This window comes from Wyeomyia smithii, chromosome 2 (genome assembly GCF_029784165.1).
Source record: "Wyeomyia smithii strain HCP4-BCI-WySm-NY-G18 chromosome 2, ASM2978416v1, whole genome shotgun sequence".
In the NCBI taxonomy this organism is placed as follows: domain Eukaryota; kingdom Metazoa; phylum Arthropoda; class Insecta; order Diptera; family Culicidae; genus Wyeomyia; species Wyeomyia smithii.
The window spans coordinates 181480972-181625150 of record NC_073695.1 but is presented as its reverse complement, the minus strand read 5'-3'; the positions used below and the strand labels follow the sequence as shown (position 1 = coordinate 181625150).

General features: G+C 38.6%; 4 protein-coding genes across 4 annotated transcripts; all 4 read left to right on the top strand.

Moving 5' to 3' along the window:
- Window positions 1-41029: 41029 nt before the first annotated feature.
- Window positions 41030-125084, top strand: LOC129724083 (uncharacterized). The gene is made up of 4 exons (XM_055678702.1): window positions 41030-41814; window positions 112086-112221; window positions 123163-123628; window positions 124046-125084. Exons 1-4 carry the CDS (start codon window positions 41742-41744, stop codon window positions 124214-124216), a joined length of 846 nt encoding a protein of 281 aa, XP_055534677.1. The 5' UTR covers window positions 41030-41741; the 3' UTR covers window positions 124217-125084.
- Window positions 125085-128056: 2972 nt separating this feature from the next.
- LOC129720245 (uncharacterized) lies at window positions 128057-130791 on the top strand. The gene is made up of 4 exons (XM_055671694.1): window positions 128057-128962; window positions 129042-129358; window positions 129434-129891; window positions 129956-130791. The coding sequence occupies exons 1-4, from the start codon at window positions 128057-128059 to the stop codon at window positions 130789-130791; spliced, it is 2517 nt and encodes an 838-aa protein (XP_055527669.1).
- Window position 130792: 1 nt separating this feature from the next.
- LOC129720244 (uncharacterized) lies at window positions 130793-132325 on the top strand. The gene has a single exon (XM_055671693.1). The coding sequence runs from the start codon at window positions 130793-130795 to the stop codon at window positions 132323-132325; it is 1533 nt and encodes a 510-aa protein (XP_055527668.1).
- A 2181-nt stretch (window positions 132326-134506) lies between these two features.
- On the top strand, window positions 134507-136078 carry LOC129720242 (uncharacterized). Its single transcript, XM_055671692.1, has one exon. The coding sequence runs from the start codon at window positions 134507-134509 to the stop codon at window positions 136076-136078; it is 1572 nt and encodes a 523-aa protein (XP_055527667.1).
- Window positions 136079-144179: the final 8101 nt, after the last annotated feature.

The following is a 144179-nucleotide window of genomic DNA, read 5'->3' as shown; positions in this document are numbered from 1 at the left end:
AAAAAAGTTGCACATACATACACACACACACATACACACATACATACATACATACAGAAAATGCTCAGTTCGTCGAAAGGGGTCGAGTGGTATATGACATTCGGCCATTGGGAACACTTTTATACCTTTGGTTTTTCCAGTGATTGCTATACCTTTCTAGGAGAAAGGCAAAAAGGTTTTAAGAAACCGGTTATCTCCGATTTTTTTTTTTCAAAATAACATGTTTAGATAAAATTTATTTGCCAATTTGAATTTTTCGGATGCAAAAAGAGCATATCAGACTTGATGTTGATATTTTCTTGAATTCCTTGTTTTTTTTTTTCAAACTAATAAATCTGTTCATTCATAGACATGATATATTTGTAGCCAGGTTTTTTACAAAAAATGGCACTTCTATCAAAATGGGGAAGATCCTACGAAGCGAGGGTGGTCTAACCAGTACCAGAGTTATGAGTATTGCAGAGTGATCTTATATAAACAATTGCCCAAACTTCAAGCCAAATCTGGGAAAGTGTTCTGCACACTGAATTGTGCATGCTTGAGATAAAATGACACATCAGTTCAATTATTTTTAACAAAAAAATATAAATTTTGAATTGAAGGTAAGAGTTAAGTTTTCCTCTTATTTTTGTTTCATAGAAACTTGAAATTATTACAACATTGTTGGTAAAATATCCAGACCGGAGCAAAGCCAGACAAACACATAAGGTCATTTTTTCGGTTTTATCCGAAAAAAAGACCTTATGTGTTTGTCTCGCTTTTTAATGTGATGACTTTTTTGCGAGACAGAGAAAAAAAAACTTGGAAAATCTGGACCACTTAGCCTTTCTTGATCAGTGTGGCAAAATTTCGAAACTGCGAAATAAAAATGACAAAACAGCAATTTTATTATCACTATCTTCCATCGTAGGACTACACCAGGACTTGTAATATTGTAATATTGTAATATTGTTCCAAAGAACACGCGACGAAGTCCGCTTTTTATATGGCCGTATATTATGGCGGAATTGCCTTTGCCTTTTTAGTCACGTGTGTCTGGCATGAACCGCGTCAATTCGCTTTCCTTGCATTAATCTTCGTTGTCGTCAATATTTTTCGCCTGGTTCTAATCATGCTTATCTTGGGTGCTGCACCTAACCTCTTTTGGCCGTCGACACCCGCTTTTCTCGTTATTGAAAATCATATCCGTGAAATAAATGATATGTCTTAAATAATATTGAAATTATTTGATGTAAGGCACTCCGTCGACACAGCAGATAAGCATCCACATTCTCAAACGCATAAACATTGCTAAAGTAACACATCGTGTACGAAGTCAGCATTATCACTGTCAACTAACTGGAGCCGAAGATAACTCTCATTTTCAGGTCGCTTGCGTTGAAACTGATATTCGTAGCTTTCAGTTTCAGCTGAAAACTGATTATAACAGTGAAAACTTGTAACTCTGATCTGGACGTTTAAGTCCTACGCGAGAAGCGTTGTTGTATCGTTTCCGTAGACTGGTCTTATCAGGGTTTCATACAGCGTCAATTTCGTGCATCGTCGCCCGTGTCTTTCGCAGTGAAAAGTAGGCACGATTTCCAGCCTGCATGTGTCTCTGGATCTCTGTGCTGGTATGATTGACGGCGGTCACCAGTGACCCCAAATACACGCCGTCTACAGAGACTTGAGTTGGAGCCTCTAGCTCGCATCTACTTTGTTTTCGACGCATTTATCCGTAATCTGATTCGCCTGGCTTCAGCTTTCAGTCGAGTGTAGGTTTCCTCCACCGTCGCAAACGTACGTGTTATGATTTCAAAGTCATCCACGAAGCCCAGAAACTGAGCCGAGCATATGAAAATCGTGTCCCTCATGTCGACGGGCATCGATGCCTGCGTATACAAGCGTCTGATTTTCAATTCTATCATGCAATATTGAACAGTGAAACTAAGTGAAATTGAATGATTTAAATTCGTATAACAGTGACCATGCTACACTCTCCGGATCACCCTATCAAGGCCGATGTTCGACAGCGAATAGGAAAGTCTGCGCGATTCAAATGGACTCAAAAGTATCCCAGAGCGACGCAGGTAGCTTGCTCCAAGTGCAACTATATATATCGACGGTTCTGTTGTTCTTCAGCCTCCCAATCTCACAACGAACTTCATAAACATCGAGGGCTGGTACTTGGTCATCTGCCACTGGTTCCCCTAGATTTTTGCTCTACTTCTGCTTGCTGTGTCGTCATTTTGGTGTCCATCGAAGTGACAGCTGCTCGAGCTCCTCATATTCCTCATACTGGCGCTTCGTTCGTTCAAGAACCGTGGTCGTGTCATTCCGTGTCCGTTTGTACTTGGTCTGATTCCCATTTGTCGACTCGCTAGGTAAATCCCTCAGTATCGCAATTCCGGTCTTTTATAGCTGTGCCAAGGACAATGAACATTTATAACAGCTAAGGGCATTTTCAGCGGTGGTCTATTTTTGAAACAACTTTATACTAGATTTACACCGGCGAAACCACAATAGAACCAGCTGATATAGACCAACTTTTCGTTTCTCCGCACCGGTATTGTATATCTTGTTGTTTTAAACCGCTGACTTCTGTCAAAATCAGTTTAAATCGTCAATCAGTTCGGACGTGTTTTCAAGTCGCTCACGACCTCGCGCGCACTAAGCTATTCTTTGTTTATTGTAGTTTGTTTGTTTGTGTTTTTCTGTGTCGATTTTTGTGCCGGTTTTACGATTGTTGTGTAATTAACGTCAACATGAGCAAGGTCTGCGAAATTTGTGCCAAAGATTCTTATACCGATGTGTTGTGGTCTTGTGTCGGATGTACCCGGAAGTTTCATGCAACGTGTGTTGGAATACCAGTGACCCGTAGCTCTGTCCGCATTAAAAAAGTCGACCAACTTACGGTAGATCCAACTTCGTTCTTGCTTCCGTGCTGCGAGGAATGCCAATCGTTAGTCTCTACGACATTTGAGGTGAAAACGCTAGCGGAGCAACAAAAGGTGATTCTAAAGCAGCAAAAAGAATTGGTCGATGCCAACCAGCGCATTGCTGCTGACATAAGCAAACTTAGTGTAATGGGTGCGTTGTTTTCCGATATGGAACAACAAATTAAAGAGACTGTGTCAGCGGTCAACCTCAACACAACAACAAAAATTTAAAATGCGGTGTCAACATTATCGCGGGACATCAAAGCCACTAACAATATGAAATCAAATGATCTCGTGGACATAAAATACCATTTGACGACCCTCCTTAACATTTCTTCTGAGGCAACGAGGGATCGTATCGGTAAGTATGAAAAAGATCATACAGACGACTTAGAAAGGGAGTTGAAGCGCATTACTAAAGAAGTGCACGACCTGAGCTCTGTCGCAGTGAATATGGCAGCACACTGCACTGAACACAGCTCGGCTCTATCACACACCGCAGAGGAAGCGTCTAATCTGTTAAAAGAGAATGTTTTATCTGAAGTGAAATCTCTCGGTAATGCGATATTGAATCTAGAGCACGAATTGAAAAGCGCTGTTAATCAGAATATTAAAGCTCCATCTGAAACACTTCTAAGTTTGCAAGCTGAACTTCATGCAGAAAATGCTGACAAATCAGGATGGCGCCTCATGGCAGTAAAAGAATTTGGAAACCGGATTGGACCGACTATGACGAACGAAAAAAGCGTCGGATGCAGCAGCAAAAGAATGCAGAAGCAGCCAGGAAACGAAGGAACCGACGGAAACAGGCTTACCTTAACAACACCAGTAACAATAACAATACTCACAACAACAACAACAACAACAACAACAACCGAAACAACAACGGCAACAACAACGGCAACAACAACCGCTACAACAACCGCAACACCAATAATAACAACTACAACAATAATCGTAACAAAAACAACAGCAACAATAACAACAACAACAATAACAACTACAACAATAATAACTACAACAATAGCAACTATAACAACAACCAGAATTACAATCGCAACCTCAATAAAAATTACAACCGACTACCGCCTGACCGTGTGCTTCTCGCTGCAGCGAAGGACCAGTTTTCCCAACCTCCACCTTCAGCTTATTCCTTTCCAACGTGGTGAAGTACTGAATCCGTACCCGGCAAGTTATGAATCATCCTCCTTCACACCTACTGCCTCAACGCGCCCGTTAAACATGACGATTCCTGGGACCTCTTCAGCTGTACCGTGTCCTTACCATTTGGCTGGTGGCCACAACAATAACAACAATTTTAGGTCAACAAGTTTCCCGTGTGATGGATGTTATTGTAAGCATTCGTGTTTTCAAAATCAGTGACGCTCAGAGAAGGAAAAACAACGCCAGTAGTCAGTGAAGTTTTGCTTTATGCTCAAAATTTTAACAGGATGCGCAGTGCACTCAAAATTAATCACATTAATAACAGAATAAGTGGATGTTCATACTCAATCATCTTAGCAACGGAAACGAACTGGAACGAAGATATTAAAAGTGAAGAAGTTTTCAACAGTTCCTTTAATGTGTTCAGGAGCGATCGTGATTTATCACTATCTGATAAGAAATCAGGTGGAGGAGTGCTTGTGGCTGTTGGGGTTCAGCATGATTCTGAGCAAATCATAACCCAGAAACATGCCGAATTTGAAGATGTCTGGGTTAAAGTTCTGTTGAAGGGTGAAATCCATATTTTCGTATCTGTTTACTTTCCACCCCACTTTGCCAAAAAGCAATCATATGAAAAAATTTTAAGGACGGTAGAATTAGTGAATGATGAGTCCAACACTAACTCAAAAATTCATATATATGAAGATTTCAATCAAAATAATGCTGATTTGATTGTAACTTATGATAATGAATCGCTTTTACATCCTGTAGTATGAGAAAACGAAACTCTGCAATTTATTTTTGACGGATTTAGTCAACTTGGATTAAATCAGGTAAACTCAATCCGGAATGAGCAAAACTGTTTTTTAGACTTTTTATTCACCAATTGCACGGAAGATTTTAGTGTTGACAAAGCAGAATATCCCCTATGTAAAAATGAAAAATTTCATACTGCAATTGAGTGCTCGCTAATGATTGATACCGAGAGATCACGACCCTCTGATCATGAGCCTGAATATAAATATGACTTCACTAAAGCAAATTTTGAACAAATCAATCGTAAATTAACTGACATCGACTGGCAGTCACTTCTAAAAAATGAAACAGATATGAACAAAGCGGTAGATAATTTTTTATCATCACTGTACGGAGTTTTAGACTCAACTGTACCAAAATCAAAAAGGGAAAATGGCTAGCTCAAAAGATCCCATTTGGTTTACCAGAGAAATTAAAAATTTAAAGAATAGGAAACAAAAAGCTCATAAAACTTACAAAAAACTTAAAAACCAAGGAAATTTAGACAGATATCTGAACATATGTAATGAACTGAATACTAAAATATCTATAGCGTATGAGAATTACAACACAAGGGTAGAAAATAACATTAAATCAGACCCAAAACAGTTTTTTAAATTTGCAAACGATAAAATGAAGTCTAATAACTTCCCTTCTCGCATGCAATATGAAGACTTTGCCAGTACTGACTCAAAGCAAATCTGCAACAAGTTTGCGAGTTTTTTTTTCAAACCGTTTATAAAAAAAGCGACGAAGTCAGGGACTTTGAGTACTTTTCGCACTTGCATGAACAAATAAATAACGTATCTGTTAAACAAATAACTGTTCAAGAAATCCTCGCAACACTAAAAGAACTGGATGCTTCAAAAGGTCCAGGACCAGATGGAATTCCATTTGGCTTTTCAACTTATCCCTTACGTCCGGACAATTTCCATCAGTCTGGAAAAAATCTTTTCTTATACCGATTTTCAAGTCAGGTAAGAGATCTGACATCAAAACTTATCGTGGCATTGCAATATTATCATGTATCCCCAAACTTTTTGAAGCTATCGTAAACCAAAAAATATTTAATCAGCTAAAGAACCGCATAACGTGTAACCAACATGGTTTTTTCAAAGGAAGGTCTACGGCTACCAACTTACTTGAATTTGTTGATTTCTCTCTTGCGTCTATGGACAGAGGCAACTTCGCGGAAACCCTATACACGGATTTTAGCAAAGCTTTTGACAGAGTAGATATTTCCATGCTTATGTTCAAATTAAAAAAAAACTGGGATTTGAGACAGAGCTACTTAGATGGATTGAATCTTATTTGACGAATAGGACACAAACGGTTAGGTTTAAGGGACACCTCTCTGTACCAGTAAAAGTGACATCTGGAGTTCCACAAGGCTCCCATTTAGGCCCTTTGCTCTTCATTCTATTTGTTAATGACGTTATCCTTGTGTTGAACCGTCTCAAAGTATTGATATATGCCGATGACATTAAAATTGTACATGGAAATAAGAAACAAATCAGACATCCAACAATTCCAACAAGAGGTTGACATTTTCTACGTTCGGTGTAAAAAAAGTCTTCTTGATCTTAACGTAAAGAAATGCAATATTATATCCTACACAAGAAAGAGGAATCCTGAACATTCCAGAGGACATCAAATTGTAGAAAGGTGTTATCAAATTAGAGATTTAGGAGTGATTATGGATTCTAAGTTAACATTCATTGATCACTACAATACGATCATCAATAGAGCCAACAGTATGCTGAGTTTCATAAAAAGGCTCAGTTATCATTTCGTAGACCCGTATACTATAAAAACTCTTTTTGTTACATATGTTAGATCTATTTTAGAATACTGTAGTGTTGTTTGGTCGCCTTATCAAGACGTCCATTCCAATAGAATCGAATCCGTACAAAAACAGTTTTTGTTATGTGCACTAAGAAAACTAGGTTGGAACTCATTTCCTCTCCCTTGTTATGAATCGCGTTGCATGCTCATTAATATAGAAACGCTTGAAAAAAGAAGAGAAATTGCTTCGGTAACTCTTGTCAACGATTTAGTTTCACAACGCATATGTTCGGTAAATTTGCTAGGAAAATTAAACTTTTATGCTCCTACACGCTCATTAAGAACACGAAAATTTTTTGTATTAAATTCTTATAGAACAGAATATGCCATGGCCGGGCCAGTTAATAGTATGATGAGTCTATTTAATAAATATTGTGAAGTTTTACTTAATTAGATAACTATATTTGTGATGCTAGCAATAGTTTTAAGATGTAGTCTACTATGATTGACGTAAATAAATAGTAATAGTTATCTAGATAAATAGTAACACTGTCCACATTTAAATACCCCATGCTATCAGCTTATGAAACTTGTTTTAATAAAAAGCACTCAATATTTAACAAACGGAAATTCGATAATTTTTACGCACATTAAACGATTGCTTTGGCAAAACACTTTATATCCACAAGACTTTATGGATTTGACGGTTTGACCCGAGCGTCAGTGACATTTCTTAGGATGAATTAGTATGATCGAAAAATTTCTGCTACAAGTTGGGCTTCAGGAATAGCGAAATATATTTGATCGCGTAGATGTTCATCTTCCGTTTTCATCTCATCAATATTTCAAAATCTTGCAGTTCTACAAACTTGAATTGGGTTTTGAGGATATTGAAACAAGCCTGCATTTTGAACATTTTCAGCTCAGTGTCTTCGAGGAACATTTTCCTGGCCTCTTGAGGTCTCCTCTAGTCCCACTACAATTAAGGCGATTAACAAATACCCAACATATTTGTTATCTATATGGTTGCAAACCAAGTAGTTGAACCTACGGTTATGGTCTTCCAAAACTCCCCCTTTTGTTGGTCGGTTTCCTTGAAACAAGAAACGACAAACCTTTTAATTTTCTTCTTGAGAAAAGCCACAAAAATGAATTGTGAATTGTCATAAAAAAATCTTTGTTTTGTTTATTTCCCAACACTCTAAAAACGCTTATATGGAAATAGCTAAAAATGGGGTATTCAATTAAAATATGACGTTTTACCCACCTCTTGGCAGCGTACAAAGGGTTTTAGAACGATCTATTTCTTGTTCCAAAAGGTGACAAAAATAGACCAAAACGTATACCAGTTTCAAATCTTTTCAAGTTAGATCTGGTATAAAACAAAATTTACACCACCGCACAGTGGTCCAAGAAGGCAAAAAGTGGAACTTAATTCCATAGCGCCGTTTACCTTCATCCTAGCTAAAAAGTGTCTTCGGAACAATTGTTTGTATGAATGACCCGCATAATCGTAGATTTGTCAAAAAGTATGAAAAGTTTACTATACTAAAAATAAAAAATTAACTTTTTTGTGTTAAGAGATAGAAGAATAGTTTATTCAGCAAAGTTGTAGAAAATTCAAAAATAAGAAACTTTGTTGAACAAATGAAATCTTCTTTCGGTACAAAGTTATAAAGTTTATTACATGGAACTTACCTAAAAGTTAGTTTTTTGTACCTAACTTTTGTTAGTTGCATTTTACACGAAAGTATTGTTCGGAGGAATTGTTAGGGCACATAAAACACTTTTTTTTGCCAAAGGTCATATATCTCCAGGACTTTTCCTTACAAAGTCATATCATATTTTAGCTTATTTATTCGATAAATTCAAGAACGTATAGGTTCAAAAGGGGCAAGTGGAATCATGATGTCAATACTTTTTCTTGAAGTTAAGCTGAAGTACTATAAACTCCTTTAGGTTCCATTTGTCCCAATCCACCCATATTATAGTATGGCGAGCATATATTACAGTAGGTTTTCATATATCAAAAATACTAACTTTTTTGTGTTCAGAGATAGAGGAATGGTTAATTTGGCAAAGTTTTAGAACGTGCAAAAATATGAATCTTTGCTGAACAAACAAAATTCTTATCGTCATTGGGTACAGAGTTACAGAGTATTTTATGTAAAAGTTACTTAAAAGTTAATATTTTGCACTTAACTTTTGTTAGTTACATTTTACAAGAAAACGTTGTTCAAAAGAAGCATTTGGGCATACAAAACATACGTTTTAGTTGAAGGTCACACATCTCTAGGGCTTTTCCTTACAAAGTTATAGCATGTTTTAGCTTATTTTTTCGACAACTTTAAGAACGTATAAAGTAAAAGGGGCAAGTAGAATCATGATGTTAATACTTTTTCTCGAAGATTAGCTTGAGTGCTCAGAACTGTTATAAGTTCCATCTGTCCCAATCCACCTAATCTTTATTCTATACGTTGTTAAAGTTATCGAAAAAATATGCTGAAATGTACTATAACTTTGTAAGTAAAAGTCCTGAAAATGTGTGGTCTTCAACAAAAACGTGTGTTTTGTAAGCCCAAATGCTTCTTTAGAACAACTTTTTCTTGTAAAATGTAACTAAGAAAAGTTAAGGGCGAAATATTAACTTTTACGTAACTTTTACAGAAAATACTCTGTAACTCTGTACCCAATAAAGATAGGAATTTTGTTTGTACAGCGAATATTCATATTTTTACACGTTCTAAAACTTTGCCGAATTAACCATTCCTCTATCTCTTAACACAAAAAGTTAGTATTTTTGATATATGAAAACCTACTGTAACATATGCTCGCCGTACTCTAATATGGGTGGATTGGGACAAATGGAACCTACAAGAGTTTATAGTACTTGAGCTTAACTTCAAGGAAAAGTATTGACATCATGATTCCACTTGCCCCTTTTTAACCTATACGTTCTTGAAGTTATCGAATAAATAAGCTCAAATATGATATAACTTTGTAAGGAAAAGTCCTGGAGATATGTGACCTTTGGCAAAAATGTGTGTTTTATGTGCCCTAACAATTATTCCGAACAATACTTTCGTGTAAAATGCAACTAACAAAAATTAAGTACGAAAAACTAACTTTTAAGTAAGTTACATGTAATATACTTTATAAATTTGTACCGAAAGAAGATAAGATTCTTATTTGTTCAACAAAGTTTCGTATTTTTGAATCTTTTACAACTTTTCTGAATAAACTATTCTTCTATCGCTTAACACAAAAAAGTTATATTTTTTATTTGTAGCATAGTAAACTTTTCATATTTTTTGACAATTTGCGATTATGCGGGTCATTCATACAAACAATTGTTCCGAAGACACTTTTTGCTAGGATGAAGGTAAAAGGCGCTATGGAATTAAGTTCCACTTTTTGCTATATTTATTTATTTATTTATTTATTTTTTATTTATTTATTTTCTTCGTCAAGCAAATGTAGACTACAGTTATAATAATACAATGTTTTCTTATATTCTATACATTATTTCCAGTAGTTAGTCGTTTTTTTATTTGATTTCTGCCCATGGTGATGTCGATATTTTCGCAGTGCTGATTATAGTGACGCATCATGCGATTTATTGGGCCATTTTTGAGTGGTTTGTTCTGTGAGAATTTTCCGAAAATATTTTACGATCTCTTGATTGACGACTGGGTGCATAAAAATTCAGTTGTGATAATAATTGAGTAGATTGCACGCTATGAGAAATAATGTCATTGATAAAATAAGGCATTGAAAGATCGCGGCGTTCTTTAAGTGCTTGTATGTCTATAAGCATGCAGCGTGCTACATATGATGGTAAAGGAAATGATGTCCAATTACGCTTACGAAGCGCGTACAAAAGAAATTGTTTTTGGACAGAATCAATGCGTTCTTCATGTGTGGCAATATAGGGATTCCATACAATGCTACAGTATTCCAGAATTGGTCGGACGTATGTAATATATAATAGTTTGATTGTATATGGGTCTTGAAAATTGTGGCCGAAGCGTTTTATAAAGCCCAGCATACTATTTGGTTTGTTGATAGTTGTATTATAATGTTCTATGAATGTAAGTTTGGAGTCTAAGATTACGCCTAGGTCCCTTACGATTTTGCATTTTTCTACTGGTTGGTTTCCTAAGAAAATGTTTGTAGGTGGTGTTACTGTTTTTCTGCTAAAGGCTATTGAATTACATTTTTTTAATGTTGAGTTGTAATAGGCTTTTGTTGCACCAAGTGTAGAATACATTAATTTCATTCTGGAATATTTCGAAGTCTTCTGCATTGGTTATTTCTATAAAGAGCTTCATGTCATCAGCATATACAAGCACATGTATTGACTTAAGAAGAAAGGTAATGTCATTTACGTATAATATAAAAAGAAGAGGGCCCAGGTGGGAACCTTGAGGAACCCCAGAAGTTACTTCTATTGGGTTTGAAAAGGAATTTTGAAAGCGGACTATTTGTGTTCGTTTTGTTGAGTATGACTGCAGCCATTCCAAAAATTTTGTTTCAGTTCCGTATTTTTCGAGCTTGAAGAGCAATAATGGTATGTCGATTCTGTCAAATGCCTTGCTAAAGTCCGTATACAGAGCTTCTACGTGGTTACCGTTGTCCATTACAGTCGGAGTGAAATTTATGAATTCCAAAAGATTTGTGGTAGTTGATTGGCCTTTGTAAAAGCCGTGCTGTTGAGTTGTAATTTGGTGTTTTACTTGTTGAAAGATTTTTTCATTAATTATGGATTCAAATAATTTTGGAATGCATGAAATAATGGCAACTCCACGATAATTACGAATGTCAGATTTAGCGCCAGATTTGAAAATTGGCACTAAATATGAAGTTTTCCAAAGTTCTGGGAAAATTCCATTCTTCAGGGACATGTTAAAAAGGTGTTGTAAGGGTGTAGATAGTTCTTCTGCCAAGTTTTTGAGAAAAATTGGAGCTATTCCAATAGGTCCAGGACCTTTCGTAGCGTCTAAATTTTTAAGTGCGTTTTGAATTTCGAATTCAGATATTTGATTGACAGATAAAGAATTCGAAAACTCAGGAAAACACGAGAAGTATTCGCGGTCGCGATCTGTTTCTTCATATGTGGTGTAAATTTCTTGGAAAAAAGTGGCAAAAAGACTACATATTTCATTACGAGTTTGTCCTACATTACTGTCAAGATGCATTCGTGATGGAAAGTTGTTACATTTTAGTTTGGTTTTTACGTAATTAAAGAAGTTCTTAGGGCAAGACTTGATTTGATGTTCGATTTTACGATTATGTTCTTCATGTGCAATTTTAATGGTTGCGTCAAGTTGACAGCAAATTTCTTGGTAATTTTGAAGATTTTCGCTATTGTTGTCTTTTTTGTATATTTTATGTGCTTTTTGTTTCCTATTTTTTAGGTTCTTCAATTGTGGACTAAACCACACTGGATATTTGTTGGTGTTCGTTCGTCTTCTTATTTTTAGAGGTACATTTTCTGATATAATTTGATTAATTATTTCTTAAAATTTTGTTACTTCTTCGTTGACATTTCCTTCTTTACAAATTATACAACGCCAATTTATTATGCGAAGTCTACGTTTGACTTGTTCGAAGTCAGTTTTGTGGTATTCCGGTACATCCTCGTACTCGCAGTCGCTGGGGTACGAAGTGTTATTCATTACTATTGAATTTTCAATTGCTGTGTGGAATGCTTCATTTTTCCAGATGGGAGTCAATGATGCATCTACACAGAAGTCTTCAGTGCAGTTTGTGAAAAATAGGTCTAAATAAGCATTTTGTTTGTTTTTGACATGATTGATTTGATATAGACCGAGTTCTGAGGATTTGCCAAAAAGATACTGCAGTGTTTCGTTTTCGCCTACGACTGGGAGTAAGATAGATTCATTTTCAATGTCTACAATAAAGTCTGCATTACGTTGGTTGAAGTCGCCATAGACATGCAGTTTATTTCTGGTTTCATGTTAGACATAATAGATTCTAGAGTTTTGAAAAATAATTCATACGAATGTTTATGAGCATGTTCCGGTGGAAAGTACACGGAACAGAAGATATGTTCTTCACCAGCAATAAATGCTTTGGCCCATACGTGTTCAAATTCTTTATATTTGTCGGATATTATTTCTTCAGAAGTAAAGTCTACATTAATGGCAATGAGGACTCCACCGCCTGATTTTTTTTGACTGGTAGACAAATTCCGATCGTGCCGGAATACATTATAATTGTTTCCAAATACTTCTTCGCTTCTTACGCTTTCGTCCCAGCTACTTTCAGTTCCTAAAATTATTTTAAAAGATGACGACAATAGATTTTGTTGAATTTCTTTCATTTTGCTTGGGCTTTTCATGCGATTGAAATTCTGACAATAGATAAGAATTTCAGTCGCATTCTGTCGAGGAAGCGAAGAAGTGTTAGTCAAGTTATTACTTATGTTTAAATATAATGGTTCTGCCTCAGAAGAGGGCATCCCTACTTGCGAAAATTTGTACTAAATTTATTTACACTTTCGCGAAGTTGTTGAAGACGGTGCGTGCGTTCATTTGATAAAAAATGACGATATGATTGAAGGTCGGCTACTGCTTCGGCTGGCGTGAGTCCATATTCCTGATGGACTTCAATAAAGACGCGTTGGAGTTGTTCTGGAGATGTCAGCAGTCCTTCGGATGCGAGAAGCATTCTTATACTGGTTGGTGTCATTCCTTCTACGCATACAGATGATGGTTGGTCCTTCATGTATGCCAGATATAGGCGTGTAATATGCATTACTTTTGGGTCGCGTAGTCTAGCCTTCAGAAAGCGCTCGTCGCCATTCGATGATTGCTGCGTAAGTCGGACGATTGGTGGACGCATGGGGTCAAGTTCAAATTGGCTGTCTTGCGGTGCTGATTGTATGCTGGCGTTATATTGGACCACTGTGCACCGGTACAGCAGTGAATTTGAGTTTGTTCATACTCAACATATGCTCGCCGTACTCTAATATGGGTGGATTGGGACAAATGGAACCTACAAGAGTTTATAGTACTTGAGCTTAACTTCAAGGAAAAGTATTGACATCATGATTCCACTTGCCCCTTTTTAACCTATACGTTCTTGAAGTTATCGAATAAATAAGCTCAAATATGATATAACTTTGTAAGGAAAAGTCCTGGAGATATGTGACCTTTGGCAAAAATGTGTGTTTTATGTGCCCTAACAATTACTCCGAACAATACTTTCGTGTAAAATGCAACTAACAAAAATTAAGTACGAAAAACTAACTTTTAAGTAAGTTACATGTAATATACTTTATAAATTTGTACCGAAAGAAGATAAGATTCTTATTTGTTCAACAAAGTTTCGTATTTTTGAATCTTTTACAACTTTTCTGAATAAACTATTCTTCTATCGCTTAACACAAAAAAGTTATATTTTTTATTTGTAGCATAGTAAACTTTTCATATTTTTTGACAATTTGCGATTATGCGGGTCATTCATACAAACAATTGTTCCGAAGACACTTTTTGCTAGGATGAAGGTAAAAGGCGCTATGGAATTAAGTTCCACTTTTTGCTATATTTATTTATTTATTTATTTATTTTTTATTTATTTATTTTCTTCGTCAAGCAAATGTAGACTACAGTTATAATAATACAATGTTTTCTTATATTCTATACATTATTTCCAGTAGTTAGTCGTTTTTTTATTTGATTTCTGCCCATGGTGATGTCGATATTTTCGCAGTGCTGATTATAGTGACGCATCATGCGATTTATTGGGCCATTTTTGAGTGGTTTGTTCTGTGAGAATTTTCCGAAAATATTTTACGATCTCTTGATTGACGACTGGGTGCATAAAAATTCAGTTGTGATAATAATTGAGTAGATTGCACGCTATGAGAAATAATGTCATTGATAAAATAAGGCATTGAAAGATCGCGGCGTTCTTTAAGTGCTTGTATGTCTATAAGCATGCAGCGTGCTACATATGATGGTAAAGGAAATGATGTCCAATTTAGCTTACGAAGCGCGTACAAAAGAAATTGTTTTTGGACAGAATCAATGCGTTCTTCATGTGTGGCAATATAGGGATTCCATACAATGCTACAGTATTCCAGAATTGGTCGGACGTATGTAATATATAATAGTTTGATTGTATATGGGTCTTGAAAATTGTGGCCGAAGCGTTTTATAAAGCCCAGCATACTATTTGGTTTGTTGATAGTTGTATTATAATGTTCTATGAATGTAAGTTTGGAGTCTAAGATTACGCCTAGGTCCCTTACGATTTTGCATTTTTCTACTGGTTGGTTTCCTAAGAAAATGTTTGTAGGTGGTGTTACTGTTTTTCTGCTAAAGGCTATTGAATTACATTTTTTTAATGTTGAGTTGTAATAGGCTTTTGTTGCACCAAGTGTAGAATACATTAATTTCATTCTGGAATATTTCGAAGTCTTCTGCATTGGTTATTTCTATAAAGAGCTTCATGTCATCAGCATATACAAGCACATGTATTGACTTAAGAAGAAAGGTAATGTCATTTACGTATAATATAAAAAGAAGAGGGCCCAGGTGGGAACCTTGAGGAACCCCAGAAGTTACTTCTATTGGGTTTGAAAAGGAATTTTGAAAGCGGACTATTTGTGTTCGTTTTGTTGAGTATGACTGCAGCCATTCCAAAAATTTTGTTTCAGTTCCGTATTTTTCGAGCTTGAAGAGCAATAATGGTATGTCGATTCTGTCAAATGCCTTGCTAAAGTCCGTATACAGAGCTTCTACGTGGTTACCGTTGTCCATTACAGTCGGAGTGAAATTTATGAATTCCAAAAGATTTGTGGTAGTTGATTGGCCTTTGTAAAAGCCGTGCTGTTGAGTTGTAATTTGGTGTTTTACTTGTTGAAAGATTTTTTCATTAATTATGGATTCAAATAATTTTGGAATGCATGAAATAATGGCAACTCCACGATAATTACGAATGTCAGATTTAGCGCCAGATTTGAAAATTGGCACTAAATATGAAGTTTTCCAAAGTTCTGGGAAAATTCCATTCTTCAGGGACATGTTAAAAAGGTGTTGTAAGGGTGTAGATAGTTCTTCTGCCAAGTTTTTGAGAAAAATTGGAGCTATTCCAATAGGTCCAGGACCTTTCGTAGCGTCTAAATTTTTAAGTGCGTTTTGAATTTCGAATTCAGATATTTGATTGACAGATAAAGAATTCGAAAACTCAGGAAAACACGAGAAGTATTCGCGGTCGCGATCTGTTTCTTCATATGTGGTGTAAATTTCTTGGAAAAAAGTGGCAAAAAGACTACATATTTCATTACGAGTTTGTCCTACATTACTGTCAAGATGCATTCGTGATGGAAAGTTGTTACATTTTAGTTTGGTTTTTACGTAATTAAAGAAGTTCTTAGGGCAAGACTTGATTTGATGTTCGATTTTACGATTATGTTCTTCATGTGCAATTTTAATGGTTGCGTCAAGTTGACAGCAAATTTCTTGGTAATTTTGAAGATTTTCGCTATTGTTGTCTTTTTTGTATATTTTATGTGCTTTTTGTTTCCTATTTTTTAGGTTCTTCAATTGTGGACTAAACCACACTGGATATTTGTTGGTGTTCGTTCGTCTTCTTATTTTTAGAGGTACATTTTCTGATATAATTTGATTAATTATTTCTTAAAATTTTGTTACTTCTTCGTTGACATTTCCTTCTTTACAAATTATACAACGCCAATTTATTATGCGAAGTCTACGTTTGACTTGTTCGAAGTCAGTTTTGTGGTATTCCGGTACATCCTCGTACTCGCAGTCGCTGGGGTACGAAGTGTTATTCATTACTATTGAATTTTCAATTGCTGTGTGGAATGCTTCATTTTTCCAGATGGGAGTCAATGATGCATCTACACAGAAGTCTTCAGTGCAGTTTGTGAAAAATAGGTCTAAATAAGCATTTTGTTTGTTTTTGACATGATTGATTTGATATAGACCGAGTTCTGAGGATTTGCCAAAAAAGATACTGCAGTGTTTCGTTTTCGCCTACGACTGGGAGTAAGATAGATTCATTTTCAATGTCTACAATAAAGTCTGCATTACGTTGGTTGAAGTCGCCATAGACATGCAGTTTATTTCTGGTTTCATGTTAGACATAATAGATTCTAGAGTTTTGAAAAATAATTCATACGAATGTTTATGAGCATGTTCCGGTGGAAAGTACACGGAACAGAAGATATGTTCTTCACCAGCAATAAATGCTTTGGCCCATACGTGTTCAAATTCTTTATATTTGTCGGATATTATTTCTTCAGAAGTAAAGTCTACATTAATGGCAATGAGGACTCCACCGCCTGATTTTTTTTGACTGGTAGACAAATTCCGATCGTGCCGGAATACATTATAATTGTTTCCAAATACTTCTTCGCTTCTTACGCTTTCGTCCCAGCTACTTTCAGTTCCTAAAATTATTTTAAAAGATGACGACAATAGATTTTGTTGAATTTCTTTCATTTTGCTTGGGCTTTTCATGCGATTGAAATTCTGACAATAGATAAGAATTTCAGTCGCATTCTGTCGAGGAAGCGAAGAAGTGTTAGTCAAGTTATTACTTATGTTTAAATATAATGGTTCTGCCTCAGAAGAGGGCATCCCTACTTGCGAAAATTTGTACTAAATTTATTTACACTTTCGCGAAGTTGTTGAAGACGGTGCGTGCGTTCATTTGATAAAAAATGACGATATGATTGAAGGTCGGCTACTGCTTCGGCTGGCGTGAGTCCATATTCCTGATGGACTTCAATAAAGACGCGTTGGAGTTGTTCTGGAGATGTCAGCAGTCCTTCGGATGCGAGAAGCATTCTTATACTGGTTGGTGTCATTCCTTCTACGCATACAGATGATGGTTGGTCCTTCATGTATGCCAGATATAGGCGTGTAATATGCATTACTTTTGGGTCGCGTAGTCTAGCCTTCAGAAAGCGCTCGTCGCCATTCGATGATTGCTGCGTAAGTCGGACGATTGGTGGACGCATGGGGTCAAGTTCAAATTGGCTGTCTTGCGGTGCTGATTGTATGCTGGCGTTATATTGGACCACTGTGCACCGGTACAGCAGTGAATTTGAGTTTGTTCCAAAAAAATAGAACAAAACAACGATTTGGATCACCGCTGAGGATGCCCTAAATGATGAGTTTTCAGCAACACTGCGATACAATAAAAAAGGAACCTGGTTGTATTTTTTACGTAACGGTCAGATGTTAGATGCAGCCAATCAGCAGCCTGGTCGGAATTGGTTCCATGTAACGGACACCGTTTGTCAGATCCTGTCCTAATTTTTTACCACCACGAGGAAATATTTGGCTTTCATGCAATGTTAATTCTCTCTTCTTCCATTTTTTCATCATTGAAATTTTCAATCATTGATGAAAGCCAACTCATCCGTCAGGCGCAGTGAAAACGTGTTCGTTTGATATTTTCAGCTCCAAATTTTCTGAAAATTCTTTTCTCTGAGTTTCACTGTGTGAATGTTGTATGTTGTAAATTCGATTTGTGTACTGTACATTACCAGTACGCGTCTAGTGATGGAGAAAAAAGTACTACCACGTAAGAAATGTTTACGTTTTATTATGATAACGACAGCAAGCGTCAGGTTGATAACGTCATTTTTGCTTTACCAAAGGAACGGTGAGTATCATTCAATTGGATTTTCAGATGATTTTGATTCGTGACCGTGAACGATGTGAGGAATTATTTCTTTGGAGTATAACAGCTCGTTTTAAGAATGAAACTCCAGTGTCTTTGAAAGGGTGGTGCATTCATTGGAAGTGAAAAAAAACCGGCTGTAATCTTTACAGCACTCCGGTGGGGAAAATGAATTTTATCAGCTCTGGTTTATATAAAAATTGCTGTACACAACTGTACGAGTTGTCAAGAAGATGCCAAATGCCAACATTCGTACGGTGAAGGTGCTTATACCATTGATTCTGCAAGGCTTTTGCCAACATTCAACAGTGGTTTGTTGCCTACTAAATAGCTATTGTTGTTCATCAATTGTATGGAAGCTACAGGCAATCTGTCCCTGTCAACGTCGCATGTACAGTTTGGTTTGGTGAGGACAGAAGCAGTACTACAGCAAAATTATTTCTAGATTTCAGTTTCCTGTATTTACCATTGAAACTGATTTTTGATAAATGGTGTAAAAATTTTCATAGAAAGAAAAAATAAAACTTCACCGATTGGAGAGAAAATAAATCCCAGAGCCAGTTCAAATTAGCCGATCAGCCTCCAGTTTGCAAACAAGCTCGAATTTAGCCACCCCGAATCATGCCACTAAAGCTCACTTCCGGTAAGTGAAGTGTAATCGTGCCAGCCGACGACCGGTCAAGCATTAGCAGCCGTGCTCAACACACGCCAAAAATTCATGATGCTTTTCAAACTGACCGTCGCATGATTACGCTTTGCTGAACACCCGCATTAGTGAGGCAAACTAACATCGCACTATGCTGTGGCCGGGACAGCTCTCGATCCCGCCTGTGATGCGAGTACGACGCACTTTCATGACCCTTTCGTGATGGGAAAGGATAAATGAACCCACGTTGTGTTTCGGATTCTTCAAAATTTCAATGTAATTTGCCTCGAGAGGTATGGTTTAATTAGAAACCAAGATCGCTTGGTTCATTTAAGTTTTAGTCAGCCAATAAAAGACGTATTCAGAACGGAGGTGAACATAGAGCCCTTCCCTATACCGTCCTCAGCAATTCAAGCTTGAATAATTCCAGCAGCGTATTAGGAAATGTTTGGTGTGGCTAGTGCAGGTTTAAAGGTTTCATTCATGTTGAGACTTTTATAGTACCCAACAATAGTGAACCACAAACTGCTAGCTTTTATTACTCACATGGTTTGCAGCTCACGTGGCCTTTTAATACTACTAAGAATTTCGAACAAGATTGCTCCCAGAAATTATTCGAGTTTTTCAAAACACAAATGACTTATTTCAGGTAAACTTTCAATAATCAAACTGACAAGTGTTGACGAACTGGTATCAGGTTACAATCCAGCGATAATTTTTATTAGAAACAAGTGCACAACGGAAAGCCTACGTCCTAGCAGCAATATCGAAAAACAACCAACAAAATTCAATCTGCAGTTCAGCACTCCGTTGGGGCAACCGTTCAGTTTTGACTGTTCCCGAAATACGCTGTAGATATGTATTACCTATGACTGGCTGATGGCGATGCGGCTCTCGAGAGCCAAGCCAACGAACGCGCAAAATCACGTCACCTTTCACTCGAGCGGTAAAGCCCAACCAGCTGTAACAGAACTGATTCTTACTCGTGATTCAGGGTAAATCCTTTTTCACCACCGACCAGTCGATTGTAGCTGGGGACAGCGACGGAAAATGCGCCAGCTGAAAACAATGGCCAGGCCATAGTGGAGTGTCACTCATTCATGCCGCCTCTGTACTAGGCAGTCCGTGCACCCAACAAGCAACAGCAGCCGGAAGAAATATCTGCAACTGTAACCAATTGAAACTGGTCCTTCGTGCGCTTTTTCCACCCGGTTCGGTTCATCGATAATCCCCGACCCGCCGGGGACACTGAGGATCGGCGCTCGCCTGCATAATCTTAACAAAGTGCAACTACGGTCGATGAATTTCAATTTTCCTGGCCTCTGGAGATGTATTCTGATTTGTTTGGTCATCAGAATAACTAACGAAGAATGTTTCAAACGGAAGGCACTTTGCTGATCGGGGAGTTTGCGAGAGGTGCATCGTCGAACGAAATTGATGAGAGTGATGATGGTGATGATAATGATAACGATGCTGATAATATTTTATTTTAGTTTGAACTGAAATTACCTGATGCCTTGCTTTTGAGGTTCTGTGCTCAAAACGGTCTATAGTTTTTTTTTCTAGTAAAAATAGAAAATACAATCATCAACGTTGGCCAATCATCGTCAAGATTTAAGTAAGATAACGGAGATTAATAATTCACATTTTTACTTACTACAAACAACTTCAGTACAAATCTTCTTACAGCAAATCATTGCATACAACATATTAAAAAATATTTGAGACGATAAATTGTGCTAAACCGACTTCGATTAGTTGAACTTTAATAATTGCATCAAAACCTGAAAATCACTTTCAGTTAAAGCTTTGAAACCTTCACTCATTAATTTTTTCATAATTAGAGTTTAGAAATTAACTAGAAATCGAATTACCCGCCATCGCCATCAAGCTTCGCGTTTCAAATGTTCAATTACGACGTAGTAAATAATCAAATGAGCATTCCTTTAGTCGAATCATATTTTTTTTACTACTTTTATACTATAGATAATTTACCGTAATCGCTGTTCAAATTATGCACGTAGGTGCACTTCAAAAACATTTTTTATGAAAGTCAACCACCAAAACGGACCACACATGCCTACGCGTTTTGATGTAAACTGCAAACAGCACCATAAAGCGAACTTAATAAATTCAACATAATGCAGAGTTGCTACAGAAATTATTGAACGTGACATTTAATCTCTAATTGATTTAGTTGTTAGTTTGGTTATTAAAAGTCCGGCTATGGAGATTTTGTTAATTGTTTCCTTGTGAACGTAATTAATGAAATCACAGCACATAAAGTTGTTCAAGCTTAGTACCAATCATAATTTCTTCATAGTTTCAATTATAACAATTTTATGTTAAACTAACATTAGAAAGGTTTTGAAACCTTAAATAAAATAAATATACTACTGGTATTGTTCTTTCTGCTTTAATTTTTCGCGTCCAGCACGTCAACAAATTATATTCAAGATGGCAATTACAATTTGTTTGCGAATAATTGCTTTATGAGGCTGTAGAATGATTTGTAAACAGTAAAGGCTACACCATTAGGCATTCGTCGGTAACGATTAACAAATGAGCTACTTAAAAGAACACAGTGAAAGGTGCATAAGTGGACTTTTACTTCAACTGTGGCATAAGAGTGTGGGCTTGAATTTTTATTGCTTCGTAATTGCACATTTCACAAACAAAAAGTTAGTTGTGTGCATTACAGTTCATTTCAAAAAATTGATTGTCAACTGCGCATCACTGAGCTAAAGCATTAGTTTACTCTAGCGTTTTGTGTAGCTCGGATTGAAAAGTTGGTGATTAATAGGGAATTTTCATCAGTCGGAGGTGGTTTCCCTTAATTCTCTTTTAAAAATGAAAACCGTCCCAGAGAAATAATCTTTTGCAATTATTCAAAGGTTGTGGTGCATTTCCAACCTCGAAAAAGACTTGAAAAAACTATCTTTGTTAGAGCCACTGTTTACTATTCGTTTACTATTAACTAAAATTAATTTACCAACAAACAGATAATTGCTTATTGGACACGAAATTTGAACCGTTAAGATCAGTGAGATAGATAAGTCATAACAGAAATAAATAAATAAGCTAAATTTATAGAGGCTTTTGGATCATTTCTCGAACTAATGTCTACTTTTAACAATGGCCTTTACCCGTTAACATTTAGGGTTATTAAAGGCAGACAGTGTGTGCAACTGGGGAAGCGAAAAATAAGCGAACTGAAAGTATGATACAGATTTGGAAAAATATACCGCATCCAGACGGGACTTGTACCCGCAATCTCCCTGTCTCCGACTTGGTGTTTTGATCAATTAAACTACTATGACGGTGTTACTGCTCCACAATTTATATTCGTATCCCATTCCACTGCTGACTTATTCTATTACTCACCCATAACTAAACACACTACTGTGCAGGCGTTATTTATGTGACTGCAAGGAATGACTCATCACACTGCGAGAAGAGTCAGCTGACGCTGAAAAGTCTCATATTATCCTGTGTGTCAAATCCAACAGTTCAATGCAGAATTCTGTCACCACGTGGCATTAGGGTGAACGAATTTTTTTATATTTGAACTTTAACTTATCCCGTGATTCTTACTCTCTAGAAAGCTGCGGTCTTCAGCGAAGTTGTTCAGAATGTCAAGTTAGGTACGGAATTCCACTGTTATGTGGTGCTAGTGTGCACGCAATTCTTCGTTTTTCTATCCTTATTTACCTATACTACGATACCATCCTCTTAGATCACTGTGGTCTTCAGCAAAGTTTGCCACATGACCGTCTGAACAAGTTTTCTAAAGACAACAGCAGATAAGTGATATTCAAAATTTGCAAAGCTGTATGCACACAAGCTCCGCGTTGCAGTCGAATTTTAAAACAAATTGTGTATCAAACCTCAAACAACTTTGCTGCAGACTACATCTTTCTAAATGGTCGAATAAACGAGGTGAATAAGCTTCAAAATACTCAAAACTACATGCACCTTAGCGCAACGATGAAGTCAAATTTCGAACAAACTGTGCACCAAACAAAAGCCTTCACAAGTTCCTGAACAACATTTCTGAAGACCACAACTCTCTAGGTTGTCGGTATCCTAGATAGAGCCTTATAAATTTACCTATATTAATTGATGATAAGCTTTTCGGGGTGCTGTTATATTCAAACTGGGTTTTGCACCACACAGTGAACTGATTCCAAACTTGTGGTAGGTAGTGTATATACTATTATAAAAAATACTTTATGCATGTTGACCCTGGAATATTGTTTTAGTTGACTATATAGAATACATCTGTACCAAAAAATTTGTTTTAATTATATCACGTTTCATATATATCACGCGAAAATTTTTTTGAACGTGATATAATCGAAACGTCACTGTATTTACAACTTTGCTGAAGACACATCATAATATTCTTCTTATTCTTCGTAGGGTGGGTTGTCTAGCTGGTCGCCGTAAGCGAATTACTTCTACACTAGGCTCAGGTTATATGATGTCAAAACCTCCAGGAGCAATTCAGTCTGACGAACTGGTCACTGGCAACCAATTGAGCACACATGAGCGAATTTACTCTGGACTGAAGGTTTCCACGGCAATTGTATGTTGCAAATGGAGAACGTACCTGTTGTCACCGGTTCATATCACCTTACTCACCACAGAGTTGATTGTACCTTTGCTGTTCCAAGGCATCATTGCGTCTATACTAATGCCAACAGTCCTACTTGTGTCACTAGTCGTTGCGTCTGTTGCAAGTTCGTCCGCGTTCTTTTGGTTGTTCTGGTGATCTATTAAACATTTTGTCTCGCAACCGCAAAAAAAAAAAATGGGACTGGTTAACGACAAAACCGAAAAGCACTGTCACATACATCCACATTCAGACCGCCGACATATATATTTTTTTTTAACGTATAACTGGTAGCGAATTTATCTACTCCACTGGGTCAGTGCCGACACCTGGAATAATGAAACGATACTGCGACTCACGACGCAATCATGAGAGAGATGCTAGGTAGTTGTCTACATTCAAAGCTCATGTATTGGTGTGCCAACTCTGACTCAAAATACGCTGCGCAACTATTCATTTTAGGGTGCCAACTGCGCAATAATTGGTCGAATCAAAGCGAAGAAGAATCGTTCTGACAGCAGCTATAGCGAATTTTTTATTACACTGGGTCAGTGCAATCTACCCAAGAATGAAGAAACGGCATCACGATTTACGATGCAAGTAAGAAAGAGATGTCAGATAATTGTTTATGAACTGAGCAAGTGCGGCGATGGATTGAAACTGACAAATTTACGGTGCACTTTGGGCAGCACGCCGGGTCAATACTGGGTCAAAATCAAGCAAAAGTGAGTGAGCTGAGTGGAATAAAGAAATTGCCATTAGATCGCAACTGGGATTAACACTGGGAACAAATAAATTCGCGCAGTTGAGACAACTGAATGAAAAAAAAAAACACGGGTACAAACACATGCATACACACTAACACACATGTGTATAATATTATTTATATGGGTCATTCCATACGAAGTGACCTCGAATAAGCACAAACTTGGACACGACCATCACAAATTTTGCTCAAAGTTGGGGGAATTATTCATCTACAGTCACTTTGAAAAAATCCCAAATGTGGTGTCGATTGGAATACCCCCCGCTCTGTAGGACCCCCTTGTGTATTGCAAAGTCACGCATTTCTTGTTTAAAATCTCTTTTTTCTTTTTCTTACAACACATAGACGTAAGATTTCCGAAAAATACTGAAAGATGATTTTTGGAGAAAATAAACCAAGGAATCCAGAAAAAATATAAGTTTTGACCGGAAGTGTTGCCAGATAAATTATTTTTGTCAGTGCAATCTACCCATGATTTTATCAGTATTTTTCGGACATCTTACGTCTATGAATTGTAAGAAAAAGAAAAAAGAGATTTTTGACAAAAATTGTGCGACTTTGCAATAAAGAGGGGGGTCCTGGAGAGCGGGGGGTATTCCAATCGACACCGAAATTGGGATTTTTTCAAACTGACAGTAGATGAATAATTCCCCCAACTTTGAGCAAAATCTGTGATGGTCGTATCCCAGTGGCATGTACACTTCGTATGGAATGACCCATACTATTATTTTCTAATCAAGCTTTGTGTTTGGAAATACGCTTGACGAATCACCGTCAAGTCCTCCACCCATGTGTAGGGCTGAAGACACATCATAATATTGTTTTTAAAATTTTCATCTTTTTTGTTTCCCATTTTGCCACCACCAAATTTTGACAGACTGTAGCAAACATTTTTTTTCTGATAGGTGAAATATAGGATTTTTAAAAAAGGTGCTTTTTGAGATATTTATTATTTTGTGAAAATTTGGAAAATTTAACCGGGAAAACAAAAATTTACGGTGTTTACATTTTATATAGAGACGCAATTTTCTTTCCCTAAATTTTGCTGAAGACATCATTTCAATTAAACAAGCCTTTTTTCTGATAAAAACATTTTATTCATCAGTCACATTTTTGCATAGGACCTTTTTAAACAACATACGTATGTCTATATGAAGAACTGGTATTATAGAATGACTTCTTTATCAAAACGGAACAAATGTGCAAAGTTTCAGCGTAATCGGAAATGATAGATCAGGATCGATTTGCGAAGTAGCGTGGACTTGCTCGCATACGAATCAATATATAATTGCAACAAGTCTAAAGCCAGGAATTGCATGGCCCTTAAGCTAATGAGCTCATTTTTTAAAACTAAAAGCTACATTAAAGACCAAGGAGGAGCTACTTGCATTAAATTGATGAAAACTTTAAGAGATAAATTCAACAAGAACATGTGAATACATCACGTAGAGAAAATGAACAATACCGCTCAACAAACAATTTGATATGAGTTTGAAGCTAAGAAAAATAAAGCTAGAAGTTCAATATATTCTGGAAGGAAGAGTTTTTCCGTTCAACTTTATTAGTTTGCTCGATACAGATTTATAATACATTTTGTTTGGTTCGTGATATAGATATACAGTACAGATACATATTTATGAAAATAAAATGTGACAACCCTACTGCTGAAATTCTCTGCAGTTGCTCTCCCGTGCCACTGCTGCTGCTGCTGAGTAAGAAGTGTCCCAGTCGCTATCCTAATCTAATATGACTAGTTCAGGCTAAAGCAGGCTCTTATAGAGGCCATATGGTACCTTCCCGGTTTGCTAGGTATATAATTCTGTCGACCGTGTTTGCATTAAGCAACCAATTATTTATTGTTTATTGTTTATTGTTTATTGTTTATTGTTTATTGTTTATTGTTTATTGTTTATTGTTTATTGTTTATTGTTTATTGTTTATTGTTTATTGTTTATTGTTTATTGTTTATTGTTTATTGTTTATTGTTTATTGTTTATTGTTTATTGTTTATTGTTTATTGTTTATTGTTTATTGTTTATTGTTTATTGTTTATTGTTTATTGTTTATTGTTTATTGTTTATTGTTTATTGTTTATTGTTTATTGTTTATTGTTTATTGTTTATTGTTTATTGTTTATTGTTTATTGTTTATTGTTTATTGTTTATTGTTTATTGTTTATTGTTTATTGTTTATTGTTTATTGTTTATTGTTTATTGTTTATTGTTTATTGTTTATTGTTTATTGTTTATTGTTTATTGTTTATTGTTTATTGTTTATTGTTTATTGTTTATTGTTTATTGTTTATTGTTTATTGTTTATTGTTTATTGTTTATTGTTTATTGTTTATTGTTTATTGTTTATTGTTTATTGTTTATTGTTTATTGTTTATTGTTTATTGTTTATTGTTTATTGTTTATTGTTTATTGTTTATTGTTTATTGTTTATTGTTTATTGTTTTTTGTTTATTGTTTATTGTTTATTGTTTATTGTTTATTGTTTATTGTTTATTGTTTATTGTTTATTGTTTATTGTTTATTGTTTATTGTTTATTGTTTATTGTTTATTGTTTATTGTTTATTGTTTATTGTTTATTGTTTATTGTTTATTGTTTATTGTTTATTGTTTATTGTTTATTGTTTATTGTTTATTGTTTATTGTTTATTGTTTATTGTTTATTGTTTTATTGTTTATTGTTTATTGTTTATTGTTTATTTATAACATTTATTCTACCTTTCACGTTGCATACGTTTCGATATACTAAACGACTTCTGTTGACAACGCGAGATAAAACGTAAATGGAATCTCCATCGGTGAACGTTTGACGGCTGCTGTAATAAAGTTGTAAGTGCGCGTGCTGTACATTTTCAGAAATATATCCGCTGCTGTGTGTGGCATCGGCACCTCCTCAAAAGTCTTCCACTCTTTTATTCGTACAACTCCCAAAGCGTGTATATTGCTAGCAGGTATTTTTGCAGCCAAAACCGCAGTGCAGCGCAAGCGGAGCGTCGACCACGCGGCACATTCGTTCACTAATGACGGTTTGGTCTAAAATGGTAGCCAAGTGGAAGAGTTTAGATAGACGTATGAATCTGGCTCTCTAGCTTTTAGCTCTCCCTCTGTCTCACTTGGAACGTTTGAGTCGAGTCGTGATATAGAATGATGTGATTATTTTTTATCAGCTTTTTCTACACTTCGCTTCAAAAACACTGCACCGAACTGCTGCCACACCGAGCATTCGGCAACGAACGAAACACCCCTCTTTCAGCTCCGAGGAAAAAGCCTCTCAAGAGCTTTTTCACACCCTTACTTAAATGTAGCTGAGTTTTTTTTCTTTTACGATTGTAATGGATGTTTAATGACCAAAAAGTGCTTGCCAACTGTTCGGATAAGCACCCACTGGGAATGATTGGTGGAAAAGTCTTCAAATACCATCGAGATGAGATTGCGGCCTGCTGTATAGTCAGAACCGATAACCAAGCGTCTCCAGAGCTCGACTGAAAGTTGCCAGCTCCAACCGTAATTCGGTGTTAAGGTATGGTTATGTATAGGTTAAGATTAAAACAAGAAAGTAGCAATGGTAGTATCGAAACAGACTCTCCTAATACCGGCCAGAAAAGAATAAAAATTACTACCATAAACAAAAGGGCAGCTAAGGTGGTGATAAAGCTATCGACTAAGATTGAAACAAGTTCCATCTTTCTCTCGCCTGCGATATACGGCAATCAAGAGTGATAGCATCCTGAGAATAGTGTGATGGGATTTAATTTGAAATGGTCAAAATAAATACTATTGTTTTAAGGTTACTTACACAACAGTTACTAATTAGAACGAGCTCATAATATCAGATTAGTCGGTTTCTGATTAGTATATTTGAAAAGAAATTCCCATTGTTCAGCAACTTTTCGTGACCAAAACATAACGTGGAAAGTAGTGGTGCATGACTTTAATTTATTATAATCATTTTTTGCCAACCTGAAAGGTATCCTCGCTTTCGATTCATGTGAGCATGCTCTAGAACGGTTACTTCCAGTTAAAGACAATAAAGGAAAGTTATGCTTTAGCTAATATTTCTCACCAACGAAAATTGATAGAGTTCGGAATGAAAAATACAGATCTCTGTAAAAGTTTCGTACCTATGAAACGTAAATTTGATTACAATGTTAAAATGTGTTCTTGTTCATCGCGAAAAGCAAAGTCGGAAATGAAAGTCTTCAGATCTTGTTCAATACTCATTGATAGAATCGCAGGTACACACTTTGGAAGGTGCGGTATTCAATGAGCATCATTCCGAGGTAACCAATCTTTATCAGTTTGACGGATTTTGCCAAGGCGAATTTTTCAAGCTAATAACTCGTTCTCTGGAAAATCGATAAGAGATAGATATCTAATTTTGAATTTATGCACCGTCAAGCGTGTCGTTTGTAGACTTAAAATGATGAGAAAGGGCCGTTTTTTCAAGTAAAGGTGTACTAAACAATGTTAGTCTCTGTCAAATAAATGTTTCTAGACAATGGGTTGAAAAATTTTATAGATCTACTCGTTTTGGCATTTGGTTCTAAATTTTTATCAATTCTCCAATTCTGCTTTGTTCACATACCTATCGAGAATTACTACTAGTTGAATACCACCCGCGGGAATAGCTCTTATAACGACGAGATTCGCGTTTCCGAAAATTACAGCCGTACGCCTCCGCCAACAAGCAGAAGTAAGAAATCACGCCAATTCAAACACAGCAACAAATTACAGTAAAGCTGAAAATCGAACAAGCAAAACGAAAATAAAAATTGAACAGGGATCGAGCTGGGGAAAATAATCACCGCGTAAACTTTTCTTATTCATCGTGTAAATTTTTACTACTTCGGAACTTTCGCCCTCCTCCGTGTCGCAATCGACACTATAAGAGAGGGAATAGGAAAGAATGTTGCTACCGTGAAGCCCTAAGCTACCCTGCCTGCAGTAGTGTTCGGACCGGAAAGAGATACATAAATCTGGCCAGTGCAACGGGAGGTAGAGCAAAACTTTTTAATTAAAGGAAATTTTATTTTGCAGTATTGAAAGATGGGCTGTTGTGAATCACGCCGGGGTCAGGACATTCAGTGAAGTATTCCAGAGCAGAGATAAGCTGTGCTCGAACGTAACAGTGGAACAAGACACAAGAGATATGTTTACTGTAACGATCTGCTGGCCTTGTCAGTACAATTCTACGGATCGAGAACATCATCGGTGTGTTGTGAAAATTGGATTAAATTAACTACTTAATTCATTATATTTGGTTGCTATTTTTGTCCTACTAAGCTACTACCGTACCAACAAACGAACAAATTAAATTAAAGCATAAATTAAATCGTTGTGAACACCCCAGGGACTGTGTAGGAACAATGTATAACGATCGCTACGACGCCTGCTGACTCGGGTTGATTACAGCAACCCACAATCTAGTGTCAACTGTGAACAATCTGCGATAACCTCAAAGAGCGCCTGAAACTATGTTATCCCCATGCCACCAAACGAGCAGTTCGCCCCGCAAGAAGCAACAGTATGCAACTGACCGCCAAGCTTCCACTCAACGCTGAAACTCCTGTGTGTATTTTATGTCGCGCCAGATGAAGTCGGTGAAGGGTTAACCATTTTCCGTTGCAACGGGTTTGTGGCTGTGTTTCTTCTCCATCAAGTAACTCTGCTGTCTCGCGTTGGGGGATGGCAGCCCGCCAGAAATAATCTGCTATCGGTTGCTGAAAATTGGAAAATGCCTAACCGGAACGACACGGAATTAAGGTCGGATAAATCTGGCAGGGACGACATCAACGTGCGGGAGAATTAGAATTTGTAGACAGCTGTATTTACTTGTGAATGGAAAAGTTTACTCTCGTTAAATACATTTTACTCTAGCCAGTGATTAACAATTTAAATCACTTCAAGTTAATCTGCTGTTATTTACTAGAAACAAATCACAAGTTGATATGGCTTTGCAATTGCACAATAGAAGAGTACGTTAGGGTAGATAGAAATAGAGTTCCTTGTTAACAAAGAAAGTTCATGTCACCAGTGATATAAATATGATGTGTTTGAGAACTTTTTTATGAAAAATAAGACACTCTTGAGAACTGCACTCTATTGATAAGGGGTAACTTTGTATCATAATTGAACTATATTCATGAAGGGCTTTGTAACATGGTTTTTAATTTTCCAAGATTTGTTTTGAATTTCAGTTGAATTTATTATCTGGATATATTTATTGAGGATTAATTATTTTCGAACTCGTAGGCCATTTTTCAAATTGTTTGAACAAAAAAAAACATTCTTGTTGAAATTTGTAAGCTTCTGTTTTTCCAAAATCAATCAATTGGTTATGAGTTTACCTAATCTTTTTTAAAATATTTTTTGCTACAAAAAAAAACGCTTGCAACTGCAATCGTTGGAAATTACATGAATATTTTTCAAACACGCGATATTCGTTGAGAAGTAATGGAAGTAATATTTTGACATGTCTTTTTCACCTGGATTTTGTAATTTACGAGGCTTCCGAAATTTATGCGAGTTCATGTAATTTTTTGCGTGGATTTCCCGGAAACGTTGGTGTTTCTGGTGTTCTGAAAATTTTTATGGTCGTTTACAAATTTCCCAACTGTCAAAAGCTAATGACTATCAGTATTTAGAAATGTGCCATAATTTCATTTCATCGATGTAGTACACTAAGGTCGCTTTTGACGCGGTTTTATTTAGGCAGGTTTTTTTACGCGGCTTTTTCGCGGATTCCGGAATTTACGCGTTTTTTTTACGTGGATTCCGTAATTTACGCGGTATTTTTTTTTGCGCGGATTTCGGTTTCTCTTCACTCGGAATGCAGAATTAGCGCTGGTTTTTTTCGCGGATTCCGGAATTTACGCGTTTTTTTTACGCGGATTCCGGAATTTACGTGTTTTTTTACGCGGATTCCGGAATTTACGCGGTTTTTTTACGCGGCACGTATCCCCCGCGTAAAAAGCGACTTTAGTGTAATCCTTTAAAAGCTACTAATACAATCGGATGTGAAGACGGAATATATTAATGATAAACTGACTTTTGGGCTGCATCTAGCTAATGTAATTGATCATGCAAGTCGTCAACTAGAATTTTTCACGTAGGTGTTTAATGATTTTACTAATGTCCATTGTCTAAAATCATTAAATTCGGCGGTAGTAAAATCGATTGTGTAACCGTCAGCTGGGCACCATAACTACCAGACAATTTGGGTTGGATTGTTCGTTTCGCACTATGTAGACTTCTTTGGACAGACATGTTGAATCATTCTCTATATGAACACCGTTGTAATCCGTTGGAAATTGTTTTTCTGGAACGTTAAAAAAGGAGGGTGGTAAGACACGTCCGAAAGACGATGGATCACTGTGATATTACTAACATGCCCGAACATGTTGAGTAATGCTGTGTATTGCTACGATGCTAGTTGATCTGTCTGCTGTGGAACGCTGCGATCGAATGAGTCAGCTGTCCAGCGTTGCCAGTGCTAAAGTCAGCTTCTGGCTGCGGGTCGAGTCAATTTCCAGTAAGAGTCAACCGACCTATCGCTGCAGAAGACTAAATTTTAGCATGCTAGAGCTTTTATACGTGACTACTGAAAGTTAATTTTCCAGTAGGTGTGGCTTTGTGGACTAAAGCGAGTACAACAACAACAACAAAAACGCAAAATCGTTTCCAAAGTCTAATCAGTGGTACACTTTAGTGTCGGCTGTACTGTGGATGGAAAGTAGTGATCGCTCGATATAATTTATACTTGAATAACTAGATCAATGGTTCCCAACTAGGGATCTGCGGGAAGCTCATTTAGGGGGGCCGTGGAAGCCTTGGTAAATTTGACAGGACAAATTTCCCTGGGATAGCAGATTTTCAATCTTTCTGCACTTGTATTCTTCAGCAATCAGCGCACCATCCAGGTACGTTGGATTTCTGCAATGGCGTCGGTTACTGGCGAACAGCATGCGCCGATCAGGCCGATCAGCGACTCGGCATGGGCCGCCTAAGTGTGCGGCGGCTGGCAGAATGAGCTTTGTCCTGGCTGATGGTAGGATGGGTGGATGAGCGTTGCTAGCGGTGTGGGTTATAGCTTAGCCAAGCGCTTTGAACTAAAACGTAAAAAGCCGTCGAACGGCTGCTCGACGCAGTTACGAAAAATCATTATAGCTCAACCCACTCAAGGCTTTTATTTACCTTTTATTTTCACCACACTAGCTGGCAAAGTCTCCATTAAATTTAAGCTCTTAACTACGCTAAACCTATTGAAGAACAACACTTAACCCACTGATACCCAGTGCTGCCTTTAGACGGCTTTCATCAGAAACTCAATATCTCTTCATTAAAACGTCTGTTCACACTTATTTCTCATAAAATGAACTGACATTACTTTTTCCTATATTTATCTGCGGCTTCATGATTATCTGAATCGCACGATAGCAACCATCACACTTTTAACGTGAACAAATGACTAAATCGGAAAAATTAATTTTTTTGCGCTTCAGCCAGCAATGATATTTCAAATAAAAAGATTATTAGTGAGAAATTTGATTCAGAATAATTATCAGTGGCTATTCAATTGCTTTATATTTCAGGTTTCTATAAATTTTGTTTCTATTCAACTTAAAAATACTGAAAAATTTACAAAAAAAACGAAGACCGCCTAGAGGCGGCTTTGGGCACTGCCGACATGAAAAATTTTCGCTGATGCCAAGTATGTTTTTTTTTTATCTGTTTCTTGTTCAGTCATGAAACGGCAACAGGAATTGAAGCTTTGATGATGCAGGAGCTTGACAATGAAATTAATCTGGACTGTGATATTTAAGATGATTTGATAGTGACGATGATTACAAAGCAAAGCAAAGCCTTGGTGCTACATTCCGATTCGGAACTCGACCTTCTGTTTATTTATTCACAGACTTCGCAGCCGACTAATTAGTGTACAGGAATATTGCGGGGCTAGCGCTACGATCCTACTGACACTAACAGTCTCTCCCAAGCCGAGACTCGAACCTACGACGACTGGCTTGTTAGGCCAGCATCGTACCTCGAGACCATCTTGGGCTCAGAGGCCAGAAATTATCTTAAATACCATTTTGAAATCCAAGATGGCGACTTCCGGTTTGTGAAAAACAGCCTAAAATAACCAAATACCATCCAATGTGAGTATCTCTAGAACCAGAATGATGCAATGATCTAACAATTGACCTCCATTTTGAACCATTTTGAATTGCTAAAATGACCGAATAATACTCGATATGGATAGTTCCGTAATCGAGATGATGCATAGAAACCAAACATTGACCCTGGACACCATTTTGAATTTAAAGACGGCCATTTTTAGTTTCTGGAAAACAACCAAAATAACTAAATACCTCCCAGTATGGGTATTTCCGGTGTCAGATTGATGCCAGAAAATCTGTTGAAAATGACCGAATACCACCCAATATGAATGTATTCAGAATTGAGCTACTCGTCGCCAATTTCCTAGACGTCGCGATATTCGCAGATCCGCTTCAACCTGGTCAAGCCATCTAGCACGTTGGGCCCCTCTATTCCTGGTGCCGGTGGGGTCCTTGAAGAGAACCGATTCTACCGCACTGTCGTCCGGCATCCTCGCGACATACCCGGCCCATCGCCCGGTCTTTCGAGCCTCTTCCTTTCATATACTTGCTTGTCGACGCATTTATTTCTAGTCCAACTCTTCTAGCTTCCACTTTTAGACTGGCGTAGATTGACTCCGCCGTCGCTGAGTTTCTTGTAATAATGTCCAGGTCGTCTGCGAAGCCTATGAGAGAGCTCTGCCGGTAGCCTGTCCATGCCGGCGGCTCTGTTGTTCTTGAGTGACCCAATTTTCCGTTTGATCTCCAGGATATCGGGAACTGGGACATACTGTCGTTTGTAGGTAGTCCAAGGATAACTTTCCTTCCGCCTCCTTCCGTTGCTCAGCTATTGAGGTGCTTATCGAAAAACTGCTGCCACCTGTCAACCACCTCGCGCTCGCTTGTGATCAGGTTTCCCTCCGCGTCCCTACACAAAACTGGACTCGGTGTGTAACCTTTACGGGATTGGTTCACCTTCTCAAAAAACTTGCGCGTATCGTTAGCCCGAAACAGTTGCTCCAGCTCTTCATGATCTCTGTCCTCCTGCTGGCGCTTCTTACTCCTCAGAATCGGGATTAACTCATTTCCACGTAGGTATTTAGCCGCGTTCTCTCTTGTGGCAAAGCTTAGATAGTTTTTGCAACACGGCCTCTCCAATGGCCGAGTGTAACTTCCCCCACCCATCGTCGAGAGTCGAAGATCATAACTCTTCCTTGAAAGGTAGTGCCTCATCGAGTAGGCGCGCGTAGTTCTCGGCAGCCAGCGGGTTGGTCAACTGCCGGATGTTTGGCCGGGGAGGGCGGTTCCGACGTGTGTGAAATACCGTGGAATGTTTTGAGCGAAGTTGATGCATCGTTGGCCGTTGCCGTTCGTGTCGATGTGTAGGCTGTGAGGCCCCATAAAAAATAATTAATATCCCAGATAAAATAATTATCTGAAAAAGCTATTTTCTTTATCGACTTTTTGGTTATAAAAACTACAAAAAAAAGCTAAACAATGATGGCTGTCCGATCACGGAAAAATGAGAATCAGATAAGTTTAAAATTTCCTGAAAAACCAAAAAAAAATAGAACTAGAACGTTTGGCTTGATTGGTATACCGTCTTAATCAAAGTTGTAGACAGTAATTTTGTCAAAAATTTTTTTTAAATTAACATGCAAATAGTAATTGTAAAATAAATATCTCGAAAAACTCACTTTTTATTTATGGAGAAATAAAACCATAAAAATATTGAATTTGTTAAAATATAACAATTTTTCCGTATTTTTTACACTCTTTGGAAAGACGAGACACTCGACGCAGGAAATAGTCCCGACGTTTGATTAATGTCAGCTCAGAATCCGGTACATTTAGTTTTGCGATTAGTTGTTTCCCACGACAAGTGCCTATTAATGATTAAAACATGGTTAGCATCTAAACGGTTTGTTTGATCGGTATAGTGTATTCGTAAAAATTGTAGATAATGATTTTGTCCTTTTGAAAATAATTAAACACAGTAAAAGAAACTCAAGATTCATAAAATAAGAGCCATTTGAAATATATACAGTCATGGAGAAAATAATAAATACATTTGCAGTTTTGATTAAATTTACGTCATGTCAATCAAGTCATGTTACGTCATTACGATTTGCAGACACTCTCTTTCAAAGAGGAACGGAGAAATAACTGAAATTTTTCTGTGTCGGTGATTCCGAAAGTTTTTTGCGTGAGTTATTGTTTTTAAGGTGGCGAAAAAAATAAATACAATAATGAAATATATACACTACCCGTCATAAGTTTGGAATCGCTCTACTGAGTATTGCAACACCCAGTTTGCAACACCCCGAAAAGTTTAGCATCACTTAAAATGGGCAGATTTATGTAACCCTATCTTTTGTATCTGGAAACCTAGAGTTGTGGTCTTCAGTAAGGTTGCTCTGGAGGTCAAGGGCTTGTAATTGGCAGACAGAATAGTGCGGAATTCAGCCGCAACGCCGCGCTAGTGTGCATGTAGTTTCGAGTGTTTCGAACGGTATTTAGCTCAATAATCCCGCCATTTAGAGAGTTGCAAAGTTACTCGAATGATCAAGAGTTTCTGGTTGGCTAAGGGCATCTTCAGCGGTGATCCAAATCGTTGTTTTGATCTATTTTTTTTGGAACAAACTCAAATTCACTGCTGCACCGGTGGTGTAAATTTTGTTTTATACCAGATCTAAATTGAAGAAATTTGAAACTGGTATACGTTTTGGTCTATTTTTGTCACTTTTTGGAACAAGAAATAGATCGTTCTAAAACCCTTTTGTACGCTACCAATAGGCGGGTAAATGTCATATTTTAATTGAATACCTCATTTTTAGCTATTTCCATATAAGCATTTTGCGAATGTTGGGGAATAAACAAAACAAAGTTTTTTTATGACAATTCACAATTCATTTTTGTGGCTTTTCTGAAGAATAAAATAAACAGGTTTGTCGTTTTTGGCTTCTAGGAAACCGACCAGCAAAAGGGGGAGTTCTGGAAGACCATAATCGTAGGTTCAACTACTTGGTTTGCAACAATCAGCCACTAGGATAACAAATATGTTGGCTATTTTGTTAATCGCCTTAATTGTAAGAGGCCAGAAAAATGTTCCTCGAAGACACTGAACTGGAAACGTTCAAAATGCAGGCTTGTTCCAATATCTTCAAAACCGAACCCAAGTTTAAAGAACTGCAAGATTCTAAAAGATTGATGAGACGAAAATGGAAGATGAACATCTACGCGATCAAATATTTTTCGCTATCCTCCGAAGCCCTACTTGTAGCAGAAATTTTTCGATCATACCAATCCATCATGAGAAATGTCACTGACGCTCGGGTCAAACCGTCAAATCCATAAAGTCTTGTGGATATGAAGTGTCTTGCCAAAGTAATCGTTTAATGTGCGTAAAAATTATCGAATTTCCGTTTGTTAAATATTGAGTGCTTTTTACTATAACAAGTCTCATAAACTGATAGCATGGGGTATTGAATTGTGGACAGTGTGACAAAATTCAGCGGTTTAAAACAACAAGATATACAACACCGGTGCGGAGAACGAATAGTTGGTCTATAATTACTGGTTCTATTCAGGTTTCGCTGGTGTAAATCTAGTATAAATTTGTTTCAAAAATAGACCACCACTGAAGATGCCCTAACAGTTTAGTTCCAAATTTTTCTTCAATGTGCTGCTAGTTTGCATGAAGTTTTTAGTGTTTTCAATTTACTCTATCTTAAAGATAGTTGCAATATTTAGTAACACAGTAACACTTTTTTACGCAATGCTATAAGCACTGATTCTTAAAACATGACGAAGTTAAACCAATTTGAATTTTGACTTTTAGATCACTTCACACAATACGTAAGGTTGTGTGTGTTTATTATAAAGAAGTGCCTTCATTTGAGAAGGTTAGAACACGTAGCATGCGACTGTGTTGGTAAGCTGACAGTTAGATCACCAACATTCACAATCTGTTTTACAATGGGGAAAATTGACGATATCGCGACTAAATTGATTACCTCGGCTGCAAACAGTTGCAGTAGACATGCCTTAAATCCGATGTTGAAGTATTTGAACACCATAGAGGGCATTTAGTATTACTTTCCGCTGCAAACTGAAGACCGAACACGCAACGCCGTCGGCTAATACAGTAGCCAGTATACAGTAGCCTTTGACCTTCTGAACAAGTTTGCTAAAAACCGCAACTTTCTAGGTTGTCAAAAACACAAAATATCCGCCTATTCCAGGTGATGCTAAACTTTTCGGGAGGTGTTGCAATATTCAAACTGGGTGTTGCAATACTCAGTAAAGCGATTCCAAACTTATGACGGGTGGTGTATACACAAAACACTCCAACTAAACTTAATTTTTTTACGTATCGTTAGCAAAGTGGTTTTTAACGTTACAAAACTCACTTCCAATATTTCGGGGCTTGTCCTTTGTTTTGTAAAACCATATGGGTCATTTTTTACGAAGTGACCACGAAAAAGCACACACTTGGACACGACCATCACAGATTTTGCTCAAAGTTGGGAGAATTATTCATCTACTGTCTCTTTGGAAAAATCCCAAATTTGGTGTCGATTGGAGTACCCCCCGCTCTGTGGGACCCCCCTCTTTATTGCAAAGTCGCGCAGTTTTTGTCAAAAATCTCTTTTTTTTCTTTTTCTTACAATTCATAGACGTAGGATAACCGAAAAATACTGATAGATGATTTTTGAAGAAAATAAACCAAGGAATCCAGGAAAAATATAAGTTTTGACCGGAAGTGTTGCCAGATAAATTATTTTTGTATTCGAAAACTAAATTTACATTTTTCGGCAAATGCAGCCATTTTTATTTTAAATTTGATAATTTCATCGTGTTCCTTGGAAAATTTCACAGAAGAAACAAATATCATCTCGAGGTAATATGAGCCAATCTCGAGATATAACATTTTTACGAAAAAAGTTGTAAACTTCGTAATTAATTTTTTCACAATTTGTAGACGTAAGATACCCGGAAAATAGTGATAGGTGAATTTTGGAGAAAATAAACCAAGGAATCCAGAAAAAATACTATTTTTGACCAGAAGTGTTGCCAGAGAGATTATTTTTGTATTTTAAAACGAAATTTGCATTTTTCGGCAAATGCAGCTAATTTTATTTCAGATTTGATGGTTTCAGCGTATTTCTTGGAAAACACTTATCCCCCCGTGGTAATATGAGCCAATCTCGAGACATAGCATTTTTACGAAAATAGTTCTGAATTTCGTAATTAATTTTTCGTAAAAATGTTATATCTCAAGATTGGCTCATATAACCACGGAGTGGTAAGTGCTTCTTACGTAAAATTTTCTGAGAAACACGATGAAACCATCAAATTTAAAATAAAATTAGCTGCATTGGCCGAAAAATGCAAATTTAGTTTTTAAATACAAAAATAATCTATCTGGCAACACTTCCGGGCAAAAACAATATTTTTTCTGGATTCCTTGGTTTATTATTCTCCAAATTCACCGATCACTATTTCTCGGGTGTGTTACGTCTATAAATTAAAAAATAAAATAATTACGAAATTAACAACTTTTTTCGTAAGAATGTTATATCTAGAGATTGTCTCATATTACCTCGAGATGATAGTTGTTTCTTATGTGAGATTTTCCAAGGAACACGATGAAATTATCAAATTTAAAATAAAAATGGCTACATTTGCCGAAAAAAGTAAATTTAGTTTTCAAATACAAAAATAATTCATCTGGCAACACCTCCGGTCAAAACTTATATTTTTTCTGGATTTCTTGGTTTATTTTCTTCAAAAATCATCTATCAGTATTTTTCGGAAATCTTACTTCTATGAATTGTAAGAAAAAGAAAAAAGAGATTTTTGACAAAAATTGCAATAAAGAGGGGGTCCTGGAGAGCGGGGGGTATTCTAATCGACACCAAAATTGGGATTTTTCCAAAGAGACAGTAGATGAATAATTCCCCCAACTTTGAACAAAATCTGTGATGGTAGTGTCCAAGTGGCATGTACACTTCGTATGGAATGACCCATATTTTTTCTTCGTGGTATGTTTACCACCAAGTTTCCACGACTAGAAGCTGAACTAGCATTTCACGCTGCATTTCCGATGTTCCATAAGTCTGTTCCATTCTTTAGATGATGCTTTGTAACATATTATTTTTGTTTCTTCTGATTTTTTTTTTGGTCTAACAGTATATTTTTTTGGAAGCACAGAATGACTATCTACAATTTTGATGCTGACGATTTACCAATCAAACAAAACTTCTGGCTTTTTCGGAAAGTTTTACCTTTGTTGCCTCTCATTCCTCCATGATTGAACAGCCAACAATGTATTGCTACTTTTTTCAATTTTCATGAGAACAAAAAAAATAGATTTAAAAAAAATGAACTCTTTCATACCTAATTAATTTTATATATACTTTTTTTAAAAGTTTTTTTCAAAAAAAAAAAAACAAAAAATAAATAAAGTGTATGTTTTTTTGGAAATAAAAAGTTATAATCTACAACTTTGCCGAAGGCGTCATACCGACCCAATAAACCGTTTTGGCTTTGAAAATATTCCTAATCATCCTTTTCAACATAAAATTTGCATGTAGCTTCTTAAAAATTAATAATGAAGTGATTCAAAAAAAAAATAAAAGCACAAAATGGCATCTTTCGCCCTTAGGAACAGCTATACAAATTTTCATCCAAATAAAAAAAAATAGAAAGAAATGATTTTGTGGTTACTGTGGAATTGCTTTAATAGCAAAACATGACATCGTTTGCTTATAGAAACATCTGTTTAAAGTTTCAGCCAAATCAAAAATACTCGATCAAAATCATTTCCCCTAACTATCGATCAAGACATTCGAAATCCGTTCAATGCTAGTAAGGTTGAGTGCATTTGAAAAGGGCACTTTTTCGTCACTCTTTTCACAGCATGCCACCCTACTCAGTGCGTCTGTACTTCTACATCCAACAACAGCACTAAGCGAAGAAAAGGTAACATTAATTTTCCGTCATGTTTTTGCGTCCGATAATAATTAGGTAGCGCCGGCATCCACCCCAACACGAGCAACTCCGGAAATTTCTTTCACCTACAAAGCAGCAATGGTCAGTAGTTCTTACACGTTTTATTTGCGCAGTCGATCTGGTCGATTGCTGCACGAGCGAGACGCTTCCATGCGGTAATTATGCAGACCCGGCACATTCTACACACCGCTACTATCCATTAAACTAACGTGGACTCAGAACGTCGAATCAGCCAGGTATGAACTCACTTTCACCTTAACCCATTCCGCGCTACTATACATCTTGCAACGCGTTCATACTTCGTAGAGCGGCCGTGATGATGATGCATGTGCACCGTCGAAGCATACGTGTGTAACATCGCGGACTTATTTTGTTTCACCGATCATTTGTCTCAGGCGATGCATGTCGCACGGCAACCGTTGCTGCTAAACTATACAGCATAAAGCCTGCCCACTGTGGGCTACGAAGCGATGGGTGGCGAAACTGATACAAAATATCTCTCACAATCGTAGCTAGCCGTCAGATGGTCAGGTATCTACAGACGCAGACGATTCAATGGCATAGGAATATGCTGCCATCAGCGCCAGTTGCATGTTGGCAGTCTCCGCACGCGGTCGCATCGCAAGTTGTTCGCTCGCATAGTAAACGACGGAAATACGGAACACTAGCACGGAATACCTCGCGGCGGTTCGCAGGTGTTTGTTTGGCTTTTCGCGTGGTTGATTATTTGCCAATCAGTGCTGTTTTGATTTACGCTCCAGTCAGAACGGGAGACATACTGTGGGGCTGTTCTTGTGATCTGTGTGTGATAAAGAGTTCAGTTTTACCTGAAGCGAACCGAATGAGCGGTTCCCAGGTGTAAAAAAATATTGTGCTGACTGTAGCGTGGAGAAGCAGTGACCGGTTTGCTATCACAGAACAGTGCAACTTTCATTCGTTCCACTAATTCATTAGCGCGAATTCTAAGCTAAGCTAAGCTCTCGTTCGATCCGGCGACTAATTCTACTTATGTAAAGGTTTTGTGTTGGCACCGTGCGGTATTTTTGTAACGAATTTTGGACAGTACTTTCGTACTTGCTTCATCAACTGCCGTCAGCAAGAGACGTCAGCTTGGGGCAAACGTACCGTTTGTTATTTTTACTCTCGGTACAGAGTGCCGCCCGAATCCGCAACTCGGTGGAAATAATCTTGTAAACACGTTTAGTTGTTCGCATCAACCGCCACTTCCACCGGCCTCAACATGCTCCCAGCGCCGGTTAGCCTGAGCAAGTTCTACAATCGGTTGAGCATTCTAGTAACTGTTTTCATTACCGGTGAGTTGCTACATTTGCATACTTGTATTACGCTGTTAATTGAGAGCTGATTTTTCTTGTATTGTTCATTAGAAGACTAATTTTATTTTGAACATTTAGACTTAACGTGATAAAAACCCTGTCCGTGTCCTGAACTTCCGTGGTACACCTATCCTAGGTCGGATGATAGATTCAAATTTTGCCACTCTGATGATTGTTGTTATTCCCCGGATCGCTGCGATGCGGGAAACTTTTGATGCTAGTAAATAGCAAACGACTTCACAAGAAAACAGCGCCAAAGAACCGGCCCGAAGGTTGCAATGAATGAACGTAAACAAATATTCTACCCACCGGCCTTGAGTTTAAATTGTTTTTGAAATAGCAAGTGTTCGAAATAACATCAAACAACTGATTCGCAAGAAAACATCGGTTGGACTACTTTGAGAGTAAATGGCGCTACTGTTCAGCTTTTGCACAGCGCCGGAGTAAACCCTTCATGAGTGAAAATTTTTCGTTTCTTTTGTATTTTTAATATTTTTATTTTCAATCAGAGACTACTCTTATAATAAGTAATTTTTATAGCATGATTTTTAAATTTTTGGTTGTCAAATTGAAGAACAATTACAATTTTTAAAATATGGAAAGGTTCATCATACAACGGAAACCTTAATTTCGGTAAATGTTCGAATGAAGTCTTTTTACGAGGTTACTCAATAATTATAAATACAAAAAAATAGTTGAAACAACTACTCTAGAAAAAACAAATTGCTAGTTCAAGCCAACTCAGTAATAAACTCAATCATTCTACGGCCTGAACTGCAATAATCGTGTAATTAACGCGATATAATGTACTTTGATAAACCAATTCGCACACGAAAACCGTAGACTATACAAATTTCTTCTGGTAATCACAATGATGATGACGCTATGCTACTAACTTTACGCTCGACGATGGTTTATTTTATTCACGCTAATTAATCATATCGTGTTACCGGTGTTGGTAAAGCCGCGTTAGCTGCCATAAACAACCCGAATCTAGTCAATCTTATCTGCCGGCCTTGCCATTTGGCTGGAAGCTTTTCGAATTACTTGGCATACGAATAGTGAGACAGAAACAAGACAAATACGACCCTAAAGCGCTAGTGGTTCATTACCGAGAACAGTAAGACTCAATTAATATTAAGTAATTCTCGATCAACTTTGTTAACATTATAGTTACCAAAACTAAGGTATTTGGTTAGTAGTATTTACCAAAAATAATATATGATGCAATTATACCTTCCTCAGTCGTAAGATTTCCTCTCGAGAGAAGATACGTGTCGTGAGTTTGAATTACGAAATCTTATCAAATATAAGATTAGATATACACAGTCATTGTCTAAATTGTCATACGAGTACATATTCAAAAAAAAAAATTTACATACTAAACATGACTGAACAATAATTTTCAAGTCCTCTCAATGGAGCCAGCTGATCGGCTGACAATAACTAACTTTGATTGTTTTTATTTTCTCTAAAGTTGCGGATCATTCAATGAAATGTAATTTGCAGACTGGTCAAAATTGTGGATCAATGTTGGCAAGTGAATAACCCAAATTTAGTGCCCTGCACTAAACCGCATTGGTCCAAATTTAAATGACATTGATTAAGTGTAGGCTACGCCTCGATGAGCTTAAAGTTTGTGAGGGATAACGAGTGAATCGAACGTCATATGAACAATTAATGAAGTTCCCAAGGAAGTTCGACTTAAAAAGTAATTTAAGTGTTTTATTTTACCTTCATTATCTTGAGAGATACATTGAAAGCTTTACCTCGTTATCAATAGCCTCTTTTGCCAATAAAATACACATTGCATCGGGTTAGTCACCGTCAAATTTATGTGTATAATTTAATATTGGTAGAAATCGCCAACGCTCTCTGCAAACATTTCGGCGTTAGTTTAGTTGATAATGAGTAAAAGTGACTGAATGTTGATCACGCTTTCAACATCCAGTCACTTTTACTCATTATCAACTTCGGTTTTAGTTATATTAAAAATTAATCCAAGTTTTCGGATCAGTTTCGCGTTTTTTGGGAGATTTTCATTATGATTAGTAGGTATAACACCATAAACACACCATTGCATTTTTTTTCTAATACTGAGCAAAACCAGTAAAAAATCAGAATTCGCCTAGAATATCGTGCCTTATCAAATCGGATTCATTTGGAATGCACTTTATCGATATAAATGAAAATCTTTTTGCTATTTGTGAAGGCCTTGTTTTTTGAGGAGCTCCGTAACCGCAAGGGTACAGAGTCCGCCTTGGTAAGCGGGTGGTCGTGGGTTCGAATCTTAATAGAATCAGGCCATTTGGTTGCCAAAGGTCTCTAGCATGGGTTGATTCTCAGGCTTCCCACCATGTACCTTTCCTTCAATCTGAATTCTACAGTACCTCTGTTGACTCTCCTTCTAACAAAAATAAGTCCCTGTTATAATAAAAATTGGTGTGAGTAACGTATGAAAGTTCTCTCCAGGGAATTGTAATTAGGCGATATTGTTAGGAGGGACAGAGGCTTGGTATGGTAGAGTAGTGAGCTTGAAACGGAAGGTAAAACTTACACACAAGCACGGATATGAATGATAAGCGTATCATTTACTTCAATAGTGATACTGCCAATAATAGGAAGTGCAGAGTATAGAAAACACTTGGGCAATATCACAATAGATATAATCTCTGGCCGCAGTGATGAGTCCACACAGGAAAAAAGGCCTTGTTTTACTTCTGATAACTCCTTAAAAAATATGCCAATTTTGAATTTATTTTCATTATTATTTTTGATTTGGCTGAAACCTTACCCAGATGTTACTATATGCTAAAGATATCATTTTTTACTATTAGTATTTTGCTTTGATCACTACTAATTTTTAAGAAGAGTTTTTATAAAACTGGTATTGATTATTACAGGTATTTAAAGAGTTAGAACAGTTTGATCGGCGAGACGTCTTTAGTTGATAATTATCTAAAACTCAACTGGACATCCCAAAATGGGCAATATTAACCCTCTAGTGCCCGAATTAATTTTCAGACGGACTTCGAAAAAATCATTTTGAAACTTAATAAACATTTTTTTAAGTATTGATTGATGCTTTTTAGAGTTTCAACTTAAGACCGTTTGGAAGGCGGCACTGGACTCTAGGGGGTTAAGAGAGAAAAATCACAAGGGTTGTATGCAAAGCCACGACCGCCACTGTTACTGACCCAAAAACATTGATTTTAGAGCCGTAAGGGGCCATCCACATACCACGTGGACAGCTTTGGGGGGGAGAGGTATGTGTCATGTCCACGGTCTATACCAAATTTTTGGAATTCATATGAGCAGCAGTCCAGGGGGAGGGGGGTCGAAAAAACGTTTAAAAAAAATTTTTCCATTAATCATTCTCCATGTTATAGAAGTTGCAATTCCATGATTAATAGGGTGGGGAATCGTTATATGGAAAAAAGGAAACTTGATAGCAGAAGGCCAGAACCAAGTTTTTTTTTGTTCTTTTTGGGGCCCCAAACAATCCTAAATTTATCGGAAGTCGATTGGTTTTGTCTCCGCTTGGCGCATTGCATTTCAAATTTATATGGAGATTTGTATGGAAAACCCAACTTTTTTGCATTTTCCAATTTTCCAAAGACATTAAATAGCTAGGGTGTGCCATAAAAATTCTGGAGATGTTCAAAGTTGAGTATGTCGAAATTTATGTTGCAAATCATTGTTTCTGCCAACACTGCCAGTGTACCGGCGTCAGTCAGATTTCCATCAAAGTAACCTCTGAAACACGTTGTAAATTCTACCTATGCCTAGAATATTGACCTAAATTTGTTTGCTTGGTCCAGCTGAGTGTATAAACTTGTTACGACAGGTTACTTCTGATGGGAATCCTACTGACACCGGTACATTGGTAATGTTGGCAGATAACAAGATTTTCTGTATTCAAATCGACATACTCAACTTTGAACAGCTATAGCTCTTCTTATGGAGCACCTAGCTCTTCAGTGTCTTCGGCAAAGTTGTTAGACATCTAAAATACTATACTTTAACATAATGTAGTGCATTATTAGAGTATTATTGAGCTCTCTAGAAAGGTAAATGCAAAAAAGTAGGTTTCCCCATATAAATTTTCATACAAATTTGAGATGCAATGCGCCAAGCGGAGACAAAACCAATCGACTTCCGGTAAGTTTAGGGTTATTTGGGGCCTCAAGAGGAACCAATAAAACTAGGTTCTGGAAAATCGATCATTTTTCCCCACCCTAATGATTAATCAACTCAACAGTGAGAAAAAAATTTTACTTTTCTCAATTTGGAATATAAAAATCCACTTTGTTCTGCAAAGTTGTAGCAAATTTTTAAAGAAACTTATTTGTGGAGGACATCATAACTCTATCCATCTATTTAAATGGACTTTTGTGGAATTTTCCATAGATTTCTACTGAAAATCTGTCTTGGCTATTTAACTTTCTATAGAGATTTTCTACAATTTTTGCTACAACGAAACAAACAATATCTTCGAAGAAAGTTTATTTTTATCTCACATATATTTCTGGTTGTTGATGGTTTTTACTAGAATCATGCGCTAATTTACACTAATTACTCTAAACTCAAAAAATAATGATTTTGGAGTTATAGTGTCTTTGGTAAAATTGTTCTATTAATTATTCTCCATTTTATAGAATTTGTATTTTTGTGATCAATCTATCTAACAGTGAGAAATGAGTTATATTTTTCTCATTTTTGCATATAAAAATCCACTCTGCTGGGTAAAGTTTTAGCAAATTTTATAAGAAACAACTTTGTCGAAGACACTATACTTGTATCTGCTAATTTAAATGAACTATTGTGAAGTTTTCTCTAGAATGCCCCTTAAAATATTTTTTTTTGATATAACTTTTTATAACGATTTTCTAAAATTTTTCAATGTTCTGCAATGTTGTTCAATGTATTAAAGCTCACCGAAGAAAGTTTGTTTTTATTTCTCAAATTTATTTAGTTATTACAGATTTTTATTAAAATAATGCACTTATTTATTTACAAATATCTACACAGAAGACAGCGAGAGACAAATGTCTATACCTGGATAAGATGATGTGTTACTTGTACTTAAATATAGAAATGGTTCAGTCCGCAGATATTTGCAGATTTTAATGATATCTGTTAATCAGTAATAGCATTGTTTCAATAAAAATCGTCAATAACCAATTAAATATAAGAAATAAAAATAAACTTTCTTCGATGAAATTATTTGTTTTTTTGAAGGCGAACAACATCGTAGAACATCGAAAAATTGTAGAAAATCACTACTAAATATTATATTGAAAAACCCAAAATTAATCCACCTAGCGCAGCGGTGAGACCCAGCCTTTCTCTTTCAAACTTATTATTTGTTTGAATAGATTTACATGAAACCTCCAATTAATAGAAAAAAATACACCTTGATAATTTCTGCTGGATTTATTTTGCACTCTAAATAAGAGGTTTCTGTAAGCCAAAGGCATAACTATACCGAACCTTTGGGAAGTAACATGGAATGAATATGTTTTAAATAAATGATGCGTTTTTTTTTTTTGTTCCTGGTATAATCAAAACGTCACTGTACTCATATATAGGTCGGACTCGATTATATATCATTTTAGATTCAACTTTTTATAGTAGGAAAATTTTCCCTGATGAACAACAGCCTAGAATGATCAATATGAGATTTTGTGGAACAGTATGATACCCAGAGGCCAAAAATCAACTTCAGACGCTATTTTAAATTCGTGGATAGTAGCTTCCAGTTTCATTACCCGTCGTGTAATCTTTGAGTTAATAGACTTTCATTGTTTTCAGAACTTAATACATAACGGTTGAAATAAAAATTCGATTATGATTAAATGAAATTGCAACCAAACCTCTCATTTGACACTAAGATTGTTGAAACTAATCCAGCCATCTTTGGGAAAACGAGTGAATTTGAAAAGTCATCGGAACATGTTTCTTTTTACAACTTTTGAACCACATGCCTAATCATTATGAAATTCTTTAGATAATCCTTAACTAACCCGTTTATTTGATACCAATATTGTTTAAATCGGTTGTGTAGATTGTGAAATAATGAAGTTTCGTGACTTTCACATTTTGATACATTACAGACAAAGTTACAGTCCGATTACAATGAAATTTACTAGGATGTTATGAGGTTATGTTTCTTTTCATAGCTGGATTTCGCATTTTTAAACATAACAGGCAATGTAAGAGTCCGATTGCAAAACAAATCAATAGGGTCATATGGGGCAGCTAGACCTTCCATTTAACAATAATTTTATGAAAATCGGTTCAGCCATCTCTGAGAAACATGAGTGAGATTAAACAGTCTCCAGCACACTTTTATTTCCATGACTTTTGAACTACATGTTTAATCTTTATAAGATTCAAAAGTTAAGGGTTTTTTAGGTAGCCCGTTCACTTAACACCAATTTTGTTCAAATCGGTTGTGTAGTTTCTGATATAATGATGTAACGTGATTTTTACATTTTGATACAAAACCTCTAAACTAAAAATCCGATTACAATGAAATTTGATGATTTTCATTCATTCTGTGCCGAACACGCATCAGTACTGGACGTGTTTGGTGATCGGTCCGATAGAGTATAAAACAAAAGACGTGTGAACAAGTGTTGGCATTGTTTGCCTGGTCAAGTGAAATAAATCCGGGTTCAAGGTCGTGCCTTTGTGCAGCTGTTTCGCATCGTGACTGCCAGCTGGTGCGTAAGCCGATTTGGCTGCTGGCTGGATTGTGCTACAGCAGTGGACGAGACACAAACGAGGAAAAAGAAGAAGCCATCAGTGTCTGCGAGTTGTATCGCTGTGTGGAGTGATCTCACACCTGGCTCGCTGCTGGTGGCTGTTTGGTGCTGCTGTATTGGTGCTGCTGGCTGTAACGGCTGCTACTTCGAACGATCGGACAACCAACCTTACTGGAAGGGAGAAATAAAAAGGTACGTGTTCTTGTCAGCGCTAGTGCGCTAGACTTAGCACGATGGATGTAGATCCCTCGCCTCCCGCGCCACCATCCCCGAACCCCTCTGACCCTGACCCTTCTGTTACCCCCTCCCCTGTTCATTCTTCAGTCCCCCCTCGCCCCAGGCTTTACCCAGACGGAGCCCAGGGCAGCTATACTGTTTATTTTCGGCCAAAGGCAGGACCGAAATCGAAAAAGTTGAACCTCTTGCAGATTTCTAAAGACCTGACGAAGGAGTACAAGGGCGTGACCGAAATTTCCAAGGTCCGGCCTAACAAGCTCCGTGTCGTGGTCGGTAACCTGAAAGAGGCCAACGATATAGCTTGCTCTGAGCTCTTCACACGCGAGTATCGCGTTTACATACCCGCACGAGACGTGGAGATCGACGGTGTCATAACCGATTCGAGTCTGTCCGTCGAGTGTATACTGCAAAGTGCCAAAGGGTGCTTTAAGAACAAAACGTGTCCCGAAGTAAAGGTGCTCGACTGCAAGCAATTGCGGTCAGCATCGATCATCGGTGGCAAAACAGTATACACTCCGTCAGACTCGTTTCGAGTTACGTTCGCCGGGTCTGCACTACCAAGCCACGTCTCGATCCACCGGGTTCGTCTCCCTGTGAGGCTCTACGTGCCCCGCGTCATGAACTGCCTGAATTGCAAGCAGTTAGGCCATACAGCCGCCTACTGCTGCAATAAGGCACGTTGTGGCAAGTGTGGGGAGTCTCATGCGGAAGATTCTTGCAGTGTTAACGCTGAAAAGTGTATTCACTGCGGAGAAAATCTGCATGAGCTCTCGACATGTGCGGTGTACATGCAGCGCAGGGATAAAATAAAACGGTCTCTCAAAGAGCGTTCAAAGCGTTCCTACGCTGACATGCTGAAGAAGACCGTTACCACTTCTCCCGTTACTTCGAACCCCTTCGATCTGTTGTCCTCTGATGAAACCGATTCTGACGATTCACCAGCGGGAGCATCTTACGCCAATCCTGGGGAGTCTAGAAAGAGGAAAAATATTTCCTCTCCTAAACTTCCCAGAAAAGGTCCTAAGATTTCTCTAAGTGAAATGAAAGTTACAAGCAAACCAAACAGTGCTGCGGAAAAACCGAAGCAAACTCCTCCTGGGCTGGCAAATTTAAAGTCCCAGAAGGAGTTCCCAGCACTGCCAGGAACATCTAAAACCCCAGTTGCTCCTTTTACACTCCCAGTTGATGAAACAAACTCTGGATTAGTGAAATTTTCTGACATTGTGGACTGGATTTTTGAAACTTTCAATGTACCCGATCCAATTAAAATTTTTCTTACAGCATTCCTCCCAACAGTTAGATCATTTTTGAAGCAGTTGACTGCCCAATGGCCTCTCCTTGCAGCGATTGTATCCTTCGATGCCTAATCCAACTGCGTATATGAAGGATTCTATCTCTGTCTTACAGTGGAATTGTAGAAGTATTTTACCAAAAATTGATTCGTTTAAAGTTTTGATAAATAAAAACAAATGCGATGCATTTTCCCTTTGTGAAACTTGGCTTACTTCAAATATTGATCTCAACTTCCATGATTTTAATATTATTCGCCTTGATCGAGACACCCCATATGGAGGAGTACTTTTAGGGATTAAAAAGTGCTATTCTTTCTATCGTATTAACCTCCCCTCGATTCCAGGCATCGAAGTTGTCGCATGTCAAATGACAATACAAGGTAAAGAGCTTTGTATTGCCTCAATATATATTCCCCCCAGAGCACAGGTTGGGCAACGGCTGCTCTTTGATTTAATAGAACTTCTTCCCTCACCACGTTTGATTTTGGGAGACTTCAACTCTCATGGCGTGGCTTGGGGTTCCCCATACAATGATAACCGCTCCTCTCTAATCTATAACCTTTGCGATGACTTCGACATGACTATTTTAAACAACGGTGAAATGACACGTATCCCGAAACCTCCAGCGCGCCCAAGCGCTTTGGATCTATCCTTATGTTCGACGTCGCTACGGTTGGATTGCACATGGAAGGTAATCCTCGATCCTCACGGTAGCGACCATCTGCCTATTCTTATTTCAATTACTAACGGGTCAACTCGCATGCGACCAATTGACATTCCGTATGACCTCACACGAAAGGTCGATTGGAAGTTATACGAGGAAATGATTTCAAAAGCGGTCGAGTCGATTCAACATCATTCACCACTTGAAGAATACAACCTCCTCGCGGGCTCGATTCTCGACGCCGCGTTGCAAGCCCAAACGAAGAAATATCCCGGCGTAACGATCAAAGAACGGCCTCCCACTCCGTGGTGGGACCAAGAGTGCTCCGATGTCTACACGCAAAGATCCGACGCGTTTAAGGCCTACCAGACGGGAGGTATACCTGGCGACTATTTACGGTATTCGGAGCTTGATACCAAGCTTAAAAGCTTGGCTAAAGCAAAGAAACGTGGATATTGGCGTCGGTTCGTGAACGAGACGTCGAGGGAGACATCGATGAGCACTCTTTGGAACACAGCCCGAAGAATGCGGAATCGCGTAACGGTCAACGAAAGCGAGGAGTCTTCAAGTAGGTGGATATTTGATTTTGCCAGGAAAGTATGTCCGGACTCTGTTCCTGAGCAAAATATTGTTCGCGGTGCGTCTCCGGGCCACGACGCGATAGAATCACCTTTTACGATGGCAGAATTTTCAGTTGCCCTCCTGTCCTGTAACAATAACGCGCCTGGATTAGATAGAATCAAATTCAACTTGTTGAAGAATCTACCCGGCAATGCCAAGAGGCGCTTGTTGAACTTGTTCAATAAGTTCCTGGAGCAAAACATTGTACCGCAGGATTGGAGGCAAGTGAAGGTGATCGCCATCCAAAAACCAGGGAAACCAGCTTCTAATCACAACTCTTATAGGCCGATTGCAATGCTATCCTGTATCCGGAAATTGATGGAAAAAATGATACTCCGTCGTTTAGACCACTGGGTCGAATCAAATGGTCTACTATCAGAAACTCAATTTGGCTTCCGCCGTGCCAAAGGGACGAATGATTGTCTTGCGTTGCTTTCAACAGATATTCAGCTGGCGTATGCTCGTAAAGAACAAATGGCGTCTGCGTTCTTGGACATTAAGGGGGCTTTTGATTCCGTTTCTATTGACATTCTTTCGGGTAAACTTCACCGACAAGGATTTTCTCCAATTTTGAACAATTTTTTGCACAATTTGTTGTCCGAAAAGCACATGCATTTTACGCACGGCGATTTGGCAACTTTTCGAATTAGCTACATGGGTCTTCCCCAGGGCTCATGTTTAAGCCCCCTTCTTTACAACTTTTATGTAAATGACATCGACGAATGTCTGGCAAATTCATGCACGATAAGACAACTTGCAGACGACAGTGTAATCTCTGTTACAGGAGCCAAAGCTGCCGATTTGCAAGGACCATTGCAAGATACCTTGGACAATTTGTCTGCTTGGGCTTTACAGCTAGGTATCGAATTCTCTCCGGAGAAGACTGAGATAGTAGTTTTTTCTAGGAAGCATGAACCTGCTCAGCTCCAAACACAATAAATGGGTAAAACGATTTCTCAGGCTTTGGTACACAAATATCTTGGTGTCTGGTTCGACTCTAAAGGCACCTGGGGTTGTCACGTGAGGTATCTGATGAAAAAATGTCAACAAAGAGTGAATTTTCTTCGTACAATAACCGGACAATGGTGGGGAGCCCATCCAGGAGACCTTATAAGGCTTTACCAAACAACGATATTGTCTGTTATTGAATACGGGTGTTTCTGCTTCCGCTCCGCAGCAAACACACATTTGATCAAACTGGAGCGAATACAATATCGTTGTTTGCGTATCGCCTTAGGTTGCATGCAGTCGACCCATACGATGAGTTTGGAGGTTTTAGCTGGAGTACTACCATTGAAAAACCGCTTCTGGAGCCTGTCTTCTCGTATTCTAATCAAATGTGAGGTCTTGAACCGTCCCGTGATTGAAAATTTTGAAAGGTTAATCGAACTTCATTCTCAAACCCGTTTTATGACATTGTATTTCAATCACATGTCCCAAAATATTAACCCTTCTTCGAATATTCCAAATCGTGTCGACTTATCAAATACTTCTGATTCTACTGTGTTTTTCGATACATCCATGATAGAAGAAACTCGTGGAATCCCGGATCATTTACGCGTGCAGCAGATCCCTAAAATTTTTTCCAATAAATATCGAAACATCAACTGCGACAATATGTACTACACTGACGGATCACTTCTTAATGGGTCCACTGGCTTCGGTATCTTCAATAACAATTTAACCGTCTCCCATAAGCTCGATAATCCTGCTTCTGTTTACGTCGCAGAATTAGCTGCAATTCAGTACACCCTAGGGATTATCGAAAAAATGCCCACGGACCATTATTTCATCTTTACGGACAGTCTCAGTTCCATTGAGGCTCTCCGATCGATGAAAGATGTTAAGCACTCTCCGTATTTCCTGGGGAAAATACTGAGTGCTTTATCCGAAAAATCTACTCAGATTACCTTAGCGTGGGTCCCTTCTCACTGCTCGATACCGGGTAATGAGAAAGCGGACTCTTTGGCTAAGGTGGGCGCAACAAACGGTGATATTTATGAAAGACCAATTGCCTTTAATGAATTTTTCGCACTTGTACGTCAGAATACGATCATCAGTTGGCAAAATGCTTGGACCAGAGGGGAATTGGGAAGGTGGTTACATTCCATAATCCCCAAAGTATCGACGAACCCGTGGTTCAAGGGGTTGGATGTAGGTCGGGATTTCATTTGCGTGATGTCCCGGCTTATGTCCAATCACTATAGATTTGACGCGCTCCTCCGTCGTGTTGGGCTCGGGGAAAGTGGTATCTGTGCCTGTGGTGAAGGTTATCACGACATAGAGCATGTGGTTTGGTCATGCCCTGTACACCGTGACGCCAGGTCTAAATTAATAGCTTCCCTGCAGGCCGAGGGTAGACAGCCGGCTGTTCCTGTTCGTGATGTCTTGGCGAGCCGTGACCTATCCTACATGTCCCTTATATACGTTTTCCTGAAATCCATCCACGCCCCAGTCTAGTCCCGTTCCCCTCCGTCTACACCCAACAAAACGACAAGAACACGTTTGAACCTTAAGCACAAAACCAGCAACCAGACCCCGCACAATAGAACCAGGACCCAAGGACTACGAGCCTCTGTCCCAACTCACGACATCGTGGCTCAGCAGAACGAATCCATACATGCCATTCGACGATTATCAGACGACCATTGAACAACAAAACACTGATTGGAAATCCCATGCTAGTTTTAAGTTAGACTTAATTTCAGCTCGTAGTCGGCAGCGAGGATAAAAAATTTGCTTTAGTTTTTAAGTCATCAGATATAATTGGACCCGTTAAACATTAAATTGTATTTGTGCCGTGTCAAATAAATGTTATGTGAAGAAAAAAAAATGAAATTTGATAGGGTCTTATGGGGCTAATAGACCTTTCATTTGAGAATAATTTTATTAAAATCGGTCCAGTCGAAGAAGAAGAAGCCTTGGTGCTACATTCCGATTTGGAACTCGACCTTCTGTTGACTATACACAGACTTCGCAGCCAACCGTTAAGTGTGCAGGACAATTGCGGGGTTAGCGCTACGATCCTACTGACACTAACGGTCTCTCCCGGCCAAGACTCGAACCTACAACGACTGGCTTGTTAGGCCAGCATCGTACCTCGAGACCAGCTGGGGAGGCATCGGTCGGTCCAGTCGTCTCTGAGAAAAGTAAGTGAGAATAAAAATCTGCACACACACATACAGAAAATGCTCAGTTCGTCGAACTGAGTCGAGTGATATATTCCATTCGGCCCTTTGGAGCACTTTCATATCTTCGGTTTGGCAAGTGCTTGCTATACCTTTCTAGGAGAAAGGCAAAATTGATTTTTAGTGGCAATCTGGAGATAACTTCACAAAAGTCCATTTAAAAAGTTAGATAGAAGTATGGTGCCTTTGACAAAGTTTTTTTTATGGAATGTGCAACAACTTTGCCGAACAAAGTGAATTTTAATATCCAAAAATAAAAAAAAAAAGTAAAATTCGCTTCTCACTGTTAAGTGAATTAATCACAAAATTGCAACTTCTATGAAATGGAGAATAATTGATGGATCAACTTCCCTGAAGGCACTATGGCTCAAAAATCTATTTTTTTGGGTCAAAATAATTTCGAGCACGTTTTTGCAGCTTTGGAAACAGTGTGCGCCAGGTTTATGTAAAACTACAAAAGGTTGTTTGTTACATTATTTGTATGGAATGTTTAAAATTTTGTGCAAAAGAGGAGTTGAAGTGCAACCGAATTTCAGTTTGCACATACATCACTGAACAGAAATGAAACAAACACTATACAACGCAAACAAGTTTCAACATTAAGAGTGCATGCAGATTAAAGTAACATTTTACTATTAATTCCAGCGCCAAACGAGAAAATATTAATCTTCAATAATTTGTTTGTTGTACTTAAAAAGACAATTGATGTTCAATTTCATATCGGATATAATGTTGATCGTACCCCGACAGAGGGGACTAAAGCAATTTTCTGATAACACAGTTAAAACCTGTTTCACACTGGAAATTTTACGGCCCATATTTTTTGAATGCCAGCTTCCCAAAACGAATGTGTGTAGTCAAAATATGGCAACTTTTCATCAGAGGAAGTGCCGGCTAATTTACCGTTGCACCAGCTGGTCCTGCCAATATTGATGCTGATACCCGCTGCAACTACTGCTGCCATCTGTTGTCACAGCTATCCACTGCTATTGCTATTCGCTGCCACTGCTACGGCTCTGCTGTTATAGTCGATGTATATAACTAATACGAGTAGTTTCAGCTGAAACAGGCTCTTATATACATTCCGAATTAATAGATCTATAACTTTGTCGACCGTGCTTGGGAAAGCAATTATATAACGACCAATCAGAGGTCGAATTTTGCGTTTTGACAAGGCTTGACAGATTTCAATGATACAATGATAATAGTTCGAATAATAAAATTAAAATTTTCTGCATTTAAGAGGATTCTTGAAGGATTTTTCAATCAAGAACGAAAGAAATCCATCGAAAACTAACCAAGTTATTAGCATTTGAAATTGGACAATTTTTTCACTTGTTCTGGTTTTAGATTTTCATTTTTTTTCCGAACTTGCTGAAAGACGTAGTTCTACGTCAAAAAATCTAACAACAACTTTACATATTCCATGGAGGCGCGTGGTCGCTTAGAAGCTTATTTGCTTCTTAGCGACCATGCGCTTCCATAGAAGTACAGTAACAAAGCTCTATCTTTATGTCCTTTGTCCTTTGTCGAATTTTCACTGAAAATTTGCACAATTTAATAATTAATGTAATTTAACTTATCTTTACAACACAACTGTCTTTTCAAAACTGTGTTGGTTGTTATTATTGTTTTCTTTGGATGGTTTATTGCAAAGATAGTAAACATGCAAACCCAGATAAACAACAGTGATTAATATAATTAGCTTAGAGCTGCACAAGCAATAATTATTGAATTAGAGATAAAACGTGAAATAGGGTTGGACATGAGATAAAACGCGAAACAGGGTTGGTGATGAAAAAGTTTTTATTGAAACAATTTTTTTTTTTCAATAGTGTCCGTTTTGCAAAGTTCAGAAGAGTTTCAGGCAAACAAAATGTCTATCTACAAAACTTAAATTTAAAGACACCTTGAATATCATGTCAAACGTGTCGAACTTATTGTTGAAATAGTTATTTATTTTACAATTTGATGTAGAAAACCTTTTCTTGGTAACTTTTCTATAGCTCTTGCAATTTTTTAAATCCATCAATTCATAAAAAATTGAAGAGGTTGTTTATAAGACCCGACCGCAAGTTAACGTAGAATAACAACAGCCTGCCTCATGTCAATGTATTTCTTGCTAAAGGTTTGGAACTACACTCGATTGGGAACAATCAGTTTGATGGTGTGAAGAAGCGTAAGTTTCAATAATCTGGTCGACAAAATGAAAAACAAGTGCACTCTAAAACCTCAAACCGGAAAAAATGGAATATTGTAGCTATTCAACCATTCCTATGAATTTTGGTGACCTAAGCCATTATAAAACCGCATCAACTTACGTGAGAATTCGCATGGTAATTGCTCGCCAGTTTTGTAATTTCAACGTTATGTTTAGGAGATCAGTCATTCAAGTCTCAGAAAAAAAGATAGTGGCTAAGGATACCAAAATTCACAGGAATGGTTGAATACCTATAATATTTTATTTTTTCCGATTTGAGCTTTTGGAGCGCACCTGTGCTGACCAGTGAATGCTCTCTTTCAACTCTTTTCTTTGATAAATGATCGGTAAAGTTGAAGAGAAACGTTGTTCAATTGCTTTGAAATCATTCAAAAATAATGTTGAACGTTGCTAGAATCAGGCATTACAAAAGTACAGCTTTTTTTTCACTATCTCATCAGAGTACTTTTTTTGTTGCTGTGTGTTGCGCTAGTAACCCGTGCTAGCAGTCGGCTAATCACATTGAGAACGTGTTGGCAACAGAGCATCACAAAAGTATACAGAAAATGTACTTCGAGTGTCGATTCGGTATTATTCAGAGCAGTGGTTCTCAACCTTTGGGGTACCGCGGCCCCTTTTGCTAAACACTAGAGCTCCGCGGCCCCCTATGCGAAGCTAAGAGAGCTTCGTGGCCCCCCAGAAGAATTTCGGATACAAGTTTTGCTATACGAGGCTGCGTTTTTCAGTCTAATATCGTTCTGAAAGCCTGATTTGTTTCCCGTTTTAAAATCCGTCTTCACAGAGGTATCTAGAAAAAAATTTTAAATACCTGTCAAATTTGCCAAGAGCTTCATGGCTCCCCTATGTAAGTATCGCGGACCCCTTGCCGGCCGCGGACCCCCGGTTGAGAACCACTGTTATGAACAATGCGGATACTCGGATTATGGGGAAATCGAAAAAAAAAGGCTATAATTTCTTGAAGAAGAAATTTTTTTTCCAGTGTATTTTTCACAGACAATATTTCTTTTGGAAGGACAAAATTACTATCTACAACTTTGCCGAAAACACTATGCCAATCAAAAAACCTGTAGGAATATTTTAAATCATCAATAGAGCACTTTGTTAGTCTTAAATACCTATGGAGACGACTTACGCAACAACTAGGCGGGGTGTCGTAGGTGGTAGAATGAAAGAATTCAAAAAACACACTGATTGTATGTATACAGACGAACGTTGTACACGAAGTACATAAGTTTTTTGTCAACTGTTGCCAGAAGTGCAACCCAAGCATGCTGGGTCCGAAGCTGAAGCAAAACTAAAGCTATTACAAAATACGCTAGATCGAAGTAAATGGTTTCATTCCTCCTGCCAAGTACAAATTGCCTTCCCAGGGCCGTAAACACGTTCTTCAAGCAATGTTGAATGTTCACACCTTGCAAATTATGAAATATGTGACAGCAGTTCTACATTTATTTTGGGCGATTAAAAAAAAGTGGCCCTAAAAGGCCTTGAAATAAAATACTTTCTCAATAAATGCGATCATGTTTTGATTACCGAGCTAGTTTGAATTATGTAAATTAGGAAACTGTGATTGGACTATTTAGTAATATCATCGGTTTCGTACAACATTGACACAACTCAAACTTAAGTTAAGTTTCATCTCACGAAGCCCCTTTCTAAATTAACAAAAAAAACAGGGGCGAGAGTAGAAATGCCTTTGCAGCTTGGATTGTTATTTGCCGATGACACGAGACGATTCTAGTTCTCTCGTTGATGCTTCGCACGCACTGCAAGCAGCAAACACATATCACAAGTAAACAAAGGAATAGAATGAGCGCTGAAATTTGCTGCCTACTGCGGTGCGGGTTGAGCCAGTTTCCAGTAAAAAAAAAACAATCCTCTTTTTGCAGTAATCAGTTAGATTGACAAGAGTACAATTCTGCATGTCAACTTTTATACATGACTACTGACAGTTATACTTCCAGTGGGCGTATCGTTGTGCATTTGAGCTAGCAAAACAACAACAACAGATTCAGAGGTTTGCCTGATATCAGGTCGCATTACATTACATAATTTCGAGGCGCTCTATATCTTCGGTTTCTCTTTTTGTGCCCCCATGTTGCCGTAAGACATAATTCTACGTCAAAAAAGACTCAATCGACTTCAGCGCCTTTCAAATATTTTTGTATTAGGTGAGCAAATCAGATCTCGCTATTTGCCAGTAGATGGCGCCAGTAGAATGTGCTGGTCGATTTAGACATATCTAAATCGTGATGAACCAAGCTGAACCGTATGGTAAACAAATTACTTTGACACGTTAGTGATTTTATTGTAGCGTCATATATCTTTAATTGTGTGAAAACGGCTGATTTCATACGAAATAATCGTCATTCGAGGAAAGAGTTGCCTTTCTCATTTGAATCAAGTAAAACGGCGGTTGAAAGGCAAAGCAAAGCCTTGTTGCTGCATTTCGATTCGAAAATCAACCTTCTGTTTATTCATACACAGATTTTGTATGCAACTTAGTGTACAGGACAATTGCGGGGCTAGGCGCTACAATCCTACTGACATAAACAGTCTCTTCCGAGCCAAGAGCCGAATCTACGACGATTGGCTTGTTAGGCCAGCATCGTACCTCGAGACCGTCTGGGCTGAAGGGCATCGAGAGTTAAAAAAATTGAAACATGTATGAAGCATTTGGTTTTTGAGAGAATGAAATTAGTTCTGTTTTTATAAAAGTAGAAAGTGTTTTTTTTTTTCTAAATGCGTACAATATTGAAAAGTGTAACTCAAAAACATTTACATATAGTAAAATACAGCATTAAGGAAAGACCTCTGAGAAGCCCGATAATATTGCTTCGTAAGTAAGTAAACATAGAATGGCTCAATTCTTTTTTAATTTGCACCTACATCTGCGTGCTTGTCAAACCGTACTCTAGACAAGCCCCCTCTTTGAAAGATGGAAACAATCTTATTAGGTCCTAAAGGGTGATTTTTTTAAGAATTTGGTTTTTCTTTAAAAAAAATGTTTAAAAAACGTTTTAAATGGTACATACGAAAAGTCCAATTTTGGGTCACTTTTTCGAGCATTTCGGCTGGTATCTCGCGAATAACGCGTGTAATGTTGTTTTCCAAGGCTGAAATTGTTGTTGGCGTATCCGCATAGACGAGAGACTTAACGTAGCCCCACAAAAAATAATCTAGCGGTGTCATGATCTAGGCGGCCAATGCACCGGCCTATTTCGTGAGATGAATTGCTCACCGAACTCATTCTGCAATATGTCCATTGATTCGCGCGATGTGTGGCACGTTGCTCCGTCTTGCTGAAACCACATGTCAACAAGACCCAGCTCTTCCATTTCCGGTAAAAAAAAAACAGAAATCATCGCGCGGTAGCGAGCGCCATTGGCCGTAACGTTGCGATTTTGATCATCTTGGAAGAAGTACGGACCAATGATGCCTCCAGCGTGTAAACCGCACCAAACCGTGCATTTTTTCTGGGTGCATTGGCGATTCTTGTATTGCCTCTGGTTGCTCTTCGATCCAAATGCGGCAATTTTGCTTATTAACATACCGATTTAACCAGAAATGAGCTTCGTCACTGAACACAATTTTTCGGTAAAAAAGTGGATTTTCGGCAAGTTGTTCTGAGGCCCATTCACCAAAAATTCTACGCTGCGGCAAGTCGTTCGGCTTCAATTCTTGTACGAGCTGTATTTTGTAAGGCTTTACACCAAGATCCTTTCGTAAAATAACACAAGCCCAATTGCTGCGAACGGCGTCGAATTGACATTTCACGGTCTTCCACAACACTGGCTGATACGGCAGCAATAGTTTCTTTTGTACGCACTCTATATATACGTGTTGGTGGGTTTATGTTCAACAGAGTAAAACTGGTTTGAATTTTGTCACAATAGGTTGAGTAGCTTGCTTAGTAGGTCGATTATAACGACCATAAAATGGTCGTTATGCGCGAAAAACATTTTTCACAGAGGAAGACTTTTTGTAATAAAATTCGATTACATTTTTGTAAGCGTTTTTCAGGCGTAAGTCTGTTCATGGTGAAATGGTAAACCAAACTGAGTACATTAGACTTTGACAGCTGTCAGAATTCTCGCGTGAACTGTCAAATCGGAATACACGAAAAACCAAATAGCAAAAAAATTACCCTTTAGTTTTTAACTTGTTCAAGCTCATAACTCGAAGCTGTGATAGTAAGAAAGTTGCTGAGCATATATGAACAGAACATCATGATGATAATAATTAGCCATGGTTTACGGGGTTACCTAGGTCAAAAGTGCACGTTAAATACTCGCTACAAAATATTGAACTACAAATAAATTATCAGAACTTAATGAAAACTTTTGCTGTAGTCGCCCAACAAACTTTAATTGAACAATCATGTTGATTGATTCCCATTTGATCTGAAATTATCTGCCATCGAACGACGCCACTGTGCGTAAAAGGTTAAATACCCGCTGACCTCTTTTTCTCTCAGGTGCTGACATTGAAAATGCATCTCAGTGCATTGAAAATCCGATCTAGGCTTGTGAAACATTCTACATTTGTTTTTCAGGAAGTTTACTCGTCTGGTTTGCTGCAGTCTGCTGCCAGCAGTCAGAAACACAAGTTGTGACGCGATTCATGTCAATTCAAGGTTTCGTGAAGGCATACATATTTGTTTGCACAGCACGTCTAGAGCTAATAGAGCTAGTACGTACATATCAGTTTCATTAGAGTACTGATGACGAGTACCATCAAGTACCGGTAGTTTGAACATGGTTTGACATTTGTTGTCTTTTTCATTGTTTCGATTTGCTGGCGCAGTCCCAAACTACGAGGAAAAAAACAGCATGTTGAACGATTTAATACAGAAAAAAATTTAATTATTTTATTCAACTACAAACACAGTTGAATGACGGTAGAGTTCCAAGATATCAGTATTTGCATGACGATATAAACAAATCAGCAGTACTAACTGGTATCAATACTACATCGTCACAACAACAATTTTTTCCGCTATTTCAAAGCTCGTGTTTCTGTATCAATAACACTCAATCGATTGCGAAACAAATCTAGTTCATCTGAGAATTGCATCTAATGCCATAATATAAACTAGCTGGTGATGGTGAAGAAAGAAATTAAAAACGGTTTGATCACGCGATCGCTAGTTTCCTCCATGGCATTACCATTCCACTCACTCATACGGTCGTATGATCTCCAGTGCATCCATTGATAATACCGCGTACCCCCGTTATCCGGCCAGCACAGTGACTAAGTCTATCGCTGTTGCACCCCCGTATGATACATACCGGACGAAATCAGGGATGTGAATCCCGGTGGGTTGTGATAAGCCGTAAGCAGACTGCTAGGTCATGGACAATAATGGCACAATCGTGTCTCTGACAAAACTTCGTCTATCTTCTGTTCTCCAAAATCATTGGATGTACGCAGAACCAATATAGATGACGGCCAGCGACTCCCGGAAGGAGTGATTTAGTGCAAAATAAAATACTCTATTTCTCACGGGCCACATACGAGATCCGTGTTTGTGGGTACCGTGCCAGCATCCTATGGCACAGACAGCCCCCTTCAGACAACGCGTCAGCGACCACACCTGGCGCAGTATTACTCATTCTGCCTTGCACTGATTCACTTACCTATGCGGCGCTAAGGTATGACTTGCATGTTTATTCAGCTCCACGTCGGTAAGGTTTAAATGAGCTGTATAAGAGTTTGCAAAGATGAATCACACAGAGACCATTTAATATTCTAAGACTGGTGATGAATGTGGCAAAATAAGACCCCACTCGGTGTCCCCCAGCAGTCCATAGTTGGCAATTTTACCTTTTAACGGTATGGACGGTAAATGAATTAGTAACTGACGTTTACAGCCTATTCAGAAACGGGCAGCATATGGCATACATTCCAAATGAACGACGGCCTTCATTGCAAGTGATGACCTGCGCGTCCTAGGTTACTGCTGCTATGCTTTGAGCCAATCAACCTGTTCTGCCAGTTAAACATCCCGAGCGAGTGGATTTATTTGTTTTTGAAGGGACAACGTCAGACTAGAGCGTTCGGGAGGAGAAACTTTAACCAAACAATTTGTTATCCGGAAACAGTGCGCATTTATTTGTATGTTTCAGGCAAAGGTTTTCTGTCTGATGAATTAATTTTGAAAAAAAAAAATGTTTTCATTCATTGTTTTGTCCAGAACAAATCTACAACAACAACATAAACATAAAATAGTAATAACCATAATAAATAAAAAAAACACTCGAAACTGTGTAAGGTTATTTAGAATACAATCATAGTTCATTCTAATAAAATCTTTATCATCTAATTGTCAAAAAGGGAAAATATCAAGTGCAAGACTATCTTCATGACACCGTTTTGCTTCTGCGTAATAAAAATTGGCTAGTATCTCTGCATCATGTTCACGAGCTCCTCACACATTTGTAAGCCTGAAATTGATTGATTATTACAGCGTCTCAAAAGCGTGACTATGACGCATTATCGAAGAAATGAACAACCTATGGTTACCTACACCTATGGAATCGACTTTCAACTGAAATATAAAATATACAAAAAAAAGTTATTTTATTTATTCGTTTTTTTTTATTCTCAGACCAATATCGGTCCCGATTCCCGATTGTTGGATGAGGAAAAGCTCACTTGAGGTGGTCACGAGGACCTTACTCAAATGTGCGTAAAAACCTTACCATCTTTTGAAGCACATTAACACAAATAGAACATTTTTTACATCATGCCCATGTTCGTCTCACCACTAAATTTTTTTGCTATCAATGCTTCAATTTTTATTCTACTTTTTTTTATTCTAAACTAGCAAAATTTTACACTAACAGCACTATGTTCAGTAAAACGTCAGAGCAACAATTTATCGATGTAATATTATGAAAGTCTTTTATATCCGTCACTTCATATGATTAATAATTATCCGTAATTAACTTGTAATTAAAACTAGAATTCCAATCGGTAATCGATAGTGTCCACAGGACCCGAGAACCCACTAAAAATCTTGGAGAAAGGCAACAGTCATTCTGCTTGGAGGGTTATGACATCTGTATTCTGGGATGTGCATGCAATAAAACTCATTGACTTTCTGCCGAAAGTAAAAACAATTAACTGTGATTATTACATAGCAATTTGAGAAGATCGATACGTGTTAACACAATGTTAGTGTGACCAAATTGCCTTTAATGTCAAATTAATCAATTAGCAAGAAAATTAGTTAGTGTACAGAGATAAGCTTACAACATCATCAGTAATTAATCATACAATGTCTTTTGTGTGCCATTACAAATTACTGTTGATGACTAAAAATACACTTTCTACATCGGAATAGAATCACACTAGTGAACTGCTCTTTATTCCTGGCGGATAAATCTCACACGCGATCCTAACTCGTGCCAAATCGACGTTTTTTCGTCGCTACCGCATGCAAGTAACCGGATGACCGGTGGTGTGTGTAGGCAAGGGTACACACGGTGATAGCACGTATGAATCGTCTATCGTGTCTCCTCCACCATGGGACCATGGGTCCATGGGATAGTGCAAAAATACTTCTGGTTTAGGCTGTGTCCTTTAAATTGTACGCTACAACTAGAGGACAGTTAGTTGGTTGGTTATCAGCGCACTTCACTGTCACCGAATAGTTTTCCCAGCAGATGAAGAAAAAAAAAGTTTACTCGCCTTTCGCTTCCTTTTTGCGCTCTTCCAATGAACTGTTTGGTTCATATTAGTAACATACAATTCGCAAAAATTTTGCGGCTCTCGAAACCCGTTTCCGATTCATAAATAAACGAGTTCAGTTGCATGTGTTGGTAGGATGGCCTTCTGATTGCGGCCAATGAAACCTACCGAACCGCGAAATGCCGTCGTCGCTGTAGTGGTAGTTGTTGTTCGATTTAGACAGTGTGCAATATCGTATGATCCGAGATGTCATATCGGGACTGTCACCGCTGCCACGCGGTTGTCGGCCGTTTCCTTTTGCGCTGGCCACACCTTGAGCTTTTCGGCTCGACTCCAGATAAGTAACAATGTAACACTTCTCAGAAGTATGCCTTTATAACTGCTATGACGAACAAACTTATGTTGACATAGTAATAAAACTTCAAATCAGTTTACTTATGCTGGTGTTACTTTTATGAGTTGATTGATTCAGATGGGATAATGACCGTTCATTGCAATATTCAAGTGACCATTGTTGCGGCGGACAATCTGATTGTGCTAACAGACAATATCGAAAGGTTTCTTTCTTCAAGTATTGTGCAAAGGAATACATCTGAACTTGTTTACTTCTGTTTGTATAGAGCAAAGAAGGGCCATATCTCTCCCTTACGAACAAACATGGACAAATGGACACTCCATTAGGATAATTGTTTACCAACCGATATCCTGATTTACCTAGAACGCAAAACAAACGGTTGGTGGCAAATATTTTAGACACAGTATATTATGCTGATTTTGTTGACTAACTGTCTCGGTTAATTTAACATTTATGCCTGAATGAAACTGAGAGTGTTTAACTTTATGACAAATACTCATTGTGGAATGAATACACCATTTCGATTTGTGAAAATTACTCAATAATTGAATGCCGTAACTCGTTAAACAGCCAAAACTCCACCTGCGAATTATTGACCAACGGGCTTACTCACAGACAGATGCAGTAAACTTCATGGGAAGTCAGAATAATAAGCAAAATGATGCCACACAGCAATAAAAGTTTCGTTTACGTAGATATGAGGGGTTTGTATTGGCATGCATGAGACTCTTATTTGCGAGGGGTTTTAGTGTAACTCAATTTTGTTCCACCATTGTTCCTTCTTGGCTCTATTTTTTTAAACATAGCAAATTTATCATCAGGTCCACGATGCCCACTAAGAGATAAAATTTCCAGCCAATGTAGCCATGCAATTGGCTGAACATAAATTATAAAAATATGGTATGGTATGATGACCTTTAGAATTGTAAGTTTTTGCCATGGGTAAACTTCATGGACCTTGAATTTACTGCTAATTTTTTACAGCTGTTATTGTAATCTTGAAGTATGATTTCTAAAAGATTCCACCTTGAAAGACAACTGATATCAAAGTTCAAAAACCCTGTTATCGCCAGATGATATCGGATGTCACTTCGGGTGTTCACACTACAGTCAGATGATATGATTTGACATTTGTTTTGGTAATTGAGAAGAGAAGAAAACAAAAACAGGTCAAAGCAATAACGAGACAACAAGAGCAATGCAATTAGGATAGAGATGCCACCTAGTTGGCTCGTATCAACGCGAACTTTCATATGCAATTGTCAAAATGTGCGGGATGAAAAACGCAAAAGTATTCCTCACCTCTTACTCGCATGCAACGCGAATTGCGAAATTTGTAGGGTTGCGTCAAATGTCTTTTGACCGTGTCTGCAAATCTGGTTTTTATTGGTTTTCGAACATGATATTTGTGATATCATATAGTCGAGGTGATATCCGATGACAGCTAGATTGTATGAGATATCATAAAATATGGATGGTGATTTAGCCTCGATACCACGAATCGCCTGATATCAGGTGATACGCGATGTAGGGTGAAGGGGGCATAACATTGATACGCAACTTGAACCTCAGAAAGTATCTCTGAAATAGAGCGCGAATTACATTCAAAATCTATCATGCATCATTCATCATGTGTAAAATTATATCTGAGTCTCCCACAGGGGATGTTATGAGTACTCCAAGAATCAACGTTACTCAAAGTGGCTCGTACTACCCACACGCAAGGTTGCATATTCAATTTTGGGGTGTCAATTCCATTAAATTGCCGCGCGCGACAATTCGCTTCACAATTACAGTTATGAAACATGATGTACGACAAACTTGCAGTCCTTAAGTAATGCTACATGTTTGTCAAAGATAGCAGTGCTCTAACTCTTATGCCTAAAGTGTGAGGGCCCATATTCAGCGGGATATTCAGCCAATATTTGCGGTAAATATCATAACATTCACCGCGAATATTGGCTGAATATAACGCTGAATATGGGCTCTCACACTCCAGGTATAAGAGTTAGAGCATTTTAATATTCGACAAATTGGTAGTACTACTTAGGAACTACAAGTTTGTCATATATCGTTTCTCAAAACTAGACTTGTGGAGCGAGCTATTGGTACGCATGCTTGTGATTCTCCTCAGTATGTGGAAAGAGCGGAGAAAAAATTCACCGCGCTCTTCCATTTCAGTGTGTGCCTGCGTGTAGCAAATGCTTTCACCACACTGCTTCTTTCTCCACTCCAAAGTGTCTCAACCAACTTACAGAGAGACAAACACACTTCCAGCTCACCCCACATCTGATAGAAACAAGAAGGGTGAATCACTCTACAGAGAAAACACTTAAGTACACCGCAGTGTCCACTGGCGAGTAGTCCGGAAAGTGAAAAAAAAACCTACAGGGCAAAAGTGTAGTCCTCGGGTTACTACACCGCGAAAACGAATTACACCAGGGTAAACTCGACCGGCACGAGCAATGCAGTCTAGTTTTTTCTCCCAATCTCTTTTCCTTCTCTGCCATGCTCAAGAAACAAACTGTAAAACGCACCGCAGATAGCTCTGCTGTGTAATTATTGTGCGTGATGTCCATACGTGTGAGAAAGTACACCATAGTTCGCAAGAGAGAGATTCCAGATTTCACCGCGGTGCTTTCAGGAGGCTCAGCAGATAAAAATCGTCTGTCGCTCTCATCTAGCATGTGCGTTTATTTGCTCTTTAGTGTGAGAGCAGTTGTTTTCGCAGTGCAAGATGTTCTCCTACACTCTAGAGGTTTTCTGAGGAGAAAAGACAAGCATGTTGGTACGCGGCGAAAAAGTACCCCAAAATTGAATATGCAACCTTGCCCACTCGTACTGAAGTCATATCAGCCTGTGAATATTTTCTTGAGTAATACGATGTTTTCTCTTGGGCGATTGTACGCTGAACTTTCTCTTACAAGGAATCGTAATTTATTCAAAAGATTTGTCAATCAGAGCAAGAGCCAAGGCTGTATTTCATTTGAAAAGTAGCTAAGGTGGCAAAATCATTCCGAAAAGACTGAAATCTGAAACGAAAATTTGTGATTGTGATGAAATTTTTTATATTATCAATTCCCATTCACATGATGGCACTGAAAACGATTCAAGTTTTGTTTTTTTGAAAGCCCATGCTGAATAAGTAAAGAAATTGAGTTTGGTTGTTCAAATTGATAAACCCCTAGAAATCAATACTTTTTTTAGACCTTTCGTTTTTTGTCAAAACATGGCTCACCAAAATTGCTCTAGCTCTTGACCTTCTCTATAATTTACTTACTCTATAATTTGATTACACAAACCAACATATCATTAGATAGGGAATAGATAGGACTTTTTCTGCAAATGTCGAAGTGGATGGTCGCCATGTTGAATTTAGTCGCCATATTGACTTTTTTCGGAACAATTGATTTTTGAATAGGTGCCCACTCACCTATCCTAAATATTTTTATCTTATTCCAAAGATCATGCTTTTTTACATAAAATATAACAAAATCAGAGATGCATGTAGTCTAAAACAAGAATTATATTATTTTTTGTTATATATTACCTCACTAAAATTGCTGCAACACATGACATTCTTCGTAGAACATATCTAACCGACCCATCAATAGAAATGCGAGTTGATATTCAGGACGGATCTGACGGATCTCAAAAAAATCGCATGCGGCACGCACCTGGTCCATCGTTATCTCGTCCCAGATTTTGAAAATGAGCTTCCTAAATTGGTCCATAATGTTCGCTTTATGTTCGCTGTGCTTGGCCAGCATGTACGACCATACCTAAAAGTCCAGGGGATTAACGTCCGGGGAGCTGGCAGGCCGAGAAAATCAGTAAAATTCATCGTGCAGACCGGTGTGCTGTCCTTTTGAAAGACATAATGATTTGATTTGTTGATTTTCAAGTTTTCCTTAGAAAGTACTAATGGAAGCCTCCCACGCCTGGATACGGCCACCCAAACCATCACCGATGCGACTTTCTGGAACTGCGGAATGTTTATATGGGACGGAGGGATGCTGGCCAACATCGATGCTCACAGCCGATTATTTTGGACATTGTACGGCTGTTGCTAGACGAAGAGTTGCTTCTCAGAAAACATTAACTCCTGACCTGCGTGCCGCGTGTATCAGTTTGGCTCAGTCCAGCTTCTTTTTGGTTGTAGCCACCATCACCTCGTTATGGTAGTGTTGGCAGTCCCGATTGACACATCCAGGTCAGCAGCGGTCTTCCGGAACGAACGGTTCATTTTTCGCAAACCTCCCCAAACGCGGCCATCCGGATCTCGCAAGGTCCTTAGTAGCCCGTCTCGCTATACCGACTGATGGCGATATAGATGAAATTCCGCATAAACACGCAAACAACTTCACTACGACGTCGCGCTACTCCTTCATCGTGCTCGGTAAACAAACAACAAACGACAGCAAGTCGACACCATGCGCGTCGGTTAGCCTATGTATGAGGCGAATGCTGACAAAGAATGCTTATGGTGTACACCAGCGTTGCAAAACGAGCGAGAAGCAAAACCTTTTTTTTCCTTTCTGCTTGAGAACGAGACATATGCTACGCTTCTCAAGTCTTTTGCACACACGTTCTTTTATTCTTCATGCACCCGCTGCTGCTTCTGCATCGTCACGCAAAAACTCTTCTGTCTTGCTACTCAGCGACTGTGGAAGAGTACGCGAGTTCCAGTGTGTGATATTGGTATCAACGAGAACCTCACTTAAGGTGTTGCATACATACATAACGATGAAAAGATGTATTCTAGCTTTTTAATCATCCTGTATATAAATTGAGGATAGTGACCTCCACTGCAAAGAAAAATGCTGAGTAAGTTAGAAGAAACTGTTCAAAACCCTTTGGCATTGATATTTCCAGTACCACAAGGATCGATAATTCGATGTCCGACGACATTTGAAATTCATTATGGCTACTTCTGGTTACAAGAAACCCGTTAAAATGGATCATATATTCCCAAATATGACGTTTTTGAAACCGATGTACTAGAAACCGATTTTCTTACATCAGTCGAAGGTGTTGTGGCTCGCGCTGTGTCAAGAAATTGCTGCCATATTGCTTAATCCAGGAGGGCTGTGGTTCATCAGTTTTCCCAGGCGTCTCATCACCAGCAAGTCTCCTGATCGAGCTATCGCTCACGCTTTCTCATGACAGGAGAGTTGCTGAAGAGAAGCAACTTCACCGGGTTGTAGTTCGGCATCCTCAGTATTGACTTTTGCCAGGTGTGCAATGAGCTTCTCCCCAAGCAGCGCGTGCAATTGATGATTCATGCCTCCACCGTGAATAGTCACCTTCCGTTTGAAAGCTCCGCGAAAAGCGTTATTGCCTCGATTCTGTAGAGGACTACCGGTGTTATCAGGGTTTGGCACACACGGTTACCAGTGTTACCAAATACACTAACTCGTCGACCATCCCAAACTTATCGTCCTAGAGACTTGAGTTAGGAGGCTGATGCTATTCTCCTTGGAGCCTTTCGCACGCATGTATTTTGCTTTCGACGCTTCATTCACAGTCCGATCCGTCTGGTTTTGGTAAGGTTTTTCCACCGTCGTAACGCTACGTGTTATGATATCATGTCTTCTGCTGAACCTGAACCGATCCAGCCTCTGGATCACACTCTCAAGGACGATGCTGAACAGCAAACAAGAAAGTCCATTGCCTTGTCCTAATCTTTGCGCGATTCAAAAAATCTTGAAAGTATCCCCGAAACACGCACGTAGCACAACGCCTGTACCATTATGGCCTTGATCAAACGGGTCAATTTATCCGGGAAGCCATTGTCATGCAAGATCCACTATAGCTGTTCTCGATCGACAGTATCGTAGGCCGTCGTGAAGTCAATAAAGATGTGATGCGTGGTATTAGCGACATTTCCATACGATCTTTCGGAATAAAAATATTTGATCCGTTGTTATACGGGATCCCATGAGGCTCACTCGGTACTGCACTACGAACCTTATGGTTAAAAGCAATAGACATAGACAACGAAATAGCACTTGCGACAATATTCTATAAACGGCACGCTGGTGCTTCTAGGTTACTGTTCTGCTTCTGCATGCTGTATCGCCATTTTGGTATCCTTCCACCTGTCGAACACCTTGTTGGCATTCATTAGAAAGTTCTAATCTGCGTCGTCGCACCTGTCGGCTTGCGATACATAGCCTCTACAATATTGGTTAACCTTCTTGTAGAACTTCCGTATATCGCTGTCACGGGATAGCTGCTCGAGCTTCTCATGTTAACGATCTTTTTGCTGGTGCTTTTTTTGTACTTAGCCTTGTTTTTCCTCGTTCATTGTAGCATTAGTAGTCTCCCTGAAAGCTGTGCGATGCGCAAGCACCTTCGCTGTGAGTAGTACCGCTTCGAGCGGCTGTGGGTGTTCCCTCGCAGCCTGGGAGTCCCGGAGCTGCTTGATGTTGAGCCACGGGCCCAACTAGTTATGTCGTACGTTATACACGGTCGACAATTTCGAGTCCGCCACTACTTCAACAAAGTAGTGGTCCGAGTCAATATTCGAACCGCAATTGGTTCGTACGGTGGTAATATCTTAGGACACCGGCAGGCCATAAAAACATGGTCAATTAGGTTGACTGTACATTCGTCAGGTGTTGTCCAAACGGTTTTGTGGTCGTCTTTGTGAGAAAATACTACAAGGTATACAGCCCTAGAGGTTGTATGAGATTGTGACGTAGGACTAAATGTATACATTATATGCTGCGATAAACTGTTCATAGGCAACACTACCGTTTTTATTTAATGGTCGTTATTGTAAAACTAACGATGCATGAATGCCAGAGCTGCGATTAATCCAAGCAACATGCTGACTATGATGAGAGAGAAAATATCATCGCACTCGTTTCTTTCTCTCATGAATAGCCAGCAACCATCACAGTAAGCGTGGAGATCCGACAAATGATTCAATATCTTGTCTCTTTTGTTGCCATTTTCGAGTTCTCATTGTCAACCGTCGTGAATATACAGAGTTAACTCGGAAATATCACTGCAATGAAAATCAAGGTGATTTTTGGAATATCAAAAATCGTTTCAGTAGCGTGATTATGTCAGTGCCAGCTTGAAGTTTGTTGCTATCAGGGTTTTTAAAATTTGATCTGCTTTGCGGTCCGTGACGATCCCAATTCAAGATATGGCCACCAATGAACTAGGCTTATAATTTCAAACCAGTGGCTGGCACAACAACCCCGATTATTCGGAACACAACCGGAACAGGTCCGCACTTTTACATTTTTCAATGAGAGGCATGGTAGGATTTTAAGCAGTTCTAAGCACTGCTTTGATCATCGTTACCATGTTACTGAAACATATTCTGGCCATATATCCGAAACCAGTCGATTAACTCGGGCCATCCTCTTCGTTAAAAGAAAATAAGAATGAAAACTAGAAGAAAAGCAAAACCGTTCCGAACCGAAATTGAACAGTTACAAAGTTGAACCGTGCCAAAATTTAACAGGATCTGTATATAAATATACATACCCATACATATTTAAAAGTCTTCTGTTTTGCCACCCGCGATTCATTTTTTGCCGCGAACTAACACTGTCTTTAGTTCAACCTACAACAAGCACAATATTCAAGAATCAAATTAATAAACTCATGCTGTTAAAAAACAAATAAAAATGCAATATAATTTTTCAGATATGAGATCATTTGAAAAATATTAATAGAATTATTTTTATTACAATTGGTGTTATGAAGAAGCATATTCTCTACTGAGAATAAAAATGAATGATCACACAGATTCAAAATGTACCAAACTAAAATACGCTCAGTTACAAAACGAAGTAATAGTTGCTTATTGACAATGCTTTAAGTCGGCGTGCAGCCAAACCGAACCAAGCGTCGAAAAACATTTACCGCCGCAATTGCTGTGTACAAGCTGTTACAGAGAATTTTTGTTATAATATCGTTATCAAATGCTCAAACGATTTCGTTACTTCATAATAGATAGATTATTACTTCTCATATCCACTGGGTGTCAATAACTCAATCTGAGAAAACGGCGCTTAGTTCGTTCTGATCGCACGCCGACCATATATCAATATCATACATATCAATTGAAGAAAAATCATTGTGGGTATTCATGTCGAGCTCGTAAACAAATACCCAGCCGTAAAAATACTCACCTCCATTGACAAGTAATGGAAGATACACAGTTTACGGCTGGGTGTTCGTATACGAGCTCGATGTGAAGACCCCTATTGATTTCATGTTTGCTATCCTCATGACATCATGCTGTCAAAATGAACGTGATATTTCAGCTGGTTCAATCTCAGTACAGCCATACCCGAATGATCGAGAAAGATAGCAAGAAAAAAATGAGAGTGAGAGTTGACGCTAAGAGAATCATTGTAACATCGCAAACTCTTCTGTAATGAACCATGCATCGTAGTTGGCTGATTCTGGTGTTGCATCATTTTGGCGTAATGTCAGTAGTATGATATTGACTTTCTGCAGCTCTGATGAATGCATGAAAATTTTACACTAGTAGTAGTTGCGAAAATTCTCATACTCTCATCTTCAAGCATCTTTAGCTCTGTAAAGAACCGATTTCATAATCTTCAGCTCGAAATGTGTGCTATAGAGCGCTGATAATCGCACCACCACCGGTAGTATTGAATATTTTGTTGGCCGCGCATAAAATTTGCTCTCCGCTGTGCCCTCCAGCAGCTGTGCCAGAAAATATCCTGCAGCGTACGATGGTAACTGTTGCTGCCGTATGCAAAAAAAAGGTAACATGCTCCGCGGTGCCTGGAAGTTGACTCGTATGCAGCTCTCGTTTCTCAATGCCGCGTACCTCTAACAGCTTTTCCCCATTCGCTATTGTGTGACAAACTAGATTGAAGCTGAATTTTCTACACGCAGTCTTTTGTATCGAGTTCAGTGTAGATTTTTGCCATTAAGGCGTGACCACACAGCTTATAGAAAGAGGAACAAACCAAAACACCTTCGATACTACTGAGTGATTTTCTCAAGCATCAAAAGAAAATTTTTGTTTTCCCGATGCGAAAATCACTCTGGTTCTCAGATTAACTAATTTTCGTAGCTAATATTTGACTGATAACGGTGTTCGAGTAGACACAAACAATCAATTAAACCGGAAAACCATTCAATTTAGCATTGAAAACTCTTGAAATGAGGGTTTTATCTTGTGATAAACTGTTCATAGGCAACACTACCGTTTATCTTTGGTGCGCCCTGGTTGTTATTGTAAAATTGATTATTGAGAAATAGACGAACATTTCACACTAGGAGTAGTTGTGAAAATTCTCATAACTCTTATCTTCAAGCATTTATAGTTCTATAACGAACCGATTCCATAACCTTCAGCTCGAAATGTGTGCTATAAAGCGCTGATGATCGCACCACCACCGGGAAGCAAGCCAATAACGAGGGAAATATATGGGAAAGCTTGACCTTGGAACTTTTCACCTCTCTCCACCATTAAGCAGTAAAGCAACAATGTTGAACATTATATCAAAAAATTGTTACATGTTTTATCTATCCACTGACATATAAATGACAAAGATGCATTAAGTCGTTCGCTCGCTATAATCGTTTGAAATCTGACGCAACATTTGCCAGTTTCATTTTCAATTTCACAAATGTAGTCTAGTATAGAAAACAAAGACGTAGTCCTACGTCAAAAGGGTACTTTGGATTACCTGTCTAGAACCAAGTCTATGACCTTAAACTGAAAATCGGTGCTCGATGCCAGTTTGAAACCCAAAATGTCGTCCTCTTCTTTCTGGGCTAGACAATCATGCCCGAAAGATTGATTGAAGTGAGGCAGACAAATTTGACAAATCTTTTGTGCTGAATACTTTTTCAAGCGAAGTTTCCTGTGGAATGAAGTCTCAGCTCATTAGAGACCAGTAGGATCTTAGCGCTAGCCCCGCAACCGTCCTGCACGATTGGCCGCAAAGTCTGTGTTTGATAAACAGAAGTTCGAGTTCCGAATCGGAATGTAGCACTGAAGGCTTTGGCTCAACATTTTCTGGTATTCTGCATACAAAATTAATTGCCGTTGTTTCTATCGATGGCTATAGCCTTTTTTGTTACCAGCAGTTTTAAGACCTTTAAATTATGCTACAGAAGAGCTTTTAAAACATCCAATTCGCTTCGATTGATCGTTACATTTGATCGCCACAATTTAATATAATATTAATAATTTGATGACGAAAAGTCCAAAATGCGCTGGATCAAGAAGCTGAAGCTGAACATATTATTAAGGCTGATACAATTTCTAATTCTAATTGATTTCTAATTCTTTTTAAGTCCAAGGTAGCGAAAAATATATACCTACCCTTACTAACACGCAGAAAATTCTGAGTAAGAATCCCCAGGATACCTTTAACTCGGTGACGGAATCGTGAAAGGAATCGCAAACACGATCCGGAGGATTCCAACTATGGATTCTTATTCAAGAATCCTAGAGCAATATACAGGGCATTCCTGAGGATTCTTTTTTCAGGAATCTTTTTCAAGGACGCTCAAGAATCCAATGTGAGGAATCGTAGAGAATCTATACGAATCGTATGTGTTCGTCCAGGTAGGAGGCGATTCAAGACGCAAATGTTAAAAAATAACATTAGCATTACTTTGAATTATTTGGATTGCTTTTTGACAACAGTCTCACTGTCACTGGTCTTGTTTGAGCATATACGCTGTCAAAAACCAACAAACGGCTTTGAACCTCTTCCTCTTCCAATTTTCAACATGTTTGAAGGGGGGAGGGGTAACATAAAATAAAAATAAAATTTGTATCGGCCTAAATTAAATTTAATTGAGGACATCGGTCATAAAAAATAGCTTAAGATCTATCATTACTAATAACAGATAAGTTATACTAAAGATTGGTTCTTGATTGACAAAATGATCATCTTACAAAAAATTGTAGATCAGTAAAACAAGTCATCTTTTTGGGAGATGCATATTCGGTGAGATAATAACAAATATAATCCACCTAATCCTAAAATTATTTAAATTTTTGTAGTAGAATTAAATGGAAACATAACCTATTCTCAATATTCTAAAATTATTTGAATAATAGAACAAAAAACACGCAGGACAACACACACGCTACAGATTCTAAATCGGAAATTGCCCATAACTTTTCCATTACACAGCACAATCTTGCATCAGAAGCTGCGAAATCGGAATAAAAGTAACATTTTTGCTCCACAAGCTGCATTAATCGTTTCTCGATTACATCGTATATTTGCATTTCATGGCAACCGGGTGGCAAAAACTAGATCCTTCCAAAGCTGAGCAGAAACGTAAACTTGTAGATTCCGTTGGGTGTCGATTGGCGCTGTAGTTATCCGACAATGACTATTGAAAGCAGCTTGGAGCGCAAAAAAAAGAGGTACCGAGAGCAACACTAAGACCCAGCACAAATAACCGCACTCTCGGAGCAGCCAGTCATTATTGATTGGCGCAACAATTGACGTCAATTTAGCATCGCATTTACAATGTACACGTTGGCTACCAATTGAAAGTGTTTCAAGCAGGTCAGGATATTTTGCGTTCTAGGGAATTCAATGTCCACCTCATTCGGTAAGGAAATTTTTTAAAATTTCGCTTCAAAAACCTACAAAATTAACAACCACAATCATCCCTTTAATTATTCTGACCACAGATGCTGACACTGCTGATTAATCAAAAATCGCCATCAACCGCAAACCTTGACTGCCACTTGTCACCGCTCATCCATCGCGGGTAAGCATAACCGCACACGAGAAACAGTAGCAACATCTTCAATCGACCAAAAGTAGAACAAGTCGACCGCAACTGTCACTAATAGTAAACTTGGCACGTCATACTATTACCATAATTTGATCATCTGCCGCCCGCTCAGCACCTTTCAACTCTTTACTTGTGCCCTATTATTCCTAGACCGCGGTGGGCTTTGCGGCCACCTCCAACAATAAACCCAAATTCAGAACTTCTACTGTTACTCACGGTCCAGTTGCCCACGTCCGTCTTCGAACCACCGCGTGACATGTCATCATAACAACGTCCATCGAAACTTTCACATACATTTTGCCAATCACTTTAATTGATTTTTATTGAATCTATATGACTGCCAACGCTTCGATGCTCCATCGTACCCTTTGCTGTTAGTTGATTAAAGTTGAAGAATAGCGCTTCAGGAAGGTTGTAGTAAGAGACGTGTTCTGGAATACAAAAAAAAACACACTTAATAAGTTCATTTTACAAGTATAGTAACAATTAGCGATATGCTAATGAACTTGACTATCCAAGCCTGAATCAAATTAGACGTTCGCTTGTGTGTTTACTCTGCAAGCCTCGCTGCTCTGGCCACAACAGCCGGTGGTTTGTGGTGTACCCTTAACTGGCAGCTTTGTCACTTGATTGGCTCGCCGTGTGCTGCCACATCAAAGAAATAAACTTCCGCGTACACCCGGCCACAATTCAGCGGCCGGCAGATTAGAGCAGCAGAGGGACCAACCTGTTGCTTACATAGGTATTTGCAGCAAATTTGATGTGTCTCCGCTCGTTTAATCCGGTTCTTAAATGGTGGAATATTTGGGAATTAGCGCCGCTTCGGTTATGAAATAGATTGAGTGCCGTGGGAGTGAATTATTGTTTAAACAATTTGCTACTTAGGGATTTGGCACATTGTATGCATACTCTTGCTTATTTGGCGACTTCGATGTTGCAAAGCTGCGAACTTGTTATTTTTTATCAGTATTTAGTTGATTGCAGGTTCGAATTTGTACATTTTAAATTGCAGTTCTTCAACGCGATAAACATCTTGACTTTTTCTATAACTGTCAAACAGATCAAACTTCTTTAATGAACTTTATTACTCAATAACGATTCAAAAACGAATACAAGTGACACCATTCGACAGTAATCGATGCATCGATGTAAATGATGCAGTTGATTAATCGCATTACAGCTGAATAATGCACCGATCGGCGAGTCATTTCACAGCTGGTTTTCAACTGGATCTAACAGGTTCTACTACCGGTTCTTCGAAACTTGAAGCAAACATCACTTGGAGCAAACGAAGTCATCAATTATCAAATTACACGCTGCATACCGCAAACTTCATTTAATTTGTGAAGCCATAGCCTAGTAAGCATGAGTCAGCGAAGACCCATTCAAAGCAATTCCGATCATTATTGATTGGCGCAAGTTTTTCTTAAGGTCAAAACTATGCTAGGTAGAAAACAGAAAGCAAAAAGCGAACGTATCGGTGTTTCAATCGAAAATAGAAATTTAAACATTCTGTTTCGAAACTTCTGCTTTCGAAAATTCTAAGTTCGGAATTCCAAACTCAATTTTTTTATTCTTATAGGTATTAAAATTGAAAATTTCAAATTGAGCATTTCAAAACTATTGATAGGTTCAAAACGTCGTACAAATTAATGCGCTGAACTGATTCTATTGTCCAAGCATTATTCTCTTGTCTCAGTCATAGTAAAAATCACATAACAGGTTGTCTATAAATACAATTTCAATTCCGCCAACAGCACTGTTTTCCTTCTCCGCGTAAAAGAAGATCCAAGTGTAAAAATACCTATTCAACGCAATCCGGCGGGGAGCGGCGGCGTCTGTTTGGTAAGTGTGGTACGCAGCGTGAGGCGCGATTGCCTTGACGAGCCCTCCTTATTTCGACGCCACGATTGGTCCGTTTCGGATCGTACGATATTTTCTACCACGCTTACGAGCAGACACCAACACAAGGCAGCCAGACGGCCCGGCGCAGCTGCTCTTTGCCACGACTTTACGGTTTATAGACAGTTTTATAGTTTTATCGTACCTATACGAGCTTCATTCATTGCATTCCATAACACTCTCGAACGCGCGAAACGTGTTCAGTTCTCTCTCGCTGTTTCTCTCTCTTTTTCTTGGCAGTGCCAACGTGTTTAGTGAACTTGATCTCACTGCGCTTAACATCGCGCACATGTCGTTAACTGTCGGTTTTAGTGGTGGAGATTAATTTCACCTTCCTCCGCAGGTCACACTAGTAGTTTTAGCTTAGTATGCAGTTTATAACGGCGAAGCGAAGATTTTATTTCAAACACGTACTTCACAGGAAAAAGTTGCATCGTTTAAGCCTTGCAACAGCAACATCCGCTATGTAGTGCAACAAGTTCTCGTCGTCCGAGGCATACAATGCCTAAAACTCACTGAGCACACATAACGCGGCACCTCACACCTTTGTCGATACTGTGTGTTTCGAAACAGTTTATTATTTTGTCCAGTCCAGCATAATCATGTGTGTATTCATGCAATTAGAAGGATTTTTCTGTCAGAGTGGATAGATAGCTCACAAAAGCTTTCTGCATGCCGCCTTCTGGTTGAACATTTGTGAGTATAATAATTACGAAGCAATAGCAAAGCCGGTATTCCTCTGAAACCAACACGGTTTGAATTATGAACTTGTTCAATTTGTCGCATTGTAGGCAGGTATTAAGTTTCGACGCGCAATGTTCAAAGTTGTTTCTGTGGTAATAATGTTAATTAGTTAGTTTTCTAGAACGATCTAATGAACTACAGAATTTTATGGCTGCTTTTTATGATCTGCATTGCTCGATAGCTCTATACCATTCGCTGGTGCAATCCGCTACTTGAGAGTTATATTTTGCTTGTGTTTGCTAATGCACTAATCTTTTTATTGCTGTGATGATCTATAGAGTGCCTTTCAACAGTAGCATTTCAAATTTTAGGTTTTTTGACATTCACTTATTTGTTTGTTGGCTCGTAGTGCGAATTATACCATTGCGTAAGTTATATTGTGTCACAAAATTCGTTTATGCCTCACTTGTGCTCACGGTCTCCGATTTTGATACAGCAACCTAAAATTTAAAATACCTGAAAACGTTTAACGAACTACACAAGCGTATAAACAGCGACATTAGTGCTGTATATTTTCGCTAAATTACAATGCATAATTCAAAATTACATCCGATCAATACGGCCCCTTTGATTGACAATAATCCAGAACATCCCAAATAGTTCCACGTTTAAAATATACGGTTTGATTGAGGTGAAACGGTGTTGAAGCCAGAAACGGTTGTCTTCAAGCCACTACCTCGAATTTTCAGAAGCACAAGGCTCGAAATAGGGTAATCACTTCATAATTCATCTCAACAGCTAGGTGCACCCATATTCATCTTATTTCTCTCATTTGTCCAGTTTACCTTCAAATTTCTACAAGTTTTTGAAAGTAAAACTATTTGTTTCTCGATTTTGTCAAGTGGTTAGAAGTTTTACGCTGAAAATATGGTAAAATTTGACTATAAATTGATCAAAAAGGCGTGATGAGATGAATATAGGTACTGAGATGAATATAGGAGCGATTATCCTAGATAATGCGCTTCCTGTGAAAACGCTATTTTATGTTTGCTTCGTCGCAGCAAACATTTCGACTTTCTAAAAAAAATGTTTTTAGGTTGCCCATACGTGAATTATGCAAAAATGACTTTTTTAATCTACAAACCCACTCTTTTGCACTCCTTTTAATTCTGTTCGATTCCTACATTTTTCCATATATTTTTTCTTGTGGGGTTGTTTTTGAATGTTTTGCATGATTCAGTTCAGCGTTGCATTTAGTTTTTTGACTCCCAGAGCCCAATAAACATCACAGAAAAATTATTTTTTCTAATAATTTTTAGATAAAACCCTTCAAAACACAAATAAAAAAAAATTTGATCAAGAACTGAAATTTTTATTGCAAAGCGAAATTTACGACGAAAATTTACATGAAAAAAGATAGTTGATATCTAATCGGAGGGCTGAGATATTGGAATTTTTATATGTGATGGAAAACTATGCATCTTAACAAATATGTTCAATAACTGTTTTACTTTTGGAGATAAAAAATAACAATGTTCTGAGAACAAATGCGTTTTTGGATGGCTGATAACTTAATAAAAGGTTTGAAAATTCGGAAAAATCTGCGAAAAAAGTTAGAACGAAAATTGTGATTTTAAGTGCCTTCTAACAGAAACTTAATGTTGCTCGTAATATGTAAGATATAGATACATGATGTCTTCGGTAAAGTTTCTTGTTTTAAGATATCTTAAAACTTTGTCGAAGACACCTTGCGTCTATCTTATTCTATTTAAAGGGTTTTATTTAAAAATTATGACAAAAATTTACTTTTTTGTCATGTTCAATGGGTTCTGTGAGTGAAATAATTGAATGCGATGCTGAACCAAACCATGCAAAATATTCAAAAACAACCCCACAAAAATATAAAAAATAATATTAAAAATTGTAGGAATCGAACAGATTTGAAAAAAATATGCAAAAAGGGTGGCTTGAAAAAGTCATTTTTTCATAATCACGTTTGGGTAACCTGAAAATGATTTTTTAGAAAGTCGGAATGTTCTACAAAAATGCTATAAATAACATTATCTTTCAATTTAGGACTGAGTACCTTGAGTTTTTCAACATCGATTTTTTTCAGGACACCCTAATGCAGAGCCAGCTGCCTGAAAAGCAAACCCTACACTGTACTATATAGAGTTTAATACAGCGGATGCATGTATCATCTACCAGGAACTAAGTTCAGTGCGTTCAGATTAGTGGCCACTTCACCATAGACGAGCAAATTGTAATCCTTCGAAGCAGACTGCTTACTCGAAATTAATTAACGCAATGCACTGTAAGCTTCCCGCGAAGGCATTTATTGAGGGGGAATAATGTCAACCCACAGAGTGCATTTCGATCGGGAGATAATTAGCTAATCTGGGAACGGTCCATCTTTGTTTGTGTATAACATTAGTTCGAAATGCGGTGTTTTGACTCGTTGTACAGGTCAATCTGAGATATAATAAACGCCTCTCATCAGTTTGCTGGCGACAAGAAAGTAAAAAGTTGCTAAAACGTCAAAATCCTCAAGCTGACGATTAACAAACGCGTTTGTCGGTTGATTATCTATCGCCGTAGATAAAATCACACCTCAATACGGAGCGACCTTATCTATTTATTCAATTAGATAATATTAACAAGAAGAAAATTTATTTAGAATTAGTTTTATCCGGTTTCACCAGGAACTCGATAGACGGATGTTCATTGATAAAGTAATTGATAAACTTTCTCTCCACACATACCCACAAAATCTGGTGCTCAGTGGTTTTAAATGGAAAATAAATTTCCTCCACTCCTATGAAATCAGTTCATAACTGTTATCAAACAATTACAAACAACCCAACCAATACTGATCAAATGTTTACAATCCTTCTACTGCCTCCTTCTCGAAACTACTACTACTACGGCCACCCGATAATAACTTTAGTGGTAGCTGGCCGGTCACGGGCATCACCGCTGGCACCGGATGAATTGAAGCTTGTTGACTCCGCACTTGACTGGCAATGATTGATAGAAATCACAAACCCCAGAGTCGCTCCGGCAGCCGGAATCGAACCAATTCGCCCTGATCTCAGAATGCGGTGATGGGATATATTTTACAAAATGTCACCCCACCGCGGTGGTGGGACTATTCTAAATCAAGTGAATCCGAAAAACCAACAAATGTAATGGAAGAGCGAAAGTTACAGGTGAAATGTAAATGCCTCGCCTCACCAGTCGGGTAGTGAACAAATAAACCCGCAAACGGTAGTGCAAATACCAAACTGAAATCCTGCGGCCATAGCTGCAGCCAGCAGTTCGACATCGTACCGTCTCCGGTCAGCTTTCACGACAGTGCACCGCCGGCGGCTGAATGCAACGACAAGTGGTCCGACGGAAGTCTTCAACGCACTTGCAACTTTATCCGAGAGCCTTATCTGGAAAGTGCTTTCGATTCACCCAAGCAGGGCAATGTTACAAATTTTGAACAAAATTAGGAATTCTGTCAAAGTATAGATTTTTTTTACTAAAAACACAAATATTTCAATACGAAACCCTTTAACAGTTCATCGCTTCGCGACACTTTCACAATCGGGAAGCGGTATCCAAGATATTGCGCCTAAAAGCTCATGCTCATGAATATTCTGCTCTTTCATTCACCCCAACGGGGAATCAACTGCATGTAATTATTCTTGACGTACTCGGGAATGCCTTACACCTGCGGGCACGGATATGACATACGCGTGAATGACGGAAGTCGAAACTCGTCTTATAGTTTAATTGTTTGCTGAAAATGAGAAGACGCAGGTTCAAAGTGTTGCTCTTGTATCACAACTGATTTCTTTTATGATTTTCTATTGTCTTTGAATATAGACAATGAAGGAAAGAACAAGAGATTAATTATATTATACTCGAACCCGCAATGCTATCCGATTTTATTTTTTTTTATTTTGATCATGCTTCAAATCACTGTGTTGATCTTTAGCTAAAAACATTTAATCTGTATTTTTTGTTTGGCCTCTAGGGTGACAGTTTCTGAAAATAGGTGATTCAAGAAGCCAACTTTTTCAAAATTTTCAATTTTAAAGAAACTTTGCCTCTAACCCGTTTTACCGATTCCAAAATTTTTGCCACTAAATTAAATTAATAAGCCTTTCAAGGAAAGGAAAAGAAAAAATACCAAACTGTACTTTGAATAATAATAACTACGACAGAAGAACTATTCCAACCCAGGAGATCCAATCGTTAGATATTTTTTTATTTTTCGGCTCATTGTACACATGAGCGTTTCCATACCAAATGACATTTTTGATTTCATTCCCATAGAGAAGAAAAAAACGACCAGCTTCGTAAATGCAGAAGTGAGAATGACGGAACTTGAAAAAGTTGTACAGTTGCATGTGCAGCATCGTAAACGCAGAAGCGAGAACGACGAAACTTGAAAAAGCTGTATAGTTGTTTGTGCCTCATATGCATCATCTCTGTTGATTCCAGAAACCAGATTGGAAATGAACGCGAGGCGCATGTCTGTACTGCTTCTATGCATGAAAAAAATCTTAAGAAACATTTCAGTTGAGAAAAGAAAAGTCAGATTTCAATTGCAATGTTGGTGGGGGACCGTGGTGCAGAGGGCGGGAGAAGCAAAAGGCAACCGAATCGAGTTGTGGTTGATTTTTTTCGGTTCAATTCCTGTGCGTCAGAAAACAGTTTCCGACTGTAGAAGAGATAAAGTGGATGGTGGCCACTGTGAAAGCAGCAGAAAAAGTGCTCACTAACTACTAACAGAAACAAATGTCGGGTTTTCGTTTTGATTGGAGGTAATTGTTCCAATACAAACACTGTTTTTCTGTACAATTGAAGAGTTAAGGTTTTTTTTTTGGCTATACACATAGTGGTAGTTATAGACCAAATTGACACGAGCTTGAAGATATATTTTTTCTTTTGTGATTTTAATAGCTCAAGCACGAGAACACTGTCCTCTACAGGACAAATAGGATTTAAAATTGAAGAGTTGATTTTCACCTTTCTATAATATAGGTATGCCGTTATAACCAAAATGCAGAAATGCTCACAAGCTTGAAAAAAAAGGACTCTAATATATGATAGTCTAACTCGAGTATTGGCACACTGTCTGTCTATTATTCTATAGGTTAAAACTCAATGTATGATATAACGGGACATGAACGATGACATAACGAGACTGGATATGTCGTTACAATGAGACCTAATAATATTAGAGCGGCGATGAAATCGAAACCAATGACATTGGCAAGTAACAATTAAGGACGTGGTAATTTTAGTTTTCTACCCTCTTGCTCACTGTGATGTGTGTTAATGAATTAAAACTCCTCATTGTTATACGTCAATAATGTCAATAATTTTGGATATATTTTCAATCTTTAGTACTCATGAAATAGATAAGTAACCAAGCGCTTTCATTGGAAAAGGTTACTTTAATTTGTTAAAAATGTTTTTGAAAACATATTCGAATATCTTACAGTAAATTCGTAAAGTAATTTTTTATTTTACACGGTGTTCAACTCTGTGTTCACTTACATAGTTTTATAGAAAGCGAAAAAGCGCTTTCTGAGAATGTGCGATTTTTTGTCTTTGAACAAATAATTAATTTTACTGTTGAAAATAAACCAGATTTTACCGCACTCCGGGTGCATTACTTGGTTCGTTAGCCATTCCGTAACACCCTGGTCGTGTTCGGTTCAGAATAAAATCGAAGGTTCAGAACAAAATCGAAGATTCAATCCCGATCGGATTACAGACCGAACGTTCCAGACCCTGCCCTGCACGATTTCATCCCAATTGATTCTAAATAACACTACTGCAACCTGAGTGCAATCTATCCTAAAAAGCGACGAAGGACGACCACTTTCATTATAATTAGAAGTAAGTATGAAAAAAATGGTATAAAAAACTCCACCCGATGCGTAGCTGACGTCGATGTAAAATAATAAGTCTAATTTGCCTCGCCCTAGGGATGGGAAACCTGTCTATAATTATCGATAGTATCGATAGCTGCCGGCTATCGATAGAATCGTTAAGCTTTCAGCGTTATCGATAGTTATTGATATTTTCCTCGCATTGGCATTCATACTCCACAATGATGCCAGAACTGACAAAAATAAATTGGCCTTGCCATTGTTGAAAGAGACTTCGATGCTTGTTCGCTCTCACACGAAATCCTGTTTAAAATTGCTAGAAAATTAAGAGATAATCATTTTCGCTAACATTAACTTGTACGGACAACGATGTGATTTCGCATGAGTGCGAATTATTTGTGTGGAATGGGGTGAAATTGATCAGTGGAGTGAAATTGATCACCTGAATATTCGTGATAAAAAGTACTAATCAAAAGATATTGCTCTTACAACACTAGGCAATGTTAACATGTCCTTAAATGCAACTTTTGCATGATTCACATACCTGTCAAAGTTAACCCTTGCATGGCCGGTACAATTTTTCATATTTTCGAGAAATTCTTCTAACTTTGTCAAAACTCAATCAAATTTGATCAAACAAGTTTCCAAATAACAAAAAAAAGTATTGAATTTACTTAAAGTAATCTTAGTTGAGGTTAATTACGTTAAATTTGGAGAAGTGAGTAAATTTTGATAAAAGCTCAAAAAATTTATTTTTCAACAATGATCATTCCATACCATTAAAGAAATACTGATGAATTCGCAAGAAACCACAAAGATTTTAATTTCAGAGCTAAAAGCTCAAAGCTTTTGCAACAAACCGAATTGAAATCGGTCTAACGACGATCAAATAGGAGCAAATTTAGCAGCAAGCAGCACCGTGAACCAAAGCAAACAAATTTTAACCTGAAATATTGTTATTTTCTTTTCCAAACTAGCTGTAAATGATATTTTTCAGTACAGAAATCATCATTTATCTTTAGCATATCGAAAAAAAAGCACATTGCCAAAAGAATGTATGGATTTCACTGGTGATCAATTTCACCCAATTTACCTCATAGTATCTTATAGAATTATCGAATTTATTTCGTAGACGATAGAAATTTAACCAGTAGCCATAGAGGTTTATTGAAGCACATACCAGTTTTGAAAAGTACTTGTTTTAAATTTATACTATTTCGGAAAAAATGTACATGAAGCTAGTTAATTAGAAATTGTTATAAAAGTTGATCAATTTCACCCCGTTCCATGGTACCAGTCGTTATTGGAAAATTAAAAATATTCATAGCTTGGAAAGTTTGGTTCGGATTCATAGCATTAATAATCTTCATACCATATTTTCATATCAGAAAATCATATAATAGGTATCCGTTTACTGCGTGGGCCAAAAACCGGGCAGCCTAAATCTTGCCAATAATCCAATAATGTAATATTTATTGTTTTACCATATTTAATATTGTAGTCGAGAAGGAATACGCTTTGCGAATATCCCAGAAAATACTGGCCAACACTTTATAGACTGATTGCAGCATTTTTGTGCGCTTCGGACAACTCTCTCCTGGCAAAAGACACTCTGTCAGCTCACACTGTTTCCAATGCTACCAAAACGTGATCGAAATTATTCTGACCCAGAAAAATTGATTTTAGACCCGTAGCTGTTGTTCTATTAAATATTGTACATGTTAGAGAAGAAGGTGATTAATCCACTTCATTTTTCTCATTTTGGAATATAGAAATCCACTTTGTTCGGCAAAGTTTTAGCACATTTTAAAAGAAACAACTTTGTTGAAGACATCATACTTTAAACTTCCGCATACATAGTACTTATCGTCTGCTTCATGCAACACTGGCACAACTCGAAATTTTGCATTTTTGAGTTTTTGATGGCAAACGATGCGAAAACTAGTTAAGTTTCATCCCACGAAACCCCGTTTCAACATTCCCAAAAAATCCAGAGTTATGAGTAGAAATCGAAATTTCTCCACAAAGTTAGTAAAAATAAGGTTTTAACTTGGACAACGTGCTCATAATATGTGCATAATAGACCTAAAAGTGTTAAATGAGGATTGGTTATCTTAAACTTCAAAGTTTTCTTAAAATCGAAAAATACATTTTTGACGCAAATTTTCAAACGCGTTTTTCTCGAAACTATGATTTCTGAGTTGTGCCAGTGTTGCACGAAACCGACGTTATCTACCTATTTGAATGAACTTTTATTGAGTTTTCTATAGATTACCCCTAAAAATCAATTGTTTTCAATTTAACTTTTTAAATATCAACATAACAATTCACAATTTTCTCATATTTAACAATTGCTATATGAAACACACAATTTCATGTAAGATAATTTATTTTTATCTCACATACTTTTTGGTAAGGGACCATTCATTAATGATGTCACGCAAAATTTGGCAAAAATCAACTCCCCCCTCCACCTTGTCACAAACTGCCACAACTTTCTTGACCCCAACCCCTCAATTACGTTACGTTTTTATATCCCCCTCTTTCTTGGTTAAAATTGATTAAAAATAGAGAAAATTTGTAAAAAATGCATTTTTTCTAATTTGGAACGATTTTACTAAAATAAAAACTGGAAGGAAAAGAAGATTATAAAAGATAACTAGAAAAGGCGCTTGATGCTTAGTCCCTGCATTTTGTCGATGGAGTCGCATATCGACGACATAGAAAACCGGAGCAGTCACTGCAATATCATTGCTGATTCCTAAAAGACCATCCATATTCAGTTCCTTTGAATTGTATTTGAATTGAATTGCGCTGTCATTCATAAACAAACATGCACGGCGAAATAAAAATAACGAACATTATGTTTTTTAAAGTTAAAAAAAATAATTTATTTTATCTCAAGCGAACCTTTTGCAAAAAAAGTGATCGTAAAACTATGAATGAAAGATGCAATCATCATTAATAGTTCTGGGTTGAACTTTGTGATATGGTTATGTGTCTTTTTTTTTTTTTTGAGTTGAAATGTGATGTCACACTCAAGCTAACGTCCCTTCCCCCATATGTCACAAAATGTCACAGTAATCTAAACTCCCTCCCCTCCCTAAGTGCGTTACATCATTGAAGAATGGTTTGGAAGAATTTACACTAATTACTTTTTACTCAGAAAAATTGATTTTGTAGCCATAATGTCTTCAGTAGAGTTGTTTTATCAATTATTGTCCATTTTATAGAAGTTGGAATTTTCTGATTAATCTACCTAAAGTGAGAAACGAATTTTATTTTTTTTTCTCATTTTTGCATATCAAAATATAAAAATTGCCGAAAGACGGCAAACTTGTTACACATTTTATAAGAAACAACTTTTTCGAAGACACTATACTGGTATCTGCCAATTTTAATGAACTATCGTGAAGTTTTCTTTTGAATGCCCGAAATTAGTTTTTTTTTTCAATTTAATATGTTATTTTTTAATGTCCTACATTGTTGTTTACTATAATAAAATACACAAGTTCACCAAAGAAAGTTGATTTTTATCTGTTATATTTATTTTTTTATTGAAATTTATAATCAAAATAATACACTAATTTACTTAAATACATCTACACAGAGACAAGGTAAGAGACAGCGAGAGACAAATGTCTATATCTGAGTTGAATGATGTTTCACTTATACTTCAATATAGAAATTAATTTGTCTGCAGATATTTGCAGATTTTGTAGATATTTGTTAGTAAATTAGTGCATTATTTTAACAAAAACCATCAATAAGGCCGATACAAATTTCATTTTCATTTTATGTCACCTCCCCCCCCCCCCCCCTTAAAAAATGTTGAAAATTGATAGGGGAAGTAAAAAGTTCAAGCCGTTTTGTTAATATCATTGACTTTTCGACAGCGTATATGCTTAATTTAGCAACAAACAAGTCCAGTGACAGTGAAAGTGGCATCAAAAGGCAAGCCTAATAATGATTAGTAATGATAATAATGTGATATTTTTCAACACACTTTTGCATGCAAGTTACAAACGTCGTAACTTGCACATATTTTTTTATGAAAACTATTTCTTTTTTTCTTCTCAGTGTTATTTATTTTTTCCCTTCCCTTAGCTAAATTTGATAACCGTGGACATAAAAACTATTCAAAATTTGTATCAGCCAAACCAAAGAAATATGAGAGATAAGAATAAACATTTTTAATGAAATTGTTTGTTTCGTACAATATTGTATGTTATGTTGAAAAAAGAAAAGATTTTCAGAGCCAATGTATAGAAAACTCCACAAAAGTTCATTCAAATAGGCAGATGGAGTCTTTGACAAAGTTGTTTCTTATTGGACGTGCTACAAATTTACCGAACAAAGTAAATTTCTATATGCAAAAAAAAAATCGTTTCTCAATTATAGGTGGAGAAATCACAAAATTGCAACTTCCATATGGAGAATAATCAATGGATCACTAAAGACATTAATACTCTAAAATCAAGACATCGCTTCACATGAACAGTTTTTTCCGCATTAGAAAAAAATGCTTCAAACAAAACAGGATTTTTTCTACGTGGGACTACGCCTTTGTTTACTATACTGGGATGCATTCTGTAAAATTGTGAATGAACTAGCAAATGTTGCGTCAGATTTCAAACGTTAATTTTTTTTCTTCATCTATAATTTATTTGACACGGCACAAATACAATTCAATGTTTAACGGCGCCAATTATATCTGGTAGCTTACTTTCTAAAGTATCTTAATAACTAAAAGCAAATTTTTTATCCTCGCTGCCGACTACGAGCTGAAACTAAATCTAACTTAAAGCTAGAATGTTTTGCATTAAAAGCACTGATTTGTTGTTTGATGGTTTTCCATCGCCATAGGTAAGCAGCATATTGAATATGTTCCGCTGCTGGGCCAAGATATTACGGACTGGCATATTGGGTTGTCTCCCTCGGGACCTGAGAGTATCGTGCGGGTCTAGTTGCTGTTTCCGGATCCGAATCAAACGTTAATAACAGCATAACCACATGATGGATAACAATAACCAAAATGTTGTTGGATAGATAACAATTCCAACATTCCAACAGATAGTATAACAATTTTGTAACATGCTAGTTATCATTCTAATTTCATTGCTAAGCGGTAAAATTGATAAAAAGTTTCAATAACAAATTTACGCCAAAAATGAACCAATTACATGCGAGCATTCCTATCACAGACGACTTGAATGTACACCATCCGTTCCCTGTGATATTCTCTGTATCAATATCGAAATAAAAATTGACAGAGTCTCCCCGTCCCAATAGGTCAATTTGTTTTTGCTTCCATGAGCTTAGACTAATGTGATATCTCGAAGATAAAAGTTTTCCAAAAAGTTTGAAACAATCCCTATTCTTGAACCATTTCTATACCTGCTAACAGAACCTATTAAATACTTATGTCTTGAAAGAAAATATGCCGGTAAAAGCAACAGTACCAGTGGAGCAGGACTCTCGTCGTCTATGATTGCAGCAGTACTCTTCTATTCGTACATTTCAGCGGTATACTTCCATTCCTACAGCAGAGGTACTATTCGTATTGCAGTGGTACACTTTTGTTCGTACATTTCTATATGTGTGCAATCGAAGAAAAACTGCAATGCTGCTGTTGAAGGTGATTGAAAGTTTATCTCATAAATATGATTACCATAAATTACTCAACAAGACTTGTAAATTTTTGCAACGGATATGCATTTAATTTTATCTTCGATATTCACTAAATAATCGTGACCGGATAGTATCGAGAAAGTAAATTCCTAAATATATACATTTATAGAAGAGTAAGAGCCTGCGAATGCTTGTGATTATTTTGTTTATTTACTAAGATTCATTCAGAATCTCATTTTACATTTTGAAATTGTGAAATGATATATTATTATTCTAAGCTTCACCATAATAAACGTATATTAGCTGTCTTCGTAATTCAGCGAATGTAGTTTTAGGCAAATGAAAAAAATTGTCAAGCAAAAAACAAAAATGTAATTGTGGATTGCTACGATTTTTTGCTGGAACTTGTTGATAATTGTGTTTAAAAAATCTTCTTATGTTTGCCAATTAATGATGGGCTTCCATATTATTTTGAAAGTAAGATCCATATTATAGATTTGATTTAATCAGTTAAATAAGACAAAACCTTTCATTATGATAACGTAAGTATTATTGGATTTGGTTTTTGAGGATATAGAGTTAATTCTGAGTTTGACGTATTACGAGAAACTCTTGGTGCTTCTTCAATAAGCACGATATGCTTGTACCTTGTTAAAAACATGTTGTTTGCACAAAAAAATACCGCATAATATCGTCAGATATAAACGATGTTCTTTCGAGTTTTGTTGAATATATTTCAAAAATTGATTTCCAGGGAAGGCTGAAAATAAAAATACGTGCAGTCGCTGAGCAAACACATTGTTTCTGTCTGCAGTTTTTTTGTAACAAAAAATCCCCTAATTACAGTGTTTAGTCCCACTTCACCATTTCATACAACCCTAGGGCTGTATACCTTACCTTGTAGTATTTTGCTGAAAAATACTGGTTAGATCTTAGAAATTTCAAACAAGTTTTTGTTCACAAAACTTGTTTGAAATTTCTAAGATCTAACCAGCATTTTTCATTTGAAATTCCGAAGACGTAAAAATAAAAATTAACTAATACAGTAGAAAACGAAATGAAATCTGCAGTTAATTTTAATGGTGAAAAGTGCTCAATTATAACTGATTTTTCAACATGACTTTAGTTCGGTAATGTGCAGTTTAGTTGCGGTAATGTCTATAATGCATCATAAAGCAAAATAAGCCTATTGCATGCGTTATTGCTCAGGCTATGTAAGCACGCATATACAAATTTTCTACAAAAACAAGTATTTGGTGATGAATATAACTCAACTAGAATTAAAAAATTTGAACAACTTGTTGAAAATAGAAATCGAGCCAAGAGTTATCGAATGTTTAAAAAGTATTTCTTCACCGAAGAACGATTAATAAGGCTGACGTCCCGGTTAGTAAGTTGCAGCGCTTACAAGATGAAAATTGGTTTTTTGTAGAACAGGGAAACCCTTATTAATGACTGCATAAACGAAAAAGCGAATAACCCTTCACGTTTGAAACTGGCGTTTAAATTAAAATATCTAGGTAGGACATTATACAGTCAATATTAATATTTTTTTAATGACAGTGTGAGTTTCTGGGTAGAAGTAAACTTTCACTCCACATGTTTATTTTAGAAAACTGATGGGGTGTTATTATTCCATCGGAAGTGGTCACTGAATAATTAAAGTTTGTTTCAGAAGCTTTCCATAAAGTGCATCTATCAGTTAGCAAAACTCTATTCATCGGACAAACAATAATGGATCAATCAGAAATCATTTTCATCGTATCGGATCGCACAATATTTAAATTCGTTTTATTTATAATCACGAAAGAGAAAGGAATAAGTATTGGTGCCCCAATGGACTTTATTAAAGGGGACGCATAGTTACTGTTGACAATCTTAAAATTTAATACAATAATTTAGTTTGTTTTTTTTTTCAGTAGCGGAAACGTCCTTCAAAATCTGAAATATTGACCAACATAAATTTTGTTAGTATATTTTTCTAAATTATGAAAAAATGTGACACTATTTTTTTCAGCTTTCAAACAGGCTATAATTTTGTTTTTCATATGTATGACTGTAAATTATTTAAATTGCCAGGAGATTGACATAAAATATATTTCCTGCTAGTTGACTAGTCTTGTCGAGAACCTTGTCAATTGGGGATTGTTACCTCTGCCGATAAGACATAATGCCTACACTAACGCACTTCATATTCGTTAAATTTGCTTCACGCAGATTTGAGTAATGTCCGACCAACCAAGTTATATTCTTTCCTATGGATGTTGATTTGTCCACCTGAAAAGTGTTTATCTTTATAAATCAAAATATGAATAATGAAAAACGACCCAGTTGAGTTTATCTGAGAACCTTCGGCAGAGTCTTACCTGAAAACTGGACATATTAATGGAAACAAACTATCCAAAGCTCTGCTGGCAGTATTGAGATTTTGCATTTTTCAATAACTCACTCCTGGTTGGGACGTACCTATACATAGGTCATTTTTATCCGGTAACACACTACCGAAATATGCATTCATCGCCGCCAAGCAAAACCGAAGACTAATGTCGCAAACGATGTGTCTGCCGGCTGCTTCCCCATGCTTGCAACTGAGACCGCACAGTGCCAGTGCAGTCGGACTATTGACGATGCTGCAATCCAGCTGTTGATAGGTCAAGTGTAAGTAAATTGTGTGGTTTGTTTGAGTTTTCCACAATCCCAATCGTCAACCCAAGAGCTGACGCAGGTACCTGCCTTGTGCATGTCTGCTCTAAGGTAATGCAAACTGGAATTTATCTAAAGCGGGAAAAGCTTTGGTTTGTAGGTGGAAAAATCCCGAGAAACTGGGTGGGAGAAAAACTGTACGAATGGATTGCGGGTGTAAACTTCCCACTCAACCCGAAACGTCTCCAAGTGGTCGTGCTTGTTATGTTGATTTGCTAGCTGCTAAACGAAAATATTATTCATTCTAAACTTGTGTTCTCTTTTCTCGAAAACAGCAAACCTCAATAAAATATTTTTTTCTGTTCACCTAAGCTAATTAGAGATATGATACGGTTAACTTTTTGTTCATTCATTTCGTTTGCAAATAAATATTGTGTTTCGAACAACAACTAATCAAGCTGTGCGGAAGATAATTCACAAAGTCGGAATAGTTTGCAAGATTTCCGCCGTGTCATTGTGGGAGGCATGAGATTTTATTAGAAATATTCACGAGAGTCGCTTTTCATACGGGGGAGTACTTCTACATAAATTAAAAGGTGCGGTAAAATAAATAAATATACAGAAAAAAGATTTCAAAAAATAACTTTAATTCATTGTCTACATCAACAAAACAAATCAAAACAAAACAACAAATAATCACGAATCGTACATCATTACTGTTACTGAAATCAGGTTTCGAGCTAATACATTCTGCGCAACAACGCAGTTTTTCAAACTTCAGAACCTTATGTTACTTCGTACAAATTAATAAGCTACGAAGTGATGACACCACGATTTGATACACTTACTACTGCCGAACATTGTATGAAAATTTCATTTCTTTTTAAGATAGAAATATATCTATTGTTGTGTACAAATTGCTTCCCATGAAGACTCGCTACATCACAGCAAAAACTTCACTCCAGATGAAATATTGTCCAACGCTTAAGCAGCTGGTTTTGTAAAGACCCCCCTCGAATAATGCATGCGAGCATGCAAATACACGCGACAACCGCCCCTCAAACGGTTGGCGTACTTTCGTGTCCTCTAACAAGCTTTTATCCTCCCAGATCGGCTTAGCATTAGTCGGCAGGCATAAACTGCTCACTTGGCTACTTTCAGTAGCCTTTCTACAGTACCCTAAAATGTGTTTTGTTCCCCGCTTCCACGAAACTCTTAGCTGCACGCGATAGTGTGCGTCCTTTCCGGAAGGTGATACTAGCCGATGAACACCGGAAAGAATGCTTTCGTTGAGGAAAACAACCTTCACGGTAGCAATCCCAAACCCAAGCGAGTCAGCGTGTGATATCGTGAGAAATTAATAATTTATGCATTAAGTTAGGTCCTTGCGAACCAACAAAAAAGAATAAGGTGGGCGAAAAGAAGATTATTCCTGCTAAACAAATGTGTATGGTAATGGTGGAGAGATGCTCGAATAAACGTGGATTACCTAAAAATTAAATCACTGATTTTCAATGTCATTAAATAGTAGTTTTTACTGACTACACTGGTGTTTTCCCATTTGCAAATTATTGTTTGGAAATAACTGTGTAAACAAACACCGGGAAACATTTGAGGCACATTCAATATGTTCAACGAGATCACTTGCCAAGCCATAACTCTCTCTCTCTCTCGCTAGAAAGCGGAAAGAATTTATCAGCGCGTGCTGTATTATGTTCTCCATCAGATTGACTTTCGAAAACGGCCATCCCTACGGTAGGGAAAGTAGACTTACACCGATTTGTGCACATCGCTTTGACCTATCCGTTTGGTCGACCCCAAAACATTGGCCTGACGGGAAGGGATTTCGTGGTTTGTACACAAGCAAAATGGTCGTCTGGATCGGTCCCTCGCTTAACTATGCTTCCGTCGGTGCTCATCCGGTGCTTTCTCCAGAAGGACACCACACTCACCTTTCTACCGTTGCTGTTGTTCGGTTTAGCTCGGTTCGGCCGGGGCCACATGTGTTTTGTGCCACACGGACAGGCGAGATTTCGTTGACAAACGTAAGCGTGTCTAGGATTTTACCCGGAAAGTAAAAATGGCTTCTGCTTTTAGGTGGCATAAATCTTGGCTGGCAGTGTAGCTTTCCTCACCCGGCATCTCGCCACCAGTGTGGTGCAGCATCGGTGAGCATGAGAATAATTTACAATCAGCAAGGTCATTCTACCTACACAATGCTGTCAGCAGCAGCAAATATAGCCGCTTTTAATTGCCACCAGTAAAGCCGACACGGTTCTGTAAATTGTCATCCGCTGAAGAATTACATTCTACATACCAAACATAACGATAAATTTATTCTTTTCCAGGCCACAGAGTTTGATTTTGAGGTTACCTGCTCGATTCCCAGTTCGACCAAAAGCACTAATTTTAAACAAAGCCATCGATTCCCATTTTCCGCTTCAGCAAAGACAGGCGAGATTTATGCCGCCCGGTTTGCCGGTCGTCATCCACGTGAAGTAGATCGGGTAGAACAAAAAATAAAGCGATATCAGGCAGGGGAAAAACTTTTTTCCACTGTTGCTCCCAGGGATCTTCAGGTAGGCGAATATAATTAGCCGGAACGGTTCGGGACGAGCTCTGTATACGATAAAGGACTAAGCTTTACTGTAAAAAATTGGACTTATTAATTGCAAGCCAAGGTTTACAGGGCAGTAATACTCGTGTATATTAAATATTCAATTCAGCGGGACTCGAAACGGCTTTTAATTTTCGTTTTCTATAGATTAAACTTTTAAACTTTTTAATCAAATTCGAGAATACATAGTTCCTCATTGAGCGTCTTAGTAGAATTGAATTAAATGTTGAAGTAGAAACAACAAGCTCGATGTAACAGTTGACGATAAAAAGTACATGTCACTCTTATTGTTGTAGTTAAACAGAACTGCTTTGTAAGTGACAAGAACAACAAAGAGTGTTTGTAACAAAAAAGAGATTCTTTTGATATACCTTAAACAATTAGTGTCATTTTATTGTTGCTCATCCGTGTAAATTTGTCACGATGAGAGCCAGAACATCGGCGAAATATATCGCAACTAAAGGAAATGGATTGCAGGGTAAACTTAGAGGATATAAAGGCTGATGAGGCGAAAACTGACATTGACCTCACGTCAACAATGCTTAACTGTAGACGGTAATTCAACACAAGACACACTTATACTCACAAGATGTTCAATAAGTTCGAATACACTTGAAGAATGTGTTAAAAAAATTAAAATACAAGCTATTCATTTTGAAATCAATTTTCATTGAGAAAATGATTATTGAGAACCTTTACGATATTTTGGCTGAGAGACAGTTTTTTTAAGGTTAATTTGGGATAATTTTTTTAATAGTCCGCCTTTTTCTGATGCTTTTTCTAAAGATTTCCTTGAGAACTTATTGCACTGGAATTGAAATAGATTTATTTTATTTTTCTTGAGTTGAGTTTGGTGATTTGTTTTTTTTTATCTTTTATAACTTGTGGAGAAGAAAGTTTTTATCCTTCCAGCTTCTATATATTTAACAACCTATAGAATCCTTTTTGTTTTTGTTCTCTTATTCGATTTCTTCGAGCGGTTAAAAACTATTCATTTTCGTCATTTTCAAATCTACCGTGTTGTTTTTTTGCGTTTAGTGTTTTCAATCATTCAAAGCATAATTGGTATTTATGTATCTTTCGGTTTCTTCCAGACCTTAAAGGCGTTTGCATGTTTCTTTGCTTCTTTGAAGAGAAGTTATTAATTTTTTTGCAACACCCAATATAAGCAGCTCAGCTCAGCAACAGCAACTTAATTCAGGAACAACATTTCAGGTCTTTTTAACAAAAATTTCCAGTAACATTCGAAGTTACTTTGTTTTTGTCTCTCCCTGCTTAGGAACCATTGACAGCAAAATTCTGAATTAATTTTTGCTTATCCCTTTTCTGTTTTTTGGTGCGTTCAAGCTGAATTTTGATGGGATTCTTTTCATCTATGGTTTTTCTGGTCTGGGTGGACAAACAAGAGAAGGCAGGGGGAGGGAGTTTTGTCAATATTCATGGTAGTCCACGAGGAGAACAAGGGGTCTGAAATGATCATTTTTCTGTTGTGGAATGTGGACGAACCCTAACTCAATTTTTCATTTTTTTCGTCTTTTCATTCTTTTTGTCAGCCTACTTTCCTTCCGTTCTTCGTGTTTCCCTCCTTGCTAACTAACTTGCCTGCTTGTTTTCTTTTCGCCGCTTTCTTTTATTCTTCCCTTCCTATTTTGTTTAATTATTTACTATACCTACCTAATTATCTACTTACTTACCTTCTTACTTGTTCAATACTTTAGTTATTTACTTGCAGTCTTACTTACTTACCTGCTTACTTACTTACTTACCTACTTACTGACTTACTTACTTATTTACTTACTTACTTACTTACTAACTTATTTACTTACTTACTTACGTCCTTTCGTACTTACTTATTTACTTACTTACTTACTTACTTACTTACTATTTTACTGACTCACTCACTTATTTACTTATCAAATTATTTGCTTACTTACTTTCTTACTTAATTTACTTACTGATTTACTTAGTTACTTACTTACTCACTCACTCACTTACTCACTTACTCACTTACTCACTTACTCACTTACTCACTTACTCACTTACTCACTAACTCACTTACTCACTTACTCACTTACTCACTTACTCACTTACTCACTTATTCACTTACTCACTCACTCACTCACTCACTTACTCACTTACTAACTTTCTCACTTACTCGCTTACTCGCTTACTCGCTTACTCGCTTACTCACTTACTCACTTACTCACTTACTCACTAACTGACTTACTCACCTACTCACTTACTTACTTACTCACTAACTCACTTACTCTTTCACTCACTTACTCACTTACTCACTTAAGCACCTAATATTTTACTTACTCACTTACACATGGGTCATTCCATACGAAGTGTACATGCCACTTGGACACGACCATCACAGATTTTGCTCAAAGTTGGGGGAAATTTTCGTCTACGGTCTCTTTGGAAAAATCTCAATTTTAGTGTTGATTGGAATACCTCCCGCTCTGTAGGACCCCCCTCTTTATTGCAAAGTCACACAACTTTTGTCAAAAATCTCTAAAATAATTACGAAATTTACAACTACTTTCGTAAAACTGGTATGTCTCGAGATTGGCTCATATTACCTCGGGATGATAGTTGTTTCTTATGTGAAATTTTCCAAGGAACACGATGAAATTATCAAATTTAAATAAAAAATGGTTGCATTTGCCGAAATATATAAATTTAGTTTTCAAATACAAAAATAATTCAGCTGGCAACACTTAAATTTTTTCAAATCTTATATTTTTTCTGGATTCCTTGGTTTATTTTCTTCAAAAATCATCCATCAGTATTTTTCGAACATCTTACGTCTATAAATTGTAAGAAAAAGAAAAAGAGATTTTGAACAAAAAATGCGTGACTTTGCAATAAACAGGGGGGTCCCACAGAGCGGGGGGGTATTCCAATCGACACCAAATTTGGGATTTTTTCAAAGTGACAGTAGATGAATAATTCTCCCAACTTTGAGCAAAATCTGTGATGGTCGTGTCCAAGTTTGTGCTCTTTCGTGGTCACTTCGTATGGAATGACCCATGTTTTATTAATATGACTGTGTTATTTTAATGAAAATCGTCAATAACGACACGAATGCAAGAGAGAAAAAAATTTTTTTTTTCAGCTATAGCAAATAACAATGCAGAGCATAAAAAGATTGTAGAAAATCGCTATATGTAGTTTTATTTTAAAAAAAGATTTTAGGAGGCATTCTTCAGAAAACTCCACAAAAGTTTATTTTAACAGGTAGATAGAAGTATGATGTTTTCGATCAACTCGATTTCTATCGACTTCTTATGAAATGTGCCACAACTTTGCCGAACTAAATGGATTTTCATATGCAGAAATGAGAAAAGTACAATTCGCGTCTCACTTTTTAACAGTGTTGTTAATCTCGCTCACATAAAGCATGCGTACTCCAAGTAGCGTTCTCACTGCTACCGAAATCACACACTGAAAATACTCCATTCGAACTGTTTCTCGTTCTTTTTTTACTTCTTACATTGCACACCACCAAGTGTTGATTTTTTCGAGTTTTCTCGTACGAACATAAGCCAACATTTGCTCCAGAAATCATGGACACACACTGTCGTATACTCTTCTAGTATGCGATACTACATAGATTTTCCACCCCACACTCGGCTGTCGGTGCACGGAGCAAAACTGCTAGGCAGCAATCCAGCAATTGACAAATTGCATGTGTGAGTCAGTGAAGGAAGCATTTTCGTTTTCGGGCATATTTTTTCATTCCCGTACTCTTATTCACGTACTCATCGAGAGTAGAAAGACAAAAGAGCAAGATCGCGCCAAATGACCTATGGTCGAATATCGACCATTTTTGATTTGAATGAAACTTTGCACACGTATTTGGCTTAGCAAACTGAGCATTTTTCACAGATAGAAAGATTTTTACACCCATGAGTTACATTCTAAAAGGGCGTATGCCTTTTGGCACAGGTTTTATTCGAAGCATTGTAGCCCAGAAACCGTTGGTTGCATAGAAAAACTGTCTGAGAATGAGTTGTAGGGAATTAAAAATGCACCATAAAAAAAATATACACTGTACAAAAAAAATTTTTTTGACCAAAAAAATAAATAATAAACATAAAATTTCAATTTAAAAAAAAGAGTTGAGTTATTTTTTATTTTTTTTTAAGAAACTTGACGTTAATACGCAACTTTTAAAAAAGTCCAGGATGGAGAAATGAAAAATATTTTTTTTATGGTAGATTAATTTTTTTAAAATATTTGTATTCTGGTGATTTTAAAAGATGCAGAGAGTCATTTTGAATCAAAAAACGAAGGGATGAACGGTGGCTTGACTATCATTCCAATAGCTACACGAATCACAAATTGATAAAGACGTATTAAAATGAGCTTGACTGTTTAATATTTTTAATTTTGCAATAACGTTTTCGTTTAATTTGCGTAAGCTTGATGAGCACCGATGATCAGGAAAGGGTTTACAGCATTCGGGCTTGGTGTATTCCATTTTCACTTTATTCATCTTCACAAAATGCAAACTGTTACTAACACATCTGGAGTAGTGCAATCGTATTTATATACGAAAACAGATATTATGGGTAACCCAGTAGTTATTGGTTGCGTACTTCACAAACAGTTATTATTAGTAAACAAGCAGGTAGTGTTGCACGACAAACATATTTTTTTATAAAACATTTGGCAAGGGGGAACGTGTAGGTAGGCTAAGGTTTAGCGCTTGAGTTATTTATCCAATCGTTTTGTTGTCAAAGAATGAATTATATATTTTTGATCAAGCATTTCAATGAACGTATGGTTTTTGCTGGAGAACCATGGATAAATCAAGAAAAACGTGTATTTTCCTAAATAATTATAATTTTTCGAGCTTAAATTAGAAATAACTCGAAAACCAATGCCTTTAGAATGTTTACTACCAAGAGCTTTTTGATTCAAAATGACTCTCTGCATCTTTTAAAATCATCAGAATACAAATATTTTGAAAAATGTTTGAATTAGAATTTTCATAAAAAAATTAATCTACCATAAAAAAAATATTTTTCATTTCTCCATCCTGAACTTTTTTTAAAAAGTTGCGTATTAACGTCAAGTTTCTTTAAAAAAAAAATAAAAAAAAATCAACTCTTTTTTTTTAAATTGAAACGTTATGTTTATTTTTTATTTTTTTTTGGTCAAAAAATTTTTTTTTTGTACAGTGGATATTTTTTTTTATGCATTTTGATTCGCTACAATTCTTTCTCAGACAGTTTTTCTATTCAACCAACGGTTTCTGGGCTACAATGCTTCGAATAAAACCTATGCCAAAAGGCATACGCCCTTTTAGAATGTAACTCATGGGTGTAAAAAATCTCTCCACCTGTGAACAACGCTCAGTTTGCTAAGCCAAATACGTGTGCAAAGTTTCGTTCAAATCAAAAATGGTCGATTAAATTTTCGCGTATTTCCAGGCGATTTGAAATGATTTTGCTTAAAAGAGAATTGGCGAGCGGTTGTATGCTGGCTGCCGCTCTGGCAAGTGTGTGAATAACAAAGAGTTTCTCGAAATTGTATGTGCTAACAATTGGAGAAGCGTAGCACACATCTCATTCTCAAGCAGGAAGTAGTGGAAAGGATTTACTTCTCGCTCGTTAAGCAACGCTTAACGCTTTTTTTAGGTAGAATAATCACAGAATTGCAACTTTTATACAATGTAGAATAATCAATGGAACAATTTTACTGAAGACACTACGGCTCTTAAATCTTTTTTTTTTTGTTTTGGGACAAAACGTGTTGTGAACATTATTACTACCAATGTTTTAACTGAAGGTAAAAGTTTGCTTCATTTAGAATTGGAATAAACTTTTGCTCATATTGTGGCACTCCTGGTGGACGGATTTGGAAGTTTTTGGCGCCCACGTGTCGGAAATATTGTTAGCTACACCTATTTTCGTTTGACATACCGCAAAACGACTTATTTTGTAAACAAACAATATGGAAGCCGAAAGGAAGGAAGAAATTATGCACAGTTATTTAGAAAATTTATTGTGGTCTGCATCTAGGCTAGCTAAACAGCTGAAATTGCCCAGAAATACCGTATGGCGCGTTATCAAACAGTGTAAGACAACATTGACGACGATTTGGGAGCCTCAAATCAATCATTGGAGTGGACAGCTCAGACAGAAACTGCGTGGTAAGATTTTGAAGATCTTCAAGAGTAATACCAATCTGCTGGACCGTGGTTTGGCCAGAGAAATCAGTGCTGCCCATAGTACCATGAGGAGAATTCGACTACAAAAAGCCAAACCCGACCATAAAACAGAATAGTGTGGTGAAAATCCGTGCTCAGATGCTATACGACCAGGTGCTGACCAAGTTCGACGGGTGTCTTCTGATGGACGATAAAACCTATGTCTAGGCTGATTTCGGGCAAATCCCAGGTCAAAAATTTTACTTGAATACAGCACGGGGGATGTTCCAACCTAATTTAAGTTCGTTTTCGCCGACAAATTTACATGAAAATTAATTATTTGGCTGCACATTTGCAACTGTAGTAAAAAAAACGACAGTTTTCATTTTCGATAAGACAAATTTACAAGCCTCAAACTATTAAGTTTATGTAATATAATAATAAATATATAATATATAATAAAGAAACGACAAAATACATATATAAACACCACAATGGGCCAACGAAAATCCTATTTGAGTGTCGAATTACGGCTGAGGAAATTGTTTTCACCCCTTTGGTAAAACTTTATCCTATCATATCCCCTAAATTACAATCACCGGATGGTATCATCTACCTACGAAACCATTTTACGAACCATACTAAGAATACTTTTCAGTAGAATAATTTACACCGGAAGTACCTTTTTTTTACTCTCCACTCAACCGGGGCAACAAGCCAACCAAATGAGGAGAGCGCCAAAGATTGGCGTACAGAAAAGAAAATTAAACCCCTTCAATTATGTTTTCGAGTACCTTCGATAATTTTCCCCAGCCTAGCCAGCTACGGTCCTGGCTTACAACGCTGAAGTGGCAAAAAGCAACGAAAAACAGATTAACGACCACCACATGTACCAACCGGTTTGCTGAAAAAATAATACTATCCGGTACACTGCAGCTAGCGGCTACCGGGGACTGAGGCAAGCGATGTGGCGAAATGTACCATGGATATCTACGTATGTTCTGAACCACGACGCCGAAAACCAAGACGCCATCCGAACGGACCGGCCGGTCGTGTATGGTGGGCTCTGTAACGTAGAGATAAGTGAACGTAAAATATTTAAAGTTTGATAATAAAATCGCCACTGATAATATCGCCGCCTAGTTGGCTGCTGCCCGGCTTAATTAGAATGTTCATTAACTGCACCGCGGATGTAAAGTTTTGCATTTGTGGTTCGTCTTTTTTTTTCTCTGTAGCTAAGTAAAATGCTTCACGGGCATCGACGCCGCTTCGCTGTGCTGAAACATGGTAATCTTTTCTGCCAAGACTTATTTCGATAAAAGTATGATGCTATGTGCGGCCCACTCAAGCTTGTCCTATTATTATCAGCCGAGCCATGATTAACTATCTCTTAACAAAAACTTCTCTTAAGTTGATTACGTAACGGAAACTTTATATACAGGGTAAAGCTACATCCAGAAAACTGGAAGAACGTCCATTTACTGGTAATCTTAGATAATTTCTCGTGGAATAAAATTACATTCAATATGCAAAAATAGTTAGAAAATATCTTACTAAACATATATAAAATAGAGGAACAACTGACACATATTCTGTTTGAAATTAAAGGTGATTTTATTTTTATTTATCCTAAGCAATACATCATCTGTTGTGAAGATATTTAATGAGCCACTTGAAGTTCACTTAAAGCTCACTCTGTTTTCCTTTTAGATTGTTTTAGATAACAATGAGAGATACTTGCTTTGAGTGCTTATGTTGAGAAGAATTTACGCAGAGCATGTAACATGTAACGTGTTCGGGATCTACCCTGGCGGCATCTATAGGTATTCCTGCTAAATATACCCTCTACTAGCTACATGTCAAGGCTCCAGTGGCTTACCGTGATTTATCCGCTTGAATATATCCACTGATTAGGGGGAACTGTGTAGCCGCAAGGTTACAGAGTCCGCTTTGTCAAGCGAATGATAGTTGGTTCGAATCTTAGTAGAGTCTGGCCATTCGATGTTAAAACTAGACTTTTAAGTATGCGTTCATTCTCAGGCTCCCCACCACTTACTCTTCCTCTACGCTGAAATCTATAATACCTTTGCGTGACTTCCTCTTAAGAAAAACATAAGTCCCTCTTATTAATAAAACTGGCCAGAAGGACGCACGACGCACCAGTTAAACATTTACGCAATTTACAGCTCTTGTAATCATTTTTAAGCGACACTGAACGTGTAGAATGATTGAAGGATTTATATAGGATAGAGAACATATTTTATGCTGCTAAGGGGCCGCCTGTGTATTGGAACGAAATACTCGAAAAGTGTAAGGTTGTGGTATTTTAAATGACAACTAGTTCTATTGAACTCTATAATAAGAATGAATCTTTATTACACATTTATTTAACTACGTTTGCTACGATTCAGTCAGCTCAAATCAACGCCATGCTTCAACGCCACGCTCTTTACGATATTCTTTGACGCTACGCTGTGCAGGAATGCAATATGCCACAACTACTCTCCTCCAAAGCGACTTGACGGTAGCACAACTCGATTATACCTGGTTACTTACAAGTTGGATGTTCCAGGTTTTACAACAGGCTCCTCCTCTTCTTCGATTGGTCCATCCACTGACTGTCATTCGTTTCAATACCCGTGTTGTCATTGAGCTGTGAATCAGCTTTAATAGAATTGCTTGCGTCGTTTTCAAAGTCGTCGAAAGTGTACTTCAACAACTGATGACTCCTTCGCTTGATAATTCCTACCTCATCCGAAACACACTAGTACAGTACAGCACCAAATTTTCTTAATTATCTTTGCTCGTACCCATACAGGTTTCTTTGGATTACGGTAGTCTCGAGCATAAACCATTTCTCCTAAATCAAAAATGAAATTATTCTTCTTAACGTTGAGATCATCAATTGTCTCACGGTGTCGTCTCTCAGAATTAGCCTTGAGCTTATCAAACCGGATTCGCATCTCCCTACCGAACAACAGTTGTAGCATGATAAGTGGAACGATACATCTCCAGGAATGAGTTCAGCTGCCACGTCACTGACTTTCGGTTGAATGCTTAATCTGATGATAACTTCTTTAATGCATTTTTCACAGTTTTTGCCGCATTTTCAGCAGCACCATTGGAACAGGGACTATATGGCGCTGTTGTCAAATGCTTGATACCTCGGTTCGTGCAGAAAACTTTGAACTCCTTTGATGAAAACGCAGTTCCGTTATCGGATACCAGTGTTCCAATGGCTTCGAATCTACTTGCAAACTCCGCAATTTTCTCGATAGTTTCCTCCGAAGTTAACGAACGTACTGCATACGTCTCGATCCACTTACTGTAACTATCGACCAACACAAAATACTCAGCTCCACGGAACGAAAAATGATCTACATGTACACGATCGCAAGGTGCGCTAGTAAGACCCCAGGGAGATAATGGATCGCTTCGCTCAGGTCGGTTCTGGATACACAGATCGCACTTTTTGCCAATGTCCTCAATCTCTTTATCCAGTGAAGGCCACCAAAAATATGATCTGGCCAAACACTTCATCTTCACTATTCCAAGATGGACCGAATGAAGCTCGTCCAGCAAAAAAATTCTCAGTTTGGCAGGATCCACAATGCGGTAACTTCACAACAGAACACCCTCCTCAACGCTTAATTCATCTCGTTTACGCCGGGAAACTTTCAATTCTTCCTCTTGAATAGTTTGCGGCCAACTAGAATTAACATATTCCACAACACGGCTCAGCAATCTGTCGCGACGACTTTCAACAACAATTTGCTTTCGTTCGACTAATGATCGAGTTTCAATTTCGATAAAATTCAGGAAACTTACGGATTTATCTTCGTCCTCTTTACCGTCATTGCTTTCAATAGGATATCGTGACAAGAAATCTGCTGGAATGTTCTGGATTCCTTTCACGTGATGTATTTCTTAGTCACAATTCGACAAGAAAACCGCCCATCTCTGCGAACGCCCAGACGCCGTTTCTGGTACATCCTTAGAGCTGAACATACTGGTCAAAGGTTTGTGGTCTGTCATAAGCTTAAAATGTCGACCATGCAAATAATTTTTGAATTTGTTAACTCCATAATAAATGTCCGAAGCTTCTTTATCAATCAGCGAGTATCCATCTTCATGTTTCTTAAACACTCAAGAAGTAAATGAAATGGGTCGCTCAGTCTTGTCAGGATACTCGTGCACAATAACAGCACCAATGCCTTCATTGGTTCCTTAATTCCGGATCGTAATGAGCCAAAACTGTATTTTCCGAAATTAGTTTCTTTGCCGCTTCGAAAGCCTTCTGCCAATTGTCTGTCCAAGAAAATTTCGTATTGTCCTTCAAAAGCTCGTACATTGGCTTCAAACAATGCGCCAAACAATGGACAAAACTTGGCATAATATTTTGCTAGATCGACGAACGCTCGAATTTCCTTAACTTCTTTCGGGGGTTTGACATCCATTATTGCTTTTACTGATCAATAATGTGACCAAGATAGCTAACTTCTTGCTTAAAAAACTTGCATTTTTGCTTGTTGAGTAAAAATCCAGCTTCCTCAAGACGTATTAATACTTTATTCAGGTTTTCCAAGTGCTCTGTCACGGTTGTATCCGAAACTAGAATATCGTCTAGGTAGATGATTGTACCACTACAGCCTTGAAGAACTTTCTCCAATGTCGCTTGGAAGATGGAACACGCCGTCTTCGTTCCGAAAGGAAATCGATTCATCCAATACACATCTCGTTATAGCAAACAAACTCCTCTTCTGCATCAGTGTTCAACGTTAGTGAAGAAAACATCTGATCGTATAGATTCTTTGAAATAGCGCTAATTGGGCTACCAGTATCTTTTTCGAAACCAATAGGTCTTTCATTAACATGAATACGCACCACAACCGGTGGGAATACATCGATTTTGTTAATTTCAAGATGACTAACCCTCGTATTCCGTTTCTAACCTAGCGGTTTCTGTTTGCTCTTGGAAGACTCCGTTTCCTTCGTAGGACACACCTTTGCTAAGTGTCCCTTTTTGTTACACAGCTTGCATATATAACTTTTGTATTGGCATTTCCGGAGATCATGATCACCTCTTCCGCAGGCAAAGCACTTCGAGTCACTCTTCTGTTTCTTCTCCGCTTCCGGGTGTATCTTATGTACTTCCAAAACGCCGCGCTGTTGGAGAGTTGATTCTTTTTTAAGCGCGGTTTTTTGTAAATTCTCAAACGTAGCAGTTGTATCCTCTTCACAAACTCGTTCAAAAATTGGTCCACGTCGAAGACCAACTACGAACAGATTTTTGACAAATACACCCAAATCAGCACCGAAATCACAAATGGCTGCCAATTTGTTTAATCGTGTGGACCATTCCATAATCGATTCTGCTTCACCTTCCCGGGCTTCAAAAAACCGTGCTCGCTCTCAGAACACAATCGGCGTCAGGGTAAACCGCTGCTTCAGCAATTCGCAGATCTCGTCAAACTTTTTGTCTTCTGGAAGCTTCGGATAACACAAATTTTTCACTGTTTGGTACACCTCCATGGAAACTGCCGTCAACAGGAAAGCTGCTCTTCGTTTATCGCCCTCTTCATCGATTTTATACGCCACAAAAAATCTTTTCAGGCGTTCTTCGTAGCGTGGCCAGGAATCTCCTACGTTAAATTCTGGAGGCTTGATAAAATTCATCTTTCTTTCTTGATTTATTCTCGTCGCCAGAAATGTGGTATTTTAAAAGTCAACTGGTTCTATTGCAATCTATAATAAGAATGAATCTTTATTAAACATTTATTTAACTACGTTTGCTACGATTCAGTCATCCCAAATCAACGCCATGCTTCAACGCCACACTCTCTACGATATTCTTTGACGCTACGCTTCACTTTGCAGGAATGCAATATGCCACAAAGGTGAAATACAAACATAAGTACACAGTACCAAAAAATGAAATTTACAGCTAATGCAAATTAATGCACATAGCAGTTTCTAGCACATAAAGTGAAAAACATATACAATTTCACACCGTTAATAATGCACAGTACAGAACCGTTTTAAACCATGTAAATTTGTACGTTAAGTGATGGAAACTTGAAGCTTTGAATATAAATATGCATGCAAATTGACAATATATTCATTTACATTGCATGTGAATATAATGCCACACGGAATATTACATTTCTAACGCTCCATTTATGTGCAATTAAAAAAATGTAATTTTTTTTTACTGTGTATATCCATTTGTTTATTATCTTTTTCTCTGTAAGCACTTGTTTTCAGAATGTAAAACTGGTTTAGCAAACTGCAACAGTAGTAAATTAAAGTTCCTAATCGAGGGACACTATTCCGATCAGCCCGAGTCCATTTTGAGCAGTTTGCGTCTGTTTTGCAGGGGGTTTCCTTCAGCACTCGAATGGCGCCTGAATGGCTGCATTTGTGTTTGTTTTCTTCGATTGATGTTTATTCAAAGATTTTTTTTGTGTTAAACGATAATGTTTGTATTCGTAAGACAGCTAGTTTATCGAAACTTTCGTTCTAGTCATTGAAATTGTCGATATTGATCAAAATTCACCCTAATGTATGTTATGAATAAACTTATTCTAAAATACTCGATTACAAGGTTATTTTTGATAAAAATTACCATTCATTGACGCACTGCAGCAAAGGCCAATATGCTCCAAAGCAGACGGCTAATATGCCCCTAGCAGAAATCAGCACCATTACCATTTTTTCGGAAGGTCACAAGCGCTAGGTTTTAGAAATAAAAGCTTTCTCATTATATTTAGTCAGTGTTATCCTATTTTCATGTGCGAATTGAATACCGATAGCACTCCAATAGCATGTGAGAAGTACAGTGATTTATGCGGTGACCAAGGATGGAAAAAATCGTATCGCATAACAATCATTCGGGTATCATTTATGAACGTGCTATTCATGAGCCTTAAATCCCAGCAAACTATCGCTATTGAAAATTACACATTCTCACGCATGCAAGAGACAACTTAGAGCAAAGAAATATATGGTGGCTTTCTTTGAAGATTTCGTTTCAGTATTGCCTGTTTCATACGGAGCGAGCAATATAGCGAGTGTTCAGCGAAAGAATCGTAAACGATTGCACTCCAGCGATCGCAACGATTCTTTCAAATGTTGGTTGCTTGTAGGCGGAATTCGGCTACTCCAGGTCAAGCTTGCACCGTGATATACCTTGATGATTCTTGGTAATTTCAAATATCACCATGCACCATGCTACAATTTCCGTAAGGATTGATGATACCTACTTGCTCCGGTAAGCAAACATTTGAACATAATCTAACTTTCATTTGAATTCATAATTTTGTATCACTGGCGATAATCTCTCAAAGATTCTCGCGATGCTGTTGAATGCAAGTGAACTTGGATACAATGAATGTTCTCGTGTTTGAATCATTCAGTCTCCTTCTACGGTATTCGAAACACTCAGAAGTGAAAAACAATCAGCAGCGATTCTATGGAAAACTTGTACGCGAGTGAAAATAATTGGACGATAGCTGATGTATCACAGAACACATTTGCATGAAATATTGCCAGTGAGTGAAACTTTCCATGCTTGGCGGTGACAATGTTTAGTTTAAATAGGTAGGCACAAAGCGTGCAAATTGTCGCTTACTCCAAGTAGTGAAGAATAACTTTTGTTATTCTTTGCTGTCGTGTTTTATTAACAACCTCTTTAACTATTTTGTTTAAAGCGGTTTCTTTTTGCGTAGAATCCAATAATAGAAATTTGTGGCGTACAATTATTGTTTGCTTTTTGAAAAAATAAATACCAATATTAAAGCAGTAAAAAAGTTGAACAGCCAAACAATAAACAGAAAAACCATGAAACAATGAAAAGTGTAAAAGCAAAACATAAAAGTAATAACAGTGCAACAGAAAAACAGTAAAACAGTAAACAGTAGAACAGTAAAACTGTAGAACAGTTAGCAGTGAACACCAAAGTAGTAAAACAGTGAAACAGTAAAACTGGACACAGCAAATCAGTAAAACATAAAAGAGTCTTATTGAGAAAAGGTGAAGTGCATCGAAAATTTCTACAATTCGTGTTCTAATGCTCTGATTTGAAATGTGTAGAAAAAATTCTTTAAAATGTATCAATTATATATGCACATTGTCGTGCACTCATTCGTATGCGTCATCAAAATGTAGTTCTCTATTACGACAGCTCCATATCAAGAGGCATACATTATACGGATAATATCCATAAAACAGACGCTAAACGGTTGCAGGCCAGTCTAAATAAACAATTACTTTCCGTCGCGCCCAGAGCGGACCTGCGATGAATGGGCGGCCGCATTTGTTAAATTGCACAAAAATTATGCACTCTTCCGCAGTGTTTTAATTTGATGTCGGACTGAATGGGCTATTCCAAGCTGCCGGGTAGTCAAGCGGAAACGGATAGACAGGATAGCGCTTTCAGCTGCTCCTTTTCGACCATTTATGATGCAGTATATTGTGCGGTCGGTCGAAAACATTACATTCATCTATATTGTTTTCTCACCTCTGCGCTGGGGAAGGTATGAACGTGACTATCCATCTACTTAGCATACCAAAAATATATATATTTTATTATAACCTGAAGTTGGGGTTAAAATGTCTGATAGTCAGGCTATTCTATTGGAACTAATGAAATGAGAATGATTTAAAATGATTTCATATCTCTAAACGGCACAAATTCATATTTATTGCAGGTAAATGATATGTTTTCATATTGATCTTTTAGTACATTAATTTCTATTCGCAGTCGAAAAAATGTCTGTTTCTTATGAAAAAATAGTAGCTAAAAAAGAATTTACACCCTAAAGCTGTATTGGTCACTAGGAGTCAGATGTAGGTCCGGCGGCGTAGGGAGCTCCCAGCCAAAGCCTACAGGGACGACAATTTCGGCTGCGAAAAAAATGTATAATTTTTCACCCCAAATCCATAGTATTTCTTCTACCGGCTTCCCAAATGCCGAGCATTTCGCTCTTTCTTCTATTCGGTGCCGCTTCACGTCGGCCCCTCGAGACGCCATCGTCATAAATCATTATAGTTGTGAAATAATTATTCTCAAACCACCGGAGCAAACGAACCGAACACAAATTTCAGATTCAATAAGAGACTGCGAGCGGAAAATCAGAATCGAATCGCGGAAAAAGGATCAGGAAAAAACGAGCTCCCCAGGCCATCAAAACCGGCAGTGACTAGAGGTGAAGCTAGCAGAGTAAGTGAGGTTTTATCCACTCGTCCAGGCAGGCAGCAAATTCAGCAGGAAAAATTTGACTGTCTCCAAGTCACGATCTCGAACTCCGCTGCATCTCTCTCCCACGAGCGCCATCGACAGGACAGCATTGATTATTATCCATCCTCGGCATGAACTATCGGATCAGAAAGCTTCGCACTAGATAACAACAAAAAAGTGCATCCCATGACCTTACGATTTATGTCACTGCAGCCAGAGGCCAACCGCCAGTAACGAATCGTCGAAGATGAGCCAAGAAGGTCCCGAGAGGTCACTTCGGGGAAAGTCTTACTGCGACCGATTTGAGTCATTCGTCAAGCTCTTGGCGCTGTTTTTTAGCATTAAAATAAACCGGTAATCAGCATTGGATTTAAACAAACGGGACGTAAAAAATGAAAGAAAAAACTTCGGATTTCGACTGGAGGGTTGGCTGTTTTTTTTTTAAGGGGTACAGGTACAGGAGGTTAAATGAAACTTTTTTTTTCGACGGAAAACAAGAAATGAATTATAATGGCAAAAGAGTAATGGATTTATGTAATTCTCAACACCTTCTATATTTGTTTTTTAAGTTTATTTATTATATGTTTTCTAGTGTATACCTAAATCTATGTACAAATATCTCATTAGGTTGTTTTTTTCTCTTTTATTTGATTACAGTGACTGTAGCTAAAATCAAAGCCGAAAATTGTGGACAAGAAGAGCTGTCTAGATGTGCGCGACCGTTCCAGGTGCTGCAATCGTCCACCGATTTGTCAATAGCCACCAAAAAAGAGGAATTGGATAAAATATGCCCGTAAGTGTTACATTTTTGGCGTGGGTCTAGGTCTTTGTTCACTGCCCAAGTAACATTTCAGGTTTTAAAGCGTATTAGAAGTACAAAATACGGTTGTTTCACAGATATTTTCTATCAAGGAATGCAACCGAGCAATTACAAAGGCTAGCAACATCTTTTTATGCTATATTTTTGCTAAAAATATCACACAGCAAATGGCCATCTTGAATGAAACTGTATAATACATGATTATTGTTCGAAATATGGTTTTGTGATGTTTTTTTTCTTTCTGTAGGAGACTGAACCACTGCGATAATTGGTAGTGGATCTATTGTGGTATGCTCCGCCTTAATCTAGGTGCATTCAATTTCGGCGCATAACTATTATTGAGTTGATGTCCAATTTTGATTTGCACGTGTATCCCAGTCAGGTATCACAATTCGAATGAAGTGTAATATCTGAGAAGGGTTTTCGTTCCAGATTTCGGAAGGACTTAGGAATCCTTTACCGAGGATACGCAGTCTGCGTTGTATTAATACTCTGCATTCGCAAAGTAGGTGTTCAGAGGTTTCATTCTCAAGTCCGCAGAAGCGGCATTTCTCGTCATTGAGTTTGCCCATCTTCTCTAGATGGTACTTACTCGGACAGTGACCAGTGAAAAGTCCTGTTATCGTACTTAGGTTTTTTTATTGAGCCTAAGTAGCGTCATGGTTTTTGCGTAGTTTGGTTTTATACATTTTTTTGATTGCCGTAAACCAGATACAGCATTCCAATTTTTACATATGACCATCCTCTCCCACTCATCTAGTTCTATTTTTAAGGCTCTTGATGAGACGCCACAGAAGGGTTCTGGTCCTATAAAATTTTCAGAAAAACCTTGTCTTGCTAGTGAGTCGGCTTTTTCATTGCCTTCAATTCCGCAGTGTCCTGGTACCCAGTATAGTAAAACCTGTTTTTTTTGTGCTAGCTGTCGAAGTGAAAGAATGCATTCCCACACTAGTTGTGATTTGCAAATGGGTGCTTCAAGCGCTTTGAGTGCTGCCTGACTGTCAGAGAAGATACAGATATTTGCGTGTCGGTAATTTCTCTTTAGACAGATGTATGCACATTCCATGATTGCGTATATTTCAGCTTGAAAAACTGTTGGCCAGTTTCCTATAGAGATATATTAATTTATTCCTGGCCTGGTGATGCCAGCTCCGGTGGCTTTATTAATTTTTGAACCATCGGTGTAAAAGATTATTGAGCCCTGTCGAACTGCTGGACCTCCTGTTTCCCAAGATTCCTGTTCGGTCTCGATGATTTTATAAGGAGTGTTGTGATGTTAAATTTCACTCTAATAATACACTTACACTAAACATGAGTTTCCGAGCTACCCTTGCCCCAACACATATTCCACAATTTGGCGTGTATTACAAAACACTTCACAAGAGGCGCGTGAATAAATACGAAGTAAAAACATTTGTTGCACGATAAACTTTTGATCGAAGGTAAAATTACGAAGAATAAGTGCAGAAAGATTTTAATTCATTTGAATAAGTGCTGGTTTTCTATGATATTATATGATATCTGCAACTTCGCGACACAAACACCGAAGAGCAATGAGAATGAGTGTGAACGAAGTTTAATTTTGCTGCTCCTCTCTTCACAATAATGCAACAGTTATCAATGCTGCCGGTGATTTCTAATAAGAATGTTAGTTGCATATAGGCTCCCCCTCTTGCGCTTTTTTAGTTACTTACAAGTTGATTAAATTTAACGAATACAATTCTTCACAATTTTTGAATACTGCATTGACTGTTGCGTTAACTTACTGCAACAATGTGTGCTGCTTGGGCGGATGATACTCAGAGGTCTGAAATCCGGGCCTGAATTCAACATGTCAAGACACATGCAAATAACTTTTAAAAAAGAACATGTTTCTAAATATATCAATCACTATATCCAGACGGTTCTTATATAGAGTGGTGGCCAAAATTACCAAATGCGAATTTTACATTTAGGAAGTTTTGAGCACATGTTTTTGTACTTTTTAAACTATATTTTCATAATTTCTGAATGAAATCTTGATACTTTCAGCTAGTGTGCCTGGGAGTCTTACTTGTACCTTTTAAGAATCTATGTTGATAGTATGCGAAAAATTTGCGTTTTTGTAGAAAGAGATAATTAAAAAAGTTTCATTTTTATGAGTTTTTTATGTATGTATTTATCAACGAAATTCATCATATATCATCGCGATTTGGTCCAAAACTCGCTTACAAAACGTTAAATCAGTATATTTGTTCGTTTGTATTCACTGACGAGTTTTTTAATTGTTTCCGAAAAAAGAGATTTCACTCAATTTAGGTGGTTTATGGATAACCCCCCGTCACTACAATGATTTTCTCATGCAGTTAAACTATCTGTAGTAAGAAAATAAAAATTTTACACCAAAGAATCAATTTTTAACGCAAATCTTAATTTTCCAACCACTACACAATGCTCCAGCAACCATTTTTTTTTTTTATTTATATTGAAAAAACACATTTTGCACTCTAACTTCCTTATTTCAAGTTTCACCTTGAAACTGTCTTTGAACGACTTTTAGAGCTTTTTAAGAGAAACAATTTAAAATTCTGATATCATGAATATCTCAATTTTTCTCAAAGTTATTAATGTTTTTCATCAAAAAACATGCGTTTTTCATTTGTTTGTCATTCTTTTTGGGGCAAAGATAAAAAATATCTCTTGGTCTCATTTTGAAGGGCATAGTTGACTCTATAAACAAAGGAATTTTTAAAAATATGTTATTTTTTAAATTTGAGTAAATTTCATTTAAAAACATGACAAAAATTTCAATAATTTTTTACATTACGCATAGGAAAGCACGCAGAATAATTTTTCTGGTATTTTTTCTTACAACTAGAAGTAATCACCTTTAATTTGATTCAAAAAGATCGAAAATTGAACAACTGGTTCAAAAGTTATGAATTTTTTTAAATAAAATACACTAAAGTCGCTTTTCACGTGGGGGATATGTGCCGCGTAAAAAAAAAAACCACGTAAAAAAAACCGCGTAAATTCCGGAATCCTCGAAAAAAACCGCGTAAATTTTGGAATACGCATAAAAAAAACCGCGTAAATTCCGGAATCCGCGTAAAAAAACCATCGTTAATTTTGCATTCCGAGTGAAGGGGAACCGAAATCCGGGCAAAAAAAAAATACCGCGTAAATTCCGGAGTCCGCGTAAAAAAAAAAACCCAACGAAAAAATACGGGATTGACTATTTTCAACATAGATTCATCCCTGCGATTTTGAGCACAATTGAAGCACTTTGGGGAACCAACTTCGAAATAGGGTGACCATTAAAAAAAGAGTGTGCTAGATGTATTTAATTTAAAAAATTCATAACTTTTAAACCAGTTGATCGATTTGCAATCTTTTTGGATCAAATTGAAGGTAATCATTTCTAGTTACAACAAAAAATACCCGAAAAATAAACCTGCGTGCTTTTATATGCGTAATGAATAAAATTATTGAAGTTTTTGTCATGTTTTTAAATTGAGTTTACTCAAATTTAAATAATGACATATTTTTAAAAATTCCTCAATTTATAGAGTCAAGTATGCCCTACAAAATGAGAACAAGAGATATTTTTTTATTTTTTCCTCAAAAAAGAATGACAAACAAATGAAAAACGCATGTTTTTTGATGAAAAACATTAATAACTTTGGGTAGAATTAAGATATTTACAATATCAGCATTGCAAATTGTTTCTCTCAAAAAGCTCTAAAAGTCGTTCGAAGACAGTTTTAGGGTAAAGTTTGAAATAAAGAAGTTAGAGCGCAAAATGTGTTTTTCAAATATGAATCGATTGTTTTCAAAGATAGAGAAAAACTTTTTTTTACAAAGTAACTTGAAATTATTGGAGCTATAACATTGTAGAACAAATTTTTCTTCTATCTACAAAGATAAAAATGTTAGATACTTGATTGCATCGAAAATGTTGGTCACCCTAATTTTTGATAATTTTTCAATAAGCGCTTTATCATATGTAACAACTTTGCAGAAAAAAGTTTTTCTCTCAAACATTGCTATGGAGCGCTAGACCCAAATTTCCCCCTAAATTTGGTTTCTGAACCATTGTGCACTATGCAACCCTTTGTTTTTTTTTTTTTTTTTACAGTAAATACAGGGTGTTCAATAAGTTTGAATTCAACTTTTCATCGTTGTGTGTGCATTCTGTGCTACATATATAGGCTAACCAACAAGCATGGTGTCGACTTGCTATATCAAGACAAAAAATTCGGCAAGAAGGTAATGTTTTGGCAGGCCATTCGTGAATGTGGGAAAATATCTCGTCCATTCATTACGAATGACACAATGAATGGTAAAATTTACGTGAAAGAGTGTTTGCAGAAAAGGTTGTTACCCATGGTTAAGCAGCATAACCATCCTTCAATCTTTTGGCCCGATTTTGCTTCCTGCCATCACTCTAAGGATGCACTAGGGTGGTATAAAACAAATAATGTCACATGTGTCCCAAAGGAGATGAATCCTCCAAACTGCCCTGAAATTCGCCCTATTGAAACTTTTTGGGCTTTGACCAAGGCAAAGCTGAGGAAATATGTCAAACCAGCGGACAATGTTGAAAAATTTAAAAAAGATTGGCTTAAAGTGGTAAAAATGGTCGGGGAACACACTGTGCAAAAGCTTATGAGTAGTGTTAAGAGAAAAGTTAGAGAACTCGCGTATCCTACGAAAAATAATCCCAACTTGAATTGAAACTGGAAAGAAAACACTTATTATCTATATTTCAAAATAAAATGAACCGAAAAACCCTGTTTTTTTGGTTTATTCAAGAAAGAAGATGTATTTATAATTTTCGGAACAGTCTATAAAACTCAAATTATAATTTTTCCTCATAAGACTAGGGCTTCTTTCCTCAAGCCAAACAATAATCACGTTGTCAAGATGAATGGGGTTATTTTAAGTTGGTCTGACAAGGTTAAGTACTTGAGACTAATTTACGATAAAAAACTTATTTTCAAAGAGCACATTGAGAGTATACAATCCAAGTGCATCAAATATACAAGATGTTTATATCCTCTCATTAACAGGAATTCTAAACTTTGTTTAAAGAACAAACTTTTGATTTACGAACAAATTTTTAGACCAGCAATGCTTTATGCTGTACCGATCTGGTCAAGTTGCTGTTCAACAAGGAAGAAAACGCTCCAAAGGAATTCAGAATAAATTCTGAAAATGATTTTGAAGCGTCCTCCTTGGTTTGGTACACTCGAATTACATAGACTTACTGGTGTTGAACCAAGCAATGTCAAATAAAATTATTAACAATTTTCGACAAAAACCGTTGCAATCCTCAATTGCTACGATAAGCTCTCCTTATAGTCAATAACTTAGCATTTAAGTTAGTTGTAAGTTTACTTTCCTTTCATGACAAGTAGGTTTAAATCCCTACGAATGATAAGTCCTAATTGCGAAAGCAAACAAATCCTAACAATTAAAATTACAAATCACTAACAGTGTTGAGAAGTCACCATTTGTGATTGGACACACATACTCATTATTTACTAATAGTTATCATAAATACTTAAGCTACTAACAAATCCCCCTCTTAAAAAAAAACCGGCGCCAACGGCTTTACTTCCTCATGGAAGGCGTGATCCCAGAGATTTTTCGGCTCAGAAAATCTCCCGGTGTCGGCTTGGATTGAATCAAGACCAGGGCTTTGAAAAATCCTTTTCTATAAAGACGCTTGAACGTTTTCTCGGTCAGCTACAAGCTTTCCTTTTTGTGCGATCCTTCGCTCAATTTCAACTTGTACCTGCAGCACGTTCAATTTCAACGAACGGTTAAAAGCAGAGCGAATAAGAAACGAGCTGCGTGCAACGCGTTGCTTTCCGCAAAAGGACCGCCGCTTCGGCGTTCAAGTCCGCCGTACAATATTCTGTCGGCAGTCACGTACCATTTTTCGTTTGCGTTCATGATCGACCGAAAAAACAGTCAATCAGTTTAAAGCATTCTTACGTTTGAGGCTCATGTGCTGGTGGTATGCTGTTGCACCGACAGTGCCAATGTTTACTAACCGGGACCTCATTCGTAACGAATTAACCAACGCGGATGTCAATTTTCTTGCGGATGTTCCGCATTTGCGGATGTTCCGCATTTGCGGATGTTCCGCATTTGCGGATGCGGATGCGGATATCTGTTACATCCCTAATATTCAATATAGTCATCATTCAAGCCACGTGGTAATGGCTTTATGAGTAAGATAGTTTTTCTCACAACATCGGCGGGGAAGAAGATAGGGTAGAACAGGGCTAGTTGGTTACGGGGTTAGTTGGTCAATGAGAATTACATCAATCCAACGCATTGAAAAAACTGTGTTTTTTTCACATATCATCTATATAAAAAAATGTGTTATATGGGTGATATAATCAGATAAGCAAAGAAACTAAATGACAAAACCAAGTGCAGTTGTGCAAATTGTGATTTAAAAAAATGTTTATCGTTGTCCGTCGGTTTTTAAATAAAGAATAATAAACACCCGTTTTCAAATGACAATTTGCTCATTAACAGATTTTGAGCAGGTTTGAGCAAGAACTCAATTATAAATACGAAGGACAACGATAAAAAGTTCTCAAAAACCACGTTTTACTCAGAAAATTACTCTCTTTCAGCTGATCTATAACAATCAGAAAACCATAAAAACTTTAGAATTGCGGAATTCGGTTCGAGTTTTCAATTTAACACGTGTTTTCTTTGATCAAGTGTCCATTCAAACCATCAATGTAATTTCAACGTATACACTAAAGTCGCTTTTTACGCGGGGGATAATACGTGCCGCGTAAATTCCTGAATCTATGTGAAAAAACGCGTAAATTCCGGATTCCGAAATGAAAAAATACGGAATCCGCGTAAGAAAAAAACACCGCGTAAATTCCGGAATCTGCGTAAAAAACCGCGTAATTTCCGGAATCCGCGTAAAAATGACAACATAAAAAAACCTGCGTAAAAAACTGTAAAAAAAGGCGACCTTAGTGAACTTTTCGTCAAGCAAGAGAGTAACACTTTTTCATCCAATAGCTTTTGTGAACGTCTAAGCGAAAAACTGAAAACGATTTGACCTCTGCCTAGATGCTACAGACTGCCGTTAATGCATTGGTGGAGGAAAACTGAATTGTCCTTTCGAAATAAAAGTTGTCACTTTACCCCACTCGCTGATCAACTTCTACCCTACCTGAGAAGCTAATTGGCCTGTCAACCGCTCAAAAAAGATAAAATACACTGAAACCTTTTAACGCGTATTACGGAATTTACGCAGATTTCAGAACTTAGGCTGTTTTTTATGCAAATTTCAGAATTTACGCATTTTTAACGCGGATTTCGGAATTTACACGTTTTTTTTACCCCAATTTACGATTTCAGAGTTTTCACGGTTTTTTACCCGAATTTCGGTATTAATCCACGCGGTTTTTTACTCGGATTTCGTAATTTACGCGGTTTTCAGAAATTTCTCGTTTTTAACGCGAATTTTGGAAATCACCAGTTTATTTACTCAGACTTCGGAATTCACGTGAAGTTTTACGCAGATCTTACAATTAACGCCATTTTTTACCCGGATTTTGGAACTTAGGCGTTTTTCACGCGGATTTTTTCCGCGCTACGTGTCTCCTCGTAAAAAAAACCTTTAGTGTATCCGCAAAATTGCGAGCTGTTTAAAGTAGTTCATATTTTCGCATAATACAGCCATACCTCGGTAGAAGGAGACCTCGATTTAACGTAACTCGATATAACGTAACTTTTACCTCGATATAACGTAACTTTTTAGGATGTATTGATATTGAATATAAATGATATAGCAACTGTTTTTGGGGTATAAATTGCTTCGAAAATATGTAGTAAGTTTTGAAACCAATGAAACCAATGCGAAAGTTGTCCCAAATGGCCATAAGAAAGGTTTTGAAATTCTAATGGGTGATGGCATTAGGTTTACACGAATCCTTCAGTAACAATTAACAGTCTTGCATCAACAATTTTTTTTTTTTGTTGAAATTCTCTAAAGAGAAGCATAAGAAAGGTTTCAAATCACTGGTAGGTGATGGGAAATAGGCTTCCGCGCATTTTTGCATTTCAACAGTCTTGCATCAATTAAAAAACTTATTTTTGCTTGTTGAGAAATTGTCCTAAATGGGCTTAAGAATGGTTAAAAATTACTGATAGGTGATAGAAAATAGGTTCTCGCGCATCTTTGAGTAATCATTAACATTCTTGTATGAATTTTAAAAAAATTTTTTTTTGCTTCGATATAACGTAACTCGATATAACGTAACTCGATATAACGTTGCGGAAATGAAAATAAAGTTGCCTTATATCGAGGTATGACTGTATTACCGGTATAAAGTAATGGAACATTTTTACCAAAAATGACCAACTTTTCCCGTTCTACCCTAAGTACCGATTTATGCATTAGTCATATGTTACACAAATTTCAAAGTTCTATTCCAATCCAATCCAACATACAAAAACAAATACGAAAACAAACGCAAAACGAAACAGTAAGGATGATACGAACCGCCCTCATTCACTTCGTGTCTTGCACGTACACATAATCGAAGAGTGAACGTAATAAACGAGCGCTGCCATAGCGAATGACCGCCACCTAGAAACTAAAAAAACGATCAACTTTACTTTGACTGTTTTTTCTCTGGGCGATCGCTTGATTATATCGAGCAGTCAAGTTGACTGCGGGAGGCGTTCGCATTCGTGTTTTAACAGTCAACTTACGATCCTTTGAAAAGCACTGATCAAGACCAGCTGGGTTGGTTGTGAGTGGATCACGCCACCTCACAACCATCGACACCTATGTCGGCGGTATGATTCGAGAACCCAGGCGTCGAGCGTGGTTGGCGGCGATGTTACCAACCAATTTAGGCCCCCGCTCAAATGAACACTTAATTTGATGTACCTAAAATAAGTTGCATTTTTCCAATTTTTTTTTCAAGATTCGTGAAGTTAAAACGAAACTTTTGGTAAAAAAACTGATTGTTTTATTGAAGGTTGAGGTTTGGAAAAATTCTAATTTCAACATTTTTCAAAATATTTATGTTCTAATGATTTTAAAAGGTTTGAAGAGATGCATTTTCCTCTGAATTTGTTTTCGTTGAAACATAAAATTATTCTGAAACTCCTGGTAGAAACTTCAGGAGGAGAAATTCAAGACAGTTTTTTTCTCGAGAGTTAACTTTAAAACTTGCGTACCTCCAGACCCCTCCTGAACCGAACAAATTAAAATTCTTTTACCTGCCATTCCGCGAGATTTAAACCGAATTTGATCCAACAATTTAATCATAGTTTAAAGGATAGTCAAGTTTTTGCAAAACAACACTGTTGCATTTGGCCACTTGGACATCTATTGGCCGAGCTCCGGGAATCGGGAGCCCTGGTGAAATTGTCTGTATTCACTAAGGTTCCGGAACCTGGCTTGCGGAACATCGAAGAACTCGACCTGGTTGTCCAAGTGGCTTTTTGGAACAAAAACGGATAATTGATTTAAAACTAATTGGGGTCAGGCAAGATTCATGTGGCGAAAAGATAACTACAAAAATGTGCAAAAAAGAATTCAACATTAGGAAGCAGCTCTGAAAACCGCTTATTATCACGTCATTTAATTGCGAGCATCGAACATGGACTCCCTGAGAAAGATAATAACCATCTCTGTTTTCAATCTTGGGTTTTGGAGAATTAATTTAGCCTGCAATTTCAGCAGCCTGATTTTTTTTTCAGAACTGTTAGTTCACTGCAGTGTTGCAAATTTTCGACACTGCAAACGAAAATGACTAAAACTACAACTCAAATTGAAACGACCTTCAGCATCAGCAGTGGTGTCAATTTTCAATGAAAGTCCGGTCGTTGAAAGAAATGAGATGTCTGATTTAATATCGAAATTATTTGATTTGAGCCAATTCATTGCATGAAGTCGATGAACTATATAAGCATCAACATTCTCAGTTAAAGCAACACAGCGTGTGCAAAATCACAGAAATGCTGCTATCACTGTCAACTGATTGGAGCTGAAAGTCTCGTTCATTCTCAGCTTATTCGTTAAAAATTGAAATTCAAAGATTTTTATTTCAATTAAAAACCCTTTCACGACTGTGAAGTTTGCAGCGCTGTAGCTCAGAATTACTGCCCTAATATTAATTTAAAGTGTTTTTTCCCACCTCATTCGCATTGTTTCCATAATTTGCGGCTGTTAGCACCCTTAATGAATTCAATCACTTTTCACTGCCTAGCACTCTGATTGTTTCAGTTGTAGTAATTTAGATATTTTCATAAATTTCGATTTGTTAGCTTTTTAATAATCTTATAAAAGACAGCACTTTCACATCAATAATACAGACTCTAACAGCATCTTGCAACCAAAATAGCCATCCAGTCACATTTGCGAAGCTAAAATTTGTAATCCTCTTATGATGGCCGTCTCAGGTTGCAAAACTATTCATTGACACAAAAACAGGGGAATTATAGCCGAACTTTTAACAGCTCGCACGCCACTAGTGGCTATCACGTCCGTCCATAAACATAATTCCTTGCCTTAATCATTACAAACGCAAATTTTCCAACAACGTCATCGGTTCCAGCAGAAATAGGACACTACACACAGTCTCCGGCAATTTCCTACCATCGTAGTGACCATTCATTTCTTTCATTCATCGCTGGGCTTAATATATGCTCATAAATCCCCCAAACGTGACAGTGTCTTCTCCCGATGCCCAATGACACATTTTAGTTGCCTTCATCACAACTGGGCACAACTGGGTGCGACAGAATAGTTCCGTATGAAAAGCGTAGGAATAGTTTTTTAATGCTTTAATTTATTTCTCAAGACGTTGCCGCTTCCTGGCAGTAATGAATATTGTGACTTCATTCTTTTTTTTTTTTTTGCTCTCCTTGCAGTGATTTGAATTCTGGACTGCTGTGCATTCGCAGCTACACTCGCCGTTGCATGACGTTGGAACAAAGGGATCGTTTTAATAAACTGTACAATGGTACCCACCAGTTCGTGAAGGATCTATGCAGGGAGGGTCCCTATCAGAATGAATTTTTATCACATGCCCCGTGCTTGCAACGAGTTAAACCAGACTATGAGGTGTGTGGTCGCAGGTATCACAACACGGTATCGGTTATCACCCAACAGCAGCAGCAGCATCACCATCAGGGCCGACACGAAAGGCATCACCAGCAGCAACCGAATCATCACACCGCAGCAGGAAGGAACGCCGAGGATGACGTTCGAACTGTTTGCTGTTCCTTCATCGAGTATCTGGATTGCTCGGAAAGTGCAGCGAAGAAAACGTGTGGTTCCAATACGGCTAGTTTTACCCGAGGTTTTTTGGATAAAATGTCGTCCACTTTAATCAAGGTTAGTAGTGAAATTGATGTTGTGGATCGAACTAAATAAAAACGACCATGCGTCTTCACAAGCTGTAGCAATTCATAACTTTGCTCCACTACTTTGCTGAGTGATGGATAATGAGTGGTTCTATTTTTCTCATGTGACATAAATTCAGTTTTTGTTGAAAACATCATCCAGTATTAGCAAACGAAAAATTCGTTTATATTTTTAGACAATGAGAAAGGGAAAACATTTGCGAAGGTTTTTTTGTAATGCCTTATGTCTTATAAATGCATGAAACGACGAGATCTGCAGTAAAAATGCAACACAATCGATGTATCTTAGAATTAGTATTAATTGGTCCACTAAAAATGCTTCACCCTATGCAGAAAATTATCGTTATTATACTAATAAAGTCTCTCTTTGTACCTTGTTCATTTTCAGATGTACTGCGAAGATTACTATCGTTCAAACAAGTGTCCATCGGCACAATCGGCAGCGTTTAGCACCAGTCATAATTACGGCATCAGTCATTTACTGTTACCACTAATTCCTTCGCTGTTGGCTCTACTAAGCGCACGCTTCCCAACGTTTAGTTTACTCCGGTTACGATAGAAACATAGAACCCCTCTGCTTCCTATGGTCCCATCCAATCGCACATCTATCATACGGGGTGAAGCGTCGGCGACGGTGGCAAAGCAACCTAAGGCCGCAACCAATTATCGCGGTCACACATCAACAACGTTGTTTTCGTCGTTTTAGACTACGAACAGCGTTCCGAAATTTGTAGATTTGACCCCCCTGTGACTCCCTAATCAAGTGTTCTATGCGTGGGGTAGTTTCATATTAGCAATAATACAACAGTAGAAGTATTGCCGTAGGTTAAGCTACTGCCACTGCTGCCAGCTGATTGAGTTTATCACGCCGAGTCCCAGGATTTTATATCTCATTGGTACATTGCATTGTGTTATTGCAACGCCGGGAACGAACGATACCGAGGATAATTAGTATTAATTAATTTATTGAGTCGAATTAGTTGCCGGGAGTTCATTGAAGTTCTTGCCCCTCTCGCTGTCTCTTCAGTTGTAGAGATCGCAGCTAGAAAGAACGTTACTATGAACAAAAACATTCGAGATGAAAATCGAAACAAAACATAGGTCCGTCTTTATTAGTTTTAATATAGCTGTGTGCAAGGTTAGTTGAGGTTAATCGTTAAAATTACGTTACTGTTCGGGTAGGTGCAAAAGGTGTACATATTTTTGAAATTACATTTAAACTCAATTGAAAAACCACTGAAAATCACATGTAGGTAGAAGCAATCCAAAAAAAAAAAACACATGTTATCGTTATAGGATATCGAGTTTACAAAATTGAACAGATTTTTTTCATACTCAGTTCGGTGACTTCGCTGCTCACTAAATGGAAACCAAATATTAGATCGTAAATAAACTACAAAGAAAAGTTTAATTTTTGAAAAACAAAATAGGTAAAGTTTACTTTTTCCGGAAAATCCGAAACATCCAGGGAAAACGGGCTCCAAGATTTGGGCATAAACTAAAAACGCCTACAATTTTTCAATTATAAATTTTTCTGTGGTTGCAAAATCATAAGGGTTCGTTTGCGGAAGGATCGTAAATGTGCTACAAAATATATTAGTAAATAGTCTAAAGCTTAGGCTTTGATTATCAATGTCAATCACTATTTATTGCTGTATATAGCATATGTTTTTAAAAGATCTGTTTCAACGAATTTAGAAAGAAACAACTTTCCTGTTGAGCAAAATATAAGTACGTTCGAATGCGAATACTAATTTACATTACAAGCATAAAGCACTTTCAGTCTGACGTGCCAGTACCACAGACAAAAAAACAGCGACCGGCCAACTTACCTAACATCCGAAACGTGAGTGACGGCGGCCGTGAATAATAAGGGACACTTTAAGATCGCCAAATCCCCAAATGTGGTCAAAGCACTGAGATCAGTTATAAGGTTATAAGGACTCACATACGAGTGCTTCCCAAACTATTCCGGGTAGTCAAGCAGGAGCGCCTGGATAACTGCCTCTTCGCATAAAAATGAAAGTGACGAAGTGATGATACTAATAGCGAATTTCATTATTCTCAATGCCGACCTAGTTTTGACTTGGAACTAACGTATCGGCTGTCAAAACGTTTCTTCATCGCTTGGTTTCGACTTCATTGCCCTATTGGTAGTAACTATTGTCAGTTTCGGCACACCGATATAATCTGACATCTCTTTCTTAATCGCATTGTAAAAAAAATATTGTTACTTTATTGCAGTGGCAGGTTGGCACGGACCCAGTGGAATAAAGAAATTCTCTTTTAAACAGCGGGGGTAACGCTCCAAGCAGGAGAAGGGATGTTCGCTAGTGCGTAATAGTCATACTAGACGTAACTCCACAATCCTTCGCTTGCAGTACCGGTGTCGCTGGAAAACTACTTCTAGAATCGCGGGCACGTTTACAATACAGTGCGTTTCAATTGTCGCAAGGGTACCACAATGTTCCGTCCTACGTCCAATGTTGAGAAGGCGTTATGTAAGACGATATGTTGTTTGCTGGTTATTGTTGGTTTTGCTAACGACATAACCCTGGAGCTGGATCGAGAAGTTGAATTAACGGCTACGGACGCTATGATGGTTGTCGAGGACTTGATTCACTCCAGAATAGGGATACCATCCGTCCTGATTTAGCAGGACATGTCCTGATTTTGAAGTCCTATTTGGGCGTCCTGATTTATTTTTTATATTTTAGCATTTGTCCTGATTTTCTTGAGATATTTAACTTTCTGGTGTGGCAGGGAGCAGAATTTTTCAAAACTGCTCAATAAGTGTTTTCGATTCCAGGTCACAACGCTAACTGCGATCGAAATTTTTCATTGGTTGAATCTCACTAGAGTAATTAAACGAATCTCTCACGCGTTGACCGTTACAATTAAGCATCTGGCATTTGTTAAGTTTAAGTTGAAACATTTTACGTGTGTTGAATTTTTAAAGTATCTACTAGTGCGTAATAATTCGAAGTGGTTTGATGAAAGTGGATCGTCAGAGATACACTCAGATTTTTTACTAGGTATTTTTCTACACGGATTTTCGGATTAACGGTTTTTTCACGCGGATTTTTAAATCGAAGGATATTCAAATTACGCGTTTTCATACGTGGAATTTTTTTATTAACTCGTTTTTCCGCGAGGTACGTATCGCCGCGTAAAAAAACTGAGTAAATCAAATATTACGAGTTATATTTGCTCATACTTCGAAGAATAGAATAACTTATACAAATTTGGGTCTAGAAAAGCTGTCCTGATTTCTAACTTCGACCAGATGGTTTCCCTACTCCAGGAAGCTAGAGTGGGCACATCATAAGACAGAGGTCATAGTTGCGCAAATTGCAATAACAGGTAAGAACCAGCGTCGGAGATGATACCATTGTCTTGAAGCAAGCACTAAACTCTTGGATATAATGGTCGATATGCTTGTCAGCGTAACTTTATTCATACTTCGGTAAGGCGGGCCAACGTAGTCCAAAGCTCTAGGTACTAACAGCTGTTTGCAGTTGAAGCGGACTCTTCCCTGATTACCTCAGAGCTGTACCAAGATAAAGGCTAAAGGCTAATAGAGAACTTACTTACTTACTTACTTTACTTTGTTGGCCGACGACTCGTTCACCAGTCTAGAGCCGACTGAATTTAAGATGTCCAGCTTCTTATGTCTTGGGCAGCCGTTCTGTAGTCACCTCGTACACCAGCAGATCGTGCATTTTCTTCAACCACGCACATCCATCCAAGGCCTACCATGGATTCGACGGCCTGTTTCTGGTTCTCTGCTGAAGATAGCTTTGGTGGCACACTCGTAAAGAATTTGGCTATAGGTCAGGCACACTGACGCCTGCCACGCGTTGTTACCTTCACTGTATCAGCATTGTTGCGGCACCACTGGGCGCACTGCCGGACGCCCTAAGCGCTCCCCAGCTGTGATCGAGAGAATCATCCCGACGAATTGGGGCGCTTCGAGCGCTCCCCGGCAGCAATCGTCAGAACCAGCACGGTGAGCTGTCATCGACAGATAGACAGATACGCGAGATGGAATTAAGGCAAATCATTTGGACAAAGTGCTATGAACAGTTCAGTGGCCACGTGGCAATTTATCAAAAAGTCCTTTTATTAGTCAAAAATCCGGAAATTTATTGTAAAATCGATTCAAAGTTAATGCGAGGTTTAGCCGGTCTATTGTTTGAAAAGAGCAAGTTGTGTATGAGAAGAAGTTCGGAAAAAAAACCATAAAAACGTGAACTACTCATGTGAGTAATTAGAATTTAATATTTCTGCTCAAAATGCTACTAAGGTTTAAATAAAATTAATAGTTTTTAGCTGCTTCTGAACGATACTTGAGCTGCTTAAATAATTGGTTCCGTAAAACGTCCGAACATTCTAAAAAATGAGTATGGAAAACCCGCAACATAACCTCAATGAAGACGCGGATAAGACCAAGTACCATTGTGCGCACTGTGACCAGCCGGAGAATGACGAGTTGCAAATGGCTTTCTGCGATCATTGCCAGAACGGCTACCACTACAGCTGCGTCGACGGTCCCACGACGGAAAATGACGATGAAGAGTGGATGTGCCCCCTGTGTCGAAAATCCGATACCGACAATCCTGATCCGGAAGATGAAGAGATTGCGGCAGCAATAAACGCAGTAGAGCTGGAGAGGGAACGTCAGCGGAACCGTCAGGCCCAGAAATTGAAACTGGCCCAGATGCAGATGGAACTCGAAAAAGAGAAGCTGGAAATGCAATGGGACACTGAGAAGAAGATTCTTGAGATGAAGATCAAGGCGGAAACTGACTTCAATCGGAATCACAAGGCCGAACGTAAGGAGTTACAAAAGGAATTGAAAAAGTTGACCAAACAACGACTGCGGAAGGAGAAAAGTGCGAATAAATCCGGTACCGTCGGGAAGAAAGAGGAAACGTCAAACCCTACAGAGTTCCGCGACGGGAACGTTAGTAATTCAACTCCAATTCTGCAAGCTGGTGCTTCAGAAACGCAGATCAGGAGAAAGAAATTTAAGCAGGGATCGGTAGTCTTCGGGGAAAAAAGTAAAACCTCAGTGGGGGAAAATAGCAGCTTCGAGGCCGAATCTGAAGACGGCAGTAGCGCCGAATTATCAGATGATAGCAGCAGTACCGAATCGTCTGAGAACAGCAGTAGCACCGAATCTGAGTCCGAAGAAAAGGGGTCCAAAAAGAAGAAGAGTGTTAGAGCAGGTCCAACAAAGGCGCAGATGACCGCTCGTCAATTCTTGTCTCGAAAGCTTCCCACGTTCACCGGCCGCCCGGAGGCCCATATTTTTCAGCAGTTATCAAACATCGACAAAAGCGTGTGGATTTTCGAACTTGGAAAATCTTGCCCGTCTTCAGGAGTGCTTGAAGGTTGCTGCCAGAGATGCGGTCAGCAGTCGTCTCCTGTTGCCGGATGCCGTGCCTCAAGTAGTGGAGGCGCTGCGTATGTTGTACGGACGTCCCGAGCAGCTTTTAAATACGCTTTTAAAAAAAGTGCGGAAGGCTGATCCACCGAAATCGGACAAGCTGTCGTCGTTCATCACCTACGGGGTTCTCGTCCAACAGCTCTGCGACCACCTCGAAGCTTCGAAATTGATGGACCACTTAGTGAACCCGATGCTCATTCGGGAACTAGTGGATAAGCTGCCAGCGAGCACGAAAATTGACTGGGTACGGTATAAACGGCAAGTGACATCGGTGAAGCTGAGGACATTGGCAGATTTTCTGTCCGATTAAGTTTCCGCTGCAAGCGAAGTGGTTAACTACTCGGAAACGTCATCACAGGCCAGTGGTGGTAAAACGGGAAAGCCACAGAACAACAAGGGCAAAGAGCAAGAGAGTTACGTTTACAAGCATAGTGGGTCTGAAGTTGCCGCTCAAAACAAAAAACCGGAACGTACACCGTGTGCGATGTGTGGAGAAACCAATCATCGATTGCGGAATTGTGATAACTTTCGCAAACTCAGCGTACCACAACGGTGGGAAGCGGTTAACAAATGGGAGCTGTGTCCAATATGCCTCAATGCTCACGGAAAAGCGAAGTGTAAGCTGAATATTCGCTGTACCGCAGAAGGTTGCTCGGAACGCCACAATAGACTACTGCATCCTGCCGAGTTTCAGTCAAGCTGTAACACCCACAGCGCGATATCCAAGGATTCGATCCTGTTTAGAATGGTGCCGGTTAAGATATTCAACGGGAATAAGGGCCGTGAAGTTGCCGACACAGGCCATGAGTTTCGCTGACGTAGCCGGATAGTATCGTCATCTGGAAGGGTTGCCAGTGACCGATTACGCTGCATCTGCACCATTGCTTCTGATTGGACTCAAACATATCGAGCTTTTCGCCCCGTTGGAATCTTGCGTCAGTCAACCAGGCGAACCGATTGCCGTGCGCTCTAAACTTGGTTGGACGATCTACGGACCGCAAGACTCAACGCAAGGTGAGGGATTTCTAGCACAACACTCGTGTGCTGGGATATCGAATGCAGAGCTACACGATCTTCTCAAGTCACAGTACACAGTCGAAGAAAAGGGCTTCTCGGCGGATTTGATGCCGGAATCAGACGATGATCGAAAAGCTCGGGAAATGCTGGAGGAGAAAACTGTTCGCGTCGGCGATAGGTTCATGACTGGACTGCTGTTCAAGGAAGACAACCCAACGTTTCCGGACAGCCTACCGATGGCGCTGCGGCGCATGAAGAGCCTGGAGAAGAAAATGTCGAAAAACCCTAAGTTGAAAGCTGCAGTGAAACAACAAATAATCCAGTATCTGGAAAAAGGCTACTGTCATAAAGCAACGAAGGAGGAACTGGCATCTGTAATCCCTGGCAAGGTTTGGTACTTGCCGTTAAACGTTGTTGTCAATCCGAAAAAAGACAAGATTCGCTTGGTATTGGACGCGGCGGCCGAAGTGAATGGTGTGTCGCTCAACTCCAAGCTCCTGAAAGGGGCGGACTACTTGGCCTCTCTACCATCCGTGATCGCCAAATCTCGGGAGTTTCTCATCGGATTTAGATCCGTGAGATGTTTCACCAACGCAACTGTTTGTATTTGGAAACGAAATCTACGTGATGGATTGTGTCATTTTTGGAGCCACCTGCTCTTCTAGTATGGCAATGTTCGTGAAAGACAAGAATGCTCGGGACTACGCTGAACAGTTCCCAGAAGCTTATGATGCAATCGTCCACAAGCACTATGTGGACGATTACTTCGACAGCACGGACACTGTCGAAAAGGCTGTCCAGCGGGCAAGCGAGGTAAGATTCGTTCACTCTAAAGGCGGTTTCGAAATCAGAGGCTGGGTGTCGAATTCTCTGGAATTCCTGGAACGCATGGGTGAAACGGAGAAGAAACAAGCAATTCATCTCGACTTGGCTAATCCGGAACGCGTTTTGGGGATAGTGTGGAACACAAAGGACGACGTCTTCGCATTTACAAACAAGATGCGCGACTCGTTAATGCCATACCTGTACGATGGAAAGGTCCCTACGAAACGCGTAGTGCTTAGCTGCGTCATGAGTCTCTTTGACCCGCTAGGACTATTGGCGCCGTTCACATTTTTTGCGAAAGTGCTGATCCAGATCCTCTGGAGAAAAGGCTGCGAATGGGACCAAGTCATCGACGAAGAAGCGCTGGAGGGTTGGAAACGGTGGACGAGCTATTTGGGAGCTGTAGAAGCGGTAAAGATACCGCGGTACTACTTCGGCGACGGTCTTGCTCTCGACTACTCAACGCTGCAGCTGCACATTTTCGCAGATGCAAGCGAGAATGCATACGGCTGCGTAGGCTACTTCCACATCTTAGCTGGGGAGGTCCCTCGATGTGCGTTGGTGCAAGCAAAATCAAAAGTCGCACCGATCAAGCAAGTGTCGATCCCGCGGCTGGAATTGATGGCGGCCGTACAAGGAGTTCGTCTTGCGGAAAACATCAAAGACAATCACAGTCTGAACATAAAACAAGTGTCCTACTGGACAGACTCACGCACCGTTCACTCATGGGTTGTTTCCGATCAAAGAAAATATAAGACTTTCGTTGCATTTCGGATTGGAGAGATTATCAGCCGGTCGCGGCCATCAGAGTGGCGGTGGGTGCCCACTAAACTGAATGTTGCGGACCAACTAACGAAATGGAGCAATGGTCCGCAGCTTGATTCAAACAGTTCTTGGTTGCGGGGTCCGCAGTTTTTGTACAAACCAGAAGCTGAGTGGCCATTACAGCAATTCAAAAAACTGAATGTCGAAGACGAGATGCGAGCAACATTCCTGCTACACGACGTCGAAGTACAAGGCCAGTTGGTGGACATATCCAGATTTTCTAAGTGGAACGTGCTTATCAGAACGCTGGCATGTGTAAATAGGTTCATCAACAATCTGCGAGCGAAGCGACAAGGTAAGGTGATAGAAGTTGTTCCAGCACCGCCGAAAATTAAAGCATTAGTACTAAGGAAGCTATCGGATATCGAGAAGCCGATCGACCGCGAAGAACATCAAGTAGCAGAAAGAGCGTTGTTGAAGTTGGCACAAGTGGAGGCACGAAGTGAACGAAGTGAAAACTTTGTTGAAGAGTCGTCAAGCAAAATGTTCAACCGGAGTGAGTCTGGAAAAAAGCAGTCTTCTCTACAAGCTGTCACCGATACTGGATGAGTTTGATGTAATACGAATGGAAGGACGGTTGGCCACGGCGGACTTCTTACCCTTCGAACTGCGTTACCCGATAGTGTTGCCAAGGGGCCATCAGATCACACGTAAACTTCTGGACCATTATCATCAAAAGTTCGGCCATGCAGGACGGGAGACGGTCACCAACGAAGTGCGACAGAGGTTCTGCATTCCGCATCTTCGAGCCGAAATAAAGAAGGTGATGGACAGTTGCATGAGGTGCAAAATTAAGAAATGCAAACCTGACACACCGAGAATGGCACCGTTACTAACACAGCGTATAACGCCCAATCGTCGTCCGTTCAGCTTTGGTGGAGTCGACTTCTTCGGTCCCCTGGAGGTAACCGTCGGTCGGCATGTGGAGAAACGATGGGTGGCGTTGTTCACATGTCTCGTTACCAGAGCAATCCACCTAGAAGTGGCATATAGTTTGTCAAATCTTGCCCGTCTTCAGGAGTGCTTGAAGGGTGCTGCCAGAGATGCGGTCAGCAGTCGTCTCCTGTTGCCGGATGCCGTGCCTCAAGTAGTGGAGGCGCTGCGTATGTTGTACGGACGTCCCGAGCAGCTTTTAAATACGCTTTTAAAAAAAGTGCGGAAGGCTGATCCACCGAAATCGGACAAGCTGTCGTCGTTCATCACCTACGGGGTTCTAGTCCAACAGCTCTGCGACCACCTCGAAGCTTCGAAATTGATGGACCACTTAGTGAACCCGATGCTCATTCGGGAACTAGTGGATAAGCTGCCAGCGAGCACGAAAATTGACTGGGTACGGTATAAACGGCAAGTGACATCGGTGACGCTGAGGACATTGGCAGATTTTCTGTCCGATTAAGTTTCCGCTGCAAGCGAAGTGGTTAACTACTCGGAAACGTCATCACAGGCCAGTGGTGGTAAAACGGGAAAGCCACAGAACAACAAGGGCAAAGAGCAAGAGAGTTACGTTTACACGCATAGTGGGTCTGAAGTTGCCGCTCAAAACAAAAAACCGGAACGTACACCGTGTGCGATGTGTGGAGAAACCAATCATCGATTGCGGAATTGTGATAACTTTCGCAAACTCAGCGTACCACAACGGTGGGAAGCGGTTAACAAATGGGAGCTGTGTCCAATATGCCTCAATGCTCACGGAAAAGCGAAGTGTAAGCTGAATATTCGCTGTACCGCAGAAGGTTGCTCGGAACGCCACAATAGACTACTGCATCCTGCCGAGTTTCAGTCAAGCTGTAACACCCACAGCGCGATATCCAAGGATTCGATCCTGTTTAGAATGGTGCCGGTTAAGATATTCAACGGGAATAAGGGCCGTGAAGTTGCCGACACAGGCCATGAGTTTCGCTGACGTAGCCGGATAGTATCGTCATCTGGAAGGGTTGCCAGTGACCGATTACGCTGCATCTGCACCATTGCTTCTGATTGGACTCAAACATATCGAGCTTTTCGCCCCGTTGGAATCTTGCGTCAGTCAACCAGGCGAACCGATTGCCGTGCGCTCTAAACTTGGTTGGACGATCTACGGACCGCAAGACTCAACGCAAGGTGAGGGATTTCTAGCACAACACTCGTGTGCTGGGATATCGAATGCAGAGCTACACGATCTTCTCAAGTCACAGTACACAGTCGAAGAAAAGGGCTTCTCGGCGGATTTGATGCCGGAATCAGACGATGATCGAAAAGCTCGGGAAATGCTGGAGGAGAAAACTGTTCGCGTCGGCGATAGGTTCATGACTGGACTGCTGTTCAAGGAAGACAACCCAACGTTTCCGGACAGCCTACCGATGGCGCTGCGGCGCATGAAGAGCCTGGAGAAGAAAATGTCGAAAAACCCTAAGTTGAAAGCTGCAGTGAAACAACAAATAATCCAGTATCTGGAAAAAGGCTACTGTCATAAAGCAACGAAGGAGGAACTGGCATCTGTAATCCCTGGCAAGGTTTGGTACTTGCCGTTAAACGTTGTTGTCAATCCGAAAAAAGACAAGATTCGCTTGGTATTGGACGCGGCGGCCGAAGTGAATGGTGTGTCGCTCAACTCCAAGCTCCTGAAAGGGCCGGACTACTTGGCCTCTCTACCATCCGTGATCGCCAAATCTCGGGAGTTTCTCATCGGATTTAGATCCGTGAGATGTTTCACCAACGCAATTGTTTGTATTTGGAAATGAAATCTACGTGATGGATTGTGTCATTTTTGGAGCCACCTGCTCTTCTAGTATGGCAATGTTCGTGAAAGACAAGAATGCTCGGGACTACGCTGAACAGTTCCCAGAAGCTTATGATGCAATCGTCCACAAGCACTATGTGGACGATTACTTCGACAGCACGGACACTGTCGAAAAGGCTGTCCAGCGGGCAAGCGAGGTAAGATTCGTTTACTCTAAAGGCGGTTTCGAAATCAGAGGCTGGGTGTCGAATTCTCTGGAATTCCTGGAACGCATGGGTGAAACGGAGAAGAAACAAGCAATTCATCTCGACTTGGCTAATCCGGAACGCGTTTTGGGGATAGTGTGGAACACAAAGGACGACGTCTTCGCATTTACAACCAAGATGCGCGACTCGTTAATGCCATACCTGTACGATGGAAAGGTCCCTACGAAACGCGTAGTGCTTAGCTGCGTCATGAGTCTCTTTGACCCGCTAGGACTATTGGCGCCGTTCACATTTTTTGCGAAAGTGCTGATCCAGATCCTCTGGAGAAAAGGCTGCGAATGGGACCAAGTCATCGACGAAGAAGCGCTGGAGGGTTGGAAACGGTGGACGAGCTATTTGGGAGCTGTAGAAGCGGTAAAGATACCGCGGTACTACTTCGGCGACGGTCTTGCTCTCGACTACTCAACGCTGCAGCTGCACATTTTCGCAGATGCAAGCGAGAATGCATACGGCTGCGTAGGCTACTTCCACATCTTAGCTGGGGAGGTCCCTCGATGTGCGTTGGTGCAAGCAAAATCAAAAGTCGCACCGATCAAGCAAGTGTCGATCCCGCGGCTGGAATTGATGGCGGCCGTACAAGGAGTTCGTCTTGCGGAAAACATCAAAGACAATCACAGTCTGAACATAAAACAAGTGTCCTACTGGACAGACTCACGCACCGTTCACTCATGGGTTGTTTCCGATCAAAGAAAATATAAGGCTTTCGTTGCATTTCGGATTGGAGAGATTATCAGCCGGTCGCGACCATCAGAGTTGCGGTGGGTGCCCACTAAACTGAATGTTGCGGACCAACTAACGAAATGGAGCAATGGTCCGCAGCTTGATTCAAACAGTTCTTGGTTGCGGGGTCCGCAGTTTTTGTACAAACCAGAAGCTGAGTGGCCATTACAGCAATTCAAAAAACCGAATGTCGAAGACGAGATGCGAGCAACATTCCTGCTACACGACGTCGAAGTACCAGGTCAGTTGGTGGACATATCCAGATTTTCTAAGTGGAACGTGCTTATCAGAACGCTGGCATGTGTAAATAGGTTCATCAACAATCTGCGAGCGAAGCGACAAGGGAAGGTGATAGAAGTTGTTCCAGCACCGCCGAAAATTAAAGCATTAGTACTAAGGAAGCTATCGGATATCGAGAAGCCGATCGACCGCGAAGAACATCAAGTAGCAGAAAGAGCGTTGTTGAAGTTGGCACAAGTGGAGGCACGAAGTGAACGAAGTGAAAACTTTGTTGAAGAGTCGTCAAGCAAAATGTTCAACCGGAGTGAGTCTGGAAAAAAGCAGTCTTCTCTACAAGCTGTCACCGATACTGGATGAGTTTGATGTAATACGAATGGAAGGACGGTTGGCCACGGCGGACTTCTTACCCTTCGAACTGCGTTACCCGATAGTGTTGCCAAGGGGCCATCAGATCACACGTAAACTTTGGACCATTATCATCAAAAGTTCGGCCATGCAGGACGGGAGACGGTCACCAACGAAGTGCGACAGAGGTTCTGCATTCCGCATCTTCGAGCCGAAATAAAGAAGGTGATGGACAGTTGCATGAGGTGCAAAATTAAGAAATGCAAACCTGACACACCGAGAATGGCACCGTTACTAACACAGCGTATAACGCCCAATCGTCGTCCGTTCAGCTTTAGTGGAGTCGACTTCTTCGGTCCCCTGGAGGTAACCGTCGGTCGGCATGTGGAGAAACGATGGGTGGCGTTGTTCACATGTCTCGTTACCAGAGCAATCCACCTAGAAGTGGCCCATAGTTTGTCAAGCCAGTCCTGCTTGATGGCAATAAGACGGTTTGCATGTCGACGGGGAATGCCAGCGGAGTTCTTCTCAGACAACGCGATCAGTTTCGTAGCAGCGAGTAAAGAGGTGATGAGAAACATCGTGATGAGCTGTAGTGAAGCGTTCACGGACGCAAGAACTAAATGGAATTTCATTCCACCAGCGGCCCCCCATATGGGCGGGGCCTGGGAGAGAATGGTTCGTTCTGCGAAGGGGGCTTTAGCGGCATTGGACGACGGAAGAAAACTTACCGACGAAGTATTGCTGACGGTTCTGGCTGAGGCGGAAGATGCGATCAGCTCAAGACCGCTAACATATATGCCGCAGGCGCCGGATACGGTGGAGGCTTTGTCACCGAATCATTTTCTGCGAGGTTACCATCAGGAGGAACAGAGTCGTACGTTATCCCCGCAAACAAAGCAGAAGCATTACGGGATGGTTACAAGCGGTCCCAGTGGTTGGCGGACAAGCTATGGCAGAGATGGTTGCTGGAGTATTTGCCGCTCGTCAACAAGCGTACGAAGTGGTACACAGATCATGAACCGATCAAAGTCGGCATTGTGGTCTATCTGGCGGACAACGAAAATAGGAAGACGTGGGTCCGGGGAACCGTCGAGCAAGTCATAAAAGGCATCGACGGGCGCGTCAGACAGGCGATTGTACGAACAACCAACGGAGTCTTCAAACGTCCAGTGGCTAAGATAGCGGTGCCTGAAATTGAAAGCTGTAAGTCTGGCTCCAATCCGGAATCTACACCAGAATTACAGGGCGGGGCTGTTGCGGCACCACTGGGCGCACTGCCGGACGCCCTAAGCGCTCCCCAGCTGTGATCGAGAGAATCATCCCGACGAATTGGGGCGCTTCGAGCGCTCCCCGGCAGCAATCGACAGAACCAGCACGGTGAGCTGTCATCGACAGATAGACAGATACGCGAGATGGAATTAAGGCAAATCATTTGGACAAAGTGCTATGAACAGTTCAGTGGCTACGTGGCAATTTATCAAAAAGTCCTTTTATTAGTTAAAAATCCGGAAATTTATTGTAAAATCGATTCAAAGTTAATGCGAGGTTTAGCTGGTCTATTGTTTGAAAAGAGCAAGTTGTGTATGAGAAGAAGTTCGGAAAAAAACCATAAAAACGTGAACTACTCATGTGAGTAATTAGAATTTAATATTTTTGCTCAAAATGCCACTAAGGTTTAAATAAAATTAATAGTTTTTAGCTGCTTCTAAACGATACTTGAGCTGCTTAAATAATTGGTTCCGTAAAACGTCCGAACAAGCATGTTTGTATACTTGGTACAACTCGCAATTCATGTGCCATTCCATCTTCCAATTTACCACCAAGTATCGATTGCTAGACTTTACGCTCAAACACTTCGTCAGCTTCATATTCGTAAAGAGCCACCGAGTGGATTAACCACTTGAAACCGTTCCCCATCAATCTCCAATTCAGAACCAACACCACCGAAACTTCCACCCTCCCTACCAGGTACCATGTACTTTGTTTTGGCAGAGTTATTGCTGAGTCTCAACCTCCCCGCTTCTATCTCATACGGTCGACACCGATGATATAAATGTCATCCGCAAAACCATGGACCATGTGATATTTTATGACGATCGTACCGTTTCGTTGCACGTTTGCTCTTCGTACTGCATCTTCAAGAGCGATGTTGAACAGTTAGTTGGTGACCGCATCCCACTGTTTCAATCTATCTAACGGTACGAATGCGACTTACGACTCGCCAGCTATCCGCATGCATGATTCCGATCCCTGCAGCGTCATACTACTCAGCTTATTTAGTTTTGTCGGGAAACCGTATTCAAGCATAATCTGCCACAGCTCGTTTCTTTTCACTGAGTCGTATGCCGCCTTAAAATCTACAAGTAGATGGTGAGCCTGCAAATTATACTCCAAGAACTTACCGAGGATCCGTCGTAGGGTAAAAATTTGATCCGTCGTCGAACGCTGCCGTCGAAAACCAGCTTGGTATTCACTAACGAACTCCGTTAACGGTCTTAATCTGAAGAACAGGATACGTGAGAGCACTTTGTATGCGAAGTTGAGCCTTCTCAGTTGCAACAATACTTTCGATGGCCCTTCATGTAGATTGGGCATATGAGACCTTCTAGCCAATCGTTCGGCATTTGTTCATCCTCCCGGATTCTCAGTATAAGCTTGTTCGTTGCTCATAATACTCCTCCTGTTCCTGTTTTGCTCATCTTGTTCCCCACCATTCAACAGCACTTGGAAGTGTTTCTTTCACCTGCCTGCAATAGGGTGCCAATCATTTATATGGGAAAAAAAGTAACCAGGAAATTTAAAGAAAAAACCCTACATAAAATGTTCATCCACCCGAAAAACACAAGAATTTTTTCTTCAGATAATACCAGATCTGGACGTTTCATGCATTCTGGAGCCATCTGAGACCAGAAAAAAATATCGAAAACCGCAATTTGATGCACTCCAATCCGTTGGGTTACTTTTTGGATTTTTAAAGGCCAAAATTCAATCGCTTTGCGCCACCCCATTTTTAGTCCGATTGAGCTGAAATTTTGCACAGGATGTTCTTTCGGGTAGGTGAACATTTTGTATAGGGTTTCTCAAAATGACTATTTTCATTGGCACCCTAGCCTGCAACCGTCAGTTTATTTGCAAGCAGGTTGCCGTCCTTGTCATTACACATCACCGGCACAGGGAAATTCATGCTTCTGACTCTGTTGACTGTACTATAAAAGCTCCACACGGCATTTCTAGCTAAGCTGTTTTCTGCACTGGCGGGCACCTGCTCCTCTTGCTGGCGCTTTTTCCGACAGCGGACGCTATTTTCGGCAGCTCTCACTTCCCTGTATCTCTCTCTCTATTCTAACACGTAGCCACAGTGAGCATGCGGCACCTGGTACGGTTTTTCTCGTCCGTCACTTTCTGGCACTCAGCATCAAACCAGCCGTTACGCTGTCTTCTACGCTACAACCTTACTTCTCTCATAGTCGTTTCAATGGCACCATGAATACAACTCCACAGCCAATTCATGTCTTCCACTCTCCTGTTGTTCTGCAATCAGCTTTCAACCGCTGTATGTTGAAACACATCGTCTTCTTTGTGCGAGATTTCAGCACGTTCGATAGCCGTGTAGAGATCTTACAAACGACGAGATAATAGTCAGACTCAATGTTTGGTTCTCGAAAAGACCATCAGTAACATACGAGAAGTGTCGACCGTCGAAAAATACGGGATCGATCTGGAAGCAGGCTTCTGCATTCGGGTGCCTTCAGGTGTGTTTTCGAATTCAAACATAAAAATAGGAGCTACAGTCATTCTTCTGCCCGCGACAAAGTGTGTCAGCCTCAGGTTGTTTTCATTGGTTGACGAGCAAAGGCTATGCCTTCAAACGACTGGACTGCATAATTCTTCCTTCCCTACCTGTGCGTTTGCATTTCTGATGACGGCTTTAACGTCGTGTTTTAATACTCGTCATAGGTTCGCTCAAGCCTTTTTTTAATAGAGCACTCCAAGCCCAAAAAGCGCTCAACAATAAAGTACCTCAAGGTTGTTCCGTTGATATTTATAAGGCTGACAACTTCACCCAGATGGTCGACCTAAAAAGCGGTCTATGGAGCTGACAAGCCCAACGCCGTTGATGACGGGTGCTTGCCGGAGTCCAAGTGGGGAAGTTGTTATACGAACTAGAGGGTCAGATTTTGTTGGAAGTTTTAAAGAAGCTTAACCTAAAACTGACCACCCTTGAAGCGAAATGTACTTACAGCAGAAATGGGGCAGAGTCGCTCAATGAAATGAAAAGAAAGAGGGTGGGAAGGCAGTTGATTCCGCCTGTGGTGACCAATTAGTTGCCACACTATCACGGACATGTGACGCCACCATATCTGGGACTCGCCTGCCTAGGAATGTAAAGCCACCAGTCTACTGGTGGACTGACGTGATAGCGGACCTTCGCGGTGTATGCGCTAAAAGGAAACCAAGAGGGCTTGTTTCACTAGGCTTTGCGTGAATGCCTATATAAACCCGTGTTGTGACGCCTACAAAATATTAATGGCAAGGCGTGTTGGCGCTTGAGGAGCGTATCATTGTAGGCAGGCATGGGGAAAACACAACACACTAATGCGCGTGTGGCCCATCTGCTAACAAACACACCACGCAGGGCGTATTACCCTCCGTCGCTAGCTAAAGACAAAACACTGGAGAGCCATTCGTTAACACATGAGCCGAGGGTTTCTAACTTCGGCATATGAGGCAACCGAGGGCTTGCAGTTTCGGGGAACACACAAGCATTGGTCAGCAGGACGAGATCGACAATGGTATGATAATGGATAGCCTGACGGTAGTCATCGCTTACAACCACCTGCAATATTTTTTCCATATGTAGTTTTGTAAAAATGAAGCGTTTGAGAAAACACGTGTTAGCAAGCGGACTCCCGAGAGCTCACAAAGTCGGGACCACTCGGGCCTGTGTTTGGCGACGCTTCTGAAGGGCTGTTTTATTTAGAACACTGTGGGTTTTCGTTTTGTATGAACACTGAAGGGCAATGAAAATACCCTCCGTGGCATCGCTTAAAACACACATGCAGTGGTGTGGTGGGTTTGGAGATGCCTGATTGAAGGACTCTTTTCACCCCACAAGTCCTTGATCTCCGGTTGTCAAGACTCACCGACGGCGTTTCAGTATTTCTTTAAACTCACTGTACAGTAATGTACATGGTCGATGCAATCGGCGTCTTGCCCAGTATGATACCTATTAGCATCGCCATCAAGAAGGATGGAGAGTACTTTGGCCAACGTGACTCAAGGAACATACATGGTATTAGAAAGTCATCCTAGATGTCCCGATGGCAGCGGGAATGATACAATTTCACGAAGGGTAGAAGAACGCACCAATTTATTTCGATGGTATCCAGTTGAATCGGGAGGCTTTCTGGTGAAGTGGACTTCCATCCTGTCAGGCCGTGGTTACTTTAGACAATATCTACACGGAATATACGGGAGAAACTGCTAAGCATTTTTTCAGGTGGAGGGGAAATTTGAAACCAAACGCCTGGGGTGACCAACCTCGGGGAGTGTGGGGTTTGTTTGAATCAGTGGCCGGGCCCACTAAAACCCCTCCAGTCTCCAGCCCATAATACTCCCCGGGACGACCGCTAAGTATTGCTTCGGGGAACGGCTTATGCTTTGTGCAACCTCCTGACTCTATCAAGTATCTTAGCTAATTGGCTAACTAACCTGGAGACTGGCAGTTAGCTAACACTGGCGTGTTGGTGGTCAATCTGTCGCCTGCTTTGCAACTCTAAGACTATATGAGAGGTGGCTGCACAAACCGCTCTCTAGATGCTCGAGTCTTCACACATCCTCTGAATTAGGTTGTCCGAAGTAGTGTCTGGCCCGATTATTACCATCATGTCGCTCCGCGCACGCGCAAAACGAACACATACGAAGAAGACATGCTCTGCAGTCTCTTCCGCATCTACGCACTCGGGGTACATGAGGAACCCCGCTTGCCCTAACCTGTATAGGTACGGCCTGAAGCAACCATGACCTGACAGGATCTGTGTCAGGTAGAAGTTAACTTCTCCATGGCGTCTCCTAGCCCACCCGGATACCACTGGAATAAGTCGGTGCGTGCATCTACCTTTCGTGAAATTCGACCATTCCTGCTGCCATCTAATCATCGATAGTGATCTTCTGGTGCCTCGTATGCCACTTGTGTCACGTTGGTCGAAGCATTCTACGTCAGGGCTGCTGAATATCATTTCGTTGCATTCGTATTCATTCATTATTGCCGAAGCACAACAACACGTGGCAACAGTGTATTCACTCAGCAATGGAAACAACGCCTATAGTGAACTGAACTGTTATGAGTGGCTTGTGGGCGATGAATAGTTATTAAAACGTAATATGATTACCTTCGTGTGTGATTCGTATTGGCTACGATTTACTCAAGTCATCCGAAGCGATGTTGAGCGATCGGATGGGAATACATCGTTTCAGAAGCCTTTGTGACTCAGATCAATGCCGATGAATATTCACCGTGAATGGTATAACCAATCGCAATGATGCTTCGGGGCGAATCCAAACGAAAAATGAAAATTGCCGAGGAAGAAGCTTATACTGCCGTGGGCTAGGATTTTGACGTAAGCGCCAAAAGCACAAAATCGCTACAGATCTAAATCGTTTGCAAATTAACAGAAGCGCTTTATTACGGAAACTAATCTGATATAATCTGAGTCAATATGATGAAAAACATACCCCATTGCATTAACACGTTTATTTATGTAAACGCATTGAGTTTTAATGCCAACGTCACTTCTATTGCAAAACAGCAAAACCATTTCAAAGTTTTGCACTAAAAGTGACGTTGGTACGCTTGAATAGTCTAGTTTGCCATGCGTACTGGTCGGTAGCCAGCAGCAAGGATATAAATAAAATTATGCACTCCACAAGCATGATACACTATCGTATTCGTACCTCAACGTCACTTCTATGTAAAGTGGCGCTAACGTCACTTCTTATTTTTGATATTTCTCAGTAATTTATCAAAATTTTTGGAAACGGCAACAAGCATCTTGAAGGTTATTTTCCATATTATAGTAATATGTAAAAAAATGAAATTTGAAAATTTGGCGCTTACTTAAATATTTATTTTTAATATATATATATATATATATATATATATATATATATATATATATATATATATATATATATATATATATATATATATATATATATATATATATATATATATATATATATATATATATATATATATATATATATATATATATATATATATATATATATATATATATATATATATTATATTAAAAATAAATATTTAAGTAAGCGCCAAATTTTCAAATTTCATTTTTTTACATATTACTATAATATGGAAAATAACCTTCAAGATGCTTGTTGCCGTTTCCAAAAATTTTGATAAATTACTGAGAAATATCAAAAATAAGAAGTGACGTTAGCGCCACTTTACATAGAAGTGACGTTGAGGTACGAATACGATAGTGTATCATGCTTGTGGAGTGCATAATTTTATTTATATCCTTGCTGCTGGCTACCGACCAGTACGCATGGCAAACCTAGACTATTCAAGCGTACCAACGTCACTTTTAGTGCAAAACTTTGAAATGGTTTTGCTGTTTTGCAATAGAAGTGACGTTGGCATTAAAACTCAATGCGTTTACATAAATAAACGTGTTAATGCAATGGGGTATGTTTTTCATCATATTGACTCAGATTCTATCAGATTAGTTTCCGTAATAAAGCGCTTCTGTTAATTTGCAAACGATTTAGATCTGTAGCGATTTTGTGCTTTTGGCGCTTACGTCAAAATCCTAGCCCACGGCAGTATAAGCTTCTTCCTCGGCAATTTTCATTTTTCGTTTGGATTCGCCCCGAAGCATCATTGCGATTGGTTATACCATTCACGGTGAATATTCATCGGCATTGATCTGAGTCACAAAGGCTTCTGAAACGATGTATTCCCATCCGATCGCTCAATATCGCTTCGGATGACTTGAGTAAATCGTAGCCAATACGAATCACACACGAAGGTAATCATATTACGTTTTAATAACTATTCATCGCCCACAAGCCACTCATAACAGTT

Excerpts from the sequence above, each read along its gene's own strand:
- LOC129724083 (XM_055678702.1), top strand. The coding sequence starts at position 41,742 with ATGCTCCCAGCGCCGGTTAGCCTGAGCAAGTTCTACAATCGGTTGAGC. Across the intron at positions 112,222-123,162 it reads GAATTGGATAAAATATGCCC|TGATTTGAATTCTGGACTGC; the intron begins GTAAGTGTTACA and ends CTCTCCTTGCAG. Across the intron at positions 123,629-124,045 it reads TGTCGTCCACTTTAATCAAG|ATGTACTGCGAAGATTACTA; the intron begins GTTAGTAGTGAA and ends GTTCATTTTCAG.
- LOC129720245 (XM_055671694.1), top strand. The coding sequence starts at position 128,057 with ATGAGTATGGAAAACCCGCAACATAACCTCAATGAAGACGCGGATAAG. Across the intron at positions 128,963-129,041 it reads CGTTCACCGGCCGCCCGGAG|GAGTGCTTGAAGGTTGCTGC; the intron begins GCCCATATTTTT and ends GCCCGTCTTCAG. Across the intron at positions 129,359-129,433 it reads ACGAAAATTGACTGGGTACG|CGAAGTGGTTAACTACTCGG; the intron begins GTATAAACGGCA and ends TTCCGCTGCAAG.
- LOC129720244 (XM_055671693.1), top strand. The coding sequence starts at position 130,793 with ATGGCAATGTTCGTGAAAGACAAGAATGCTCGGGACTACGCTGAACAG.
- LOC129720242 (XM_055671692.1), top strand. The coding sequence starts at position 134,507 with ATGGATTGTGTCATTTTTGGAGCCACCTGCTCTTCTAGTATGGCAATG.